General features: G+C 40.5%; 1 protein-coding gene and 2 long non-coding RNA genes across 6 annotated transcripts; 2 read left to right on the top strand and 1 right to left on the bottom strand.

The window, feature by feature from the left end:
- Window positions 1-3029: 3029 nt before the first annotated feature.
- nptx1l (neuronal pentraxin 1 like) lies at window positions 3030-9608 on the bottom strand. The gene is made up of 5 exons (XM_054758766.1): window positions 9044-9608; window positions 8597-8804; window positions 6356-6600; window positions 6079-6258; window positions 3030-4139 (listed from the first exon to the last, which is right to left on the bottom strand). The coding sequence occupies exons 1-5, from the start codon at window positions 9485-9487 to the stop codon at window positions 3918-3920; spliced, it is 1299 nt and encodes a 432-aa protein (XP_054614741.1). The 5' UTR covers window positions 9488-9608; the 3' UTR covers window positions 3030-3917.
- LOC129170782 (uncharacterized) lies at window positions 8051-38268 on the top strand. Of its 2 annotated transcripts, none has more exons than XR_008566679.1 (3): window positions 8051-8832; window positions 26093-26225; window positions 38172-38268. It is a non-coding gene; the product is annotated as an uncharacterized LOC129170782 (long non-coding RNA). The 2 variants fall into 2 exon arrangements; XR_008566678.1 differs by lacking the exon at window positions 8051-8832 and adding an exon at window positions 19784-19937.
- A 1016-nt stretch (window positions 38269-39284) lies between these two features.
- LOC129170781 (uncharacterized) lies at window positions 39285-92262 on the top strand. Of its 3 annotated transcripts, none has more exons than XR_008566676.1 (8): window positions 39285-39500; window positions 42411-42522; window positions 44053-44150; window positions 44925-45019; window positions 51122-51179; window positions 60260-60508; window positions 84904-84998; window positions 90782-92262. It is a non-coding gene; the product is annotated as an uncharacterized LOC129170781 (long non-coding RNA). The 3 variants fall into 3 exon arrangements; XR_008566675.1 differs by lacking the exon at window positions 39285-39500 and adding an exon at window positions 39881-40037; XR_008566677.1 differs by lacking the exons at window positions 39285-39500; window positions 60260-60508; window positions 84904-84998; window positions 90782-92262 and adding exons at window positions 39881-40037; window positions 58582-58798; window positions 58880-58958.
- The last annotated feature ends 10101 nt before the right edge of the window (window positions 92263-102363 follow it).

Genomic DNA, 102363 nt, shown 5'->3' on the forward strand with positions numbered 1-102363 from the left:
TCAACCTCAGTGGGGCAGTTTACATACCTCTGAAGCCCACGTAGAGCTCATGCTTGTTTTCCTTCTCCTCATCATGAATTTTTCATTGGCCACTCTGTGACATATTTCATGTGTTTCCCTTATAAAGAGCACAGTAAGGATTCTTCTGCGGGGGAATGTTTGCTTCTGCCCTACTGTGACTTTTCATTATAGTCTGTTTTATTGGAAACGCCTGGCGCGCAGTGAAATGTCTTTTTTGAATGCATCTAAATGTATCCATTTTGTCCCTACATTCAACAGAGTTAATTTAATACTGATGACGTTATTTTGCCGGAGATAGTGAATCCATACATGCATCCACTTTTCAACCAAACTCATATCCATCCATCCAGCCACCCATCCATTCATCAGGTCACCCTCTGGCATGCCTTTACATCCAACTTCATAAACACCCATCCCCTCCAGCCGTGCATATATCTAACAACGTAATCCTCGAACCCATCAATCCATCAAACCGCCAATAAAAAAAACGTCTTCAATGCACAGTCAAAATGGTTTACAATGCGACAGACCAACCCAACAACACAACCCAACTACCCGAACAAACACCCATCTTCCCTTCCATTTCCCCACCCTTCTAACCACCGATCCCATTCATTCATTGATCAAGCCATCCATCCATACTAACTATCCATTTATCCAGTTATCCATCCATCGAACTCAGAATGGTCCAAATCCCCAGACCGCGGACTGATACCGGACTGTGGGAGGGAGTGAAGGGGGGGCATGAAACTCCTTGAAGGAGCAAATGAATACATGCCTACTGTATACTATAGTCTACTGTGTATTTTGTATACTTGTTACAGTACATTTGATTTGTCCATGCAGAACAGTTATGTATGAGTGCATGTTATTTTATCTTGCAAAAAACATAATATACAATACCTTTGGGTCAGAAAAACCCTGATGCATCACTTCAGTCACACATCCAGTGCTTATCCTGGATCCTATCACTGGTAACAATGGCGGAGGTGTGTCATTTTCTCTGTCCTTCTTGAAATCACAGTCCAATTAGGACTCTGGAAACCAAAAGGAGGTCAACAGATATGACATTTACAGCAATTGACTGAGTCACAGTTATACCTGACAAGACTTCGGTCAAGAGGTAACGTGTGTGTGGCCTGTAGGTCAAGGGGGCCAGGTGCGTGCGGATTAGGCAGGTGTAGGAGTTTGAAGTAAGCCTCCAGTGGCCACTCAGGATGTGATCCCCTTGTTTGTGTGTGTATGTCAATACTGTCTGTGTGGATGAGATGTGCTCCTGTGCACAGAGGTGCCTTTTAACTCTCCATAGAACGAATCTGTGCTGTAATACAAACCTCATGGAGTCACACTAGCTGTTGGTAATGGCCCTGCAGTTGGTATGTTCTGAAAATGGTGCGGTGTCTTGGGAAAGGCCTGTCGATGGGGAGACAACCAAGCAGAGTAGAGACCAATTTGTGGGACATCTGACCTGACTGTGGTGGGTCCAGATGACCTCGATAACTACAAAGGGAAGGCAACCTCAAAGGCAAGATGTGCTAGCTGTATCAATGGCAACCTTTTTTTGACAAGAAACGCATACAGTGGAACCTCGGTTAGCATTCCGGCCACCCAAAAATATTAACACAAAACACTTTTTTATAGTTTTACAATTATAGTTTTATGTGCAGAAAACAATTCAAAATGCATATAAATGACGAATGAATGGGATAAATGAACATTTACGATCACTTTTGCCTTGATTGAAGACTTGATTGTTAACAAATTCTGTTAGCTAGCAAAGAATTACAGAGTCAACCGCTAATGACATCATAGACGGGCGACAGAGCTATGGGACAATGACTTCCGGTTCTGGTTTCCATTTTGTTAGCATGCTAACACTGAATTTTTGTGATTCAAAATACATTATAAATACAGTTGGGTGTAAACTGTCTCTTAAACCGAAAAACACGCTAACCGAGGCGTACGCTAACTGAGGTTCCACTGTAAATGTTGGTCACCTACAGTTGGTGCTGTTTTGACTGTGAGTGCTGAGAACTCTTATTTATCCGTCTTTTCATGTCCACCAAGTGTGTAATGTATCATCTGTGTGTCTGGCTGCCCATTATTCACATTCTGAAAACATGAGGGGGCCGCAGGGTGGCCTAGTACAGTAGTTGACATGTTTGACTCAGTATGTGCCCTGCGATTGACTGGCGACTAGTCCAGGGTCTACCTTGCTTTTCACCGCAAGACAGCTGGGATAGACTCCAGTTCATTCATGACCTGAATGAGGACAGGTGGTATAGAAAATGGATGGATGGATAGATGAAAAAACATTAGTATCTAAATTAGAGCTGCAACAATTAATCAACAAATCAGTGATTAATTGCTTATCCAATTAATCGACAACTACTTTGGTATTTGATGAATAATTTTTTTTATTTAAAGATGTAAATATCCTCTTGATTTCAGCCTCTCAAATGTGAATATTTTTTAATTTCCTTAGTCACCTATAGCAGCAGACCTATTATTTTTGTATTTTTGGCAAAACGGGACATTCACACACATCAGCTTTGACTGCGATGAACATTTTTGCCTCTTTTCTGATGCGGACCAAACCACTAATTTTTTGTGTTTGGTTCATATTGATTTGGTCTGTCTCGGGCCTAACCAATTACTCGAATAATCGAAACTACATGCTTCCGCTTAATCGGCTAAGAAACTAATCGTTAGTTGCAGTAAGATACATGTTTAACATAAAAAGTCAGCCTGCTTTACTGTCATATTCTTATATGCTTCACAAATAATGATGAAAAAGACGGCATCTTCTACTAAGAACGTATTGAAATGCAAATACCAGATGTATGTGTAAATCTGGCTTCTGCAAAAGCGACCCCACCGAAACAAATTTATGACAACTAAGACGCACGGGAGAAAATGCCTTAACGTTCAGAACTTTGAGTTTTATAAAGGGCGTGCATTACATCATCTGCAAGCACATGTCTTGTAAGAACAAAATACATACTTCCACAGTTTTGAGTCAAGTATCACAATTTATTACAAAAACTAGAACTTTTTCATCTGTCAGTGACGCCATGCTTTAAGCATATAACAATGCAGTATAAAATCTCCACCCCAAAAGTCAGATAGGAAAAGCAAAGATCATAGATGCTGACGCAGCATTTACAGAAGTTAAGACATGCTGTTACTGTACAGAGAACATTCCCGGTAATGTACAAACATCTGCAAAATGTTCCATCATCATCATCACTCATGGATTGCATTTCAGGACAAGCCCGTCTCATTTAAAGTGTTACCATAGACACCTTTATGTCGCATTAAATTACACGAAAATAAACAGGAACACACACACGCACACGCACTCATGAATGTGCTGAGATTCTTTTCAACAGCCCAAGGCACTCAGGCTTGAACGTTGGCAATGGACTTGTCACCCTTCACACAAAGCAGTCAGCGGTAGAGAATGAAAAGAAGGGGAGAAACCAAATGGTCTGTTGAGGAACTCGTTCTCTTGAAGAAGTCCACCTTGTCCACTGTCACAGTGAAAGTCCCTGGCAGTCAAGAAAAGGAAAGGAATCACGAGAGGAAGTTGTTTTGGTGGGTTGTATGACATCTTCTCACAAAGACTACATGACCTCCTACAGCTCTCCATCTTTCATTATCTTCTCAGACAAGTGAGACCACATACAAACGTGCATTAAAGCACCAAATAAGTCTCCATTTTTTTTTGATATTTCCCAAAGAGAGAACCTGGGCCCACATTTCTTTGGAGTATCTAGAACAACTCCGATTTCTAGCCACTAAAATATTTGCCTCTGACTGCATCAAATTCCTTTTATTGACTTTTGTGACCACGGTGGCCTCAACATATTCACTGATCTTTTCTTTCCCGTGCTTTAGTTGAGGTGGCGGCAAGCTTCAAATGTCCACTTTGAGGCGCCTCCGTAAATCTCCAGGCTTGTTTCCAGCCATGCGAAAACATTGCCCACTTGCGCTTTGCTGCTGCACGTTGCCAGATTATAAATCTCTCCCACGGATAGTTTCCGATCCCAGATGTGAAAGTTGGCCAGATCTCCGACGAAAGCTTGTGTGGCGTCGAATCCTCCTCCGTACGTGTCCTATAGGAAAGACAAATGAAGTTAGTCCCAGAAATGAGCTCAATCCTTCAGTAAAAGTGGCCAATCAAAACATTATGTGGCCATGAAATTAAATACAATTCGAATTTGGTAGCCTAAATGTCATGATGGCAGAGTGCACACTAAATAAAGTATAATATTTGTCAAACAGTCATTCTTGAATGTGATGGCGAAATGATGCTAGTGCGCATAATGGTTGAGTGATTTGGACTGCTGCCAGATAGCAAGTCGGTCCCTTGTTTGATTCCAGCTTGGGTCCTTTTCGTCATAACCAAAGTATTCCACTTCCCTCCACAATTTCCCACCTGCTCCACAACCGTTAATGGTAGTGCACTGCTTCACAGAGTCAACATTTGTGCAGCAGGCAGGACCCCAATAACCTTCACCTAAAGTCGGCCGGTTTTGGCTCCAGCCCCTGAACAATTAACCTTTGCACATACTGCGAATGAAACGACTTTGCATACTGTGTAATACTTTAAGTCTGAGTCGTCCATCTGACTCCTGAATGAAAAGTCTGACTGTAAAGTTGGATGTGCAGTGAACAAGGAGCGAAAGGCAGCCCCCGCCCAGTCACGTGTTAATCAGTTAAATCCTCGTATGTAAGAAATCCAATCGAGTCTCATTCATTTTGGACAGTCATCTTGGCCCTCAAGGTAGTCAAACCTCATTCACAAACCCATTCATTAATGACAGGAATATAATGTCATGACTTGAAAGTCCAAGGGCGAGTGGGGATTCAGTATCTCGCGCAATTGTATTTTGAGTAAGGTGCCCAAACGTCCTAGGACGTGTCTCTCCTGGCCTTCTTGTTTTTTTTTTTAAGAAAGCCATTAAAAAATGTCCTGGTTTTCATTGTTTTTTAGTGGGCCATTGCTGCATGTGATGTAATCCCTGAGAGACCACCAGAAAGATGTCAAAAGCCAATGAAAAAGCAAAACATATGCACGGTTTTTAACATTATTAGAGCAGTCTAGACATGAAATAACACCTTTCCTTTCACTTTTCCTTCACACCTTCCACACCTTCCACCTTTCCAGCCTTTCCACTGGTATTACTCAATATAGTAGATATAATCAGATAAAATGAGCAATTTAAGACATAAATAGAACTGGTGCTTGTGTGTGTTGCAGTAAAAGTGTTCCGGATGTGTGGAGGACAGGAAGTCACATCGGAGTTTCAGAGTTGAGTTTTAGCTTGTCATGTGTAACGGCCACAACAGTAGCCCGTGTTATAATTAGGATTATTTTTTATTGTTATGCCTCTTGGAAATAATTCAGACCTGCAATGAAAGCCTGTTCTTCCGGCAATCAAGTCTGGTGCTTGTCTCACCGAACATTAAAGGAACATTACTGACACCTAGTGACCAGTATAGAATACTAAATTCACAAAATGAATGCGTCTTCTCAATGCCTAGTATTTGTATTTTAGTTAATTTAGACATTTTTATGCATAACATTTGCTTAAACATGCATTTTTTTAAACTAATAGGCTGTATTCAACCATGAAACAGCGTGATTTATTAATTAATATATTTCTGACAAACCGTGGTAGAGTGAAGCCACAAAATTCAAACCGCGATGTGCCGAGGGACAACTGTATTGAAATTATCATTACTTATCTCTGAGTAAATTTTGAGTATCATTTGAGTATCTCATTGCTGGGCCTAGTGTCCTGGTTTTTGGTCATCAAAATATGGTCACCCTGCGGGCTGAGACAGAGATGAAGGCACAATCAAGAGAAATATGCCGCTATTCTGTTTGTGTTGTTTCCTGCGTTAGCGTTACCAGTCCATGGACAAAACGTCATCTTCATTGCTGCAGCAGTCCAACACTTCAGTCTTAATCACTTTAACTTTCCATCGCAGTGGATTAACTCACACTCGTACTTCTAAAATTGTGTAGGGGCGTAAGATAATATTTACCTGCTCTTGACCCAGGATCAGCAAGCCTTGAGGTTTGATAGGATGGTATGGCGCCAGATTCTCACCACTCCCCCTTTTGACGCCATCTTGGAAAGCTTCCCAAACCCCATCGCGCGTGGTCCACGTCACACAGATATGATGCCATTTGCCATCATTGATCAGGAAGGGCAGTTTTGCAACCTTGAGGGTGGTGCAGACATAGTGTCAATGCTTGAACTACAATCAGTGCACGCAATGCAAGCCAATGTTGGAATAGAGCAGATTATAATGCAAACACCTTATCATTTATGAGTATCTCCATCGGGTTGTTTCCCCATTCAATGAGGACCAACTCGTTGGCCTGTCCAGGAACGGCATAAGAGAAAGGTGTGCCCACTCCTGGGGAGGCGTTGGACTTGAGCCACATGCAAACGGTGAGGGCGTACATCTCAGGCAAACTCTTCTTCACCTTTGCGTACATGTAGTTGGTTCTCAGTGGGAAAGTAAGCTGGAATTTATCCAGAGGCCTGTTTTCCCGCTGACCTGGTAAGAGGAAGGAGAAATGTGTTTGCATGGCGTTTATTTTGCAACATGCAGTATCATCTTGCAATATTGTAAACACCTCTAATGTCACTCGCACACAACTGGCAATAAGCGTATGGAGGTTCGCTTACTCAATCTAATCAATTTATGAACTACCAGCATATAAAAAAATACAACAGTAACAGTGTTGAAACTGCACTGCATCATAAAGTCAGCCATTTTTCATACAGTACATTATTGTGGGTCTCTCTCGCTCTCTTTTACCCTTTCTCCAATTGTAATCCGCCTAGTTGAGCCAGCCACGCGTTCCGCCCTCGTCTCAAACAAAGGTCCGCAAAAATGACAGTCTAAAACACGAGCAATCAAGCTAAATGCCCAGACTGTCAACTCGACATCCAGCGTGGCTCTTAAGACGTAAGGGAGTGAGGTTTACCAACATACTCTCGCACTGCTGCACCAGCTGGCGTCTGTTACACCCAGCCCTCTAGATGTTATCCGCTTGGTTCAGTCAGCCATCCCCGCATTTCGCCCTGCACTAGAAGTAACATATGCAGAAGGAGAGTCGAGGGTGCTAGCTATCAAGCTAAAACCTCAACGTCCAACGCAACTCTTAAGACACCAGGGAGTGTGATTTACTAACATACTCTCCCACTATGTAACTTTTCACCACTGCAAACTCAAATACATAACATATTGGCAATTAATACCTCTATCCAAACTTGGCATTCTTCTCTTTGTAATGGCAGATTTTTTTTTATATACAGTAAACCCTGGTTTATCACGGTTTAATTGGTTCCAGACCCGACTGTGATACGTGAATTTCCACAAAGTAGGATTTCTTATTTATAAATGGAATATTTTGTAAGTTAGAACATAGAAAACCCATTTAAGACCTTCTGTATACGGTTGTTGACATAGTTAGAGCCCTCTAGACATGAAATAACACCTCTATAATCACCTTTACACTAGTGTTACCCATTAAAGTCGACAAAATAAGAGAACGTAAGCGTGTGTTACGGTTTTCGAGGAGCTGATTGGGCAGGGCGGACAGGAAGTGACGTCGGTTCAGAGTTGAGTTATAGCTCAGCATAGTTCGCAACAATAGCCCGTGTTAGGGATTATTGTGCTTGTTGTGAGATCATCATCAGTCTGGTGATTGTGTGTCTCACCGAACATTACAGTAACATTACTGACACCTAGTGACCAGTGTAGAATACTACATATCATCACAAGGTCTATGAATGTGTCTTATATTTGTATTTCACTTCATTTAGCCATTTTCATGCTTGAAAATGCTTAATATAGGAAAAAAATAAGTAAAATTGGCTTAAATATGCATTTTTTAAACTAATAATAGTATTCAACCACCAAACAGCATGATTAAGTCATAGATTTTTGAAAAACTGTGAAGCAACAAAATGATGACTGTACTGTACATATATTTAGTCATACCCGCACCCTTTTATAACCACGTGTTTCGTAAAAGCACACTTTTTGTAAATGCTTTATATATTCACAAGACGTGTATGATCGGGTCTGTTCTTGCAGGTGACTACCCACATACACATACACACCACCCCCGGGGATTTACATTGGATTTCTACATTACACAACAAATCCACGATCGTGATGCTCCAGATTTGCTTTAATCTCGATTTGATAAATACATCAGAGGAGTGGTGACGTTTTTAACCTTTATCTCGTGATTCATCTCTCTTCTCGCTGCCACACGCAGACACTACTAGAGATCAGAGATGTCCCAAACACACATGCACACACTTTTAGGTTTCAAATGGAGGGATGAAATGCTTTAATCTGCAGGAAGAGAATGAAGCATCTCAAACTATGTGCTTCCTAAGAGACTTTAAAAGCTAAAAATGGCAAAGCAATGCAGCAACATAATTATTTGCTGCATTTTGGTGATCTGAGCTCTTGTTTTAGAAAGATGCGGTAACCCCTTTCGGCTCCTTCTCCTGTGTAGTATTGTTACACCTACCTTTCTCCAGGTCTGTGATTCTCTGGTGCAGCGACGTGAGGGTGGACTCAACTCTCCCACGCTGCTCTGTCTCATTCCGGAGTCCAGGTTTCCCCTCCTCGATGCTGTTCACTCGGGACAACACCTGCTTCTCCAAGTCGTCGATTTTGCTTTGGAGCAGGTCTTTGAGGCTGTTGGCCTGCACCGAGTTGTTACTTCGACTGAATTGCTGTCCAAGGGGACAAAAGATCAGGAAGGTCAGGAATACACTCACCAGCCAGAATAGAAAGTATTATGCCTGGTTGTATGTGTGTTATGGCTGTTGTGTGTTGCTTAGTTTCCCCCTCCCATGCAGCCTCATAAGAAAATGAAAGGATGGAGGGCATTTTAACGACAATAATAAATAAAACCAGCTCTCTGACAGTGTCAAAACTTAGCATTATTATCTATGTAAAGGCATCATCCTACCTCAAGATTCTCCAATCTCTGCTTGAGGGACTGTAAAGTCTGTGAGAGTTGCGCCAAAGTGTCGGCGGGGCCCCTGGATACATCCCCCATGGTGTTTTTGGTCCCAGCCTCTTTCCTCCTGCCCCCGGGCCGCAGGTCCCCTGCCTCAGAGCCGCTCTGGCTCTCGCACCGCGCCAACTTTGAGGTCAATTCTCGGATAGTCTCTTTTTGGTTCATGATGGTCTCCTTCTGCTGCAGGACCGTCTCCCTCAGCTGCACCACGGTGCTTTTCAAGTCCTCACCGGGGACGCTGTTCTGCAAAGTGGCTGCACATATGTCCACATCCTTCGGGACCGAGGTGCAAATGAATTGCGTCTGTCCTCCAAAGTCTTGGCATGAACTCTGCAAAAAGAGGCAAGAAAATAGAAAAAATCTCCAAAAGCTGGCATTTTCTGAAGCCTGCATATTGGTTTTGAAGGGGTTTTGTGATTTGCTTTGGTTGGGGGGAAAAAAAAAAACAGAGCCGCAGTGACTTTGCGCGTGTAGTGTAATCCGTGTGTGGAAGAGGAGCCGTTTTATACAGAGAGCTCGGTTGTGCGCAGAGCAGCTTCACTGCATCACCACCGGAGGGGAGGGAATCTCAGTCCCTCATTAATAAGCACCAGAGGCGGCGTCATTTCCCAAAGAAGACACCCGCCCCCACTCCCCCCCCATTTTGTTCACGTGGCCTCACATGTTCAATTTTTTATCACTTCGACTGTTTGTCATTTCTCAACGCTTGTTATTTTGTGTGTGTGGCGGGAAACCAATGCGGCCAACTGTTTTTTGCACACTCTCTCGCCCTAAAACACACACGTGTCGGGCGCGAGTTGAAGGAGAGCTCCATCCAACGAGCGGCATTTAATTGTGCTTTTTACTTTTTGTTTCCGCTTAACACACACACACACACACACACACACACACACACACATGCTCACAGCAGAAAGACATCTTTATGATCTCAACAGTCAATTCTGTCCTCCCCACCAACCCAACAAAAAGCAATTTATGGCATCCTTAATCCAGGAAGGACAAATTTATTACCCCCCTTTGTCTATTCAGCAGGCATCATTCAGTTAATGCTGAGAATAAAATCAAAACATTCAATCAGCAATAAAATTCTATTGGCGCTTGAAAGTGGATTTATTAGCAAGGATGAACAGGGAGACATAAACAGGATGAGTAACAAATGTCTGCATGTGCGGTTTGAGGGGACTGCTTGGCTGAAGGGCCCAGATAAACGGAAGAAAATGGATGGATGGATGGAATTTTGCGTGCCATTCCTAGTTAGCGTACAATATGGCACGCGTCCTGTTGCGTTATTAATACGCAGCGTGAGTCCAACAGTTAGCATTCTGCTGGTAGCATGGAAACAGGTACTCCAGATATTGTGAAAAAATTGAAAAATCTCTAGTTGTCGTGATGTCTTGTTCGAAGTTTGATGTAGATAAAGTGATAAATAGCAGAAAGTCCACAGTATGTGACTCGGATAACTCTCAACAATCACAGGCACTAAATTTCAAATTACACACAATAAAGTAGTTAAATAAGCAGAGCGAGACATTGAAACATCATTTGCAGTTACCATATTTTCTCTATTATCAGTCAGTCAAAAAAAATCATAAAGTAAAAAGAAACCCATATAATGTAACAGACGGCCGTTTAGACCCTGTCCACACACGAACGCTCACAGGGTTTGTTTGTTTTTGTGGCAGGTGGAAAAAAATTATATTACCCTGATGGGACATGACATTACCTTAGATTAAATTACCTTAACACTGCAAGAACTCAGCTATGGCATGTCTGACATGACACATTGAAAAAAGGTTTTCCTCCCATTCCATGTGGAAGTGGTACTTATTTGGCTTCTTACTTTGTCCTTCTTGCCCACTCGGTTTGAAACCCTTTTTTATGTTAGCAATAAATAAATTGTAGGCTAACTAGTTAGTTTGCTAGCAGGCTTTGCTTAAAGAGGCACACGCCGCGTGTGTCCGTGCCATGGTCCTGTAGCCTACGCATAAGAGTTGCGCAGTGTGGTGTAAACAAAGATAATAGGAGTGTAAAGGTGACCATAGGGGTGTTATTTCATGTCTACAAGGCTCTAATAATTAAAAAAAACATATTTAGAAAGTCATAAACAGGTTTTATATGCATTAGCTACAAAAATATTCCATTTATTAATATTGAATCCCACTTCCTACTTAAATTCACTTGTTGCGGTCGGGTCTGGAACCAATTCACCGCGACAAACGAGGGACGACTGTAGTTCATGGAGGGCGGTGAGGTTTTGTTGCAATAGTGCTAATAGCGCCAGTTGCAGCACACACACAGCTATGTAGTCCACCATTGTTGTTGGTGTTTTGCGTGCGGGGCTCCCTCTTGTTCTTATGGTCGTATGATGATGGCAGCGAAAAACAGCAGAAAAATAAAGTCATAATATTATGAGAAAAAAAACTGGTAATCTAACAAAAAAAAGTTGCTTTTTAACAAAATAATGTAATATTATGAGAAGAAATCCACATAATTTTAGTCGCATAAAGTTGAAATATTAAAGTAAAAAGATGTTTTTTGAAGTTGAAGTTGAAGTAATAGTAATAACAAGTAATATTGTGAGAATAATTTTATTGGCAAAAAGCACTGAAGACCTTGTCATGTTACACTTCATTCAAACTTGCACAAACATTGAAATAGTCATTATTCCCATATTAAAAAATACAACTGTGATTTTCTGTGTGTTTCTTTTGGGCTACTGCTGCTGAATTCTGTAACTTTATAGCTTCCACTGGATGTTCCATTTGCAAAGCTGGCATGTTGTGTTCCTTACTGAGTTGCTGGCTGTGCCGGATATGAGTGTTTAGCAGAGGCTTTGCTCCTTCGACATCTTTCAGTCGACATGTGTGGGCAGATTTTAGCAGGCACAATTCCAGTGTGCTTGATTTGGTCACCTTTGCCGACATGCCCCTTTTATTGTGTCACCGTGGTTAGACGGTCAAATGGATGCCGCATGCTTCGCTGAAAGGTAGCAGAAGTATGAGGCTTTATAAAATGTGGCATAACTCCATTATCAGTGTTCAAATGCTGCTTTTTTATTGTTCCAGTGAGGTGACGCAATAACCTTTAAGAGGAATGAAAAGATGCATTTAGTTACTAAAGCTGCTGTTATCCAAATGAGACCTTTGGAACAATGGGCAACACAGTCTGAAGCATAGCGGTAGATCACCAAAGTATTTTAGGGTGTTTAGAGTAGCAGGAATATCATAAGAGAAAATGGATTGAGAGTGATGTAAGCGTCTGGGGTTGAAGTGTGAAGTGATGAAACAAATTGACATCAGCAAGTATTTAATGACATGCTTCAGGTCTCTCCTAATCCACTGTACACTTAACATCTACAGTACCGTATTTTCTGCATTCATAGTTTGGTCTGGTCCTGTGACTTATAGTCTGGTACAACTTACAGTATAAATCAAAATATACAGTAATCCCTTGTTTATTGTAGTTAATTGGTTCCAGATCCGACTGTGAAAAGTGAATTTCCGCAAACAAAGATTCCTTATTTGTAAATGAAATATTTTCGTAGTTAGTATAGGAAACCTGTTTGCGACCTTCTAAATAAGTTTTTTAACATTATTAGAGCCCTCTAGACATGAAATAACACCCCTGTTGTCACCTTACACTGTTCTAACCCAATATAGTAGACATAATGGCAGAAAATAAGCCATTTAAGACATAACTAAACGTTTAAACAGTAGCCCGTGTTAGGGATTATTGTGCCTGTTGTGAGATCATTCAAAACAGCAGTAAAAGCCTGCTGTTCCTGCGATCAAGTCTGGTGCTTGTTGTCTCATCAAACATTGGAATAACTGTATTGTAGTTCATTTAACCATTTAGAAAATGCTTAATTTAGGCAAAAAATTATCTAATAAATTCTGATTTATTTTACTAATCATAGACCATATTCAACCATGATTTATTCATTAATACATTTTTGAAAAAACGTGACAGTGATGCCGCGAAATTCAAAGCGCAACGTGGGTGAGGGATTACTGGATACATAAATGAACATGCTTTTAAAGGCTAATTCACACTGACTGTCATGAACCAAAGAGTAAATATTTCCGTCGACAGCCGCGAGAGGGCGCTCTAGTCTAGTGACACAGAAGATAAAGAATTCAATGGATTCAGTCATGTGGGATGAGATCGGGAGCTTGGTGAACTTGCTTACCGGTAACTTACTCGTTGGACCTACTGGCTTGTTATGTTAATTTAGCCTATTCATCCTCCCAGGTATGTTCTTTAGGCTAGTGTGTACCTGAACTGCCAATGTTTCACGTCAGTAGTGTCCAAATTGTGGCCCAGGGGGTCATTTGCAACCTGCGCCTGTTTTTTTATTGGCCTATTGGCACTTTCTAAAAATACTATGAAACAATAAAATACAAAAACAACAGCAAAAATGAAAAAATAGACCAATATTTTTACAAGAATAAAGATTAAATTATCAGAAAGTAAAGATAAAATAAGAAGAGAAAAAATAACATGAAGTTTAATTATTACAGGGAAAATAGTCGTAACATGCAAAACAAACAGTTAACGAATAAAGAATAAAGTTCCAAATTCTGGAAAATTAAGTTGGGAAAATGTTATAATATTATGGTATATGGTAAAATATTATCAGAATAAACTCATAATGTTACGAGAAATAACATACAAGAAGAAAGTTGAAATCTTTGTAAAAATAAAAAAATAGCAAAAAGAAATGAATGTAAGGAGAAATACTTATAATACGTTTTGTCACTGGTAAGACAAAGTTGGGATGCACGCTGTTTTTTTTTTACATTTAAATATAAAAAAACATCTCAGCATAACTTACCTTTCAAGATGAAATGTCTGCTCTTGGTCTTCAATTTCGTGAAACTAATTCCTAAATAAACGCAACTTACATATGTTTTTTCCTCTTCCACGCATTTTCATGACCGCGGCACGACTTTTAGTCCGGAAATTCCAGTCTGTCTTGCAACACCAGCAAAAGTCCTTTATCTACATTGCTTTGACGCAAAACAAAGAAGAAAAGAGTTGCATTTTTCGCAGCACAGAGCCATACACCATCACTTTTCAAGCTAGAAAGAACAGTAAAAAAGTTTCTTTCAGAGCAGCCATCTGGAATTTTGTTTTGTAACCGTAGACCTCAAGGGTATATGATTCATAACATCCTGTAAAAATGTCCGGCTGTTTTACAGTTTTCTAATTGTCAGGGAGCAGAACAGACAAACAATGTATGCCAACACTTCTGTAATATGTGGCAAACCCAATTTCCAAACAATGTCAACATGCCCCTCACTGTCAAGTCATTATCAAGTACTTCCCACACGTAAGCAAGCGTTAGAGCCAGATGCTTTAAGTGGGCACAGCTTCACTTGTGTCACATAAAGTGTGTATTTTTGTTTCTTTTTTCCAGTAAGTAATACTAATAAGTTTTCTAACAGCTGTTGAAGATCCGCCACAGCATAATTTTGTTAGCCGCTGCACACATGAAATATTAATGGAGTTTGATTGAAGTTGTTTTTCAACTTATGACACAAGGTGATACTAATCTCATACACACATTCGTTCTTCCCAATTATACACACTGCGCCAACTTGGTTTTGTGGCGTTGCGCTGTCAGTTCAGCATCCGCCGGCTGTGTTGAACGTCGCCTCCTTAATAATGCATTCAAACCCGTTGGAAACGTGTTATGCAACAATCAATAGTCGCAATCTTGCATGTTGCCCAGAGAGCTGTCCGCGTTGCTGAACAGGCAAACAGGTTTGACGGCGCACATTTTTCTTCAGCGTCAAGAGGAAATTGTTAGAGCTGAGTGGAATATTGAGATCAAAAATAGGAAGGCCATCCTTATTTTATGTTATCTATCCAGCTGGCTTTGGGTGGGAGGCGGTGTACACCTTGGATTGGCACATATACGTAGACAAACAACCATTCACACTCACTTCATACCTATGGACAGTTTAGAGTCTCCAATTAACCTAACTTGCATGTTTTTGGAATGGAATGGAGATACGAACCGAGATTTTCCATCTCACCTGACTGTGTGGCCAACATGCTAACCACTGGGCCACTGTGCGGCCTATTATTCATAAGCGTTGCATGTAAGTTCATAACAGTAATGGTCGTCGGATTTCCATGACGAGGAACGTAGTTCTGCTTAGTTGCTGGTTAAAAGTAAAGAGGTTAAGTAAAGAGTTTGGCTTCGCAAAACAATTATTGTTCAAAAGAGTAATACATTTGCATCATAAAAATCCGACCAGAACTGGACTCGCGGGATCAAATGGGGGGGGGGGGGGGGGGGGGGGGGTAAGTCACTGTTGTTATAGTCCACTGCTGATGGGGATGTCATACAACTTCATGTCAAAAAATCCGAACTATCCCTTTAAAAACAAGGTCCATACTGCATGTACCGTATTTGGAACAAGTAAAGCTATTTCTAGCAAAAGCTTTATGACGCTGCCATTTCTGCAATCCCACAGGGGGTAAACTGCCATTTTGGGGTATAGTCAGCAGTGGATGCTTCGCAGTTGCCAACAATGCGTAAAAATAGCTAAAAGAGGCTGATATATTTAATCTTTTCACTGCAATGAGCAATTTCCCTTAAGGTCTGCAATACTGTATGATTCCATTCTTTTTGTTTTATTAAAGCTTCTGATCTAATTAATTTTTCATCTGCATGAGCTGAGATGCCATCGGAAATTGATACAATGCATCACCTAACATCGGGATCATCCGCTATCATTATGTGACAGTGTTCTCCTTCCACTGCAGATGATGAGCAAATATATAAACAAGTGCACACAGGAACCTTTTCCCCCCCCATCATAGTCAGGCGTGTGAGGAATTCTAAATATACCGTAGTGGGAATCTTTTAGCGCTCACCCATTCCTGATTTAATTCCTCACATCTAATCTGCTGCCAAATGCATGCAAACTGCCAGCCACTCAACATATTCATGGAAAGCCAGTGCAATATTTGCGTGTGGCTAAGTGAGCTGGCTCTTGTAATCTGTCAGTGCTTAGTTCCCTGAGGTACATGTTTGGGTTTTATACACTTATCTTTTATGTTTGCCTTTATCTGTTTGACACTTGTTATGTTGAAAATGATTTTTTTCATGTGCGTGGTTTTCAACCTTCCACGTGAATGTTTGAAACTTAGTAGAAGATAGAGAAGTACAGTTTACACATTGAGCCTCAGGGACTTGAGATTTATCATGCAAGTACACAGTTGTTGGTAGCAGTGAAATGAAGGCTTACATGTGCACATTTCTGATCTGTTCACTAAATTCGAGCAGTTTTATGCAGTGAGCCTCTGGTGACTGCAGTGCATTGATTTCTCTTTGCTCTCTTTTATTAAATGAACAGGAAGGGATGCGGTATTATGACTTGTGCTTCAAACTGAAGACAGGTTCATGTCCAAACAAGACTTGCTGGTTTGAACACAGTGTCGCCTCAGTTTTCTTCAGCACCTTCTGTTTTCGCTTTTTCATTTTTCCTCAGTCACAATCTCACAAGGGCCGCATGGTGGCCTAGTGGTTAGCATGTTGGCCACACAGTCAGGAGATCTGGGTTCGAATCTCTGTTTGTATGATCTCCCCGTGCGTGCGTGGGTTTTCTCCTGGTACTCCGGTTTCCTCCCACATTCCAGAAACATGCATGTTAGGTTAATTGGCGACTCTAAATTGTCCATAGTTGTGAATGGTTGTTTGTCTATATGTGCCCTGTGATTGGCTGGCAACCAGTCCAGGGTGTACCCTGCCTCTCGCCCTAAGTCAGTTGGGATAGGCTCCAGCATACCCCCGTGACCCTAGTGAGGACAAGAGGCATAGAAAGTGGATAGATGGATAATCTAACAATAATGGATAATCTCTTGTTTCGAAATCTGCGATTTTCGGTATCACTACGATATGGTACAGTGATCTCCAATGATTTTTCTTTTGAGCGCTACTTTTACAAAATGGAAATGGACTGGAGCTACTCATTTTTGTACCATTTACAATATTTTCACAGCTTATTTCAACCCAAACAAAACCTTGTTTTACCAGAACATTAACAAAATGCTGGCATCTACAACTCACATTTTGTGTTTCAGAATGCATTTCCTTCTAGTGTTGTCACATTATTAACTGAAAACCTGAATGAAAAGCAGGCATGCGCATGCCTCATGTGGTCGTGGGAGGCCAACTGGTGCCCTCAGACACCACGTTGATGACCCCTGGCCTGTAGTGATGTGCAATACCACTGATTTTCTTTCCGATGCGATACCAAGTGAAATCGACAATACCAACCTGATGCCGATATTTTGTGCAAACACATCCTATGTGTCTGGCAACGTACAGTATATTTTATGGGAAAAAGTCACCTTATAATTTTTTGCGAATGTTTCGGACATCGTGGGTTGTTGGGTGGAACTGGTTTTTATGGTGCTGCATTGGATCCGTGATGGGGTTGGTCGTGTTGGACTTCCCCGGTTCTGTTCCACCGTGGGGGGCGTGTGCGTGGCGTGTTTTGCATTCGGCTGGTACATTGTTTTATTTACTTTCACACGCTATGGAAACACGCTAGACGTCGGCCCTGCCCCTTGCTACTTTGTTAGCACTGTTGTTGTGATCATCATCATCTCTGCATGCTGGATCCAGGCACTGCTGGATAGACGTACTGGAGAAGAATGTGGAACGGACTGCTTGTATCTGCGTGCTTATATCATAGATTTTAAATGCAGGCCGATAAAATTAGTTTTTTTGCTGATATCGGACCAATATCTGATATATGTGTGAAAGTGAAAAAGTGTGCCACAAGTTAAACATCACTACAGGAATCAGTCGTTTAACTGGTTCCAGACCAAGTGAATTTCCACAACTTAGAATTCCTTATTTCTAAATGGAATATTTTCATAGTTAGAGCGTAGAAAACCTGTTTCCGGTCTCCTAAATACGGTTTTTAACATTATTATAGTCCTCTAGACATGCAATAACACATTTACACTCGTATTACCCATTATAGTAGACATAATAAGAGAAAATAAGCCATTTAAGACTTAAATAAGACTCACGCTTGTTTGTGTTGCTGTAAATGTTTTACAGTGCTAGGGGAGCTGAGTGGGAAGAGGCCAGCAGGTGACGTAAGCGTTTCAGAGTTGAGTTTTAGCTTGGCGTTGGTTACGGCTGCGACAGTAGCCCCTGTTAGGGATTATTGCGTCTGTTGTGAGATAATTCAAACCTGCAACAAAGGCCTGTTGTTCCGGCAATCAAGTCTGATGCTTGTGTGTCTCACTAGACATTACAGTAACATTACTGACATCTAGTGGCCGGTGTAGAATACTACATATTGTTTGTATATATATGTATTTTAGTTCACGTATCATTTTTTTATGTTTGAAAATGCTTAATTTAGGCAAAAAATACATAAAATTAAATATGTTTTTTTTTCTACTAATAATTAGGGGTGTCACGATATACTCAGCTCACAAAATGAGACAAGACTATATCGTAACATTACTTTGAAGAAAACTACAATGACAAAATATTGGAGTGGACAAACAGACATTTTTTTTATTTAACAGGGTCACAAAACAATGCGGGGACATTTTAAAATGTTTTATAGCTTTGCATGTGCGACCTAAGCCTGATGTTTTTAACATATTTCCACTAATTTAAACAAAAATGAAAAATTCTTTGTTAAAATAATGTAAAATAATGATGGCAGTTGTAGCTCTTACGACTGATCATATATGTTGGAACTACAGTTCCCATGATGCTTAGAGTGCAGAACCAGGAAGTAGTGAATAATAGTGTATTACCTTCATAGTAGCGATGCCATAGTTCACAGCTTCTGGCTGCCCTGTTCTTGCGGCACAGCTTTATATCGTCACGTTTTCATCTCGTGACACCCCTATTAACAATATTCAACCACAAAACAGCATGATTTATGAATATATCTTTGAAAAACCATGATAGAATGAAGCCACGCAGTTGGAAGCTCAAAGTGACGATGGAGGGACGACTGTATACCGACACAGTTTTGGTGAAAGTGACTCAGCTGTAATGCGGGAGTGGTGTTGACTCCACAGTCACGAGGCTGACATTTTTTGCAGCTTTTTCTATGAGACTATGGCTTTTACTCTCCGATTGTGCACAGCAATACAATTTTAGAAATGAGTTGTGTCAAACTGCAAATTATTACTGATGTGTATGTATATAAAAGTACAACAATCCTCATTATTATACAGTTTAATTTACAGTAAGGACATGTGCATTATCAAACATAATACCATCAGAGAGGTATTTTGTATTTCATCACAATATGTATACGTTTTATTGTATTTATTGTCGTGGTTGTGGGTGGAGTGACAGAGTAGCGGTACACTGCATCACACTGAGGGGTGTTTCTAATATTTGTTGTGCCTTATATGGCTGCATGATTAGGTTAAACTTTTGCAAACACTTCTTTGTATGTGAATACCACAAAGACAGCGGATCTCAAATTGTGCGGGCGCACCGACCACAGTGGCCAGTGAAGTCATTATTCTGTGTGCATTCTATGTGTTACTATGTGCTATAAGGAAGTGTTATTTTGTGCCCATTTTCCATTGCGCTGAGCATCCAGTGAAGCGCAAGCATTGTGTAGGTGGGAGTCTCAACATGTGCACCAACACTGTGCTGTCAGAGAAGCTGCGGAAGCATGAGCTGCTGTCAAGAGTTGCAGTCTAATGAAGGGATGTGCTCTTGCTTAGCAACACAAAGGAAAGTGGCTGACTTGCTCAAGGTCTGTCTGGCATCTTCTCTACAGGAGAGACTGAAGATCCAATCACACTGGCTCAGGCCTGGCGCGAGAAAAATGTAGGTGGAAAAAAAAAAAAGTTATAGCTCGCCTAACTTATTTAGATTCCAAACCACCCACACACTTTTTGCAGATGGAGGATCCCTGCATGTGGCACTCATTTACAAACTTAAAAAAACAACAACATTATGATTCAGGAAAATTCTGCAATGTCTCATTGCTGTCCTCATGTTTTGTTGTTTTTATTTTGTGTATACAAATGATCTCCTCTGGAGCCTTGTAAAGACAACCTCCATTATCTGGGTCTTGTTTGCGTCGTATCCATAATGTAATACCCAATTTTGGAATGAAGTAATATTTGCAGATCTTGTTGCATGATATAGCATACACTGCAGTTAATTACTTAGCAAGCTGACATTTGCAGTGCGTTCCCTTGCAGTGTGTGTGTTGTTTTACAGAGATAGCAAATGTGGTATTTTGTCATATAATATTTGTTTAGCTTTTTTGTTCCACAAAACCAGTGAGTGGCCTTATCAAGTAATGACTTGAACTGTGTGACACAAATATTTTCTCAAATGATCTCCTATTTTGAACCTGTGGTGCAAGATTTGTATTTTCTGGACTACTACAAGTTGGAGTATACGTCGCATCAGTCAAAAGCTGCGTCATGTAGAGGAAAAAAAACACCAGACTATAAGTGACATTTATGATGAAGCTATCATCAGAGCGACCTTTTTTTGTGTCATGGCGCCACTCCTAACAACATTCAATTCACAAAACAAAGCCAGGAAGGGAGCAATGTTTACACCAACAAGGAGACAAACTACAGCTACAGAAGCTAAATTAAGTCAGATTTTTTAAGTATATTAATACAATAAAACTTACCGGTTTAATAAATGTCAGAACGTTTTCGAAGAAAACACTTTTAATATGTGACTTGATGCCTGAATGGATTCCAAACATCCGTATTTTAGCAGCAACACTTCATTTTTACATAGACTGAAAACCATACGTGTGTAAAACCCGTATTTGAAAAGTCATAAATAGGTTTTCTATGCTCTAACTACGAAAATATTCAGTTTATTAATATTGAGTCCTACTTTGCCACAGAAATTCACTTATTGTGGTCGGGTCTGGAACCAATACACCGCGATAAACGAGGGATGACTGTACTGTATTAGTAGTGAGAGTATTAAAAGTGTCTGGCGAATATGTCACGATCGAGACTGTCTGGCCCTGAACTGTTCTAGGATCAGGGCAAAAAGCATTACTGTGATGATGTGTGGGAGACGATAATCTAAGGTCATGGCCATGTGTCCATCATTCACATTGGTGGAAGTCAGAGGAGATGAACGACAGTGATGAACATGAGTTGAATAGTGTTTTTGCTCAGTAAAACTCCCATGGAAACCGGTTCTGTTGGTGTAATCCTGCTAACTAACAAACAAATCCGCTGGATCAGTAATTTGTGTAAAATTATGTTTTGAGATCTTGCAGTGTCTGCAGCATTTTTGCTCTGAACCATGTACTCTTTGTACTAATTTTGCATCGGAAAGTGCAGGAAAAAATACTTCTGTATGCTCGCCCTCTCCATGGGGAAGGAGGTGAGACAAGCTTCTCTGTTACATGTCAACCTTCCTCCTTTTGTGCTTCTGCTGTTTTGTGGGCTCCCTGGAAAAAGTGCTACTGAAACTATTTTGCCGCTAAGGACCGTCTCATTCTCTTTTATTGCTCCATTTTGTCTTGTTAATGCAATGAGCGCTCCCTACAGAACACCACAAGACTCGGCTCAGCTGTTCTCTCAGGCGAGAAACCAGAGAGCCCCCACTTGCTCAGCAACATCAATAATACAACGGAACCACGCCCCCAGCCACCTCTACTTGCTTCCAAAAATAGACCTCCTTTTCTGTTCAATATTTCATCCGTGCTTTCAATCTCTCTATCACTTTTTATCTTCTCTTTTATCTGTATGTTCAGGTTTTAGTCACTGGAAAAGAACTTTTCCACTTCCATGCCATTAAGTATTCTGTTTTCCTATGAGACTTTACTGTGACTGCAGCTTGGGAGTGGTCCTTCAGAGCAACAGGTCCATTGCATTCTGGTTGTTGTAGTCTGCGTTGTCATTGGAATAACATCAAATATATTAAAAGAATTAATAAAAGGAACATCCAAATCACACCACCCACCGATCACGGTGATTTACTGTAAACTCTTTTGAAATCTTTATTCATTAGAAAGTGTCATCCATTAACTTGCTGATCATTGGTGTTCCGAATTATACTCAAAATCCAAGTGCAAAGTGGAGGCTAATCCAATGACTGAAATTCCTTGAGACAGCTCACGATGTACTGTAGCTCAGAAGTGTGTATGGCCTGTATATATTCCACGACAGATGGTTTCCTGAAGACATCTTCCCAGACCTGGGTCAAGTCATCAGTCAAGTTGCGGACATTGTGGTGGTCGATGCATCAATGCAAGATGCCAGAGATGCTTAATTAGATTCAAGTCTAGATTAGATTCAGTTTGGTTTGAACGCTCAAATGAGCCTGGCATGGATCGTGAGATCGACAGATGGATTGGTGTGGCGTCTACAGTGATGCAGACCCTCCATTGGGCCATTCTTGGGAAAAAGGCAAAGCTCTCACTTTACCAGTTGATTTACGTTCCTACCGTCACTATGCTTTGGGTAGTGACTGAAAGGACAAGAACGCGGGTACAAGCGGCCAAAATGAGTTTCCCTAAGGTGGCTGGGCTCTCTCTTAGAGATAGGGTGAGAACCACTGTCATTCGGGAGGAACTCATATTACTGTTCGGCTGCATTGAAATGAGGTTGCACAGGCATTTGGTCAGGATGCCTCCCCGGGGAGCTGTTCACATCCGACCAGTAGGAGGCCTCGAGGAAAACACAGAACATGTTGGAGAGACTATGTCTCTCAAGTGTCTTGGGAACACCTCAGAATCCCCTGGAAGGAGTTGAACGGCTGCTGCCCCAGCACCCAACCCTGGATAAGTGAAGGAAGATGGTTGGATGTATGGGCACAAATGACCAGAGCGCAGTCCTTTTGCTGGGTTGTTGTCCTCCATTTATATCCTGGCCTGTCTCCGGGTGTTTCCTCCACCCTCTCGGCACTGCCAAGAGACACAACAAGCATTCTGAGCAGGGCATGTATGGAAAGATTTGTGGTTAACATGTTGAGCTAAACTTCCTGTTCCTATAACTCATGATTTCGCTTTGGGGATGACTTCTTCAAAACGATCTCACCTGCTGTTATTAGCTTCAAAGCATTCCTCAGTTGTTTTTTCACATTATTTTATCTTGTCAACACGAGCGCCGATGTGCCATCAGTACGGCAGACACAAGGAAAGAACAAATGCTTACTGGGAACACATTTGTTCAGACCACGATCAGTCGTGTGTCTCACCACCTCTGAGCAAATGTGATTTGCGTGGAAAGTGATTTCAGCGACGGTCGAGTGCACCTCGTGTCAGTTTCCCTGGGTGGCTTTTAGTTTGAGTTCTTCAGCTGATGTTGCACAAAATGAGTCTCCTGACCTTTCCTTCTGACTGTGAGGAAGGAAGAAGAACACTCCACTGAGAGCTCACTTACTGTTTATTATATAATGTGTTCTTATGGGGCATAGACCTGCTGATGGTGCTGATGTTGGATTCTGTTTTGCTTCCACTTAACTTAGTTCTCCTCATTCCTGCAAGTAAGTACACTTTTTTGGCCTTTCCTGTTTCCACTGAGGGGCACTGTGACTGATTCAGGAAGCGACTGATGCATAGCTTCAGGGTGTCAACTTCATCGTACCACCAGCAGAGGTGGCGATTGCCAGACTGAACACTAAACTTTGTCTTCATGCCCAGCAAACATCCTACGGCCCAGGCTAAAAAGCTTCGCAATTTGCCATCGTCCAACTGTCTAGTATCCGTGAAATTAATTTGGGCTCATTTGGTCAAAGTCCCTCAAAATACAACACCTGATTTTGATCCAAAGTAAAATGTCAGATGTTGTGTTTGTTTGCGAATATGGATTCTAGAGACCTTTTTTTTGGGTCCTGTCGTGAACTGGTGGCACTAACGTAAGGGATTTGGGGGTTTGTGTTAAGCACCCGGCTGCACGGTGGCCTAGTGGTTAGCATGTTGGCGACACAGTCAGGAGATCGAGAAGATCTGGGTACGAATCTATGTTGGGCATCTCTGTGTGGATTTTGCACATTCTCCCCGTGCGTGCTTGGGTTTTCTCCGGGTACTCCGGTTTCCCCCCACATTCCAAAAACATGCATGTTAGGTTAATTGTCTATATGTGCCCTGCGATTGACCAGTCCAGGGTGTACCCCGCCTCTCGCCCAAAGTCAGCTGGGATAGGCTCCAGCATACCCGCGACCCTAGTGAGGATAAGCAGCATAGAAGAAGGATGGGTGGAAGGTGTTCAGCACAATAAAATACACAAATTTTGTGCCGGGCCCGATGTGCTTTGAAATGTTGGTGAATTTTCATGCAAGTTAAAGCATGGAATAATGAAGACAAACCTTGCCGTTCCATAGGGGTCTCTGCACCTCTATCGTTCGGTGCTTGGGTGCTAATAATGTAAAATAATAAAGTATGTATGATCAATAGTATGATCAAGGTCTCATTCGTAACCTTACCTGCACAGTAGAATAGAGGTAAGTAAACTCTGCTGTGAAGGTACATAGCAGCCAATTACCTTCCATATTTATCAAATGTCAAGAAGCAGTCTGCTCTCATCCTTGACGGCTCCTGTAGCATGGCAGATATTAAATTATTTTTAAAGTTACTTTGAATAATTGCACCAATGCACACATCAGTTCAGGGTGGAGTTTCAAAAATGTCATTGAAGTAAGACATGTGTTTGCCTGGGTTTTGAGCTCAAACACCTGCACTCTGTATTCTGGGTTGCCAAGCACGAGAGCACAAAAGGTGTGGCACCACGAAGTACCATGAGTCTTTGTGGATAGGTGGCACATGTGCTTGAAGAACCCGTCCATCCATCTTCTATGCCGCTTAACCTCACTAGGGTTGTGGGTACGCTGGAGCCTATGCCAGCTGACTTTGGGCGAGAGGCGGGGTACACCCTGGACTGGTCGCCAGCCAATCGCCCAGATCTTCAAACCCAGATCTTCTCGATCTCCTGACTGTGTGGCCAACATGCTAATCACCAGGCCACCGTGCGGGCCCGCTTGAAGAATCCATTAAATTCAAAATATTCACTGTATTCACAGTATTTCACGCAGAAAACTCAGCTTTTCTAGCCTTCACCTCCACAAGATTATGATTTGATAAAAAGTTTTAGACCAAAAAAAATCTTTAGAGCGCTGACCTCTTTGTCGACAACTATAACCCTGCTCCTTCAAATGCTTCAATGGACTCACTTGTGAAAAATAAACTGCCTGCGTACCCCCACAGCCAGATTATCAGATCACATGAGAGAAACCTCTTCATGTTTTGCCTCAGTAGTTGATTGTAAATAACTGATGAATACACATTGCATTCCTTTAGATGTTTCCGGTTTGGAGAGACACTCAAGTGTGAAGCGAGTTCAATGAGTCGTTCAATGAATTGCATTGTTCTGTAGGCATTTATGGAGGAAAGTTTCCAAAGAGATTACCAAGAAGTACTTACATGCAACAGCAAGCACAAAACATGAAGACTCTTGAAGGATCTTTTATGTTTTATAGCGCTCCGAAGTCATTGTTATAGATACTTTTACATGTTCGAATTCACCAACAGCAAAGCCTTTTTAAATTGCATTCACAGTTGTCATAATACGAATATTAATAACAATAATAATAATGTATTTAACAGGATTTATGATGAGCCAATATAATTTTTTGTCATAGTTTTCTATGAGCAACATAGCATCATGCACACACATTATACTATGCTGGTCTTTTTGGACTGAATCGCACACATCACATTTGTATTATTCAAAACATGGCATAACACAACAAATGTGTGTCTGCTCACTTTGTTGCCATTGTCGCCATGGTAATGTTGTATTACTTTCACACATTCTGTGACAGCACCACAGTGTGAAGGGCATTTCTGATTTGATGTAACAGGGGAAATGTGAGAATTTACTAGGATTTTCTTGTGACGAGTGTGACCTTTAATTACTGCAGCACTGTAGCATTTTTGTTCGAAATACTGCATTTTCAGAGTATCGAACCTTGTTTTGTGCTCTCTCTCCAAGCTTTCCCGGACATGAGCGAGCGAAAAGTGGACCTTTGACACTGAACAACGTGTCAACAACCAGGAGCAAGCCCATGTTCTACTGATCGATGGAGAGAAGTTTCAATGCAGCAATCAATGAGTGTATGTTAAAGGTAATGTGATACTGTGTGGTCAGCATCACACAAGACCAGGCAGCAATCACTCACTGTAACAACCCAGAGCCTTAATCAATATCATTATGTGTCTACGAAGGATTTTTAGGGCCACACTGAATAGAAAATAATAGTAAAACGATGTCATATTGTATTAGCTGCTGTCTTTTCTAGAGACAATATATATTACCCAATTTTTCTGACTATAAGTCACACTTTTTTCATAGTTTGGCTGGTCCTGCGACTTTCAGTCAGGTGCAGCTTATAGATAAAATCTAACACTGTATTTAATTTAACATGTGCTGCCTTCAGGTAGAAGTTGGGTTGCGGTTGTTTTTTTTGCCGACACCTGGTGTCTGAAACAATTCATTTGCGTCAAGCTTGTGACGCAGTTAGGCAAACAAATGAAATGATCACACAGCATACCGGACGCTTTTGTTACGGAGTACTTTCTAATACGCCTCTGCCTTGAAGACTACGTGTTTATAAAAGTAATGTGCGACTATAATTATATGCTACCTGGATTGAGAAGTGTCTAGTACACTATGTACACTACTGGGGGGACAATATATACTACATACTATATGATACAGTAATCTCTCGCTGCTTTGCGCTACACATTTTGAGGCTTTATGCTATCGTGGTTTTTCAAAAATATATTCATTAATAGATCAGGTTGAATATGGCCTATTATTAGTTAAGAGTATGCATATTGCCTAAATTAAGTATTTTCAAGCATAAAAATGGCTAAATAAACTAGAATACAAACATAAGGCATTCAGAAGAAGCATTAAAAGACGCTGTAATATGATATATTGATATATTGAAGAATATGTGATATGTATTATTCTATACTGGTCACTAGTCAGTATTGTGACTGTAATGTTAGGTGAGACACACAAGCACTAGACTTTATCGCTGGAACAGCAGGCTTGTATTGCCTGTCTGAATGATCTCACAACAGGCATACAAATCCCGAATAAAAACACGGGCTACTGTTGCGGCCATAACCCACGGCAAGCTAAATATAATCTCTGAACGCCCGACGTCACTTCCATATGAGCACGAGTCTTATTTATGTCTTAAATGGCTTATTTTCTCTTATTGTCTCTACTATATTGGGTAATACAATTGTAAAGGTGACTAGAGGGGTGTTATTTAATGTCTAGAGGGCTCTAATAATGTTAAAAACGTATTTAGAAGGTTGTAAACAGGTTTTCTATACTCTAAGTACAAAAATATTCCCTTTATAAATAAGGAATCCTACTTCGCGGCAATTCACTTATCGCAGTAAGGTCTGGAACCAATTAACCACAGTAAACGAGGGATTCCTGTGCTTACATTTCTTCAAGGTTGGAAAGTTGATTTGTGTTGTTATTCATGCTTGAACAATGCTGGTGCCAGCAACACATACAGTGGTTTGTACGGATAAATAAATGCATACAAACAGGTTCTCAATAGTATTTAAAATTGGTCGGACGTGAAACAGTTTCATGAGAACCACTGCCCTGGACTGGTTACCCGGCTATTGTAGTAGTAGCAGTAAGCCAATAAAACAAAAACAATTAAATAGCTCAATACACAACTACTTAGTACATTAAGCACAATCTGACCATTTATTGAAATTAGCCATCAATAATAAATGCTAATCAATGTAGTTTACATTGGGGGTTGAATAACTTTAATAAGTACAACTGTAAGTCTCATCCTCATTTTTTCTGCTTTTTCGATCATTTTAGTTGGAGCATCGCGCTGGGCCTTGATGTTTCTGCGCTTAGATGCAGAGTATGTTCAATGACTGCAGCGATGAAACCATGTAAACACATAGACGGGATCGCATTAGTATGCCGCCGACTCTGCCCATGTTATTCCAGGCGTGCTTTGTACATTTGCTCAACACAAACCTCAATTACATCAGAAGATCAGAAGGAGCGAGGCTAGAAAGTTCCGGCCTGTATGTGTTCAGTCAAATGCTAAAAGCTGCACCATCCCAGTAGACCGTGCGCGTTTTGCCATATTCACCAGATGTACATCTTTAAACGCCCTGAGGGGACTTTGCATGCACATCGCACTATGCCTCTATATTTATTCTTTAAAAGCCCCATCCCTTCTACATTCAGGATGCTTTCGGAATAGCTGAAGACCACTACATCTTGAACAAAGTGAAGTATTTTTTTTAACAAGAGTGTACCACAAGCAGTTTGACGTCAAAACAGTTTATGATGGGATACTCTGGGACTTTAGGTTTAGGTTTATGCAATTCCAGCTATAAAGGGCCCATAAAAAGTGTCTGGAAAAGATAGCTGCATCAAGCCCGCACCAAGTACTTTGGCTTCCGCTGGTCCTCCATTTAACTTGATGTAGATTTTGCAGTTTGCGCTCCAAGTGCCTTGAATTTGACTGTGGAAACAAGCCATCTGAATCATACTGTGGTGAATCTGATTTGGTGAAAATGTGGTTTTAGTGACTTTCCAAACCCCTTCCTGCAAATCCAGCTCCTCCCTTTACAAAGCTCAATATCATGCAGAGCAATGGTTCTTAACTGGTTTCACTGCGGGACCCACCATCACCCTTTAATGACGAGCGGCGACCCAAATTGAAGAATTTTTTTCCTCTCATATGTAACTGATGAAAAGACAGTGCAGTTTGAATTAAGGTAGTGCAAAACAACACAGTGGGCCAAGTTTAATAAACATTTCATGAGCAATAGGTTTTTTATACACAAACTTCAAATCATTTCAACAAAAAGTGCCTGTAATGGTTTTTAGTGGGGGTGTCACGAGATCTCCCAAGCTTAAAATGTGACAATATTTCCTGTTCAGAAAAAAACTCTCGCGATTATTAACACGAAAATTGAAAATGAAGTCGATCATTTTGCCGGCCTCCAAATATTGCCATGTGCATGCATGTCTGGTTGTCCTCGTCTGTCCCCTCTAAACTGGCAAGAAGAGCGTTCACTTTGTGCATTGCTTCAGCATCTAGACCAGGGGTGTCAAACTCGTTTTCAGCATGGGCCACATCCCAGTTATGGTTATCCTCAGAGGGCCCCCGTATGGGAATATTAATAATGAGCAAAGTGAGCCCATCAACAATGACAATGAATGAGACAGTATGCTGAATTTGTTCGAATTAATGTTAAAATCTCGTCCCGTCTCTTTCTAGTGGACCCAATCTCATGCACCGTCTCGTCTCGTGAGTCGAGTGTCTCGTGACACCACTAGTTTTTAGTACATGGTATATCTGAGGAGTCCAGTTGTTCTGATTCAACTCTTCAGATAAACAAAAAGAGCAATTCAAAAATATTTAAATACATATTCTCTATTGATTAACACCGTAGGCCATCACAAAACGGCAAATTTAATAATAACATGATAGGGGGACACGCCCTGGGCACCAGTGATATTAGAATCGCCACTGATATAAACACAGATGTCGTCACCTCCTGTTGTAGCATGTCTGTCCCCAAAGGTAGCATGATAGCAATTGAGTCCAAGTCGTGTTTTCAAGACTGTATAAACATAACTCACAGTCTCTCACAGTCCGTTGGGTGGATCTCAAAAGTTGTCATTTTGTTTTAAGGGGAGTGAACATTGGCCAGGATGATCGATGGACAATCCGGATTGTACGGGTTAGCCGTTAGCCTTCCTCTCACATGCATCGCAAGATTACTTTCGTAGCAAAGATCCACGACCTCTTGAAAACGGGTCCGCGACCCAGCCGTTGAGAATCACTGATGTCGGGTGCCGCAATAACCTACCGTAATACTGGCTTTATACAAGGCAAGCCATCTATTGAAGTAGAGTATTTCAACATAGTGCGGGCATTCTCTGAGGCTCAGCCACCTGCCTATGCTGGAGAAACACCTCAGAACTCAGCAACTGTCAATTCAAACTCAATGTGGCTCACAGGTGCCAGCTCCTCTTTGCCTCTTCTAAGCCTTTGTGCATCGATCAAGGCAAACTGCCTGGCAGGGATTCAAAGTGCAATACAGCACATTTCTGCAAAGTCAAACTGACCAGTCTCTCAACTTCCTGAAGGTTCAATATTGTCCAAGAAGGAGGAGCTGGCATGGGAAGCCCCAGTGGTGTGTAAGGATAGTGCGTTCGGGTTTATAAAAACGTTATAAAAACTACATCTTTGGTATTGAATGAGTTTATAATGAATTAGTTTTGTTTTAGAATAAATCGAAAGCCAATAAAAAACAAGCTGCAGGTTGGAAATAGCCCCCAGGCCACAATTTGGACACGATTTACAGAGTTACATTTTAGGCAAGTGTGACGGTAATAGTTTGGACGCTCTGAATTACATTATTTTTGGTCAATTCAAGTTCCATACTGTGTTTTCTGTAGCGATAATAGTTATGACAAAGCAATTTCTGCAATATTATCTTATTCTAAGAACAAAAAAAGTCCAAAGAGCCCAGGGTGAGTTTCCCACCTATTAAAATGTGTCTTTGATGAATCACCCTTCATGCAAATATAAGTTGCCAAGGTTCTAATGAGTAAGGCCAATGTGTAAAGTCTCAAAAAGTCAAAGTAGAAAAAGTAGCCTGGTTCTCCCTACGGGTGGCTGAGCAGCATTTCAGTCAGTGGAAGTGACTCACTTAGACGGTGTATGGACCTTCATCAATGTGGGTTATTTAAGGCATTAGACTCACAGTTCATGGCCTGTGGTGTCTGCATGAACTGTAGTGGGAGAGGAAGACCTTATAGACTTATTATTAGTCTGCACTTGTTCACTCATCTAAAGCATGTTCTTCCTGGCATCTCAAAACTTTTCTCACTTAAGTGTATTTTTCAGAGTAAGAGGTGAGAGCTTGAGCAGCTGCACGAAGTAAAAAGAAGGCTAAACAGACACTTGTCGGCGCTGGCTGAGCCTGACTTTCTGTGTTCCAAGCAACTCCTCACCTCTCTCAACCTATCGATCTGTGTTCCCTTCCTGCTGCTTTGTTTGTTTTCTTTGACCTGGGTCAGAGTGGATGTTTTAAGTCTGCTCTATCTCTTTTTTTGTTGCTAGAAAAAAATGAAGGCAGTGATAAATTGCCGTTTTGCAGAATGAAAGACTCTGGATGAACTGGAACACTTCTGCTGATGCCTTCTTGTCTCTAAACACATACAAATAGCGTTGGCTTCATTGTCAACATTAAGAGGGAGTACACTTGTATGATATAGTGATAGACCGCAGTGTTTCACCATGCAAATCTATATGTGACCTTTGTCTTTCCTTTGTAATTTACATGTCATTTTCATACTGAACAGAGAGATGTATGGGGGTGTAAATATAACTGTTAACGCTAAATGTTAAATCTAAATATAAATGTTACATTTAAATGTGATATTTAACTTTGAAATCTAAACTTAACATTAAAATGTAACATTTACATTTAAAATATTTACATTTAGATTTATATTTAACAATTACATTTAAATTTAAAAGTTAAATATAATTGTTAAATCTAAATCCAAATTTAAATGTTAAATCCAAATATTAAATCCAAATGTTAAATCTCAATGTAAATATATTAAATCTAAATATTACATGTAAATGTTAAAGCTAAACGTTAAATTTGAATGTTAAATATAAAAGTCAAATATAAGTGTTAAATCTTAAATGTCTTGCCAAGTGTAAAGCTCAGTATTTATAAAACATGCCCAGGATTTAACACAACTTTATTGTGATCCTGTTAAACTGCTTCCATTACAGTGGAACCTCAAAAATCAGACACAATATAATCCATGACATCGGTAATAAATAATAGTATGAAATCATCACTGTTTCGTGGTTGACTATGGCTTATTGTTACATTTTTTAAAGCATTTTCAAGCATAAAAATGGCAAAATGAACTAAAATCCAAATAAAGAACATTCAGAAGACGCATTCAAAGACATTGTGTGATATGTAGCATTTGACGCTGGTCGCTAGGTGTCAGTAATGTTACATTGATGAGACAATAGCCACCGTAGGAAGTACTGTACTGAAGTAGAAAAGGAACAACAAGGAACTTTCCCAGTCTCATTTATGTCGTATATATCTTATTTCTCTTATTATGTCTACTACATTGGGTAATATCACTGTAAAGGTGACTATAGGGGTGTTAATTTATGTCTTAGAGGGCTTAATAATATTAAAAACTGTATTTAGAAGGCCATAGACAGGTTTTCTATGCTCTAACTACAAAAATAATCAATTTATAAATAAGGAATAATATTTTGCAAGGGATGACAAAGAATTATACTGAAGGTGAATTTTTTTGCCCCGATTTTTGGTACCCCCAGAAGGCCACGGTACCCACTGTGAATAGTGGCTTTGTTTGGTCCAACCTGTCAATTGAAACGTGTTCCCTCATCTGCTTTGACGCTGAATTCCGAGAATGGGGTTCATAAATATAATGAATTGGAATGTTTCTTCCAGGGATCACCGCCGTCTTTGCAAAGCTTCAAATAATGCACAGGTTTTACATCGAGGTAAGGCATGGCCTTGGAGGCAGAAAGCATCAATACGACTCTGTGAGAGCTGATCCAACATCACGCCATGTGCATTCTGAGCAAAGTTTGATACAATCAGGCCCATTAAAAATTGATTACATTTCATCATTAAACCTACAGAGGATACACATCTGACAGCAAACCTCCCACAGACAAAATGGATTGCTTGAGTTTCCGAGCAAAAGCTGAAGGAGTCCCCTATCACTCTCTGGTACAAGTTTGGGCAGTTTAAATTTGGAAGACGGTACGGGTAGTTAGTAAAATACTTCCTTCTTGAGCACAGCTGTGTGTGGGTAGTGCAATGTTTATCCTCATGGAGATGTAGTCAAGCAACAGCCTTTTTTAACAATCAGTGATATCACAATGAAATGCCATTTATCTTGCCCTATACAGTATATTGGTTTTTGGTCGCAATTCAGATGACGAATTCTAACGCAATAGAAGCCACCCACAACGCAACAAAAGCGTCCAGTTTCTAGTGACAGTGCAAAGGCAAGAAGGGCAGTATTGTTTTCACTGCTGCTGGTTGATACTCAAAAACCACACTGCTTTCCATGAACATTTGTGCAGACGTGGACACATGCGCTGAAACAGAACAAACCAGAACAATGAATCTTCTTCTCCTATGTTGCAGCTTTTGCTGTCCATAGTGTTTGTTTTTTTTCCTCGAGACAGAGGCAGAGCACCTTCATGTCATTTCTTCATGAATAAATGTTTTAGTATATTACTTTGTATATGTAACAATGTTTGCTCTTCACTCGGATTCATTTGTGTTTGTTTACAGACAACAGTCTCTCTGTTTCGGCTCAATCAAGTAATTATGATTATTATTTTTTACTCGTTAAACTGGATACTGTAAGGAAGCATTACATACTTTACAGGAGGTGCTCTGTCTATGTAGGAGTTTCGTTCCTACGACGGTGATGTGAGTCGAGGGGTAGTGTGAGTCGGAACTGTTAAAGGCTATTTCTTCTCTTACTTTTCTTCCTTGTTCTTGGGACCGCCTTGCTATCGGAGAAGTAGCCAATGATCACGCAGTATAATGTTTTTCAAATTATATTAAAAAATAAGAACAATTTATTTGTTTACAGCGCTGGGCTCTGTCATCAACGAGCTTGACTAAAGAGCTCAGAATGAAAGTACACAGAGAAAGAAAGTGAAAGTTAAGCTTGCGTGAGAGAGACAGAGAACAATGCACCTGTTGTGTGTTTGCCTTTTGTCTCAGTAGTTTTCCAGTGTTGTGTTGTGTTGAGCAACACTGATTGTTCTATGTGAGTGTGTGTGTCAAGAAGGCCTTCTATGAGAAACTATTAGCTGATCTAATAGACTGAATCTAAAGGTGTAACAATAATATCTAATAGAACTTATACCTAAATTCTACTTAAATTTACACTTAAGTCACTCGCAATGTACATAGAGCACATAAAATAAAGTAATACAAAGATGAAATACAGGATTTAGATGAAAATCAGAGAACAGCTCCTTTCTTTTATCCCTGTGGTTGTCTTCCTCACTGGAAGAGAGACAGGCTTATTGAGAGGACCACTGTGCTGCTTAGTTATCGCTGTTGATTTCATAGGAGGTCTTTTCCCATGTTCAAAGATACCAGAAAAAAAACTCCTTACTTTTATCCCAGTGGTTGTCTTGCACACTCAAAGGGAGAGACAGGGTTATTTGGAGGAGGAAGACCACTATGCTGCATAGTTATCACTGTCAATTTCATAGGAGGAGCTCTTTTCCCATGTTCAAAGTTACCATCTTTCTCCTCAGTGATGGGAGTGGCTTGGACCGGGCTTGCAGCCAATGTTGACCCATGTTTCTCCACTGTTTCTCCACACTTCACGTTTCACTTTCATTTTCTTTGATGCACTGACATAATGTGGCAAAAAAACATTAACTACAAAGAACAAAAGTGACCTTTTTCCTCCTTCCTTGCGCAACGTACATATTCTACAGCGTGCGCACGTAACTAGTTCTGCTTTTGTTTTTGTACAGTAATAATTTATAGAAGCGCGCTATAACTATGAAATGTCGTAACCGCTTGTAGTAGCATTACTGTATTTTTTGGAAACTCTTCTGTCAATCCACAGTTTTCTTCTACCATTGGTAGTTAAACTTAGCCCATTTTGCATCAGAGGCCATTATTTCACCTGCTACCATTCTCTATTGACATATTGTCTCCAATGGCCACATTGGTCTTGGTCACCTCCTGTGTTAGTACATCTTAAGCATTCCTGCCCTGTAGCCATGGGAAATCAAACCTTACGTGGCTATAAATGTCAGCTCGGAATGCCAAGACACCCACACATCATTATTACACGCTGCTGACGTTGTTGTAAGTAGTAGAGTTCAAGGTAGAAAGGACTGAAGTCCAAATCTGACAAAAGGTCTTAAGGGTAAGTCATTATCTCACCAACTGCTTTTTTACTTTTCATTTGCTTTCTCCGCGGTCTTAATAATTAAACCAGCGTAGCCGTTTTTGTTTGTAAGAGTGTAGTAGTCAGGGTGAAGATAAACGTTCAACACTAATTAGAAAGACAGACGACAGAAGACCTTTGGCCCACATACCAGATGGTTGGTTCACATGGTAGCATCAAGCTGGCAGGATCAATGGTCTACAAAGCAGCTGGTCAGATGCGAAGGATCAGCAGGTCCAGTAATTAACCTGCAAATGTAGCAGAAATCAGCAGGGACCACACTTTGTTGATTTTATGGATGTGTGTTTTATTGGGCAACATTTTTATCCAACCATGCATTGTCTACTCAAGTATACAGTCCAGTGAGACTCTTGTTTTTTGGTGTAGGGAGTGAGGTTTTTACCAACATACAAATCCACATCCATACACATCCATCAACATCAGTAATATATTACGATTGGTCCAATGTAAGCCACATGCCAGAAATGTCAAAACAATATTCGGAATTCCAATGGTTTTGTGGGTCTGACTTCCTGCATAACAGAATCGTCTCTGTACAGATACAAACATGGTTAGGAATTTTTTCTTGCCAGAGTGAAAAGTGGCTCCTGGCATGCTTTTCAAACCACTCTGCTGGCAGAATCACACAATAATTATCTAGAGCCAGTGTGTACAATCGCTGACGCATACGGTGACAAAACTGCTGCCGTCATACAGGAAGAAATTGCCGAGATATATCAATATATTGCGCTCTGCATCAGCTGAAAACAACAGTTCAACTCATTTCTGTTGTGAAAAGTCTTTACCATCAGAATGGCACCACTTTATATAACTCAACCTTGAACTGGAAGAGCTGACAAAATGGTGAGCTCAGCTTGGATGTGCGTTACTGTCTTGGTAGATGGGTGAACCTCACTCAATAACCTATTCTGAGTTTCAAAAGAGACACGTCAGATGGGCGACGTCTGCCATCGCGAGCAGGCGGCCCACAGCAGGTCTTCATCTTGACTATGTGGGTGTCGCCGTGTAACGCGCACACTTGCCTACCAAAGATGAATCAACTTGACTCATCCATCACACCGCCCTCTTTTCTATCTGCATTGTTCAGCTCAACGCTCTCTTGACTCCGGCAGACCATGCTTCTTTTATTTTGCCAGCCACATTTCTGTGCTGTTGAGTGTGTGTGCAACATATCAATGATCACAAGCAGTCCCTCGTGCCTTCGCACCGGTGTTCATCCACATGTGATACATGCAAGCCCCGTGTGTCTCCTCATACATCATTATCAAAACAGTTCACAGCTGAGAACATTTTTATTATGACTGTGTCTCTATTCACTTTGGTGGAGGAGGTGTGTAAATCATCACAAGAGAGTGCAGAGGAGAGAAAATAAAGAAGGGATGACAAAAATGACACAAGGGCGGGGAAAAAAAGAGAACAGGTGACATTCACAGGCGGGCGGAAAAAAAATTAAATAGGGGAATTGATGGGAGAGAGGCCCGCTGTCTCAGGTGGAGAGAAGGTCAATAGGATGAAGGTCCGCTACTCCACAAATTACCACTCAGCTCGTTGTTGGCGTTTGCCGATAATTTGTAGCCCAAAGGGAGAAGCAGATCGTTAGTGATTGTAGTGGATATATATGAGGTGGGAAATATATTGCCATGGAGTCCAGTGGTAGAGCTATTAAGAGAGTGCTCATGGGAATCATCTGACCGTGGTTGGAGAATGTGAGATGACGGGTCACCTCACACATTGCAATGTCGTAAAGTCATGACGAATGGTCATGGTTAATGGGACTCACTCACCAACCCAATTCTTACACACATTTAATTTGTAAAAGAATTGTTTATTGCATTTTGTGTGACTCTACAGTTATATAAGACTATAGGATGTATGATACGATTGTATGTTCTTCATTATAAGGACTTGAATCGGCCTACTTTTTATTTCTTGCACAGTATACTTATATTATATTGTATTGTATTGTATTGTATACACAAATGCTTCTTAGGTATGATAACCTTCGGCAAAAATATCACGGTTTGACGTTTTCACAGTATCATAACGACAGCTCTAAAATGTGTTATTTTGAAATATCTTCATTGAAAAGAAGAGAAAAAAAACTTCTCTGCTGAACAGTCATTTTTCAACAATATGATAGAACATGATGGAAGTGGGACCCCCCCCCCCAAAAAAAATTGATTTCTAAATAAATAAAATGCAGTTGTTAATGCAGTCTGCGGTGGCTAATCCTTCAACTCGTGTCACAAGACCATAAATACTTCCTTACTAAAAAAACAAACAAAAAAAAACAAAGGAAAATGCAAATAAATGCGATCCCTGGCGCAATCAGTGGCTCAAAAAAAGGTCACAACATAAATAATAAACACAAAAAACTCGTAATGCTACATTATTATTTCATAGCCTAGTGACTGTGCAGGTCACAACTTGTCCACAAGGAATTGTTGGATGGCGTATTGGCGGAGTTTTTATTAATTTTCTTGTGTCACCAAGTTTCACTTATGTTTCCGGGTCATGTGATTGTTGTAACGGCAAAAATAAGTCAACAATCTTGAAAACTGTCCATGTAAAAAGTGTCAGTTCCAATATCGGCAATACAGGCCCTGTATGTACTGGGTATCGGATCGATACCAAAGTTTGTGGTCTCACCTACCACTGGTTTCTAGTGAGGCAGTTAGGATTTTATATATGGGCATTAATTTGAACACTATATAGCAGCCTCTCAATGATATGAACACTTTGACCTCAGCATCTGGAATAGTACATTAAATATTCCAATAAACAAAGTATGCTTGGCGGACACACACAAATGAGATTACTGCCATTGTAAATGAAACCAGATCGGCATTCAGCCGAGATGTTAATGTTTCGTAATTACGAAAATGTTAACTCCATTGTAGCACCGGAGAGACACGTACTCTATCATGGCAACGACTGTATGCTGTGACTCATTTGGGCTTTAGTTGCTTGTGAAATGTATGCTTTCTTCTGCCATAACCCTTCTCTGTGCCGTGAAACATAGACGTGACCATGCGAGGCAGATGGACTCACAGAACTACGGGCTTCTTACCTCCCGAGTCCATCTCACCATCCCAGTTTAAACTGATACGACTGTGGCCTGTCTAATGTAAGTGGTTTGGACGGGCTGAAGAAGAGTTTTATCTGAGTTGTGCAACAAATCGTTACCTAAGACAGCACTGAGGGCTGGGGAGAAGATGTGCTTTTACTCTTCTTGTGCACGTGTGTTGTTCTACGCCCGGGGCCTCAAACTCAACTCAGCTGGGGCCTCTAGAGGTAGAGTCTGGGTGAGGCTAGACCGCATAGTCCTAACTATCACGTTTTCTCAAAAGTATATCAATTAATAAATCGTGCTGTTTTGTGGTTGAATACGTCCTATTATTAGTCAAAACATATGCATACTTATATACTAATATTAATGTATTTGTGGCCTAAATCAAGCATTTTCAAGCATAAAAATGGCAAAATGAACTAAATACAAATATAAGGCATTCAAAAGACGCATTCAAAGATGTTGATGTGGTATTCTCCACTCGGCATTAGGTGTCAGTAATGTTATCGTAATGACACACAATCACAACACGTGATTGCTGGAACAACAGGCTTTTATTACAGGCTTGAATTACCTCACAACAGGCACAATAATCCCTAATAAGAAACGGGCTACTGTTGCTGCAAGATCAAACTCTCACTCACCAGTGTGCTATTCATTCTGCTCCCCTAGGGAACATATTTATTGTAACACACACAAGCACGAGTCTTATTTGTGTCTCAAATGACTTACTTACTCTTATTATGTCTGCTATATTGGGTAATATGTGTGTATGGGGGTGTTAGTTCATGTCTAGAGGGCTGTAATAATGTTAAAAAACATATTTAGAAGGTTGTGAACAGGTTTTCTATGCTCTAACTACAAACATATTCCATTCATGAATAAGGAATTCTACTTTCACTTAAATTCACTTAATCACGATAAAACGAGGGATTGCTGTCAACGCTGTAACCGCACCGGATGTCGGCTCCCAGCAAGCTTACAGTAGTTTGAGGTCCCTTTTCTACAGTGTATCTCTAGCTATACTGTACACCCCTCTCATCTTTGTCTTTCTCCAGAGGTAGACTGGGAGGGCGTCATTGAGCGTCACATTGAGAGTGACAGGGGGCCACAGAGAGATGGAGTGTCTATATGCTGAGCTCTATTGAACACACAGACAAGCAATTCATTTCTCTTCTGTCGACACGTTTGTTGGGAAAGGACGGATGCCTCCAGGCCTCTGCAAAGAAATAAATGTCATCTGATATCTAGGTCGACTCTGACGTCTCGCCATTGCACCAGGTGACAGAAATGGGTCAAATGAATGTGTTTTTCAGTTTGTTTTGACAGATTGGGTGTTTATGCACTCGGCAGCCAAAAATGTAATGCACTTAGCAATGAGCTTTAATACATCAGCTGTGTCATAAAAGGTTTGAATGACACAGTCAGAGAGGTGTCAATTTCTGTGTAGTTTGCGTTGATGTAGAAGTGCACTCATCATACTGAAGCTGTTTTGGTTGTTATTTTGGTTGCATCATTTAAATCTATTATTATTATGATTATTATTATTACTAACAGCTTGAGTGATATGATAATCAGAGAACGAGAGTTTGAAATTGCTCATTTGTCCACTTGTCCTAATAAGAAACACAGAGCCCTGTTGTGTGCGAGTTATACTCCAATCCCATAGGTGGCAGTAATGCTAATTACTCATTGGTTGACGCCTCTCAAACAACTGAAGGGGACTGAAGAAGCTGTAGCTCACTTGTTCATTGAGTTTGCTAAAAAAAAAAAAAAAAATTGCGTTTTCTTCCATGCCTTCTCTTTTGTGGAATTCTGGTAAGTAAGTCATTCCTCGCTTATACTTGACACAAACAAGAAGAATAAAAAACGAATTACTACAGTTTTTAATCTGTCAGTCAGCCCCTACATGAAAACACATCAATTACTGTATAAAAATGTTTAGTGAGTGTATGAAGATGAGTTACACAAGCTCATTTGGAAAATACAGCCATGCCGTGTGCTCTTCAACTTTGTATGCTAGCAAGGTTGTGTGTTTTAGTGCTAGCGCCAATAGCTGAGGGATTCTTCTACGCCGGGGTGGCAAAACTTTGTCCACCATGGGCCACATACTGAGGAACAAAAGGATGCAAGGGCCACTTTGATAAAGCAACACATGTTGATATGCTAAGAAGTTTTGCATATTGCATCTCAGCTTTGTGATATGGGTGAAAAAGCGTATTACTCGTATGAACTTGGGCCTTTGTGCTTTTTTTCCCCCCCATTTTTTTTGTTTTTTTTTTAATGTTCTGCTTGTAATATTATGACTTTATTCCCATAATATTTTGACTTTACTTCCATAATACTATACCTTTTTCCACACCTTAATATTCCAAAATTTAAAAATGTTTTTGTTTGTCATAATATTACGAGTTAAAAAAATATTTCAACTTTATTTACGGTAATAAATTGATGCTATTTTACCCCATAATCACGAAAATTTTTTACTTTTTTTCTAGTTAGAATGCAACTTTTTCTCTTAATACTTTAACTTTATTCTCGTAAAATTACATTTCTGCAGTTTTTTTTAAAATATACAATAATAATATATAATTTTTAAAAATATATAATATTATATCTATCTGTATATCTATATCTATATACATATAGATATAGATATACAGGTAGATATAATATTATAATATATATGATATAACTTTTCCCCAACCTAATTTTCCAAAAATTGCAACCTTTTATTGTGTGTTTCTCATAATATTACGACTGAAAATATATTTCAACTTAATGCTACTAAAATGATGCTATTTTTCATCATAGTACTCTTTAGTAGGACTTTTTTCTCTTTATACTTTGCCTTTATTCTCATTAACAAAAAATTGCATTTCTGCTGGTTTCAACGTTCTTCTTGTCAATTTTCTTCTCGTAATATAATTTTTCTCCAACCTAATTTTTACTAAAATTACAACTTTTTTGGGGGGGGGGGGGGTCTGATAATATTATGACTTTAAAAAATATTTCAACCTATTGCTCATAAAATTATGTCATTTTTCATAATATTACGTTTTTTTCCGAAAAATTACAACTTTTTCTCGTTCTTACAGCTTTCCCATTTTTGCTGTGTGTTTTTTTTTTTTTTTTGGTAGTTAAATTATTATTTTTAGAATGTGCCGCTGGCCAATAAAAAAATAGCCGCAAATAGCCCCCAAGCCGTACTTCGGACACCCCTGTCTATGCACACTACACAACAGTCAACAGGGCTGCCACATACACACCCACCGTGCCACAAAAACACGTATGCCGTCATCCGTTCACTCAGCGCAGAGAAATTCAGCCCGAGACGAGACATCCATGAAGCTGACTGCAGCACATTGCCACACATCGCTGCTTTCTCTCGGGTGCGCTCATGCTTGTCACCCTAGGCCTGAGTCAGCCAGCCGTCAGCCTCGTGTGCTCTCTGCCACACCTGCATACAGCTCATTAGGGTATTGCGCTTAAATTGATATCTCCTACACAAATGATATTGTTTTGCTTCATCGTGTTACTCTCCCCTGGAAGCTCATTTTACATGCTTTATTTTAGAACTGACGACGGATGGTTATCGCACTGCATCGCTGGTGTGTCCCCCGTGTGTGGGGATTTGTTTGTGTGAGGTTAAGTTTGTTGTGGTTGCGATGCTGTTGCAGCATGTCTTGGCGCAATGCTTGTTGTACTGCTCCCCTCATTGGCAGGCTGACATGCTCCTGCAGCAGATGGTGCAGACGGAGAACACGAACACCACCATCGCCCTTGGCTTGGAGTATAGAAATCTCATTTTCGCTTTATTCCCGTGTTTCTTTCCCTTTACTGTCATTTGATATCTCCCTCCCCTGCCTTTTTCTATCTGCATTTTTATACAATTGATTACAAAAATGAAGTGAGAAGTGCAAGCTTTGAAAAATACTTTGCGTGACTAGCTCGTTTTACACAGCCGGTCTGTGAACAATTTCTATTTCATGGCTTAATATCCATGACATCAATTTTGAAGTGATGCATATTTGATGTCATTGCGTTTACTTTGACAGAACACCTGAACAAGCTATTTCTTTCTCTGCAGTGACAACATGGACTGAGCATATTCAATATAAGTCGCATTTACCGGTGTTTATGGTCAAGCTATCATCAGTGCAAGCTTTATTTTTTTTTTTTTTTTTTTAGGAGTGTCATCACCCCGCCCCCAACAACATTAAATTCACAAGAGAAGAAGACGAAGCCGAGAAGGTGCCACAAGACCTCAACTGGATTGTCCGACATTTCTCAAGCCACACAGGTATCATACAACTTAGTAATTGCACATTACTTACAGACACATATACACATACATATTCCCCTAACAAAAAGTTAAAGAAAAAAAAACGCTAAAAAACAATGTCATTCAATTTTGTTTGTGAGCGTTTGTAAATCGCCAATAGACGGGGTGGTACCTTTTAAAATCTCTGCCACTTTGGGTAGGACCGGCTCTGTTCATAACGCAATCCTCTTTGATGACTTCAGCAAAACTCTGGACAATGAAAACAATATTATGTGCGTCATGATCCACGTACGATAACTTGAGTGCACAAATACAGTAAATGCTGTCTGCCATCTCCTTTATGTGGTCAGCATCTCAATGCAAAGAGCCTGCCCACTGAGAGAAGCTAAGTTTGGTTTAAGCCTCAGTTAAGCCTGTCTTCTCTGTCCAAGCCGATTAGCCCTGCTTGTATTTAACCACAGCTGCACATGTGGCCCAACAACATCCAAATTTCTTCAAGTCCTTCCCCTGGACTGACCTGCCTCCTCTGCCAGCTTCCCCGTTTGTGTGTGCTTGTTTGGTGTCCAATTCATCAGCAGTACATTGGTGATCGCTCCCCCCATGTCACTGTGTTTTGGCTATTTTCATTATCCTGTTTTCTGCCAAGACGTCTCCATAACCTTAATTTGGTTCGTTTCTGCATGGGAAATTTGAGCAGGATTTGTCTATCCATACTTTTGAAAGACACATTGACAAAATGATGTCCATATTTTTGTCCGATTGCTCGGTTTTCCAATCCGAATTCCATTGGGCCAAGGTGAATGCGGCCATTAATCATGAGTATCTCTTTTTATCTTTTGAGACCACAAATGCATTTAAAAGAGAATCACAACTCCCCGGGGTCACTCAGTGCTACAGTAAACGTTACATGTGTGTTTGTGTGCGTAATCCCAGGCACAAATAATTTTGGCGGAGCTAAAAAGATCACTGAACCGGGACAGAAGGATGTACAGTAAATCACGAGGGAGAAAAGTGATGCTCTTTGCGCATCATAATTTTTTTTGCAGAAATAAGATTAGACACCGCGGTTCACCCGATTGATTTAGCTTGATCAAATTCCACAACAGCATTAATCTCTATACAAATTAATCATAGTGCTTTACAACACAATCACTCACTCAGACAGGAAATGCCACGTGAGGTGCCAAACTAGTCATCATTTGTGGTTCACCTCAAGGACACTCAGCAGGACCTCTCTAGTTGCCAGTGGTCAAATTAGGATACATAACATTTATAGACTTCATCTCTTCAGTACAGAACTGCACTATAGTATAAGGTACTCTGTTACACTGTATTGTACTGCACAAACTACATTGTGGAGTACGATACTGCTCTGCATTGGACTGTAATGCACCATGCTGTTCTGCAGTACTTGTAATATACGGTACAATACTTGTGTTTACAGCACTGTAGTCCAATGTGCCGTATTGCACTGCAGCCTACTGTTCTGTGATATACTGCACTGTAATATACAATGCTGGTCTGCTTTATTCTGGCTTTCTTGTACAGCAGGGGTCTCAAACTCATGGCCTGCTGGGGCCCCTACTTCAAAAATTAGTGTAAGTCTGGCCCGTGAAGCCTCGGCAACTTCAGAAGCACTTGCAGGGGTAAGCACAAGCCAACACTCACCATGAGCTTGCCACACATAACGAATGAGGGGATCACTACACAGAACACTACAATCATGCTGGCAAAAACATGACAACACAACATGTAACAGGTAAGTAAACACGCATACGGGGAATAGTACAACTAAGGGGAATAATAACAACTATGGTAACTCCAAACATGTAACTTTTTACAAAGCAAGGAGCTGGCATCACTCTCAGTACAGTAATCATTTATTTATCATGGTTAATTGGTTCCAGACCCGACCGTGATAAGTGAATTTCCACAAAAGAGCAAGAGAATATTTTTGTAGTTGGAGCATAAAAAACCTTCTAAATACAGGTTTTTAATATTATTAGAGCCCTCTAGACATGAAATAGCACCCCTACAGTCACCTTTACACCTCCATTACCCAAGATAGTAGCTTTAATAACAGGAAATCAAGCATATTGGACAGAAATAAGACAGACTTGCACGTTAACATTGGGAGTTTTCTGGACAGCGCCCTTCCTGCAGTGGCTAGTAACATTACTGACACCTACTACATAGTACGTACACATACATTGTGCATCTTTAAATGCATCTTCTGAATGCCTTATATTTGTATTTTTGTTGATTTAGCCATTTGTTTGCTTGAAAATGCTTAATTCAGACCAAGAATGCGTAAGGTTTGCTTAAATATGCATTTTTTATTACTAATAAAAGGCCAATAAAAGGTCAACCACAAAACAGCAATAGCGTATTAATGTATTTATTTTTAAAAACCGTGATAGAGTGAAGCTGCGAAATTCGAACCGTAAAGTGGCGAGGGACTACTATACTTGATGCAGTCCAACCTCAACCAGACTCTACCTCCAGCAGCGCCCAGGTAAATTGCGTTTGAGACCTCTGGTGTACATCAATGTATTGTACTTCATTGTATTATACTGTACTGCTATTACGTTATTTGATGTATGTACGTAATTAAGTATATTTTACCACACTGTACCTGAATGCACTGTAATACAAGGTATTGTACTGTACTATTATGCACTGCCCTGTATAATACTGTACAGTGAAGCACTGGGTTGTAGTGCACTGTAATCAACTGTATTATACAGTACTGTACTCCATTGTGCTGTATTGTACTATAGCCTATTTCTCTGCATTGCATTCTAATGTACTATACTGGTCTGCCTTACCCTTAATGAAGTTTACTCCAGTGTACTGTATTGATAGTACCTTATTGTGAGGTACTTTACTGCATGCTATATTATGCTGTCATAGTCTGCACCATACTGCACAGACATGCACTGTTTTTACTGTGCTGTGCTGTACACTGCATTTACATTGTAATCAGCGGTACTGCATTACTGAGTACTGTACTTCACTGTATTTTGGGGCAGTCATTGCAAGGTTCTGTTCATACACATCAACACAGTACATCCTAAAAAAATGCATGTCACGGTAAATACGCACTATGACTGGCAGGGTTTCACGATGATTTATGCAGTTTGTCTAACGATCGCCCCAGGCTGTTCACAGAGTGATCAAAAGAGTGGATTGGTGCTGTTCGACAGCAGGGCTTTCTCTTTTATCTCTGATTTTGCAACTGCGCGTGTCCCATGGGAAGCATTTTACCTGTGAGATGTGGCCGTCACAGTGAAAGGGAGCATATGTGCATCTCTGCTGTATATGAATGCAATCTCTCTAAGGCTCACTGCCCTGTTCAGTTTATTTGCCAAAAGCCAGGGAAATTCACAGTGTCATTCCTTTGCAGTTACAAAATACAGTAATATAAATCCTCTGCATCCTACGGAGAGGTTTTAGGAATATATTGGTTACCTTTTATAGCGACATGAGAGGGGAAGAATTGAACACCCTTGGTATGACGAAATGCAGTTCTTTCTTGGAAACTACAATCACATGAAATATACACTGCTGACCAGGTGCAAAATTGCACAAATTTACATTTTGCACTGTTGGATCTTAAGGAGGTTCTAAGTTGAGCTTCAAAATGCAAAAAGAAGAAAGGGGCGTGAGACAAATAAACTGGAGTAAACAATTTATTGCAAGCAGCAATTAAACTGAAATGGACTGTTCGTCAGCTGATCAAAAGTGTAAGACCATAGCTCAAAAAAACTAAAATCCCCCTAAAATAGAAATACAATTTTCAATAAAAGTAGCTGCGCAATTCTTGTTAATCACCTCAAACTCAGTTTGGGAATTTCTTGATGTCAGTGTTTCGAGGATGCTAGTAGGAATGTTGCTGTTTGTGGTGAAGATGGCTTCATAGAGGGCATCCACTGTCTGGAACTGACACTGTCCATTTTTAGAGACTTCCCTTGCCATCCATCCTCAAATGTTCTCAATTTGATTTAGGTCAGGGGATGCTCAAAAAGAGTGACGTTATTCCTGTGGAAGAAGTCCTTTGTCAGGCTAGCATTGTGAACTGCAGCATTTTGCTGCTGAAAAAGTCAGTCATGACACACGAGGGCTTTCTGTCATGAGAAATGCCCCCTGCAACATCTCCACATAGCCATCTGCCGTTTGACACCCCTGCACAACCTGAAACTCCATTGTTCCATTGAAGGAAAAAGCACCCCAGATCGTGATGGCGCCCCCTCCACTGTGCCAGACGCGATCTCCTTGTCATGCCAGTAACATTGGAAGCCATCAGGACTGTCAAGGTAAAAAAAAAATTCAGAGAATAAAACTTGTCCCATGTTTGGGGCTATCATGCAAATTCCAAACAGGCAATTTTGTGGCGTTGAACGAGACGAGGCCCTTGACATTTTTTCTTCTTAAAAGCCTTCCCTCACAGATGCCGTCTGATGGTTATTGGACTGCACTCTGCACCAGTAACAACCTTCATTTGGGCCAAGAATCGTCCCATGTCTTGAGAGAAAACCAATCGGATCCTCTGGCTCAGGGCCAGTGACATTTTTTCACTTGACTTTTTTTGTCCCATAACCCTCAGGATCTTTTAAGAAGTGTAAAATGACCAAACTAAGCAACAATGGCGCACTGCAAGAGGTCTTGCTGATGCAGCTCAACAATCCAATTTAAAGAGCGAAAGCATTTTTTCCTTTGCCATCAAGAGATCATGACAGTGTGAATACTGGACAGAAAATGATATTGAATCCTTTTTGCCAGGGGTTTGGCTTTTAAAGGCTGTGGTCTTAAACTTTTGATCAGTTGATGAACAGCCTTTTCACTGTAATGCTTGTTTGCAAAAAAATTGCTTCCTCCAAAAAAATGTTTGGTCTCACTCCCATTTCTTATTTTTGGAATTTGAAGCTTTACATAGAACCTCCTTAAGATTCAACAGTGCAAAATGTAAATTCTTGCAACTTTTCAACTGGCCTTGAAATTTTCATCAAAAGTGTATATTAACAGTGACGTGCAGTCAGCTCACCTGTCACGGTGAAATGTTTTAAAAACCTTAATATTGTCAATATTTTCTGAATGATTCCAATCATTTTTAACATTTTCTTTCATAAAAATTGCTGGATTTGCGCATTTCCTGATCAAATATAGGGCAGAAACCTAAGATGAGGCTTCTCGTCTTAGTGCGCAAGCCCTGCGTAACATCTGAGTGCACACAGTGAGTGCACTGAGTTGGATCATGGCTTCTGCCAGTTTCTGTTTGTCAGCATGTCGGCAATATTATAATGTTGGAGAAATATTTATTATACAGTACACTATGGCTTTCTACAGCCTGTGTGATGTCTTTAATGTAAGTGTGACATTATTATTCTTGCTCATCGGACAATAAAATATACAAAAATATCATACGTGAAGCGCTGTGGTACTCGCCTCATGCTGAAGATGCATGAACTGGAAGGTGCTTGTCACTGCCGTCCTTCCATAGAGAGGAAAAGTATCAGAACTTTAACTGGAGGAAAGGACGCATGTACTTGATATAGAGATAAAAGGTAAGACTACAATTGGTTTTCAGTTAACAAAAATAGATGGGACTAAGAAGTATTTAAAAACATTTTTTGAACCAAAGTGAACTATGTCTATTTTCTTGTTATCTCCTTATTGAGCATGATCGTGTATCAATATGAAAAAATAGTCCAAAAGGAGTCAGTGCCTCACCAGCCATGAACCTCACCATACGTCACTGATTGTTAAATACCTCTCGTGTATACCAACATTTTGTCTTATCTCAGTAAAGGCTGAATTCTTACCTAATGTTGAGTCCAGTAACTGTACGTTGCATAACCACCATTGTGACTAAACACTCGCAAGGTCAACCATGGCCCATCGATGTCCAATCACATCAATGCACTTTGAAGATAATGACTGTTCTCACAATACACTGAATCTCACTTCTTCCCCCCTTTTGTGTTTGATATGAGGATAAAACAGCGCAGGCGAGCGTTCGCTGCTATTGTTGGCACTTTTTGTGCAATAAACGGGGATAAAACTGTGCATGAGAGTTTATTTGGTGAAAGGTCGACAGCTGCAGAGAACAAAGACAGCCGAGGTCGAAACACAAAGTGCAAGCAGAGGTTCTCTTCTGCTTCCTTTTTTTTGTTTTCTACCTAACGCCTGCCTCCTTCCCGTTAAACATAACACAGAGGAGAGATGTTTATACAGAATACATGCACTTCTTCAAGCCTTCACCCTCACTGATGCTGCAACAATGCGGACAGTGTCGACCCAGTTCATCTGTGAAATGACTCTAAGTGGTTCCTTGGAGAGCTTTGCACTCAATTCCTGAAATGATTTCAAATTCCACCCATGATAGCACTGTGAGATAATGAATGTTTGAAGGGACATGAGCATATTACAACAGGATGGAGCACGACGACAGTCCACGAGAGGCCCCATCAAGATGAGTGAGAGGGTTTGCTGATTCATTTCATTTCTTCCCCAAGCATTAAAGGTGAGCTGCTCAGAAACGATGTAGTTCTGTGCAGAAATGGAATACCAATACCAGCCTAAAATAGCCATCAGAAGTTTTAAAAGTCTGGGCTACCAATTCTCTTCTGAGCAAACGAAAACGTGGCTTTGCATCTCACTTCTCATCTTTACTCTCAGACATTTAAACATGCCACAATGATTTCCTGTCTCTTCTGGCTTTGTGTGTGTGTGTGTGGTTTCTCTTCTAGCACAAAGTTTGTATTGCAGAAATACTTTCAGAGAGCCCAGTGAGGACTGAGAAATGAGACGATAAAGGGCTATTGGCAGTGGCCAATTATTTCACATGTGATCAGGAGGAGACTAAAGATCCATCCGTTTTCTTCCACGGATCTGGATTGCGGGGGCAGCAGCCTCAGAACGAAAGCCCAGAGTTCCTGGTCCCTGGTCACCTCTTTCGTTCCACCGGGAGGACACCGAGGCATTCCCAGTACAGCTCTGACACGCAATTCCTTCAGTGTGTCCTCCGTCTACCCCGGGGCATCCTCTGGCTGGGAATGCCCGGAATACCTCACCAGGGAGGCGTCCAGGAGGCATTCAGACTAGATGCATAAGCCTCCTCAACTGAATCCACTCAATGTGAAGGAGCAGTGGCTCTGTTCTCGCTCTACCCCCCCAGATGACCAAGCTTCTCACTTAGGTTGAGCAGTCAGCCCATGGAGGAAGCTCATTTCGGTATCCGCAGTCTCGTTCTGTCGGCCACGACTCAAAGCTAGGAACGTAGCTTTGCCTGCCGGCTGAGCTCTCTCTTCACCACGACGACCCGGTACAGCATTACTGCAGATGCTGCCCCAGTTTGCTTGTTGATCTCGTGCTCCAGCCTTCCCTAATAAAAAAAACTTAAAACCTTAAAATCTCACACGGTAATCAAACCTACTTTTTATTCATGCTTTTGTATCTAATTTGACAAAAAATGAGTACTCTGTTGGTTCACTCTTATCTTTTCCTTGAAGTAGGTCCCCTTCTGTTCTCACAGACTGTGCGTATCAATGTTCTCCCGGAAGGTTGGGGGTTTGCAGCCCATTCCTAAGCACAGAGGCCGTCAGCTTCTTATTAGACATCCTTCCTTTACGTAACCTCATGCCTCATTTTGTACCCTATTTCAGAGGCATGATAATTCACAGGATGATCTCCTCAACCTTTAAAGGGTGACAAAAGATGCTTCTAGTCCAGGAGGAAAATCACCATGTGAAAAAAATAATTTTCAGAGGACACGAGTCATAAGATTATGAATACAGCAGATCCCCACACATTTGCTTTTTTCACTGAAATAGGTTGTTTTCACCCTAAGTTGGAAATAATTTATAAATACGCAACAATGCAGGTAAAATGTACAGCATACATGTACACAACATACACTGTTAGAAAGCTCACAGTATTTATATGTTTGTCTTTATGCTTCTCTAATGTTTTTTTTTTGCTCTTTATTCGTCGGTCTTTGAATGCACCATAGTTGTGTGCTGTGACTCCAATTCAGTGACATGCAGTGAGGTTCATGGCTAATACTTTGTTGTAAAAGTCTGATCAACTTCTGGTGAGCTTGACTCCATCAAGACAGTCAAATTCATTCATTTAGCAGAGCACAAAAATATATTTAATGCATTTGATTGCAGCTCAATCAAACTGTAGCTGATGCTGCTGTTAAAAAAAAATGCTGGCTTTTCCTCTCTATGGAAGGACAGCAGCAACAAGTACTTTTCAGGGCCACATATGATCTTTCTCTGTATTTTATTGTCTGATTAGCAAGAATAATTATGTCATGCTTACATTAAAGACATTGCATAGGCTGTAGAAAAGTCATGGTGTATAATAAATGTTTCTGCACCATTGGTGACAGAAATGAGCACGCACCAGCCACCATCCAGTGCACTCAGTGAAGTGCACTCAGCCGTGTCTCAGCTTTCTGCCCTGTATTTGATCAGTAAATGTGCAAATTCAGTGGTTTTTACTGACAGAAAATGTTGAAAATGATTGGAATCATACAGATAGTACATTTATAACACAGGTCAATAGACAAGCATTTCTATTTATTTATGTTTTGTTTTTTCCATTATGACAGGTGAGGCCTCACTTGACTGCTCTGTTCACAGATCCTCTTATATTATCATTCATTAGTGGTAAGTATCTACACATTTTATACTTTAAATTTGTTTAATAAGTGTGTGATGCATGTGTCAAAAGTAGACATTTTTATGAGGGTACCAATTGCTCACGGTTTTTCACCTCGCTGTCCTTCCTGGACGTGACTGTCGCAAAAGGCAAATATATTATTCATACATATGTGATGCAGCGTCAAAGTGTGAAGAAATGCTTTTAAACTAATTTGTGGCAGAAGATCATTACTGTCGGGATAGGGTTGCACACATCTTCAGTAAGATACACTGGGACTCCCAAAGTCAAACACAATCCATTGTTCTCTAGGAAATAAGTGACTTAACGTGTTCCAGGCTCAAAATGTCAACATCATTAAACTTTTACTAACTGTACCGGCACTTTTCATTAAAAATGTAAAGTCAGCCAAGTGAATCATCCAGAGGTGCTATTGCATATATTGTGACTTTTTTTACAGTCGGCTCACTAAAGTCAAGCAAAATTTGCATCATATGCCATAAAAGCTGTGTGGATCAGAAGACAAAATGGATGATCATCATTTTTTTAAATAATCTTGACCAAATTATGTGTGCAAAGCGTTGGATAAATGCACTTATTGTAGTGAGTATTATGTAACATTACTTGCTAAGTACAGTAAATATTACAAGCAGAGTAAAGAGACTAATTAAGTGGATGACTGTGTAGTGAGTACGTTGTAATGTTACATAATTTATTACAATATTCAGCGGCTGTGTCAATGTCACCATCATAATTTCATTAGAGTAAGACAGTGATGATAATGTGGACCATGTTGTATATTTTTCATAATGTCTACATCAACATTCCATTTTATTGGGAGCTGTCAGACTGATCGAGGCATCAGTCATGGTTTGTGTGAGGCATGTTGAAGTCCTTTTTAAAACGCTATTTTTCGTCAAAGGCCGCACAAATTTGTGGTGTAGTCCTTTGTTTCCTGGGAGGAATTCATCACAACACAGCAAAAGGTGTGATTCAACCCTCGTGACTAAATTGTTTGCATTTTCAGTTTTGTTTTTCTGCCTTTTCTCCCTGCTGCCGATAATGTATTCAGAGGAGAACGAAAAAAACACAACATTCTGTTATATCTAGTCCTCACTATGTCTGACTTTTTCCTGATTGACGTTTCAAAGACAGACTCTGGCAAGCTTTAGGGGAACCTGTCAACATGTGCATTTGAAAAAAATGACAATTTTTTAAAAAATGAGGGAAAATACGGGAAATTCTGTTTTTCCGCCAGAATTTCCAACAGCACCCCCAGCAATTTGGTGTGAACCTGCACTGCCTCATAATTCCAGGGGTTTCAGATATATGGAGTATTTTGAGTATAGAGCAGTGGTTCTCAATTGGCTTGGCTGCGGGACCCACCGTCACCACTCATTGACATGTGGCGACCCAAATTGTAGAATACATCAACTCAAACTTGTCAAATATATATTTAAATTGACTGTTTGCAACACAATGTGAGCTGGAGCAGTGAGGTGCTGTCCTCCCTTTACGGTGTGCTGTTCTTCAGCAGATATCTGCAGCTGTGTGTCAGACAGACACGATGTTTCCTTCCCCTCCTGCTCAAGCTGGACAAAGCCGGTCATAAACATGGCACGGAGCCTCTGCTGGCATAGCACGCAAATAGTACAGACTAGAATGCGATGTGTGGACATCGGGTCGTTATACAGTCAAACCTGTCTATAGTGGCCACTAAAGGGAAACGGCCGCTATAGGCAGGTGGCTGTTATAGACAGGTTGGCGGCCATTTTGAATTTGTGCACGCACATATTAACATGTCTGTGATTAGAAGCTTGTTGTGTTTGCAGATACATATAATTATACTGTTACATGTTGACCAGTAGAGGGCACTGTGGGACTGCGGATAAAAGTTGTAAAGCATTACTAGGTTAATAAAGCGATTAAAGTGCATCGGCGACGTGAGTCTCTCCTTCCCCACAACAAGGGGCATTACAGTATTGGCCAGTGCACATTGTCTCACACCAGGAAATAAACGGTGTCACTGTCTGCAACAAGCTCCAAAGAAGACGGCTTTTTTATGTGGAACAACTGACAGTTTGTGTGGATCTTGTGAATGATTGTGACTGAGCTAGGACTCAGTAATTAAAGTCTACACACGACGGCTTCATTGATTAAAAAAACAAAACTTTTTTGTGCATGAAGCTTCTGCTTGAGTCGGTATTTTGGCCGCTATATGCAGTCAGATATTGACCAAAGGATACAAAATGGGTGGCCGCTGGCCGCATTAGACAGGTGACCGCTATACACAGGGTCTATAACACGTACATTTTCTGCAGGGGATTTTTCAGTGGCTGCTATAGGCAGGTGGCCGTTATATACAGGTGGCCGCTAAGACAGGTTTGACTGTATCTATTTTTTTGGCCAGACATAGACCTGCAACTCACTGAAAACGGCGCTATGACACACTTTTGGGTCCGTACACACCAGTTGAGAATCACTGGTATAGAGAAGCACAATATAAGAAACACATCTCATACATAATGGGCATGCATTCATATTGATTGATAAGTAATCAACATTTTTAACAAAACAAGGCCAGCTTTGGCATTCAGACACGTGCATTAGTCAGTCTGTGGGAGCATTACACAATTCTTTGCTGTTCTCTGGCAGTCAATTTGAGGTTTACGTAATCTTTGCTTACCGAGCCATGTTGTCACCACGGCATCTGCCATGGCAACCTGACTGACCAGCTCCTGCTGGGCGCACAAGCAGCTCAAACCTAGACAGCACATGAAATGGGAACGAAAAGAAGATGAGATACTTGGTGATAAAGAGGTCCTATTCCCGCCTGGAGAAAGTTCCATCCAATGTGAACAAAAGAGAAAGAATGAGCAAGGAAAAAAGAGAGAAAGATGAGTAAGTCAGAGATTAAAAATAAAGACACAGAACATAAGAAGGAATGACAAAGACATGCGTGTGTTTTCTGCACTTGTTTGTTGCCTTCAGTTCAGCGGGTAGTGTGGGATGTATCCCGCAATGATTTCCTTTAAAGACAAAGACAACTTTTTATAGACCAATATAAAACAGGATTTTACTTCCCCAATTATAGAGCTTCCTAGAATGCAAGAAAATGACTTTCCACAAAAAAACATTGAAACACAGCAAAGTTGTAAAAATTCATGTTCCATAGCTTATTACATTAGTCCCTCACCACGTTGTGCATCAAATTGTGAAGCTTTGTTCTGTCATGGATTTTAAAAAATTAAGTAATAAATCATACTGTTTTACAGACTGAATACAGCCTATTTGTAAAAAAAAAAAAAAAAAAATGCATATTTAAGCTAATTTAACATATTTGCCTAAATTAAGCATCTTCAGGCATAAAATCTGTTCTCCCCATGAATATGTGAGTTTTCTTCGGGTACTCCGGATTCCTCCCACATCCCAAAAACAAAACTGATTCTAAATCCAACCAATCCAATGTTGAGTCTGTGTAGGCTCTCAGTCGTACAGGAGTTGTCCAACAAGGGAAAGGCTTCTTGAGACGTCATCTGTACTTCTGTGAAGAAGGTGTCGGACGTCTCTGTAAAGATGAGGAATGCAAAGAGCACTACATTGGGGAAACTAAGCAAATGCTCCAAAAAAGGCTTTATCAACATCGCAGGGACAATTCTAGTGGTCCTCAATCAGCAGTACATCTACACCTTAAAGCAACCAATCACTCTTTTGAGGACAGCGATGTAAAGATTTTGACCAAAGAAAACAGATGGTTTGAAAGAGGAGTAAAGGAAGCTATTTTTGTCAAACAACAGAACCCATCATTGAATCGGAATGGTGGTTTGAGGTTTAATTTGGACCCTGTGTTCAGCAGGTTACTGAGACCAAAACCCACAGCTCTTAGTCATGCAAATGAGGTGGAGCCAGGGCCGAGCCAGAGTCGTTCATACCCAACGACAGGGAGCTACACTTCGCTTTGATCGGAGGTGCTAATGTAAGGAGAGGATTAGACCACAACTCCTCCCAGTCTTAGTGTAAGGAACCGATAGGAGGAGGGCATTGGCACACCAATTCCGCCCACTCTTACTGTATTTAAGGCCTAGGCTACCAGCACTTGTTAGTTTGCTGACGAAGCTCTTCGGATGAGGAGCGAAACGTCCGACACCTTCTTCACAGAAGTACAGATGACGTCACAAGAAGCCTTTCCCTCACTGTGTTGAGGTTCCACTGTATTAGTAATTTGCATGATGGAAAATGCCATTGTTTTGTAGCAACTAAATTTTGGTCTTTTAATGTACTGTAGTTAATATTAGCAAGTTAATTTGCAAGCACGCCTCTTCTGCCCAGGTCTTCTCTCAGAGGTTATGGTTATATGTTTGTACAAGAAAAGTTTCCATAGCCAAGCACGTGTGCTTTTAAAGAGCATCCAGTAATGAATGATAATGTCCACTAAAGACATGAGCATCACAATTCCTGAAGCTCCCTTCTCTCATCTGCTCCATGCTGTCGACACAGCAAACTGCATAATCACATCATGATGCTGCAAAAGCAAGGTTTCCCGTTGCTAACTTGTGTCTCCCCATAATGGGATCAGGTTTTGGCAAGCCTCCAAAAAACTGTTTGGGTCTGTACAGTCATGTATGGGTGGGAATGACAATGAGGGATTATGATGTGTTCATGCATTTGCCCTACTCTCCTAAACACATGTTTAAGAAGAAGCCTAATGCCGACCCAAATTAGGCAGCCAAATTGTGCCCCTCATGCATCCTTGCTTTCCTCTCCAGTGTCTTAGTGTCAAAGTACTCTGACATCATGAAGTAGAGATGAAAGGGTTGAGGGGCTTAGCTTCTTTCTCAAACATAAGGGTCTTCTTTCAGCCTCAGGAAGGTCATACCGAGTCGGTTTCCAGTTACAGTAAGTCGTATATTCACCGGGCTGTGGGAATTTTCTGTACTTCCCACTGGAAAAGCTTCAGTGATTTATTAAGAAGGGAAGACCGAATGTTCACAGTGAGATTGAACACCTCTATGGAGGTGGATGCATTTGGTGTGTTTTTTTAGAATTTTACTTTTTTCCTAGAACATGCTTGTGGACTTCTACAGAATGGACTGAAATAGTAACATTATTGAATGTGGTAGTAACTCAAGTAAGGTCTTGGCTTTCAAGATTTGGGAACCAGTAGCTCACAGGTTTGGGGGCAGGCCTTGGGTGGTTGAGTGGTTTGATCCTCCATCCGCTCGTGACCATATCCAAGTACCCTTGGCCAAGATACTGAAACCCCAGTTGCTCCTGATTCTAGTATTTATGATTGATTGAGTCACTGAATAAATGTGGTGAAAGTGTCAAAATGCTTTGAAGGTACTCTATTTACCTTATGGAAAAAAACATTGTGAGCACTGCTGAGGTGCCTTTAAGCAATGCGCTAAACAGTCTAATGAGAGAAGTGCTCGTTCATGCAGTACTTCCTCCACTCAGCAGGGGGCAACAGCGAGGGGTACACGTCACAATGAAGTAGCAGCAGAGGAAGACGGCTCACATTTAAACAAACTCTAAAAACTCCATCCATCCATCCATCTTTTATGCCGCTTAGCTTCACAGTTTAGAGTCTCCAATTAACCTAACATGCATGTTTTGGAGTGTTGGAGGAAGCCGGAGTACCCGGAGATAACCCACACACGCATGGGGAGAACATGCCAAAACCACACAGAGATGCACAACAGAGATTCAAAACCAAATCTCCAGGGAGTGTGGCCAACATGCTAACCACTAGGCCACCGTGCAGTCTCGAAAAACATCTTTAGCATATTTTCCACATCAGACAGCGCATTTTAAGGGACACATACAATGATGTTCTCTTTTGAAAGAGATTGACACAGTTCATATTCTCCTGCACGTTGTCTTTTTCACTGAGTTGACCTTAGTGACCCCTGATAGCATGCAGACATGTAATCTGTTTTATTATCAGTCCGTGCGTGCATTTATATTTTAGTCCCTTTGAGTCTGATTAGACAGTTCACTTGCGTGTTTGTGTTTTAAAATTGAAATATATATTAACATCTGTTGGGATTTTACGAATACAGTGTAGCGTGAGACACACACACACACGGTGAGTGATGCCTAAGACTCAGCAGAGATAAGCGGCGGATTAAAACAGCATCAAAATCAATCTGATGTTGGTGACAGACAGTTATGTAACAGACAAGGGCAGCCTGTATGATGTATGTAATGTCTGTCTATATACAGTATTTATCTCATTTACAGTATATATCTATACTGGCCTTTTGAAACTGTACGGTATTCCCTCTTTTATCGCTGTTAATTGGTTTCAGACCCGATCCAAATAAGTTAATTTCCACGAAATAGCATTCCTTATTAATAAATTTAATATTTTTGTAGTTCGAGCATTAGAAAACATATTTACGACAAATATTGAAATTCTGAGTAGTATTAGCATATTTTCCAAACTGTAAGTCCCTCAGGAGTATAAGGCAAGTTATTCAGCCACACGATAGCATAAAGAACCGGAACTTGGGAGACTGAATAGGCCAAATTAATATCACAAGCCAGCGAGTCCAATAAGCAAGTTATCGGTAAGAAAGTTCACCAAGCTCCCGATCTCATCGCACACCACTGAATCCATTTAAGTTTTCATCCTCTGTGTCGCTAGCCTAGAGCGCCCTCTTGTGGCAGTTGACAGTAATGTTCACCCCTTGGTTCATGACAGTCAGTATCAAGTAACATTTAATAATGTTAAATTATATATTTTGAGATATAAGCTGCACGCGAATATAAGTCACAGGACCATCCAAACTATGGAAAAAAGCTTGATTTATGGTCTAGAAAATACGGTATATGTAGAACAACACAAAGTTGTTGAACATGTGTTGTTGTGTTGATTATATACATTGATCATTTGCTGTATAGACCCTTACAAGTTGAACATGAAAACAGCACCAAATCCACATTGCTTATTTCCTGGTTCGTCTACCTATTGATGCTGTACTTTAATGGTCATTGGTGTCCACATGACCGGATCGTACACTATTCTATCACTGAAGAAAACTGATTTCAGTGAAACACACAGGCTGGAATGAGTCACGATGATGTGGAAGGTGATTTGTTTGGAAATAAATCACTCATGCATTGATATAGTGATATGGATTTGATGTAAATATATTATTTAAGCTCCATACTGACACATTTTCTCTCCTTGCCTGCTTCCTCATGACTCTAGCAGCCAACAGTCACGCAAACCACTGCTATTTCAATTCAAGGCTACATGAGGCAGCGACTCCTCCGTCTCTCCTCCTCAGTCAAAGGAGTTCCTGAGCGGTGTTCATGCTCTACTGCAATCCCACCGCCCACACAGTATACTTCCTTCAAGCTGTTTGCCACTTTTGATATCATTTTTATATTTTTGTTTTCCAGAAACAACTCTGACAGGACAAAGAAGGAAACAAGTGCAATGGGTGATCAAAAACTAAGGTCTAGTGTGCAGAGCTTAATCTGCTAAATGTTTTCGTTCCCTTTTTACAGACCTGATGTGTGTGAATTTCGACTAGAGTTTAGTCTAGTCTGTGTCCAGTGACTCTACACACTAGATGAACTAGGATCTAAGATTTTCTGTAAAGAGGCTACGAAGTGCGTAAGTGTAAAATCCATCAAAATAATACTGTTAGGTCCAGAAGTATTTGGTTAATGTGATTTTTTTTTTCTTTTGACAAAGCCATCTTCCACACAACTCTGAAGAAGATAAGAGGTAGACAATGGATTTATGGATATAATCAAAGTGGATTCAATGACTGACATCTTGACCCATGGACCTCACCATATTATTTTTGCAAACCTTCTGCTTGTTTGTGGTCTTGCTGCCAAATACTATTGAGGGCCTAAAATGGAGCCAATCTACAGAAAATAGGTGTAATTTCCAGAAGGCAAAAAGCTATTTTTTATGTGTGAAACCTCTTAGAGCAAAGCTGAAAATATACAATCTATTGTGTTGTATATAAAGGCAAAAAGATTGTCCAAATGACCACTGAACGAGACAATTGTTATGATCATGGTTAACAACCATAACAAACACAAACAAGCAGCACATCCAACATAAATACATTAGACTCACACTCATGACTTATGCAGATTATCCCCTTTTTTCCATTCTTAATTTGTTGACATGGAATTGTCCACAAGTCCGTCCCGGGGGTTCGCAGGTCACCATCTGGACCCACACGGCCCTCTCTCTCAATCTGGGAGGCTTAAAACCCATGCAGGAGCTAATAATTACTCTAGCACATATGGGCATATGGGTGTTCCAGACTGACTGGGAAACCTTGGCTCGACTGCACACCCTTGGCATCTGCTTGGTAAAACATTTTAAAGATGTTAACCTTATGAGGCCAGAAATGATCACCTGCAAATGCAGTGAATGACATGTGGTTCCTTTCAAACAATCCCATCGCTCAGCTGGACATTAACAAAACAATATACATCTGAGGTCAAACACAATCTGTTCGAGGGCGCTGTCCCAATGTCATCATCATAAAATATGAACTAGTAATAACTAAAGGCAATTGTAAGTCATGTTGATAGGCATCTCAATTTTTAACGTTCGTAACCGTCATACAAGGGTAAAAAGATGACTGCTGAATAGTAAAACTTCTAATCTGTACTTCAGCCTTACAGTATGTTTATCTTGAGTATGTTCATTTTGTTTTCTTATTGAATTAATGTTTAGTTTCTTATTTTCACACAAGGTAAAACACCATCGAATATTCCTAAACTAAGCTTCGCTTGTATGCAACTATAAATACGATATGTCCGATGCTACTGCAGTCTGAGCATTCTGGTTGCTTATATCTGACCTATACATCATCGAAAGGCGTGTTTTGGCATACGAGAGTTGGGGAAAGGTACTCACAAATGTAGGCAAAAGTTCTTGCTGTTGTCTGAAAATTATTTTTTAAAAAAATTCTCAACTGTTGTTTAGACATGATGTATTCAAAGAAAGATAAAGGGTTAACAGGGTTTGTTGCTTTATTAATAATGGTATTCATCCCCAATCTGTGATGCTGCGCGTTGTTACATTATTCATGTATTTGTTTTCCAGACTTCCCAGGCTCCTGCCACCTCTTCCAGCTCCGTTGGGGAGATACCAAGGTGTTCCCAGGCCAGCTGTGAGACATAATCTCCCCAGTGTGTCCTAGGTCTACCCCCGGACCTCCTCCAGGCTGGGCATGCCTGGAACACCTCACCAAGAAGGCGTCCAGGAGGCATCTGGACTAGCTGCCCGAGCCACCTCAACTGGCTGAGTGGGAGGGTTCACTGATTCATTTCATTTCTTCTGCTAGCATTAAAGGTGAGCGACTCAGAAACGATGTAGTTGTGTGCTGTGCAGCCATCAAAATATGGAATACCAATACTAGCCTCAAACAGTCATCAGAAGTTTTAAAAGTCTAAGGCTACCAATTTTTTTCTGAGCAAACAAAAACATGGCTTCGGATCTCACTTCTCATCTTTACTCTCACACATTTAAGTGTGCCACAATGATTTCCTGTCTCTTACTTTTGAATACACCACACACTTTGTAGGTTTGTGTGTGTTTGGATGGGTGTGCGTGTGTGTGTGTGTGAGTGCATGTGCGTGTGTGTTTTTCCTCCTACAACATTAGAGAAGTGTGTATTGAAAAAATACTTTAAGACAACCCAGTGAGGACACGGATATGAGATGATAAAGGGTCGTCAGCTGTGACCAATCATTTCACATCTGATCAGGCTACCGCATCTAGTTCCACCGGGAGGACACCAAGGTGTTCCCAGGCCGGCTGTGAGACATAATGTCCCCAGCGTGTCCTAGGTCTACCCTCGTTCCTTCTCCCGGCTGGGCATGCCTGGAACACCTCACCGGTAAGGCGTCCAGGAGGCATCCGGACTAGATGTCCCAGCCACCTCAAATTGCTCCTCTCAATGTGAAGAAGCACCAGCTCTATCAGCTCCTACTGGATGGCAAAGTTCCTCACCCTATCTCTTGGGGTGAGTCCAGCCACCCTACGGAGCAAACTCATTTTGGCTGCTTGCTCTTTCAGTCACTACCTAAAGCTCATGACCATAGGTGAAGATAGAAACACAGATTGTCCGCTAAATCAAGAACTTTGCCTTCTGGCTCAGCTCTCTCTTCACCCTGACAATCTGGTACAGCAACACGCTGCCCAGATCCGGCTGTCCATCTCACGCTCTAGCCTTCCCTCATTCGAACTCCTCCATCTGGGGCAAGACCTTACTCCCAACCCCCAAGGGTCTAATCCACTCTTTTCCATCTGACAGCCATGGCCTCAGATTTTGGAGGTGCTGAGTCATCCTAGAAGCGTCACACTCAGCTGCGAACCGCCGCAGTAAACACTGAAGGTTAGATCATAAGGCCCCCAAACTGGACACCCTCAGTGCCTTGGCTGCACGTACAAGTTCTAAGTTCTGTTTTTTGTGTTTTTTTTATATTATCGATGGGTTGTGTAATTGTTCGTAATCATGGTAGTATTAAGAGGTAGATTGTTCCGCTTAGGTCCCCACTGAAGGCCCAGGTACTAAATACAACCATCACTGCTGATTTGAAATCACCATTTTGATCATTTGTTTTCGTCACCTGTTCCCATTGCCCCACTTAATCTTGTTGACCCTTTTTTCCTCTCACTCACATTTCCATGTGGTCATTGTGCACGTTTCCAACTGCACATATAATCCACTGCCCTGCCCTTGCCCTGATTTCACACAATCGCCTAATAGTCTCACCGACGAGCTGAACATGATTCATGTGTTTTTGCTATTCAACCATATAACTGTAGACATTTTCTTAGTCACTTTTGGTGTTGTCTATCTTGTATTGATGGCATTGACAGACAGCAATTTGATATCATATTTTGTCACATATCACCGTTTATTGCACTTAAAAAAAAAATCAGAACCATGAATCATCATTCCTGTGGGTGAAATGTGCTATTTTGAACTTTTGTATGCGTCACCCCACCGAGAATTCAGTATCAACTCAAAGCCAAATATTGTCAGAGCACTGAGGTTCAGATTAATGTTTTTGTATTGAAGGTTTTTTTATTTCCTTGAAGGTCCACTAACTTTCCTTGCACCTCATGGGATTCCCTCAGCAGAGGCAAATTATCATTCAAGTGATGACAGTCATAAAAGTCTGACAGGAAGCGTGTGCTCTACAGAGGTTTTATTGATCAGACAGCCCGTTCACTCAGTGCCATGCACAGAGTAAACGTTTTAATACACCCTGTGCTCAGTGGGGTTTACGGTAATGTTGGAGATCATGCAAAGGGCTGGATGGCTCATCAGATTCACAAGCACACAATTTACTTCATTACTACCTAAAGATATAGGCCATGTCCACATGAGCATGTATATTTTTGCATTTAGCCCTCGTTTTGTCCTTAAAAACTGAGCTTTTGGAAGAGGTTTTCAAAAGCGCTTTTCGACTTTTGTCATAAGGAACGTTTCAAAGGAAAATACTCTATTTTACATCACTGTTTTAAAGTGAAATTAGTCAAATTAGCCTATCAGGACAAAACTGGATATCTCCTTGCTCCTGATGCTGATATATCAAAAAGACTGCTTCTGTCCTTTGTTCGTTGACTGCAGCTGTATTTCAAGATGGCTGACATAAAATGTGATTGGTAATTTACAAGTGACAATCACACAAAGCAGCAGTGGCCCTTTTTTTTTTTTTTTTACTGCTGCTCACTTGTGAAACTTGTTCGCTGCCCCTGGGGACAGATGGAAGCTATAGAACACAAGAAAGGAGAAGATATGTGATGCAATAAGATGGAAACTCATTCAACAAGTGATCTCAGAACCATTAGTACTGCACACAGCCGAAGATGCATGATGAAAAACAGGGAAATTTAGATTTGCCATCCAAGATTTGACTCAAATTTTCGGTAATATTTCTTTTGGTGGGATTGTAATATAATATACAGTGGCACCTTGGTTTTCCTCGTTAATCCATTCTAAAAGGTCAGACGAGACCCGCAACGTACAAAAACCTAATGCATTTACCTATAAGCGATAATGCAAATCCATTTACAGTCGTCCCTCGTTTATCGCAGTCAATTGGTTCCAGACCCAGCGCAATAAGGGAATTTCTGTGAAGTAGGATTCAGTATTAATAAGTGTAGTTGTAGTTGTAGTTAGAGCGTAGAAAACCTGAGCTCTGTATTTCCCTGTAGACATGAAGTAACCCCCATAATCACCCTATTTTTCTTTGTTTACACCACATTGTTTACACTCATGCACAGGCACTGCACAGATCACTGCAGTCATAGCTTTGCGGTTCAAACATCACTCCCTCACTCTATCGTGGTTTTTAAAAAAAAATATTAATTAATAAATGATCCCTGTTTCGTTGTTGACTATGGCCTATTATTTGCCAAAAAATATTGAAAGACATGTTATGTGTCGTATCAGTAATGTGGCAGTGATGAGACATGACAATAAAGTCATAGAGAACTTTAAACTGCATGTAGTCAACCATGTCATGTTCGACATGACACAGCGAAAACAAGTTCTCCTCTCATTCCGTGTGAAAGTGGTAAGTTTTTGGCTTCTTTCTTTGTCCTTTTTTTGTCCTCCTTCCCCACTCGTTTAGAATAAATAAATTGGAGTTAGCTCGTTAACTAGTTAGCTCAGTAGCACGCTAATGCTTAAAGCGGCGGCCGTCTCTTGTGCCTCTGCGGTGATCCCATATCCTGCGTATTACAGTTGAGCAAAGTGTTGTAAACAAAGAATTATACAAGTGTAAAAGTCACTTTTACACTTCTATTATTCTATGTTGGTGTTATTTATTTGGTGTTATTTCATGTCTTCACGGCTCTAATTAAAAATTGTATTTAGAATGTCACAAACATGTTTTCTACGCTCTCACTATGGAAATATTCAATTTATTAATATTGAATCCTACTTCACGAAAATTCACTTATCGCAGTTGGGTCTGGAACCGTGATAAACGAGGGACGACTGTAAATGTTGAAGGAAATGTATAAATGAACATCACTTTTGCTTTTATTGGTGACTATTTATGTAATGTGTCTCCATGAAACCATTCCCTCTGCAACCAGTGTTAACTAGGAACCTGTACATAGCATAGCATATATTGTAACAGATGCTACCTTTGTACTTTACTATGAGTGTTTCTCACCTTCTTTATCAGAGTTCTGGCCCTTGCAATTTTGCAGCCGTACTCAATAAATGTCTGAAAGCCTATTCAGAAATACACAGTGAACGCCTCATGAACCCAGGGTGCAACAGAGCTTAAAAGGAGGAAGAAAGGAGACAGATATAGTTGTTTATTGTTGTCATACCTGTCAACATTTGCATTTGAAAATAAGGGAATTTTTTTTCTGGAAGTAAGGGAAATTTAACATAAGAGGTTCCACTTTATATTTTCCACTGTTCCACTCGTGATTTTCTTTCTTCCACAATTTATGTTCAGATTCTTCAGCTTGTATAAAATAGGCTTGTACTATGTTCTTATATTTTTTGGCCTTCACCGAGGATTTGTCAAAGATGAAAAGATTTTAATTTATACGCGACTCAGTAGATGTTTTCACAAAGTATGAAAAAAAAAAATTCCAATATATCCAACCTTGCGAAGCAGAGGTCAAGCTAATTTAAAAAATCGGGTTAGATTGTTTCTCGCAGTTTGAAAGAACATTCACAAAGCTGACTCAAGTATTCACGCAAGGGAAGCCACATTCACATGCATTGCAGCCTCAAAGCTCGGTGATGTGTTGAACTGCAAAGACCCTTCACTTGCTGTATTTTTCTAGCTTTGTGCCTTGAATACATTTTGTGGCAGAGGGGAGCAAGAGGTGAATAGAGAAGTTGAGAGCTGCATGTTTTTCTACCATGGAGCTGCAAAGTATAATATAAATTTTTAATCATAATAGTAAGTGTAAACAAGAATTTTTGTTTTGCTTCACCACCAACTCATTTGTACTATGTTGCATTGTAGGTGTTTTGCAAAATGGCCTTTGTTTCTTTTGTCCGCTTTAAATATTTAAGCACATCATAAACCACATTAGATAATGAGAACATTCATATCAAGCAGGAATTCTGGGCCTCTTGAAAAAAAATCGCACTGGGCCCCCGCGGGCAGCTGTTGTCACATCTCTGTGTTTTGGGGCCCCGATTTGGAATCGTCCAAAGTCCAAAAAAAAAACTTAATTCTCCCTGATGTAGATGTATTTGTATTTCCTAGAGGGAAAGAGTGAGAGGCATATGAAGAGGGGCAAACAGAAATAGACATAAACTGTGAAATATAAATAAACTGCAACCACTTGGGAAAAATACTCCACCACCAACCAATTGGCAGTGCTGTGCATCTGTATCCGGCTCAAGTGAACTTCATGATTCCGTTTTTCATTATTCTTGTTTTATTTCATCGCATACTGTCCTTTCTTGTTCCCCCTTTGTGGGCCTGAATGGTCCTGGCAGAGGCTGTCATGGATGTTATTTTAACCTCCCTCTGAGCTTTCAATTCCTGTCCTTCACCTTCATCATACATTTTCTTCTTCTTCTTCTTCTTCTGTCTGTCTGCCAAAGGGATCCTCTGAATACATCTACAGTGGATTTGAAAAAGTGTTTGGCCCACTCATTTGGCCCCGATTTCTTATTTTTCTTTGCATGTTTGTCACACTTAAATGGAACAGATCATCAAACAAATTTAAAATATTAGTCAATGACAACACAACTGAACACAAAATGCAGTTTTTAAATGAAACTTCCAAACCTACATGGCCCTGTGTGACAAAACAAAAAACATAACTTAACTGTGGTTGATTACACCTGAGTTCAAGTGGACAAGGTTATAAAGCCATTTCTAAAGCTTTAGGACTCCAGCGAACCACAGTGAGAGCCATTATCCACACATGCACACATGAACATGAAACAGTGGTGAGCCTTCCCAGGGTTGATTGGCCAACTAAAATGACCCCAAGAGCACGGCAACGACTCAGCCAAGAGGTCACTAAAGACCCCACAACAACATCCAAAGAACTGCAGCCTCACTTGCCTCAGTTAAGGTCAGTGTTCATGACTGCAGGTATTTTTGTGCATGTTCTGAAAATACATGTTTTTTTCACATATGTGCATGGCTCAGATCAAGAGTACCCAAGTGTTACATTTTGGGTAAAATTTCAAACTCGTGGATAGACCTTGGTAATGTTATGAACACAAACTTCAAACATTGCAAAACACACACCCAACATACCAGAGCTCGAGACATCTTCCATTTCCCTTAGCGACCCTCTGAAGTTCACTCTTTCTTAAATGTAATGCACATAAGTCGGTGTCGACTTTATGCTGTTATCGCTGCATAGATTTGACTTTTGTTAGAAAAGTAACTTATATTTGAGAGAGTATCATAAAGTAAATAAAAACAAGTGACAAATCTAGATCTTGAGTTAAAGCTCTGAAAATATGGCAAAGAAAAATTGACCTTCAGTCCTTACCATGCCATTGTTGTTGTATCAGTACAAAGACTACAAATCCCATCAGCCGTTCTTAAGACTGTAATGACATCAACTTTGACCTATCAACTCCACAATACAAGCTAATCATTGCAGCACTGTGGCAACATGAGCCAGGATTCAGTGAAATGCGGTCTGCACTCTTGAATTATCATGGTAAAGACCTAAAATTATAAGGCGATCTTTGACCTCCCATGAGGGACATGCCAATCGCTTCCGGGTTAAATACGGGGCCGTTTATCAACGAACACGCTAGAATTGATTTGGTTCGGATAAATGTCGACGACATATAATATGACGGATAAAAGTAAGTAAAATCCGGCTAGTAATGATGAATAATTTTGCCCACTTCGCGTGTTTTTTTCGCCGCTTCGTGCACACGACACGAACGGTGACCTATGAGAGGTAAAAACGACGGCTGTCAAAACAAGTTACACTGCTTGATAAACACAAAATTTGTAACTCACCCGACGAAAAAAATCATTTCAAAGTGCATAAAGATCTTCTCCAATATATATAAAAATGAAAAAATCTTACCTTAGACTTGACAATGGTTGTCAAACCGCCGATTGCTCGTCGAATTGAATGATGCTGCTTGATGCTGCCGAGGTCGTGACTGAACGTACATTACGCTAACACAAAATGGCGGATACAACTAAACATTCCACCGCTTATTTGGCGAATAACCGGCGGAAGGACACAAGTGTTTGTTTGGCCCAAGAAGGCACTTTTTATTTTCAAATTCAATATTTACTAGCAATACACAATTTACGCTGTGAGCTCGAAGTGTACGTACATTAGTGGCCAGACACGAAATTTGGGTGTTTTAGACTTATTTTACTCTTTTATACACAAAAAAATCACTCTAGTTGCAGAGTTGAGTAATTATTCCATGAATATATACCATTGTAATCATCATGGGGTTTGTTTTTCCATGGAATTATGTTGGCGGACACGGAGGTAATGTACTTTTCACTCATGATTACACAATAGTTATTTTTTTTTACACTGAGAATATTTGAATAAAACACATTAGAAATTAATTTCAGACATCATTCTTTAATTCTAAGTAGAAATCATGACAAAATTGTCAGAGAAAATATTGTTTATTTCAGAACAAAAGTAGACATGCTTTACATGTAACATTTCAATGTCCAAATATAGACACTTTTTTACAACATAGCCGTGCTAGCGCAAAATAAAAACATGAACAGGCTTAATTTATGGTTTGGTAAGCTTCCTCACTCTATAAACGTCAGAGTGATAGGGATAGTACACATTGTTAGAACAACTATTTCAAATACTACTCAAGTGAAGTTGAAGACAGCAAAGGGTACCCTTGATCTGAGCCATGCACATAAGCTTTAATGGGCATTTCACACTGTAAAGGCTATTGCTTCCCTTTAGCCTTTCTTCCTGGTTTGTTTGGACCACGTTGTTTTTGGAGAAGCAGTTAATGATCACACAATTTAAAAAGTTTTCAAACTATATTAAAAAATAAGGTTGGTTACCGCGCTGGACTCTATCATCAAGGAGGAAGATGGAGGAAGAGCCCAGAATGAAAGTAGTGTATATAGCAGTTGCCACGCCCCTCTAGAGAGTAAAAGTTAAGTTTGTGTAAGAGTGACAGTTAAGCTTGTATGAGTGAGAACAATGCATCTATTATGTGTCGCCTAGTATTTTTCCATCAGTCATATATATATAGGTAGGTAGTTCCTGTATTACTCATATTGCATGTCTGTAAGGCAGTAAAGTCATTTAAGTGTGCTGTGTAAGTTTATTAAAATGCACACAGCAGTGGTCTTCCATGCAAGCATCAGTTTGTCATGCCTCAGCCCCTCTCTCCATGTGAGCAAAGTTTATGGGTGGCATGCAACACCTCGTATAGCACGGACAGGTTTAAATACGACTGCTTCCCGGTTATGGGGATGCATTGGAAGGCTGCAAGTTTGTCTTTCATGAAGGCTGAATTGCCTTATACATCACTGTGTGCATTGTAAGCACAATCTGCAAGGGCTCCCATTATGTTACATTACGCTGCATGCATCTTTTGGCTGTTGTTTATATTGTACCCTCAATATAAACATCTGGCCCGCCAAAGCTTTTCCTTTTAACCCGGCAAACATCACCCAAATAACGTAATCAGTCTAACTAGCAATGTTCAAACAGTACTTCCTCCGCTCTGCAGGGGGCAACAGTGAGGAGTATGTGTCACAATGAAGCAGCAGTAGAAGAAGATGGCTTGTACCAAAACATTTAAGTTCTACCTCAAATGTGAAGAAAATGAGCTAAATGTGAGAAAAGTGAGTAAATGTTTAAAAAAATGTGTTAGCTAGAAAAGCGTGACTGAATGTTTACCTTTATAAGATCTAAACTGCGGAGACACTTTAAGACGAAACATCACAACTTCGATGCGGTCCATCCCTCTGACTGGTGGGTTGGTTCTAGATTTTTAAAAAGCCTCATAGATTAATCACAGTCAACACAGGGCACATATAGTAAACACCCATTCACACTCACATTCATAACTATGGACACTCTGGAGTCTCTAACTAACCTAACATGCATGTTAAGAAACCCATGCAAGCACGTGGAGAACATGTGAACTCCACAGAGAGAGGTCCGAGTTGACAACTCAGAACCATCTGGCCACGAGGCAGATATGCTAACCACACGTTCCACCGTCCTGCCCATTTTTAAAATGGAAAATGTAAATGACGGAACTGATTTCATATTTCCAGCCATTTCTACAAATGTAATATATGCCGGGGCACTGAGGCACAATATCTTGTAATAATCACAAGAACCCCCCTCATTAAAGATTAATTAGTTTTCTTCAACAAAAGCTTGTATATTACAAAAGGGGGGGAGGGGAAGCCGCATTGAGGCTGTAATTAAAGGACGTTGAAATTCCGCCAGTTTAATTACCACATGATGCGAGCTTGCCAGAGAAAAAATAGATGTATTATATGTGTATTATATGCGTAGACGCCACAGGGTAAGGTACGCTGTAAACAGACAAATAATCTAATCAAGAAGTCATTCAATCTGCGTCACACGCCACACAACCACGGCGCGTTCAAGGACCGCTGAACAAAGTGGCTGCGACGCCAGAAAAAAAAACATACACTAATTAGTCCCAGCACCACGGAGCAAAGACCAGCTCTCACTCGGACACAATATAAATGAAATCTTCAAAATGAAACACTCTTAATGCACAACACAATCATCAAACCTACTTATTTTTCATATAACGCGAACAGAACAATGAACAACTCCTTCTGTTTGCACTGTACTACTACCTGCGCTGTGCAGGCTGTCACATGAGGCGTTCAAGCGCATTGCCTAACTCTCAGTGTTAGGCGCTAATGTAATCACACTGTTTTTAATTTTTATGCACGTATCCCGGGGGGAAAATTGAGTCACAGTCAAAGATAATCCAGCATGGAGACTGCAAAGGCCAACACTTTAATAAGTGATGGGGGGGGGGGAAATCCCAAACCTTGCATGTACTGTAGGTAGTGCTCTTAAAGTCCATTATGCTCTTACAAGGAGTGCCATTAATTTATGATAACATCTGCTAAATGTGATGTTTAGCTCTGAGTGCAGGCTCAATTCAGCAGGCCATCTCTCCACTCGGAGATCTCTGAAGGCATACTGGACATTTGTCAACTGGTTTATTTTATGGCTGAAATGTAGGACACATATGAAATTTGAGTTAATAATGTTGTTTGTTCCCTTGTGGTTAAGCCAATTCCTCAGTATACAGCAGTGATATTTCTCTTTTCATCTAACATTTACCAGGACAGGTAATAAAAAGTAAGTGGAATGCCAAAGTGGTCATTTGCACAAGACAAAAAAAGTGGGGCTGTCAAATTATTACAATTTTTAATCTGATTAATTATGGTTTTCAAATTAATTAATCATGATTAGTCACCAAGTCACACCACAGTATGTCTGAAATATGTCAATTTTTACTGTATTTTATTGAAAGACAGGGCAGGATTATATATATTTGCATGTATTAAGAGCACCAAGTCAACTGAAAATTTTAATTTAAAGTTAAGAGATGGCACACGTCTGAAACACTGGTTTCTTTAATAGCAGACTATATGAATCATGTTATTATGAGCAATGAGGCGTTGCGTTCAAAGACACCTCGTCATTTAAGTTGAATTCACATGTTTTGAGTAAATTATCTGGGATTTCCAAGTATACTTAAATGCAGCAAATTGTACTTCCGCATTAAGAGTTACAAAGTGAGTGCTAAGAATATCTACGTATTGTTTTTCCTTTGCATTTCTGTTTATTTGCACCACACATACGCGCATATTAAAGACGTTGTTGTGATGTACGGTGTGTCTGTGAATGCATCTTGCGGTCTGTACAGGGGCAATGACGAATGTACTAAAGACGTATTTGTTTGGAGTTGGAGATACATGTATGGAGTTGGAATTGCACTGCTGTTGATGTATTCAGTTCAGAATAGTTATAAAAGAGCTACACTGTGCCGCCGACCCGTCTGTCGTCATAACAGAGAGCTGTGGCTTGCCATTATGCGTATGCGTCAATTACTCAAAAAAAAAATTACGTAATTAATGAAATAAATGAGTTACCGCCGTTAACGCGCTATTTTTGACAGCCCTAAATAAAAAAAATTTAAAAGACTATGGACGTCCGATAATATCGGCCTTTCTCCGGCTGCTTCGTCCAGTTCCTAACGCAGGATCCCGAGGCCTTTCCAGACCAATTGAGAGACATAGTCTCTCCAGTGTTTCCTCGGTCTTCCTCAAGGTCTCCTACCGATCGGACGTGTCCTAAACACGTGCCCAGCTAGGTGTCATCCTGACCAGATGCCCGAGCCACCTCATTTAGCTCCTGTCAGCGGAGAAGGAGCAGCGGCTCTACTCCGAGTTTCCCCCAGATGATAGTTGCTTCTCACTCATGGGCACAGCCCATCCATCATATGGAGGAAACTATGGAGCGATCTTGTCCTTTCCGTCACTACCCAAAGCTTGTGACCATAGGTGAGGATAGGAACATAGATTGACCGGTAAATTGAGAGCTTTGCCTTTTGGCTCAGCTCTCTCTCCACCACAACGGACAGATGCAGAGTCCGCATCAGAGTCCAATGTAGTTACTAAAGATACGACAAAACACAAAACAACAAAAGGGTTGCTCATTTGCTTTGACCATTTCCGATGCTGAAGTAGAACAATAAATCCACAACGTGCTCCACATAAAAACAAGGCTGTTCAAACATCTAGCACATTTTGTGTGTCTGGTCTGAGACTGATGGCTTTCAAATCCGCCCCTGTCTGCTACACTCTGCTGGGAAAAAAAAAAAAATCAGACTTCAACATTCAACAGGGATAACCTATTTAGAGATTAATCCTGGTCTGATAAAACCCATTTACGTGTCACCAGTGGTCTGAAGTGTTCAGGCTGTCTGGATGCTGTATGCGTGATATTAACTGGACCTGTGCTCGTTTCCTGCGTTGATATGTTCTCTGCTGACATCCTGTCTAATTTGCTCCATGTAATTAAAATGTAGCCCAACCTACTTCTCACCTCACTTGACCTCCTAAATAAACGTGAGCGTTCAATCCATTAACGTCACTGACGCGCAAAATTGTTGTATGACAGTTTCAGAATAGGCTCTTAAAATGTAATTGGTATTCAGGTACACCATTATGTTATTAGATTTATTCATGCTGCAGCAGTTTATCCGACGGAGTAAAGACACACTTACTTGCTGCTTTTTCATCATTTGAAGTCTAAATTCATGCAACTTTTTCTTTTGCTGAAAGGTTTTTAGGCTCCAGCTGTTTTATTAGTGTCAGTGGAGAGCATTAGTAACATATAATGGCCTACATTCTAGCTCGGGGCTTCATCAGCCTCACAAAATGACAATTGCGCAACAAAATCTGAAACAAATCATTTTAAAGTTTGTTAATAAACAACCAACCCTTACTTCCATTTTGCAGTTATTGGAGACATGCAGGTCTGAACATTCTCATTTGTTGTCCTGCCGACTCGTGCTCATTCACGGTACTGTGTTGTGTTCAGTAGTGCTGCAGGTGGTCCCAGTGCAGCTGTTTGTTCTGATTGTACTGTGTTTTTATTAATAAGAAATGGAATGATAATTAACGACAGAATGCTAGTTGGCAACCAGGACTTGCCATGAAGAACGGGTTGACAGTCTTACTGGGAGGGGTATTGTTTTCTTTGGTGTTGAGATGAGGTGTTTCATCTGATGTCAATTTTGACAGCATTCAGTGAAAGGCACCACTGAGACGCTTAGGGGAATGATGAGTTCCAGGCTTTTCTGAGACATCCTGTCGAAATGTGCTCATATTTGCCGTCTCGATCAAAGAGTAGAGTGTTTATTTTTAAGTTAGACAACCGAAAACTGTGCAAAAACTGCAAAAGCAATGAGAACAAATGAGGAATATGAATATCAAAATTCTAAATTCAACTTCTAACAAAGCTGAATGATGTTCTGGCTGATCCATAACACTTGACTACATTAACTACATTTTCACAGCAGGTAATAAAATAAAATCAAATTAATATTGTACGTCATATAGTGTATCTCAGTTTTTGTTCCAAAAGTTCAGACGAAATCCAAAAAGTATGAAAACAAAGCTATTTTTCCCATAGAAAATCATGTACGGTGTATGGCTAATATATCCTTCAACACAGCAACCATTCACACTAGGGATTAGCCGGGTACTCGTTTTAGACGAGTATCTGTTAAGGACAATGCATTTTTACCGAGTACGAGCATGGAACAAGTGCAACCCGTCATTATCCGTTATCGTATTGAAGGAAAATCCTCATTGGGTAACTACTTATGTATTCACTCTTCGCGCTCTGTGATTGGCCAGTCACACACAGCGACTACCCCTCCCTAGACAGAGAGGAGTACACGGAGCATTTGACAAGACAGATTTGAAAACGGCTCGTGTTGCGTCTGTCACTGCCCGTGTTTTGGTTTTTTTTTCGTCTGCTTGCTTTTAATTTGGCTGGTGATATAAAGTTAGTTGGAAAACTTACCCTATTTGCCATCACTGGATGTTTGCATGAATCACCAACTTCACACAGATCATTAAAAATAATGAAATAATAAAGTCTTACAGATCACTTACACACATACACAATGCGCAAATAGCTGAATAATAAACAACTATAGCAACTTGTCAATTTCAGACTTAAAGTAATATACCGATTTAAGCCCCACCCATGTCCGGATAAACCACGCCTATGTCCGGTTTAAGCCCCACCCGCTCCAAGTACAGATACAGGTACAGATAGCGGTGTACTCGCTCATCCCTAATTCACATTCACACCACTCAACAATTAACCTAACATGCGTATGTTTTTGGAATGTGTGAAATATAAGCTGTTGATGAGCACGCGGGTAGTCTCATCACCTCTTCCAGGTCCAGGATTGTTTTGATACCCTTCTTTAGTATATGAAACTTTTCAAACACACACACACACATATCCTGTTTTTACTGTGTCGGTGTTGTGTAAATGCACCCTAAGTCAGAGAACGTAATGAGTTATTATGGGGGCTAATAGTAGTTTGTTCTGTTTTTAACAGTGGAGCAGGTGGTACATTGTGGTGTATTGTATGGTGTGACTTTGTGAATATGTGATTCAACCAGAGATCAACATCTGGCAGCTGCTGCACGCCGATAATATGATCTATTTTTTATGAGGTTTCACAAGAATGCTAAAAAAAAAAAAAAAAAAAAAGAAGATCTGTTCTATGCAAACTAAACAGTCAAAGGAGAGCTGTTAAAATAGTAATCAATAATATAATGTTGGGTCCAGTAACACTAGCATGTGATTGATAGGCTTCACTTACAGTTTTACGCAGTACAATTTCCAGTACATGAACTCTCTTTCTCTCCTCGTTTCATCTCTCACTGGCCTCACTTTTCTAGCTTCGCCTCCTCAGCTTCCTGCGAATCGTTAATGGAGAGTTTGTCTCTAAGATCCAGCCTGCCTGAGTATTTATTAGGAGCTGTCACATATTGGGGCCCATCAATAATTACTCACTGTAAAGCCATTTGGGTCCTAATTACAGGCGGGGTTCACCTCTGGGGTGATCCATCAACTAGTCACATGTATATCGCACATGCAAATCGAGGCATAGCTGCCACACATACCATTTTTCCTTCTCTGTCTAATGAGGTGACACTGTGAAAAGGTACATTCTAATTGACACGCCTTGCAAATAAAACCCCATCATTAGATTCTGAAACAACCACCAGTTATAACTGCAAGTGGATGCAGATGAATAATTAGGAATAATAAAGGACGGCCAAATGAGTTTAAATGTCTGTGGAGTTCCATACATACAGAATCTGTTTTTACCCACGATTCAACTCGAGGCCAAAACAATGCTAATTTGGATCAGTACCCGCCACCAGCTTATACCAGCTTTTCCAATGATGGATGTACAGTGTACATTAAAAACCAAAAATTACCCACTCTACAGAGTATAGCTTTGATATTTTGTATTAATAAAAACAACCGTAATTTGCGGCCTATAGAGTGCATCGGTATGTGAGCCGCACCCACTAAATTTAAAGAGAAAAAAAATGTGTACATATATAGGCCGCACCTGTCTATAAGCCACAGGTGTCCACGTCGTATCACGGGATTTTTAGTACACAAAAATATACACGGAAAGATTTTTTTAAACTTTTGATTAAATAAATGCTTTTTCTGAACTGTGCGTGTAATATGACGAGTAAAACAGTAGCCTACCAGAAAAGTCATTTGTCGCCGTCCTCAAGAGAGTTTTATTGTCATGTGCATGGTAAAACAGCAGTTATACCATGCAATGAAAATCTTATTCTGTTCATTCTCCCACGAAAAGAAAGAAAACACAACAAAGAATAAGAACATAAGAAACATAAACATATAAACATATATACCAATAAATTAAACAACAAAAACAGAAGAGACATTAATACAAATAAATAAATAAATAAAGTGCTATGAGTGTGTGCGTGTGTTGCGTGCGGCGTGTGTGAGTGCTTCGTTGAGAAGCCTGATGGCCTGTGGGTAAAAGCTGTTTGCCAGCCTTGTGGTCCTGGACTTCAAACTCCTGTAGTGTCTGCCTGACGGTAGGAGTGTGAATAATGAGTGTTGTGGATGTGTGCTGTCCTTGATGAGGTTGTGTGTTCTTCGTAGGACTCTAGTTTTATAAATGTCTTGCAGTGAGGGGAGGGCTGCCCCAACAATGTTCTGTGAGGTCTTGATCACCCGCTGGAGTGCCTTCCTATCACGTGTTGTACAGTTACCGTACCAAACAGTGATGGAGGCGGTAAGGACACTTTCCATAGTGCATCCTCCTCCTCCTCCTGGGAATTAAAACCACTAATGTCGTCATCTTCAGCATCGCAATTGAACAGCCTCATAATTCTTTCATCGCACACTTTATCAGTCTCTCTTTGATTTCATTGTTGCTCTTGGAGTTACTTTTCTCTGGCAAATTAGCCATATAACATGAGGTATCCTCTTCATCAAGTAGTAGTCCAGCGTTTCAAAACCCGTTGGTGATAGGGGACGGTTGGCGGTCCGAGCAGTCCAAGCAGAACCTGTAGTAATTCTATACTTGATTAAACTTACCGTACCTAACTTACTTATGGATAACTGAGTGAAAACCTACGTGTGGCGCTGTGGACGCGGACTGAACCATGTGACACACCAAACCATAGAAGAAGAAAAAAGGCATGCACATAAGTCCGTTATCCTCCATTTTGTAAGGCTTGTCTAGACGCTTCATAAAAAATATATTTTATAGTTAAGTTTTTTGTGCATCTATACATTTTATTACCTGAGAGCGCATGTGGCACCCATTCAGTAGAATGGCCCTCACATACGGCCATGCCATGATTAAATGACCAAATTACGTTTCTTCTAAATTTCGCTTTTGACTATTTTCTCTGTCAGGGATTCACGTAGTCTGACCCAGATACAGTGCAGACTGATTAAATATTTTGTCTCTGATGTCAGGCTAATTCCGGCTCAATTGAGTGCAGTTGCAGCAGCTTAAAATATGATGCATTTTATTATTATTATTTTTATAGACTCTGTGCATGGCCTGATGCCTCACTCCATTTTCTCCAAAAGCTTAGTTAGTTCATGTTCCCGTTGTCATGTCACTATTTGAGGGATTACGGGATCAGCAGAAATTAGAACGCTTCAGTCTGGACTTTTAACTTACATTAGGCGGTAAATGTGTCAGGCCAACGTGAACACCAATGTCATCATTATGAAAATCTTAGAGGCATCTCTTTCCTCACATTTATCACAATATATGAGAAAACAATGTGCTCTCTGCTTTTTTTGCATTATTGACTAAACTTCCCCTACACTCGCCTTTACCAAATCGTTTCTCCATGACATTCAACAGAAATGAAATGCATTAAAACAAATCTAAAACGTCTTTTTATTCCTGTCCTGAAATAGCCATGACTTTGCAGGTTTTTGTGAGTGAACATTTCAGTCAATCTCACTTTTTTTCTGCCCCATCTAAACCTCCCATGTCAATTGGAGTCAGGGCAGTGTAATTTTGAGCTGTAACCTTTATCTGAGTGACCACAGTGCTCTCTCATAACCAAGTCATAAATCACACATGATGCCTGTCACATGGCGTAGAGGGGGTGCTGAGGTCAGGTGACACCAGCGCTTGGATTTGTGCTGCGGCAGGTGTAGTTCTCATCAAATACCTTTGAAGATAATAATCCCATCAAGGGAATAGAGGAATCTGTGCTTGGAAGTGTGTGTGCGTGTGTGTGTGTCACCCTGTGTCACCATGTCTTGGTATACACGCTATACCTGCAGCTGTAGACAGAAGTTATAACTGTCTCACGTTATAGTCACGCATCTGCTCCATAAACAAATACAAATAAGACAAGTGGCTAAAACCAAAAGCAGTGATCAGTACAGATCAAGAACTGCGCTACAAACTGGAGCTATTAATGCTGTACTTCGGTCAAAGTTGTTTACACAAAAGCTAAGCAGTTTTGCATTTTGTTGCCAAAAAAGAAACAACCAATGACCTTAAAACGGAGCTCTTTTCTATTACTGCTGCGCCCCTAGTGGTTATATATTTGTTTTAGTAGCCCATGACTAAACTAAAAGAAAATCTCGGAATCTGTTCAAAAAGCCTCTACAGCTCAGGCAAAAGTGTGAATAAAATCCAAAGGGATTGAGATTTGAGTGGCACGTGCGCAGCAGGATGACGATCTATAATCCATTGAGAAAAGGATCTAGGGATTTAAAACGGACAGAACACGGTGCAGGCGGAGGAGCACATGCACCACGTAGCTGTGACTTCCTGTCCTAACATCAGGGGGGAGGGGAGGACTGGAGGCTCCCCACCCCAAGGCTATCGGTTTAAAGTGAATCAATGTAACCAAGACAGAGCATGTCCAAGTGCTCCACAGCGTTACAAGCTCTGCATTTATTTCCAGGTTTCGCCTTTGGATTCTAAGTATGCAGTTTGCAATAACTGTAAAGCAGTGGTTCGCAGACAGAGACTTTTTTCATGCCCCCTGTGATGCAATACAATTGAGAACCTATTGAGTACAGTATTTATTTATCTGTACAAACCACTGTATGAGTTGCTGGTACAAGCATCGTTAAACCATGAATAAAGACACTAACAGACCGACCAACCTTGAAGAAATGTAAGTATAATATACTGTCGTATATGCAGTAGTATATAGTAGGGCTGTCTTGGACTAAGGATTTTCATACTCGAATCTAATTTGTTAGATTTTGTCCATAGTTGACTAATCGTCGAATCCTGCTTTTTTTTAAAGCGTTCCGCTAATGGCGATCCCTACAAGTAAACAGATCTCATTTGCAACAACAGTACCTTAATTTATTTAGTGACACAGAAAGCAGTTCATGTCGATACATGGTCCTCCGCCTTTGGTCTTGCCGGTTTCAGTCACTGTTCTATCAGCACGAAGTGTGTAGCGGTCGTTGAGCTCAATAGCATTGTCCGGTACTCCTCTGTTTAATCATGTCTCTGTGAAGATTATGACGTTGCAATCCAAAAGTGTCTTACTGTGCGTTATGTGGAGTCATAACTCGTCCATTCTTTTCCACCTCGACTGCACCAACTGGTTGTCACTCCTTTCTTCTTAAAGCCACCACAAAGTAGTAAAAACAAGCAACCAATGACCACCTCTTCTGCTCCCTCCCACCTGGTGGGAGGCCAGAGCGTGGCCGATCCTCAGCTAAGACAGTGAACACGCTGAGCCTGCAGAAGACGAAAGAGTGAGAACTCTTACCTTAGCTTGTTTGGTAAATGTCAACCATTCTGAGAGAAGTGCTGAGAGGGCTCCCGTGCAGGTAGATCATTAGTTCTTGTGTAGGTTCTAATTAAAAAGGGACATCATATATCACGTTGCATGGAGGCTGGTTAAAAAGGCCCTTAAAGCAGTCAGTCATTACTGAAGAACAATCCACACCACACATACAGTACAACTGTCTTGGTAAGCCACTGTACTAATGATCATGGTCTTGCCTGCCTGACTTTGTTAGTAGCAACTCAGGCAGCGTTCTGATGCACTTTTTCTACTTCTTCTTGAGAAGGTCCTTCATGTGAAACCATTTAAGGGATGCTAACATGACTTCTCATTTTCTTTTGGCGGATTCAGTTGTAAAAATTGCACACCACAGAGCGTGAAACTAAATGCCATTGTATGATATTGCTGTTGTAATCATCGTTGTTGTTAGATGGTGGGATTCCTATGCCACTTTGGAGTTCTTCCTTGCTGTGTAGCTTTCATTATGTAGCTTCTCTGATCCTCAGTTTGTGGAGACCTGTGAAAAACTGACACAGTGCAGAAATGCTGTCGGTATTAGTCTAATATCCACAAACCTGCCTGGTTGTGTTCTGAAGTACCCAGCGAGTATGGTGGTATTTCAAAAGTAGCCAAAATAGTTTCCTCATTTTACAGGTTCAGCTGCATAAAAGATGGCGAAGTACAGCACATGCCACACACAGATATGACCTCTTGTTTCCTTGGAAACCATTCAGAAATCTTGCAGCTGTCTATCCTTGAGCAGCTGATACTGCTTTCAGCTCACCTCTCCGGGGACCTTCATGATGCATACAAAACCCTGAGGCCCAATTCTCAGTGCTGTGAATTCATGAATAATCACAAATTGAAGGGTCTCCAGCGGGGAGGAAATACAATCAGATCAGCTCTATGTCCTTGACCTTCAATGGCATGTGAGGAGAAGGAGGCGAGGGAGAAGGAGCAGAGCTGAAAAATCAGCTAGGTACTGTACTGTACAAGTCTGGAACCCTTATGTAGCGAACGTTTCCACCACAAGTGTGTAGCTGTGTAACTTGTGTGACACAACACAATCCACAACACATTGTAGATAAGTTTTATTTACTCAGGTCCTGTATCAAGTGTCTACAGTATATCAAATACATACTCAACACAGCCAAGTCATAGAGTGACTGCGTCATGAATGCGCTTGCACGTTTTTAATGATAAAAATACATACCGTAATTTCCCGACTAAAACGTGCTACTTTTTCACACGCTTTCAACCCTGCGGCATTAACAATGATGTGGCTAATTTATAGCTAAAATAACTACAGTTCCCATGACGCTGAGAGTGCCAAAACAGAAAGTAGTGCATTTTCGCAACAGACACTAATATCACATGTTTGAAGTCTTATGCAATTATCGTGTTTTGATCTGACAGATCTTAAGTAAGTTTGATCAAGTGTAGAATTACCACACCTTCTGCTTAGACTGCTTGGGCTGGAGCAGCTGTTGAACTGCGGTGGAAAAAAAAGCGTCTCCCCGAAGTTAACGAGTGACAATGGGAACACAGAGTGCAAGTGGGTGGGATTGCACAGTTTATCGTGTGTCTTTGTGTGTAAATATCCCATGTCATAGCGTGGAATACTGCGGCTTATAGACAAGTGCACTCAATAGTGCGGAATTTACGGTAATAGAAATAAAGTAAGACTAAAGTATGACTCATAAGTAATTAATGACAGCCACCACCTTGCACAAAACAAATCACAACGGCTCTAAATAATCCACTGGGATGAGAAAAGGGGCCGAAGCACAAACGCTCAGTGTGAGCGCTGACCAGCGGGGTGTCAGGACTCAGAAGGAATCGTGCCTGGCATGGCATGAATAGTGTAGTGTGAGTATGCAGGTTTGATATGGAGTGATTGTTATTCAGTCACATCATTATTTATCAGTCATACTAGTGTGTTTTCTTGGTGCTCCATAAAGAACAAACTCCCATGACACACTTTTTTTCTTTACTGTACACTCATACATGCAACTCAGTATGAATATTTTTCTGAATATTGCTGCAGGCAATGAGGAGGATTTGCATAAAATAGAGATAGTATGCAGAAAGTGTGCTGCAGGCCCTCAAACACACATCCATCATCTCCCTTGAGTGTGTCAAATTAGCAGTAAGTTAAACAGGTGGCTTGCAGATAGATGCCAGAGATCCCACATGAGAGATTGAGACCATTTTTGTTTCATCACCTCGTAGGGGGTCACACAGCAAAGGGAATTCAGCTCTTTTTTTCTATCTTTTGATGCAGGACAGTTTTCAGTAACAGTGGCATGTTGTACTGTTAACTGGCTATAATGACTACCTGCAATGTCTAAGATTATATTTGTAGAGTGAGAGAAAGATTAAATATTGCTGACTATTGTAACTCTTTTATCTTGTTATTATGATCAGCCTCATTACTGCAACATAAAGTAAATTAATTGTGGGAGCGGTCCATAATATGTTGAGTCAAAAAGTCATTTTACATCTGGAAGCTGCATCTCAATGTGTGCAGTACCGTTGCCTCCGTTGTCATCTTAGTGTGTGTTATAAGTGTTGGCTATCCGCGAGTAATTTGCATTTGTTTATGAATTTATCCAGCGGTGTACCATCCCTGACCAGTAGTAGTAGTCGTCTGTCCAGGTCCTTCAGATTCAGCAGTGCTGGCCCAATGTCAGCTTTCAGTTCGCCACACCGGGCCAGCTGCAAAAACATCAGTATTTTTCCATCTTGATTGGTTGATCAGAGCAAAACAAAGCCATGTTTGACAAGCTGATGGCTGGCAGCGGAGGAGGAGAAATTGACTTAAATATACATTTTCAAGGTAGACGTTTCCCAAAAACTTAGCAATCTTCAAAAGAGGTCGGCCAACCCTGAAGTTACCTAGCTTTTCTCAGCCTGGGAAAGGGTTTGTTCACCACTTCCAGACCGGTACTTACGAGCAGTACAACTGGATTACAGCCTCTAAGGAGTATACTCCAGTGAGTTTTGTTGCTTCTGTCATGTTTTTAGATAAATATTGATTCTGAACGGCTCCAGATGATGTTGTAGTGTGGCGGTTTAGAGTCCGACCCTTCCACCAATGGAAGTTACATAATGCTTGAGGTTACCAGCAGAAATGTACATCGCTGTTGATGTATTTGAAGACAAAGGTTTAACTGTGTATTCTACACTATATTAATGATGGTTTGTCTAATTGTGACATGATTGTGTCGGTATTAGGAGGTGGATTCAGTCGGTTAAGTCCCCACTGAAGGCCCAAGTACCAAATGCACTGCCCGCCATTTAATTTATCTAACCCATAATTTAGGAAAAATGTAAGTAAGAAATCTGGTCTGCAGTTTAGTCACAGCACACAAATACTGGAGACAAACAACAATTCATACTCACATTCACGCCAATGGACAATTTAAAGTCTCCAGTTAGCCTCGCATGCGGTCAGTATTGAAGTGCAGTTGACTGGGGGCTCGCTTAAACATTCTTCTCATAATAACTACATATGATGTAGCAGGTCGTCAGGTCCACTGCCCTATACCACAGCTACAATAGCCAAGTTCAAACCAACCTTATGCTCCGGAAACGTAACAGTTCAATCTTATGCATTGGCTTGGTACATACTAAACTCCACTGATATATCAAGGTTGGCAGCAGAGCTTGACTTGTGGCTTAATAAATGAGCTCTCTATTGTATAACTCATGTTGCAGCATGACAGGCAATTAATCTGAACATTGTGCGGAAGCAGTCAGTCACCTAACAAGAACAACATACAATAAATCTATTTAATCAGCAACATGATTTCTGTCCAAACAAATCCAAATGCAAAAAAACACAATCCTTAATTGAGTTCTAAACACTGTTTGAGGCACTATTGATTTTGCTCCCAGGTACTGAAAGCACTAAAATTACACCCAAAAAACCTAAACACCAAGTGTTGGCCAAACATAGTATGTTTTCATGATTTTGTTTTCGTTATACATGAATATTCTCTAACCAAAAAGGCAAAGACCGTCTGGTCTGCATATGGACACAAATTATTCTTGCAAAGGGCAACCATTTAAAACAAATCTTTTTTGCAACACTCCACATAGTGTAGTAGAGTCTGTACTATACTGTACCAATTTTGGGGTGCAGGGATGACTGGCCATATACTGAAATTGCAAAAAGTGCAAACTAAATTAATAATAATAACTTGAAATAAAATTGAAAAGGCCTGGCTGTTTCTTACGTTGTATCCTTGCAGGTTGCTCGCTTGTTACATGCACGGTACGGCCTGAAGGGTGGCCAGAATGTCATGGTTACACAGAATGTTACCAAATCTAAATAGGGCTCTTCCCCCCCATCAAGACCTATTTAGTGATGTAACACGTGTTGGGGTTCTTTGCACGGTATGGGCTGAAGGGGGGTTCCTAATCAAGTGGCATGTTTTCCACTTTGTCAGTTACATCGCCACGGTTACACAAAATGTTACAAACCATAAATAGCACACTTGCACTCATCGACACCTATCCAGTGATATAATATGTAAGGGGGTTCTTTGCACGGTATGGGCTGAAGGGGGGTTCCTAATCAAGTTTCCACTTCGGTCAACTATGTTGATCTTTTCAGTGATGTAACGTGTGGGGGTTTTTGTTTTTGTTTATCAGCAGTGAGTGGGTGTTCTGCAGTGCAGGCATGCCCATAATCAATATTAAGTATCAAGAACAATAGAATGGGCTGCTGCACTTTGTTTTGCAGGCCCATAATGGTTTCATGGTTGAATTTATTTTATTTCAAACATGCATACAGTTTACATTGAAAGCTTCATGGTACAATTCACAATTCAACAAAGGAGTAGGAAGAAGCAGAATAATGAATTCATCCTTGCCATGGGCAGCTTGTGGTTGATATTGTGTGCAGGACAGTTCCATTTAGAGTAAATGTCAACATGAGAAAATAAATTCCTACACATTTTTATTCCAATGTGCACCGAATTTTAATGGGGTCCTGCTTATCTGTGCTTGCTATCTGTCCACACACACGCACCGACAAACTACCACAAAATGAGTTGTGGCCTCATTGTATCATTAGTTTACTATATCATGTGGTGCAATTAATGACATACATGTCACCTGTGTATTCTTTATGTACGCATGCGATGACATTCTTACACTGAGTGGGTATTGTTAAGTGAAATGCTGTGGCGAATACAAGCAAAATGAGTAAAACATTGTTTAGAATGGGATTCCAGTGACTGAAATCATTATTGCTCTTCTTTTTACCAACTTGTAAATTAGATCCAGTAATTGCCTGAGGAAGGAAATCATTTTGATAGTAAACTGTGTGGAAGATGACTTTGGGGTCAAGGAAGTCCACCCACTCATTTACATTTTATTCTGTTTTTCTGTGGGCCAGTATTTCCTCATAGTTACTGTAGAGCTACCTTCCTATCTGTCACAATGTAATATAGAGGTAACGTTATACTAGTGAGAGCGCTTCACATTGATTGCTGTGATTTTCGTGTTCCGTGATTTCACTTCTAAAGGTAGAGAGAGAGTCGTCTCCCTCTAGTATCTTATTATCTTCTTTCCTACGTTTGTGCAACCTTTTTCAATGGCAAGACACAGTCCAGTGCACATCATTGGTATGGATTGTAGCTGCAAAACAGCTTATTGCAGAGAACATGGTGTGGGTGTAATGGACATGTAACAGTTGGACAGTTATCATTATGAAACTGTCTCTTGTGATTCAGCAAGCACTTCACCAACAGTTGTCCTCGCCAATCATGTCAATCAGGTCTCAGCAGCTGACTCACAAGAGATTTCACGTGCAGATTTCATCCAGTTCTTGAAACACTACTCTTTTCCCCATCTTTTTAGAATTCAGATCAGTTCCTCAGATCCTTCAGTTCTATACAGTATCAGCGCTGGCTCTTGCACGTCATCCTCCTGACTCCTCTCTTCTCCGAGACACGGTAAGCTCCACTGCTTTTAAGACCACGTTTAGGCATTTCTAATCGAACTTCTTTCAACTTTGCACCAGATGTATAAAACTGATGTATAAAACAAAGAAAAGCAGAACATCTCATTATAACACCGTATAAAACACACACAATCAATACTGACTCACCATCGTTGCGAGCCTGGAGTTTGTTTGCCAGAGAGAAGATGATAAAAGCGTGGTTTCATGTGCATGAGTGACAGGCGCAGCATTTTGTTTTCTTTTTTTTTACTGTTCAGCACGGAAAATTCAGTCTAACACAAGGAAGTGGATGGAAATGGCAACAATGTCTTCAATGCCACTCTTCTGGATGCAGGGAGTCTTCAAGTCACGTTAGCTAAGTTCCGTTCCTAGACTGTGTATTACTGTGTATCAAATACAGTAATGAAAAGATTAAATGGAAGAATTAAATGAAGCAGTCATAAAAACAGAGAGAGAACTCCTTACTTTTATCCCTGTGGTTGTCTAGCACACTGGAAGGGATAGACAGGCTTATTAGGAGGAGAAAGTCGCACTAATGCAGTGCTTCTCAAGTAGCCGGGCGGGCCCCGCTGGGGGGACCGCATTTAGAAGATAGTGCACAGAAAACCTGGTTACAAACTACTAAAATATGAACTTACCAAAGTCGGGTCTGGAACCAGTTAACCGCGATAAACAAGTGATTTCTGTAAAATGACACCAAGATAAAGGAAGAGTTCGGCATTCATTATTTTAATCTAAAATATTGCATTTTTCATGTGAAAAGTACTGTTTATGTCAATGTGTTGAAGAGCCAGATAAGAACCATTTAAATATTCATTTACAGTATTGCACTTTCAAAAATAATCACTGCATCATGACTGATGAAGGCTGAAGAAAGTTGTGATGATGGTTTTGCAGGAGTGTGGCACCACGGAGGACCTCCTGATGGGCGCTGATCCTTGTTCTTTAGAAGGAGAGCACTTATTATAAATAATTCAGCAGAGAAGTTACCTTCATGCAGTACTTTGTGCTATCCATGAGTGAGTGACAACAGTTGCTTAAAACATCAACTCTCTCGCTGTCTTATACGAGCCTGGACGTACCCTCCTTACCCTCTTTTGTCCATCCAATAATGGTTATGCACCGTGAGATTTGTTCAAACTATCTTTTATCATTTAGATAAACACATGCACTCTAAAACAAGTCTTTTGACTGGGGGCTAATGTCCCATAGTAATTCCCAGAATCATAGGGAGGCTTTTCCTCTTTAAATATTGTTTTTTTGTTCAATAATATTAAGTTGGGTTGTTTTTTTTTTACCATATCTGCACTTCCAACACAATATGTTTTTCAACCTATTAAGCAGTGTGTCATCACAATATTACAATTGTGTTGCAATGAGACAACGTTGTGTGAAATAGTGAGTGCACATGAGTTCACTGCAGCTTTTATCCATCTTATTATGTTCATACATCAATCCACAACATTTTTCAATCTCCCAAAGAGCCTTTTCACCCTTGCCATCAAAGCTGCCTTTGTGTCTTGCAGGTGTGTTGTGAAGACACACATCGACACACGCTTTTATGTGCAGATGTCAGGTCAGGTGGAGGCCATGAAAACAAAACTAAGTCGGAGCCGTGTCCGTCTAAGTGTCATATATTGTGTGTGGTGTTCATCTGGCACCAGTCTTAACATTTGAAAACCAGTCTAGTGACCAATCTAGTAATTCAGAATAAATGATGGCTTCATTTTAGCACAGTGGATCTTCACGATTCAGCATTCATATTTGCAGATTTTTGGTCCGGAAGTTTCTCCACCCCCTAAAAATAGGCCCTTTTTGCCACAGAAAACACGTAATTCCCCCCAAGTCAATCATAATTTATAAGTGAAATGTACAGCATACATGGACCACTGTTAAAGAAGCCCACATATTTATGTCTTTATGGCTTCACTGATACAATTTTCTTTGCTCTGACCACATTGAAGTCAATTTAGATGCGCACTGTTTGTATTTTCAATAACTTGTGGCATTTCAAGTTGATTAGTAACTTTTAAAAGAACACAATATGCCACTTTATAACGTGGACACATGCAGCTTACACACCGGTGCGGCTTATATAACAACAAGTATTCCTCTTAATTTAGTGGGTGCAGTTTTACTTATACAAAGGAATTTACGGTATTTTTAAATGTTTTAAATTCAGATTTCGTAATTATATTTGTTTTGTTTTTTGTTGAGGTTTGTGGTTTCTTTTTTATTTAATCCTAATTATTACTCAGAATATTTCTTTATTAATTCAGTTGCAATAATAGATAATGTTTGTTAGATAATGTAATAGTTAATGTGTTTGTTTACGAGTAGGAGTATGTGTTATTTGGTGGGCCACAAACAAAATGTTGTTTAGGGCCACAAAGAGCCTAGAGCTGGCCCGGGCTTTTTTAAACAAGTGAATCCAAACAAATTCACAGTGTCTTTTCAACGTGTTGGTTGAATACAGCCAGACGTGTTGTCGGAGTTACTGTTTCATTACAGTCTGGACCAAAGTATTCTTATCAGTTTGAAAGTCACAATACTTAGTGAGTTGTGCTGTGCTCTGGATACAACATAAAGCAGCAGCAAGGTTACAGAACCCACTGTTTTTGTTGGGGTTTTTTTACAGAGCATAGATGACTTCGATAAAAGGAACCGTCGCTGAAGCCATTTAATTGGAGAAAGCAGATTCTTTGTTGACAAGCCAAGACTACGTCTGATATTACAAAAGATGAGAGCAACAATGCCCGCCCCACTCAACGCCCACCCCCACCGACCCCGTGTTTTTCCTTAATCATTGTGGCGTCTGCGTCTGTGTGCGAAGCCTCTTTTCAATGTTGGTGCTGAGAGTCTCTCACCTCCACTTTGCATGGTAATCTGTCTCCTCAGGCGGAACAGACAGTCAAGTGCTGTAGTTCATGTGTTCTCTCCCACCTCTCACTCGTCTTTTCTTTTTTCATTTTCCATTTATTGTTTCCTTCCCGTAATAATGACCTTGGGCCCAGAAGTCACATTTAACAAGTTGTTCTGTATTTTTTGGAGCTACAGTTGTGCAAGGAAAAACGTGGGCCAATCGTATTGTTTCTTGAAGGCCTGATGTTGGTGTGTCATACTTGGACAAGACATTTAGCCCAATCAAGTCAAACTCCATTTCAAATTCCAAGGTGTACTGTTTTTTTCCATAAGATGTAATACAAAGTGAATTCATTTGTTCCAGACTGAAACTCTCCCCATCACAAAACCTTTACATTAACTGGACAGGCATTATTTTTTCATCTGTACCTGTAAGTATAAAGCCGTGAGTCAATGAAACTCGAGGCTTCGTCAAGTTGTGAGTCAGTGAAACTTGAGTCTTCGTCGAGTTCTTGTGAGTCAGCGATACACAAGTCTTCGTCAAGCCATGAGTCAGTGAAACACGGGTTGAGCACCCGTGGGTCAGTGAAACTCTAGTCTTTCTTGAGTACCCGTGAGTCGGTGAGACTTGAGTCTCTGTCAAGTACTTGTGAGTCAGTGAAACTCCAGCATTTGTCAAGCCGTGAGTCAGTGAAACTTGAGTTTTCTTCAAGCATGCATTAGTTAGTGAAACTCAAGTCCTTGTCAAATACCAGTGAGTCAATGAAACTTGAGTCTTTGTCAAGCCGTGAGTCAGTGAAACTCAAGTCTCTGTCAAGTACTTGTGAGTCAGTGAAAATGGGGTCTTTGTCAAGCCATGAGTCAGTGAAACTTGAGTCTTCTTTGAGTACCTGTGAGTCAGTGAAACTCAAGTCTCTGTCAAGTACTCGTGAATCAGTGAAACTTCAGTTTTCTTGGAGTACCTGTGAGTCAGTGCAACTCGAGTCTCTGTCAAGTACTCGTGAGTCAGTGAAACTGGAGTCTTTGTCAAGCCATGAGTCAGTGAAACTTGAGTCTTCTTTGAGTACCTGTGAGTCAGTGAAACTCAAGTCTCTGTCAAGTACTCGTGAATCAGTGAAACTTCAGTTTTCTTCGAGTACCTGTGAGTCAGTGCAACTCGAGTCTCTGTCACGTACTCGTGAGTCAGTGAAACTTGAGTCTTCGTCTTCGGCATGGACAGCAGAGAGGTGCTGAAAAGAGAAAGAGGTTGAAATGAGGCGTTGTGATTGTGTATTTGTGCAAGGTTGCCGCTGCTATTATTTTAAAGTACAAACATAACAGCCATTAATAAGGATGCACAAAGACACATACTGAGGAAATACAACCCAAGAACAGGACGGTGACACATGTTCTAACTAACATATCAGAGAATGCCTTGAATCCAGATTTCTGGTAGAATCAAGTAGCAGAGGTTGATCTGAGAGGAAAAATATCCCGCTGTGGCGTTGCAGGAGCTGTGCATGTGCACACCAGCAGGCAACAAGTGGAAGTTTGTGCTATGATGCGCACATCCATGAACGCTCACTTGTAAATACCCTGCAGTACGGAACAATGAGCATGTCGCATTTGTTTTTTCTGTGGGTGTTTTTTTGTTTTTTGTCTTACCGTAAAACTGCCGCAGCACCAAAACCTGGAGCTTTGTCATGATTCTCAACAGTAACCTAGAGAGAATGTCTGCAGAGAGATGGGCACGCCTCTTCACTCATTCATCATTGATGCACCTGAATGTGTGGAGAGGCGGGGGATACAGAACGTGAAAAACCAACTTTGCAAGACAAAAGTGTGGCAGTAATAAACTAACTGAAGTGTGCTTTCAGCGTTTTCAGCTGTCACTAAGGAGGCTACAGAGGCTGGACAGATGAGGGTTTAGTGCGAGGTTCTTTGGGGCAGGTAGTCGCTTAGCAACTTGCTACCTGCTTCCTGAGAGTTGTTGTGTCATCATGTCACCTCCCAGCAGAATTGTTCCTACCCAGGTTTTATTGAGTCCACCGAGAAGCTCAAGCACTTTTGGGTCACAATGCAGTCTTGTCAGGGAGCTGAGGCTAGAAAGTGTCTTTTATTAACACTTACTTTGGATAGCAGTCTGCCAAACACATTTATATCAAATCAGTATTAATACGCTTGTGAATCTACACTTGAAATGTAGAACTCTGGCTGTATTCCCACCTGCATTATTAATATTTATTTGTATTATTTATAAATAATACATTTAATTATTATTATTATTATTATTTAAATATTTATTAAAAATATAAATTGTATTCATTATAATAATAATATTTTTAATGAAGAAAAAGTTATCATTGTATTAATCTATCATGCATTAATCTGTCATTTGATGCAGGCAAATATTGAACGGAAAGAGGATTATTTGACCAAGTATTTCCACACAGAACCCCTGTAAGACCGAAATCCTTTATTCTGTGGATGTAAAGCCAAAGTTTTAAATTTTGGACTGTAAGTAATATGTAAATCCTTGTGTATCTGAGTGGTGGCTGCCATTAAAATACTTGATTAGGTAGAACTTAGGGAGTCTTGACAAAGCTGCAGATCAGTCTTCTTTTTATTTGTTAATCTTTAGCACCCCTCAGTGGAAATCCATGTGTGTTACAAAATACAGCTGGAAAAAACTTTGGCAACAAGGGAGGTGGCACTGTTCCCCACAAAATAAATTAGTGATGGTAATTCTGGCTCTTTTATGGCACGGCTCTTCCTTTTTTTTTGGTTGCTTAATTATTATACTATACGCTTTACATGCTTGACATTATTACCGTAATGTGAAGCATAAAATGTTCACCAATGTAGAGTGCAGGTTGCTGCATATACTGAAAAGCATTTGTCTCCTTTTTCACTGACTAAATATCTTCCTTTCAGTGCCTGTTTCTCTGTCCGAGCTTGGCACGGGTGACGGGATGATGGTGCTGGAAAGAGTCACAGTCACAGTGGCACCTCCAAACTATGGCCCTGGCATGTTACCTGAGAGTCTTCAGTGTTAAACCAAAGCTCAGACCTGACCAACCAGCTTGATGAGTGGGTAGCTTTTGTGACATATTTAGTGACAAAACTCAAATACAGTGAATCCCAGCAAATTTTGTCTCCAAACATAGTTAGAAAACACATCTCATTCACACTAAGTTGGTAATAATTTATAGATACAGTCATCCCTTGCTTATAGTGGTTAATTGGTTCCAGACATAACCGCGATAAATACATTTTTGCGATATACGATTCAATGTTAATAAATTGAATATTTTTGTAGTTAGAGCATAGAAAACCTGTGTATGATTTTCTAAATACTGTTTTTAACATTATTAGAGCCATGTAGACATGAAACAACACACCTATAGTCACCTTTACACGTCACGTTATCCATTGTTTAAAACACATTGCGTAACTCGTATGCTGCAGGGACTCAAGGCGGCTTTTAGCTACAAAGCTAGCTAGTTAGCCTCTAATTTATTTCTTTTAAACTTAAGAAGCCAAAAACTTCCCACTTCCACACGGAATGGGAGGAGAACTTTATTTCACTCTGCCATGGCTGACTTCATGACTTCATGCAGTGTTAAGGTAATGTAATCTAAGGTAATGTCTCAATGTTTTGTGTCATTACTGCCGCCTAGTGACCACAATACAACATATCACATGTATTTCAATATATTGTGACTAATAATAGACCATAGTTTACCACGAAACAGCGTCCATTCTGAAAATACGCGATGTAGCAAGGGAGCGATAAACCGCGATATTGCGAGGGACGACTGTACACCACGTAATAATCCTGGCAAAATGTACCGCTTACATACACCAGCCCACAGTTTTTACAGTACATGTTGATGTCTTTATGCTTCGCTGATGATGTTTTTTTGCCAAGCGATGAGATATGTTCAACAGTCCTTGAACGCTCCATAGAAAACTGAAGCTTATGCAGTGAAACCTTGGTTAGCGTCATTAATTTGTTCCAGAAGGTCCGACTCGAACTGAAACATACGCTAAATGAATAAATTTTACCCATAAGGAATAATGTAAATCCAATTATATTCGTTCCAGAAAGCCAAAAATGTTAACACAAAACATGTTTTTATAGTTTTACATGCAAAAAGAAGACGTGATTCTTGACACTATTTGGCAGCGAAATCTACATGGACACCACTTTCGTGTTTTGCCATGAGTTATTTCTTGTGATTCTTCTATTCTTCCATCTACAGCAGGGGTGTCAAACTCATCTTCATTGAGGGCCACATCGCAGCTACGGCTGCCCTCAGAGGGCCACTTGTAACTGTCAGTATATATGAATCTAAATATGAATATAACCTCATGATATTATTACACAGTTGCCCATGCATTAGATTATTATATTTTTACTAACGAATTGATGGATAACTTGCTTCGAAATGAGAAGTGAAGTGAGAATGTCATGGCAACAAGCAGACATTCAAGTATTTGTTTTTGAAAAATGCGTGGAATATCTTGCTGCATGATTGGACAATACTGACGTTTAGAAGAACCGCATGCAGTGCAATTTTACTGTCAAAATGACAGATCAAATACGTTTAGAAGGGCAGAGGTGAAGTGCATTATTGACATGGGTTATTCCAAGAGTTTCACGGGCCGCATAAAATGATGAGGCGGGCCACATCTGGCCCCCGGGCCTTGTGTTTGACACCTGTGATCTACATGATCCCTGCCAAGCTCTTATCAAATGCACTTCTGCCACCTTGTGGCCGTTTTTATGGCTTAAAAGTGCTCCGAAGTGAAATGCATTAGTGGAGAGTTGCATCATCACCTCTTTTGCCTCTCGTGCAAAACAAACCTAAAAGACGTATAAATACGTTTCCTGGGATCGGGCTTTCGGGCTTTGGGTTTGTAAAAAAACAATGTCTTTGGTACTGAATGAGTTCATAAGTGTGTGAGGCATATACTGGGATTAAACCCGGATTGTGTTGCAAATTTGGAGGAGGAAAAGCGAGCTGTATTTCAGTTACTCGTGTTTTTTTGGGGGGGGGTTTGCCATTCGCTGGTAAATCTGGAATGGAACCCCCGTAAAGAGTGGGAATCTTTTTGTCTTTTTCAGACTGGATAAATGCCATCTTATATTCAGGTCAATTGGACGCTGGCCTGATAGCGGGAGCATCCTGTATTCTGAGGAGCAGTTGTGAGGTAATCGGGATCGGATACTGGTTATGTGAATATCAGAAGAGCTTAAAAATAGACTGCTAGTGTATTAATAAACAAGGAGTGAGGAATGCATTTAGGATATACCTTACCTCAACATCAGTGGTTTTATTTTTGGAATCACGTAAGACACCAATTTTACCTTTGAGTACATGTTTGGAAAAAAGACGAGAAAGCGCTACACTCAAATCATTGGTATCTTCTCAGCTACTGTATGTAATGGGAAAAGACCGGCAAAGTTCATAACAGTGACGTAAGAGGTCATGTGCACTCACAGACCTTTAAAAGACTCCTCTTACAAGAAGGCGCCCACCATCAGCCTCCCATCAGGTGATGCTGTCACATGACCATTGCGTCTGGTGCTAAACAAGGAGCGAGACTGGACTATTCTCGGACGTCGGTAAGAAAGATGGATAAGTCTTCTGTCTCTTTATGACTGCACGTACGCTGCTCATGTCTTCGCCGTGAAACCTTATCTGCCTCCTGTATCTGGAGCACCCCTCCTGAATTGCCATTGGATGCGGTGATAAAATTAGCATATTGACCCCTGTGAAATGCATTCTGCAAATATCCTGTTTTGACTTGGCCTTATGGGGCCAAAGCACTTTTCTGTCTTCAGACACAGCAATGAGGTCATCCAGTGTAGACCCGACGTTGCTGCTGAAAACATGCAAATATTTAACAGTATACCCATACGGCAGAGGTTTCCAAAGTGTAGTCCGTGTCTTTTTTTTTAATTGACCCGTGGCACATTCTAAATATATAATTTTACAAGAAAACTTTTAAGAAAAAACAGCAAAAAATGGAAAAATCAATCTTGTCATAATTTTAAAAGAATAAAGTCAAAATGTTAGGAGAAAAAAGTACTCTAACAAGAAATAATTGCGATTTTACCAGAATAACATTGCATAATTAAGAGTAAAAAATAATGTCATTTTAGTAAACTTGAAGTATTAAAGAAAGAGTGATTTTTTTTTAAGTCATAATATTATCAATCACAAACAAAACAAGTAAAGTTGCAATTTTTGGACAATTAGGTTACAGAAAAACTTACAAGAATGAAGTCAAAATATTATGGAAATAAAGTCAGAATTATGACAAGAAAATTTACAAAAACAAAGTTGAAATAGTTGGAAAATTAAAAAAACAACGACAGCACAAATGGGGAAAAAAACTGCTGTAATTTTGTGAGAATAAAGTCAAAATATGGGAATAAAGTCCTAATATTACGAGAAGAAAATGTTGTAATTTTATGAGAATAAACTTGTAATATTATAAGGAAAAATAATTTTAGTGGCAGAGAGTTGAAATATTAAAGAAAACATGTTATTTTTTTTGTCATAATGTAATGACAAACATACAAAACAAAGAATGAAGTTGTAATTTTTTTAAAATAGTTTGGGGAAAAAGCTCAGAATATTAAAGTCAAAATATCATGGGAATAAAGTCATAATCACTCGAAAAATGACAAAGAAAGTTTCAACAATTGGAAAATGCAAAAAAAAAAACCACAACAGCAAAAATAGAAGAAAAGAGCAAATACCAAAGTTAATACTAATAATACGCTTTCTCACCTATATCACCAAGCTGATTTTTTAGTTTTTTTCTTGAAATATATATACTTTCATATATCTACATTGGTTGGGTTACTAAATATCAAAATGGCCCTTGCGTCCTTTCGCTTTCTTTATATGGACACCCCTGCTATAGGGCTACAGTTGGCCTGTCACTGGACCTTCAAAGGCCTTTGTGCCATTGATACTTGGCATTTATAGCTGGGAACATACCTTCACCTTTTTAGTCCCTAGAAAGCTACGCACATTTACCTTGGAGTCCAGTAGCCCATCGGTGCATATTGATGATTGAATGCAACACTTTTGAAGCCGTTTTCAAGGAGGCTAAAACTGCTAATGTAGTAGTTACAGCCCAGTAACGGAAGACAGAAGCCTCATCGTCAACAATTGCATCGTAGCGTTGGATGTGACGAGGTATCAGACTGCATTACAAGGCTGTACTGGCTTGCTGCTGCATCTTTAATTAGTTCCCTGTCCAGTCCTGTCCATGTGCTTCAAGAAATCCATCATCACCCCAGTCGCCAAGTCCTGCCTGAAGGATCACCAGCCTTTTGCACTTACAGCCTGTTCTACATTGTGTAAGTGTTGTCTTATAAGAACGTTAACACGGTGTAATGGAATATGCTGGTATCATTGCATCATTAGTGTAATGGTAATGTGTGGTGTAGTCATTCGCCCACCTCTGGCTGCAGACATGGCACTGGTGTTATTGGTTCAAGGTTATCGCTAGTATTGTTTGCTGTATGTATGTTGAAAAGAAAAGAATAGGAAGAGGGAAGTGTGGTCACGGTTGTGACTGGGCAAAAGGGAACAGCTTGGGATGCCTGTGCTGCAACCTGACGACCTGAGCAAAGCAAATTGGGCTGAAGGTCAATTTTCCAATCCCCAGTTGTTCAAAAAATGGGCCCCAAAGTTGCAGTCGTCCAGTGCTCTGAAGTGATGCCTTGGGATATTGGCTTTTTTACCAACATCCGTTATGCCGATATTGTCCAACTCTCAATTTCCGATTCCGATATCAATACGATATGTGTAACACCAATTACCGTATCATGCCTAATTTTGTTGTGATGCCCCACTGGATGCATTCTCAAATGCAACAAGGCTTTCCAAATGTAAACACTGTGCAAAATAAGAAACTCTTTAAGCGTCACTTTTTTTCAGTGCCGCCTGTTCCTGTTGCTTCTTCTCATTACCTTGCTGTTCAAATGTTTGATGAGGTCATGATTTGCGCGCTGGTAAATATCTCAGGAGCCCATAGATCTATATACAGCATTTTTTCAAATTAGTTTTCATTATTGGGAAAAAGCCTGATAACGATGTTTACAGTTATGACATTTCTGTGGCAATATCAGGCAAATAATATTATTTCTATGTTTTAGTGGGATAGTTCGGATTTTCTGACATGAAGTTGTATGACATCCCCATCAGCATTGTAGTCCAATAACAGCAACTTACCCCCACTTGGTCTCCAGTCCAGTGCAGTCCGATTTCTGTTATGAAAAACATACAGTATTTGTACTTAGTTGCTGGGGACAATTAAGTAAAAACTTTTGCTTCTGAAAACAATATGCGTTCAAAAGATTAAAACATTTGCATCACAAAAATGCCTTCTCAAAAACTCAAACCTCGCAAAACGCTCAGCGTTATATCTGTCTCCCGCCGTATCCCTGCGCACTGTCGCCTGTACGTTTATATGTATGTGACGAGAAGGCATTTTTGTGATGCAAATGTATTCATCTTTTGAACGCAAATTGTTTTGAGAAGCCAGAGTCTTTATTTAATTGTCCCCGGAAGATCTACGTTCTTCATCACGGAAATCTGACCACAACTGGACTTAGGAGACCAAGTGAGGGGGAAGTCGCTGTTATTGGACGACACTGCTGATGGGGATGTCATACAACTTCATGTCAAAAAAATATTCAATTTCTAAATAAGGAATCCTACTTTGCGGAAATTTACTTATCACGGTCAGGTCTTGAATTAACGGTGATAAACGAGGGATTACTGTACTGTTGTATCACTGACATTGACCTATAATAGACACAGGGTTGTGTTATAAAACAGGTCCAATCTAAAGGCACCACCTTGTGTGAAAGTGTGATATTCCATTCCTTCATTTGCAAAGGCAAAGCCATGGTTCAATTTTGGGTACACAGCTGCTTAACGTCATCTGTATTTAATTGAAGACGCTCTCATAGATCCAGTATTGAATACATCTCGACCTTGAGCATCCTGGTCACAGCAGTATTAACAGTGATTGATGCTGAGTGAACCGTGTAGGTACTTTGCAGAGTGAAACACGCGCCCTATTGTGCAACCATGCATCAACAGACATTAGACATATGGGCAATGTTTAACCCTGGCCTTGTTTTGCACGGATGCAAGCTGCAGGCTTAAGTAACCTTATCCTCCCGCAAGCAGTCAGCCAGCCTGGATGCTACTTCCATTCACCACCCTGCTAATTCTCAGCCTTCCCCCTCTGGACAGCTGCTGTGTCCGTTTACTGCCTTTACCGCTTTGCAATGAGGCTTTCTTCAAAACTGGACGACAGCAACAATGGAGTCCCTCTACCGAGGACCATCTTACAAACGTTCCAAAACAGCGTCGACCCCTTACAATCTAGTCATTGCACTATGTGTCCTTTTAATTTTGGGTTGCACGGATCATTGGAAAATATTTGAGTGTTTACGAGGAGATACACCCAGTGGGTTCAAAGCCTCCGTCCTATTGTTTGCCGAAACTTATGTCTGGCATTAGCAGCTTCATTTCTCTTGGAACATAACACACATTTACACCTGCATTGTTTAGTTTGTGCCACTGAGCGTTCAGTCAGCGGTGCTGTGCTGCACCTGTTTCTATTTATTACCACATGGCTGTTACGACATTCATCTGCGATATAGCATTTCCGTCATGTAGGCTGTTTTGTTTCCGCAAGCATCCAGACAGGACAAATGACATCCTAAAAAAGTGAACTTGTAATGTTAGTGTTTGTATGTTGTCATTGACCAAAGTGAACAATTACTGTAGCTATGCATTGAAAAACGGCATAATCCAAATCATTTTTAAATTGGAGGGTTGATGTAATACATTCATGTTATTCACACTATAACAACTTGCGAAAATGTGAATTGGTCTTTTGAAAAGGCTTCAACATGATTTAACCAGCATAACAGTTAGACAAGTAGATTGATTTAGCTTTCGGTGGTAATTTGGGTCCGATTCCCATGGAAACTATGTGTGCATGACTAGACAGGGTCAGCGACTTAAGTATCCTGAGGCACGGGAACTACGGCGACTATGAGGACCGTGGTATGCCAAGACCACATGGTAGTCAGACTCATTTTCAACAGCAAACCGCTCAATTCCCATTTGCTTCTCTTGACTCTGCTTTGCAACTACACGTTCAACCTCTTAAGAGTTTATACTAACAATCTGGTAAAAATAGCCGAATAGCTTGAGTTAGTGATCCCTGGTCATCTTCACCTACAATTATGACTGTTGTATTGTGCATGCCAGGCCAGTAGTTGGCAATATCCTTAAGAGTACAGTCATCCCTTGTTTATCGCAGTTAATCGGTTCCAGACCCAACCGTGATAAGTGAATTTCCGCAAAGTAGGATTCCTTAATTATAAATGAAATATTTACAAACGCTGTTGTCCTAAAATGGCGCCCGCAGCCCACAATGCATTGCACAATCACGCACAAGTATCACAAGATTTTGTCCTGTGTGCATGAGGGGAACGCAAGCCAAGGCAAAATTTTTGCAAACATTTTAGTTGTTAACCAAAAAGCGTGCTAACCGGAGAAGACGTTAACCGAGGGACCGCTGTACAGTGGAATTTCATTCTTTCATTATTCGTCTGTTCCAAAAGGTTCAATGAAAAACGAAACATACAAAAACTGAAGCGATTTTTTTCTGTAGAAAATAATGTAAATCCAATTAATTCCGTCCAGACACCGATCCATCCATCTACTTCCCCTTATCCATGGTTGGGTCGTGGGGCCAGCAGCCTAAGCAGAAAAACCCAGACTTCCCTCTCCCCAGCTCCCTGGTTTCAGCTCCTCCCGAGGCATCTTGAGGCGTTTCCAGACCAGTGGACAAACATAGTCTCGCCAGCGTGTCTTCTCCAAGGCCTCCAGCCGGTCAAATGTGCCCTGAACACCATCCCAGGGAGGCGTCCAGGAGGCATTCTGAGGTGGCTGCTCTTGATGTGGAGAGGTTGTACTGAGTTCTTATTCAGAGTACAGCCACTTACTACCCAAAGCTCATGAGCATAGATGAAGGTACAGTAGAAACGTAGCTCAAACGGTAAATCGAGAGCTTTGCCTTTCGGCTCAGATTCCTCTTCACCAAGATGGACGTATGCAGAGTCCGCATCACTACAGACGCCGCAACAATCAATCCGCCTGTCGATCTCGCTTGCTGTCCTTCCCTCACTTGTGAACAACATCCCAAGGTACTTGAACTCGTCCACTTGGGGCAGGATCTCATCCCCGACCCGGAGATGGCTCTCCACCCTTGGAGCATGGACTCGGCCTTGGAGGTGCTGAAACGCTTTTTGTGAAGAATAACTGTATGCAAAAAAAACAACAATGGGAAATACATATAACTGACAAATTAAATGGAGTTATGCCATTTAACTTTGACCACACAATGATACAGAATTCAAATTAGTTGAGCGCTCGGACAGAAACTTATGCGCATTCACTGATCCGCTTGTGTTCAAACGCTGCTTGTTAGGACACATACCACCTGTCCAATTGGTATCCATGCAACTCCGCATGTCCACGGTAGCAGACATGTATATACTGTATAGCTTATTTCAATCTGGCAGAGGTTCCGCATTCTATTTATACTTTGCACCCCCATCGCATGTAAAATGTCCCTAAAACTGAAGGCCTTTGTTTATTTTTGCCTGAAAAACTGACTTCATCTGTGAATTAGGTTTTAGGATTTGTTGATTAAAAAAAATATGAATGCGTCATATTGAAATGAAACTATAAATAATCCCATGAAGGTGTGTGGAATACTGAGAAGTAGCCAGTGGCCTTGACACTTGATGTGTTGGCTTTAATGTGTCAAGGCACCGTAGAAAGCGTCACTGACATAAAGGTGACATTACGGAGTTGATGACCGCACACAGAAACCAATGACGTTAAAAACCATCCTGTTTCTATCAAGCCAAACTGCTACTGGCGGTGTGTTTGGTGGCTTTCCGTACATCCGAATGTCAACTGCGACTTCTTGGTAATTTGCACCCGAAAGAGCAGGTGTGGGGGAGGGCATCCTGAGCCTATGTATAGAAATGGAACGTGTGAGACCTCTCTCTGGCATTCGTCCAAGAGGAGGCCTATGACCGGGCTGCAGCAAACAAACATTTTCCACCAGTCAAGGTTTCTTCTTGAGGCCAAGGTGCTGTTTTAAGGAGCGGGCGAGGCATAGCTCAGGGACACCCTCGCGCTCTCTCAATTCCATATAAGACGCGACGCAACCTGAGAGGGGCTCCTCCTCAACATGTGGAAATCCAACTTGTATTTGTTGTAGCCATTAGCTTCTGTGTGGCGTTTAGCGGGCAATCATTTATTTAAATACTGTCCTCTGCTGAAATACAACATTCAACCTTACATTATTATTACTACATTTAATAATACATCATTCAAATATACAGTAATCCCTCACTACTCAAATTTTGTGGCTTCACTCGATCACGGTTTTTCAAAAATATATTAATAAATCATGCTGTTTTGTTGTTGAATATGGCCTATTATTAGTCAAAAAATGCACATCCAAGCAAATTTGATGTATTTTTTGCCTAAATTAACCATTTTCAAGCATAAAAATGGAAGAATGAACTAAAATACAAATATAAGGCATTCAGAAGGCACACTTAAAGTCATTGTGATGATATCTAGTATTCTACACCAGTCACGTGGTGTCAGTAAAGTTACCGTAATGTTTGGTGAGACACACAAGCACCAAACCTGATGTCTGGAACAGCTTTAAATGATCTCAAAAAAGGCACAATAATCCCTAACACTGGCTATTTTTGCAGCCGTAACACATGCCAAGCTAAAACTCAACTCTAAAAAAATATATATGTATAATAATTCTGTCTACTATATTGGGTAATATGAGGGTAAAGGTGACTATAGGGGTGTTATTTCATGTCTAGAGGGCTCTAATAATGTTAAAACCATATTTAGAAGGTTGGAAAGATTGTTTTGTATGCTTTAACTATGAAAATATTCCATTTAGAAATAAGGAATCCTACTGTGCGGAAATTCGCTCATCACAGTCCGGTCTGGAACCAATTAACCCTGATAAACAAGGGATTACTATACTATAAAAAGCCGACCAATCACAGCTCTGGAGTCCACGCCGCAGTTGAGACAAGGCTACATTTTTTTGGAGGTGCGTGTCAAGCTCTGCCGAAGGATTCAGAGGCAGTGGCATGTGATGCTTTAGCATAATGAAGACTACACTCCTGATCAAAATTTTAAAACCAGTTAAAAAAAACGGCAAGTCAGTCAACACCACACAGACGAGGGCCTTCAGTCATGAGGGATGTGAAACATTGCCACTTAGCTACCGTTTGACGCCCCTGCACAACCTGAAGCTCCATTGTTCCATTGAAGGAAAAAGCACCTCAGATGATGACGGCGTGCCCTCCACTGTGCCGTGTGGAAAACACCTGAGGTGGGATCTCGTCATGCCAGTAACATTGGAAGCCATCAAGTCAAGGTTATATTTTTTTCTTATCAGAGAATAAAACTTTCTTCTACCTTTCAATGTCCCATCTTTGGTGCTCGTGTGAAAATTCCAAACGGCCAATTTTGTGATGTTGAAGGAGACGAGGCCTTTGAAGACGGTTTTTGTTCTTAAAACCCTTCCATGCAGATGCCGTCTGATGGTTATTGGATTGCACTCGGCACCAGTAACGACCTTCATTTGGGTCTTTACGGACAGTGAGTGGGTCTAGCACTTGACTTTTTTGTTCCATAACCCCCAGGATCTTTTAAGAAGTATAAAATGACTGGCTTACTGCGTCCGACCTCAGCAGCGATGACACGCTGCAAGATGCAGCTCACCAGTCCAATCGCGCTCAAAGAGAGAAAGCTTTTCACCATCAAAAGGGGATGACAGTGTTAATACTAATCCACATTTTTGCCAAGATTTTGGCTTGTAAATACTGTTGTCTTAAACTTTTGATCAGCTGATGATTTTTTTTTTGTCTCACTCCCATTTCTTAATTTTTGCATGTTGAAGTCCTATTTATTTAGAACCTCCTTAAGATCCAATAGTGCAAAATGTAAATTCCTGCAAATTTTCAACAGGTCTTAAAAATGTGATGTGTAGTTACGACTGACTCAATGGCACCTCTGCTGGATGCGGCCAAGTAGTGCACTCCATTTTGCCTTACTTGCTCTAAGACGTAATTAATCACAGTTCAATACAATCAAAAGATCAGATAATCCATCTTCTATGCCGCTTATCCTCACTAGGGTCGCGGGGGTATGCTGGAGCCTAAGATAAGATAATGATCAATTAATTGATAATGATGCCCATCCCTAGGCAAATACGTGCCACCCTTAACGCAATCCAGCCAACTAAACAACCAACACAACTTCACTTCCTTGTCTTTTTGCCCGGCAGAGGTAATTAACCATTTTCTTTGGTACAAAGACATGCAAAGACAATAAAAAACATGT

The sequence above is a fragment of the Dunckerocampus dactyliophorus genome, chromosome 18 (genome assembly GCF_027744805.1).
Source record: "Dunckerocampus dactyliophorus isolate RoL2022-P2 chromosome 18, RoL_Ddac_1.1, whole genome shotgun sequence".
Taxonomy (NCBI): Eukaryota; Metazoa; Chordata; class Actinopteri; order Syngnathiformes; family Syngnathidae; genus Dunckerocampus; species Dunckerocampus dactyliophorus.

Excerpts from the sequence above, each read along its gene's own strand:
- nptx1l (XM_054758766.1), bottom strand. The coding sequence starts at position 9,487 with ATGCAGGCTTCAGAAAATGCCAGCTTTTGGAGATTTTTTCTATTTTCT. Across the intron at positions 6,601-8,596 it reads AATCACAGACCTGGAGAAAG|GTCAGCGGGAAAACAGGCCT; the intron begins GTAGGTGTAACA and ends TCCTCTTACCAG. Across the intron at positions 6,259-6,355 it reads AGATACTCATAAATGATAAG|GTTGCAAAACTGCCCTTCCT; the intron begins GTGTTTGCATTA and ends ACCACCCTCAAG.